General features: G+C 41.6%; 1 protein-coding gene across 4 annotated transcripts; it reads right to left on the reverse strand.

The window, feature by feature from the left end:
• Positions 1-52,259: 52,259 nt before the first annotated feature.
• RECK (reversion inducing cysteine rich protein with kazal motifs) lies at positions 52,260-114,795 on the reverse strand. 4 transcript variants are annotated; one of them, XM_065832221.2, is made up of 23 exons: positions 114,636-114,795; positions 110,749-110,807; positions 102,906-102,980; positions 100,070-100,106; positions 92,610-92,695; positions 90,214-90,261; positions 89,196-89,237; positions 87,518-87,595; positions 81,576-81,609; positions 80,534-80,731; positions 79,965-80,232; positions 78,356-78,535; positions 77,197-77,409; positions 76,310-76,446; positions 74,560-74,700; positions 71,791-71,982; positions 67,788-67,910; positions 67,090-67,261; positions 64,939-65,131; positions 62,471-62,681; positions 61,057-61,130; positions 56,846-57,001; positions 52,260-53,427 (listed from the first exon to the last, which is right to left on the reverse strand). In XM_065832221.2, exons 1-23 carry the CDS (start codon positions 114,712-114,714, stop codon positions 53,203-53,205), a joined length of 3,021 nt encoding a protein of 1,006 aa, XP_065688293.1. In that variant the 5' UTR covers positions 114,715-114,795; the 3' UTR covers positions 52,260-53,202. The 4 variants fall into 4 exon arrangements, with proteins under 4 accessions (XP_065688293.1, XP_071660756.1, XP_065688292.1 ...); XM_071804655.1 differs by lacking the exon at positions 87,518-87,595; XM_065832220.2 differs by lacking the exons at positions 87,518-87,595; positions 89,196-89,237.
• Positions 114,796-121,896: the final 7,101 nt, after the last annotated feature.

The raw sequence follows: 121,896 nt of genomic DNA on the forward strand, positions 1-121,896 counted from the left end.
TGCTTTGCGCGACTAGGTCTGCGGAGAGAAGGAGATAGCGCCGGAAACCTTGCCTTTTGCCTTCTTCGGCGCTGGAACCTGGTTGCTGCGCCTTCTCTTTGTCCATGTGCACACACACGATTCCTCAGCGAAAACCATGCAGAAACCTTTCCACGAGCACGCAGGGATGTGCACCCAGCACCACGTGCACGCACACGCAGCTAGAGAAAAGCACCTACCTTTTCACACACTGATGCCTAAGCAAACGCGTGGCCACACACACGCACACATCCGCAAGCGCGCCTACTCCCATCTATTGAGGGAAAGACGGACGAGCAACGTCCTGACAGGCTTGAGGGGAAAAACGTCCGTTGATGGTTGGCGTACTGCACGCCCGCCTACGGGGCTGCAGGGGAATCCACATTTGGAAGGTACCTGAAGATGTGTGCCTGTTCTTGGAGCTCCGCTAGTAGGGTAGCAAAGACACTCGTAGGCAGTACTGAATGCTGCTCCGTGCTACTTCTCCTCCGCTGGCAAATGCTTCACAGTCGCCCTAGGAAAGACGTTTAACAATCCATCTCCAAGAGGAACGAAACACATGATGCCATAAGGCGAAAGAATAGCAGGGCATCTCTTCACAAGCTTGTCCCTGATCTATAGCTGAGGGCAAACACTTGTGTGCTTGTGGGAGAGCCTGTGTCTTTCCTGGAAGCGTTTGAGAGTTTTGCTCAGACGCGTGTTTCCTCAAGTTCAAGAATCAAGATCTAGGATACCTGCAGACAGGTGCCTGTTTGTGTGGAGACAGTCTGTTTGAAACTGTGTTCCTCAGCGCCCGCTCTTTCTCCCCGTCGCTCCACACGCCTGGGAGTCCCTTTCTTTCTCTCCACAAGCACGTGTGTTGACTTCGTCGCACATGTGCATCTGCACAAGCGTTGAGCTCAGCAGAGCGTGTCTCTTGACACTTGATGTGCGTTGGCTGTGTCTGCCTGCTCCAGTGAAGAGAGAAACGGGAAATCATCTTGGTAGAGGCAACAAAGCAAAAGCGAGGCAGGATTGACATCTGCTCAACAGAGACGGATTCCCTGCGCTGACACAGTTCACAGTTACACGAGAAGCAATCTGAGCGGTCCATCGACCGGAGACGTGTTTCCCAAGAGGTCGTTTAGCGAGTGAACAGCAGTGTGCGCGACTTTCAGGAGTGTGCCTGGAAAGTGCCAGAATCACCAGAGCATCTGTGCAAAAGCTGCTGCCTCTGTGACCGCACTGAGGCACGTTCCCGTGTCTGCGAGTACATAGACGGCTCTTCGCGTTCACTCCGAGGGAAACGGTCCGCTATTGCTTCTGTGCGTACAGACGCGATTCCCTTGTCTCTTGCGAACACAGGGAACTCTGTGCATCCAAATCTACAGGCTAAGGACGCGTCTGCATATGTTTTGGTGAACAATCGAGTGTGCGTGTTCTGACAGCTGCCTCTATGCAGACGTCTCCACAGAGCCACTTCTGAATGCCCCGCAGCCCAGGACTGAATGGATACACTAACAAGTGCACCGGTGTGAGCAACCACATATGCAGAAGGACGTCTTTCATCTCACAGAAGCGCGAACGTCTTGGCGTTCAAGCACATGGCAGAAACAAGGTGTGAACAGATGAGCTGCTGCTATTTTCTCCGTTCGGCATGCTTCGTTGTAGCTGTCTTGCCGGTCGGCGGCTTAGCGGCTTGCTTTGCGCGACTAGGTCTGCGGAGAGAAGGAGATAGCGCCGGAAACCTTGCCTTTTGCCTTCTTCGGCGCTGGAACCTGGTTGCTGCGCCTTCTCTTTGTCCATGTGCACACACACGATTCCTCAGCGAAAACCATGCAGAAACCTTTCCACGAGCACGCAGGGATGTGCACCCAGCACCACGTGCACGCACACGCAGCTAGAGAAAAGCACCTACCTTTTCACACACTGATGCCTAAGCAAACGCGTGGCCACACACACGCACACATCCGCAAGCGCGCCTACTCCCATCTATTGAGGGAAAGACGGACGAGCAACGTCCTGACAGGCTTGAGGGGAAAAACGTCCGTTGATGGTTGGCGTACTGCACGCCCGCCTACGGGGCTGCAGGGGAATCCACATTTGGAAGGTACCTGAAGATGTGTGCCTGTTCTTGGAGCTCCGCTAGTAGGGTAGCAAAGACACTCGTAGGCAGTACTGAATGCTGCTCCGTGCTACTTCTCCTCCGCTGGCAAATGCTTCACAGTCGCCCTAGGAAAGACGTTTAACAATCGATCTCCAAGAGGAACGAAACACATGATGCCATAAGGCGAAAGAATAGCAGGGCATCTCTTCACAAGCTTGTCCCTGATCTATAGCTGAGGGCAAACACTTGTGTGCTTGTGGGAGAGCGTGTGTCTTTCCTGGAAGCGTTTGGGAGTTTTGCTCAGACGCGTGTTTCCTCAAGTTCAAGAATCAAGATCTAGGATACCTGCAGACAGGTGCCTGTTTGTGTGGAGACAGTCTGTTTGAAACTGTGTTCCTCAGCGCCCGCTCTTTCTCCCCGTCGCTCCACACGCCTGGGAGTCCCTTTCTTTCTCTCCACAAGCACGTGTGTTGACTTCGTCGCACATGTGCATCTGCACAAGCGTTGAGCTCAGCAGAGCGTGTCTCTTGACACTTGATGTGCGTTGGCTGTGTCTGCCTGCTCCAGTGAAGAGAGAAACGGGAAATCATCTTGGTAGAGGCAACAAAGCAAAAGCGAGGCAGGATTGACATCTGCTCAACAGAGACGGATTCCCTGCGCTGACACAGTTCACAGTTACACGAGAAGCAATCTGAGCGGTCCATCGACCGGAGACGTGTTTCCCAAGAGGTCGTTTAGCGAGTGAACAGCAGTGTGCGCGACTTTCAGGAGTGTGCCTGGAAAGTGCCAGAATCACCAGAGCATCTGTGCAAAAGCTGCTGCCTCTGTGACCGCATTGAGGCACGTTCCCGTGTCTGCGAGTACATAGACGGCTCTTCGCGTTCACTCCGAGGGAAAAGGTCCGCTATTGCTTCTGTGCGTACAGACGCGATTCCCTTGTCTCTTGCGAACACAGGGAACTCTGTGCATCCAAATCTACAGGCTAAGGACGCGTCTGCATATGTTTTGGTGAACAATCGAGTGTGCGTGTTCTGACAGCTGCCTCTATGCAGACGTCTCCACAGAGCCACTTCTGAATGCCCCGCAGCCCAGGACTGAATGGATACACTAACAAGTGCACCGGTGTGAGCAACCACATATGCAGAAGGACGTCTTTCATCTCACAGAAGCGCGAACGTCTTGGCGTTCAAGCACATGGCAGAAACAAGGTGTGAACAGATGAGCTGCTGCTATTTTCTCCGTTCGGCATGCTTCGTTGTAGCTCTCTTGCCGGTCGCCGGCTTAGCGGCTTGCTTTGCGCGACTAGGTCTGCGGAGAGAAGGAGATAGCGCCGGAAACCTTGCCTTTTGCCTTCTTCGGCGCTGGAACCTGGTTGCTGCGCCTTCTCTTTGTCCATGTGCACACACACGATTCCTCAGCGAAAACCATGCAGAAACCTTTCCACGAGCACCCAGGGATGTGCACCCAGCACCACGTGCACGCACACGCAGCTAGAGAAAAGCACCTACCTTTTCACACACTGATGCCTAAGCAAACGCGTGGCCACACACACGCACACATCCGCAAGCGTGCCTACTCCCATCTATTGAGGGAAAGACGGACGAGCAACGTCCTGACAGGCTTGAGGGGAAAAACGTCCGTTGATGGTTGGCGTACTGCACGCCCGCCTACGGGGCTGCAGGGGAATCCACATTTGGAAGGTACCTGAAGATGTGTGCCTGTTCTTGGAGCTCCGCTAGTAGGGTAGCAAAGACACTCGTAGGCAGTACTGAATGCTGCTCCGTGCTACTTCTCCTCCGCTGGCAAATGCTTCACAGTCGCCCGAGGAAAGACGTTTAACAATCGATCTCCAAGAGGAACGAAACACATGATGCCATAAGGCGAAAGAATAGCAGGGCATCTCTTCACAAGCTTGTCCCTGATCTATAGCTGAGGGCAAACACTTGTGTGCTTGTGGGAGAGCGTGTGTCTTTCCTGGAAGCGTTTGGGAGTTTTGCTCAGACGCGTGTTTCCTCAAGTTCAAGAATCAAGATCTAGGATACCTGCAGACAGGTGCCTGTTTGTGTGGAGACAGTCTGTTTGAAACTGTGTTCCTCAGCGCCCGCTCTTTCTCCCCGTCGCTCCACACGCCTGGGAGTCCCTTTCTTTCTCTCCACAAGCACGTGTGTTGACTTCGTCGCACATGTGCATCTGCACAAGCGTTGAGCTCAGCAGAGCATGTCTCTTGACACTTGATGTGCGTTGGCTGTGTCTGCCTGCTCCAGTGAAGAGAGAAACGGGAAATCATCTTGGTAGAGGCAACAAAGCAAAAGCGAGGCAGGATTGACATCTGCTCAACAGAGACGGATTCCCTGCGCTGACACAGTTCACAGTTACACGAGAAGCTATCTGAGCGGTCCATCGACCGGAGACGTGTTTCCCAAGAGGTCGTTTAGCGAGTGAACAGCAGTGTGCGCGACTTTCAGGAGTGTGCCTGGAAAGTGCCAGAATCACCAGAGCATCTGTGCAAAAGCTGCTGCCTCTGTGACCGCATTGAGGCACGTTCCCGTGTCTGCGAGTACATAGACGGCTCTTCGCGTTCACTCCGAGGGAAACGGTCCGCTATTGCTTCTGTGCGTACAGACGCGATTCCCTTGTCTCTTGCGAACACAGGGAACTCTGTGCATCCAAATCTACAGGCTAAGGACGCGTCTGCATATGTTTTGGTGAACAATCGAGTGTGCGTGTTCTGACAGCTGCCTCTATGCAGACGTCTCCACAGAGCCACTTCTGAATGCCCCGCAGCCCAGGACTGAATGGATACACTAACAAGTGCACCGGTGTGAGCAACCACATATGCAGAAGGACGTCTTTCATCTCACAGAAGCGCGAACGTCTTGGCGTTCAAGCACATGGCAGAAACAAGGTGTGAACAGATGAGCTGCTGCTATTTTCTCCGTTCGGCATGCTTCGTTGTAGCTCTCTTGCCGGTCGCCGGCTTAGCGGCTTGCTTTGCGCGACTAGGTCTGCGGAGAGAAGGAGATAGCGCCGGAAACCTTGCCTTTTGCCTTCTTCGGCGCTGGAACCTGGTTGCTGCGCCTTCTCTTTGTCCATGTGCACACACACGATTCCTCAGCGAAAACCATGCAGAAACCTTTCCACGAGCACCCAGGGATGTGCACCCAGCACCACGTGCACGCACACGCAGCTAGAGAAAAGCACCTACCTTTTCACACACTGATGCCTAAGCAAACGCGTGGCCACACACACGCACACATCCGCAAGCGTGCCTACTCCCATCTATTGAGGGAAAGACGGACGAGCAACGTCCTGACAGGCTTGAGGGGAAAAACGTCCGTTGATGGTTGGCGTACTGCACGCCCGCCTACGGGGCTGCAGGGGAATCCACATTTGGAAGGTACCTGAAGATGTGTGCCTGTTCTTGGAGCTCCGCTAGTAGGGTAGCAAAGACACTCGTAGGCAGTACTGAATGCTGCTCCGTGCTACTTCTCCTCCGCTGGCAAATGCTTCACAGTCGCCCTAGGAAAGACGTTTAACAATCGATCTCCAAGAGGAACGAAACACATGATGCCATAAGGCGAAAGAATAGCAGGGCATCTCTTCACAAGCTTGTCCCTGATCTATAGCTGAGGGCAAACACTTGTGTGCTTGTGGGAGAGCGTGTGTCTTTCCTGGAAGCGTTTGGGAGTTTTGCTCAGACGCGTGTTTCCTCAAGTTCAAGAATCAAGATCTAGGATACCTGCAGACAGGTGCCTGTTTGTGTGGAGACAGTCTGTTTGAAACTGTGTTCCTCAGCGCCCGCTCTTTCTCCCCGTCGCTCCACACGCCTGGGAGTCCCTTTCTTTCTCTCCACAAGCACGTGTGTTGACTTCGTCGCACATGTGCATCTGCACAAGCGTTGAGCTCAGCAGAGCGTGTCTCTTGACACTTGATGTGCGTTGGCTGTGTCTGCCTGCTCCAGTGAAGAGAGAAACGGGAAATCATCTTGGTAGAGGCAACAAAGCAAAAGCGAGGCAGGATTGACATCTGCTCAACAGAGACGGATTCCCTGCGCTGACACAGTTCACAGTTACACGAGAAGCAATCTGAGCGGTCCATCGACCGGAGACGTGTTTCCCAAGAGGTCGTTTAGCGAGTGAACAGCAGTGTGCGCGACTTTCAGGAGTGTGCCTGGAAAGTGCCAGAATCACCAGAGCATCTGTGCAAAAGCTGCTGCCTCTGTGACCGCATTGAGGCACGTTCCCGTGTCTGCGAGTACATAGACGGCTCTTCGCGTTCACTCCGAGGGAAACGGTCCGCTATTGCTTCTGTGCGTACAGACGCGATTCCCTTGTCTCTTGCGAACACAGGGAACTCTGTGCATCCAAATCTACAGGCTAAGGACGCGTCTGCATATGTTTTGGTGAACAATCGAGTGTGCGTGTTCTGACAGCTGCCTCTATGCAGACGTCTCCACAGAGCCACTTCTGAATGCCCCGCAGCCCAGGACTGAATGGATACACTAACAAGTGCACCGGTGTGAGCAACCACATATGCAGAAGGACGTCTTTCATCTCACAGAAGCGCGAACGTCTTGGCGTTCAAGCACATGGCAGAAACAAGGTGTGAACAGATGAGCTGCTGCTATTTTCTCCGTTCGGCATGCTTGGTTGTAGCTCTCTTGCCGGTCGCCGGCTTAGCGGCTTGCTTTGCGCGACTAGGTCTGCGGAGAGAAGGAGATAGCGCCGGAAACCTTGCCTTTTGCCTTCTTCGGCGCTGGAACCTGGTTGCTGCGCCTTCTCTTTGTCCATGTGCACACACACGATTCCTCAGCGAAAACCATGCAGAAACCTTTCCACGAGCACCCAGGGATGTGCACCCAGCACCACGTGCACGCACACGCAGCTAGAGAAAAGCACCTACCTTTTCACACACTGATGCCTAAGCAAACGCGTGGCCACACACACGCACACATCCGCAAGCGCGCCTACTCCCATCTATTGAGGGAAAGACGGACGAGCAACGTCCTGACAGGCTTGAGGGGAAAAACGTCCGTTGATGGTTGGCGTACTGCACGCCCGCCTACGGGGCTGCAGGGGAATCCTCATTTGGAAGGTACCTGAAGATGTGTGCCTGTTCTTGGAGCTCCGCTAGTAGGGTAGCAAAGACACTCGTAGGCAGTACTGAATGCTGCTCCGTGCTACTTCTCCTCCGCTGGCAAATGCTTCACAGTCGCCCTAGGAAAGACGTTTAACAATCGATCTCCAAGAGGAACGAAACACATGATGCCATAAGGCGAAAGAATAGCAGGGCATCTCTTCACAAGCTTGTCCCTGATCTATAGCTGAGGGCAAACACTTGTGTGCTTGTGGGAGAGCGTGTGTCTTTCCTGGAAGCGTTTGGGAGTTTTGCTCAGACGCGTGTTTCCTCAAGTTCAAGAATCAAGATCTAGGATACCTGCAGACAGGTGCCTGTTTGTGTGGAGACAGTCTGTTTGAAACTGTGTTCCTCAGCGCCCGCTCTTTCTCCCCGTCGCTCCACACGCCTGGGAGTCCCTTTCTTTCTCTCCACAAGCACGTGTGTTGACTTCGTCGCACATGTGCATCTGCACAAGCGTTGAGCTCAGCAGAGCGTGTCTCTTGACACTTGATGTGCGTTGGCTGTGTCTGCGTGCTCCAGTGAAGAGAGAAACGGGAAATCATCTTGGTAGAGGCAACAAAGCAAAACCGAGGCAGGATTGACATCTGCTCAACAGAGACGGATTCCCTGCGCTGACACAGTTCACAGTTACACGAGAAGCAATCTGAGCGGTCCGTCGACCGGAGACGTGTTTCCCAAGAGGTCGTTTAGTGAGTGAACAGCAGTGTGCGCGACTTTCAGGAGTGTGCCTGGAAAGTGTCAGAATCACCAGAGCATCTGTTGCAAAAGCTGCTGCCTCTGTGACCGCATTGAGGCACGTTCCCGTGTCTGCGAGTACATAGACGGCTCTTCGCGTTCACTCCGAGGGAAACGGTCCGCTATTGCTTCTGTGCGTACAGACGCGATTCCCTTGTCTCTTGCGAACACAGGGAACTCTGTGCATCCAAATCTACAGGCTAAGGACGCGTCTGCATATGTTTTGGTGAACAATCGAGTGTGCGTGTTCTGACAGCTGCCTCTATGCAGACGTCTCCACAGAGCCACTTCTGAATGCCCCGCAGCCCAGGACTGAATGGATACACTAACAAGTGCACCGGTGTGAGCAACCACATATGCAGAAGGACGTCTTTCATCTCACAGAAGCGCGGACGTCTTGGCGTTCAAGCACATGGCAGAAACAAGGTGTGAACAGATGAGCTGCTGCTATTTTCTCCGTTCGGCATGCTTGGTTGTAGCTCTCTTGCCGGTCGCCGGCTTAGCGGCTTGCTTTGCGCGACTAGGTCTGCGGAGAGAAGGAGATAGCGCCGGAAACCTTGCCTTTTGCCTTCTTCGGCGCTGGAACCTGGTTGCTGCGCCTTCTCTTTGTCCATGTGCACACACACGATTCCTCAGCGAAAACCATGCAGAAACCTTTCCACGAGCACCCAGGGATGTGCACCCAGCACCACGTGCACGCACACGCAGCTAGAGAAAAGCACCTACCTTTTCACACACTGATGCCTAAGCAAACGCGTGGCCACACACACGCACACATCCGCAAGCGCGCCTACTCCCATCTATTGAGGGAAAGACGGACGAGCAACGTCCTGACAGGCTTGAGGGGAAAAACGTCCGTTGATGGTTGGCGTACTGCACGCCCGCCTACGGGGCTGCAGGGGAATCCACATTTGGAAGGTACCTGAAGATGTGTGCCTGTTCTTGGAGCTCCGCTAGTAGGGTAGCAAAGACACTCGTAGGCAGTACTGAATGCTGCTCCGTGCTACTTCTCCTCCGCTGGCAAATGCTTCACAGTCGCCCTAGGAAAGACGTTTAACAATCGATCTCCAAGAGGAACGAAACACATGATGCCATAAGGCGAAAGAATAGCAGGGCATCTCTTCACAAGCTTGTCCCTGATCTATAGCTGAGGGCAAACACTTGTGTGCTTGTGGGAGAGCGTGTGTCTTTCCTGGAAGCGTTTGGGAGTTTTGCTCAGACGCGTGTTTCCTCAAGTTCAAGAATCAAGATCTAGGATACCTGCAGACAGGTGCCTGTTTGTGTGGAGACAGTCTGTTTGAAACTGTGTTCCTCAGCGCCCGCTCTTTCTCCCCGTCGCTCCACACGCCTGGGAGTCCCTTTCTTTCTCTCCACAAGCACGTGTGTTGACTTCGTCGCACATGTGCATCTGCACAAGCGTTGAGCTCAGCAGAGCGTGTCTCTTGACACTTGATGTGCGTTGGCTGTGTCTGCCTGCTCCAGTGAAGAGAGAAACGGGAAATCATCTTGGTAGAGGCAACAAAGCAAAAGCGAGGCAGAATTGACATCTGCTCAACAGAGACGGATTCCCTGCGCTGACACAGTTCACAGTTACACGAGAAGCAATCTGAGCGGTCCGTCGACCGGAGACGTGTTTCCCAAGAGGTCGTTTAGCGAGTGAACAGCAGTGTGCGCGACTTTCAGGAGTGTGCCTGGAAAGTGCCAGAGTCACCAGAGCATCTGTGCAAAAGCTGCTGCCTCTGTGACCGCATTGAGGCACGTTCCCGTGTCTGCGAGTACATAGACGGCTCTTCGCGTTCACTCCGAGGGAAACGGTCCGCTATTGCTTCTGTGCGTACAGACGCGATTCCCGTGTCTCTTGCGAACACAGGGAACTCTGTGCATCCAAATCTACAGGCTAAGGACGCGTCTGCATATGTTTTGGTGAACAATCGAGTGCGCGTGTTCTGACAGCTGCCTCTATGCAGACGTCTCCACAGAGCCACTTCTGAATGCCCCGCAGCCCAGGACTGAATGGATACACTAACAAGTGCACCGGTGTGAGCAACCACATATGCAGAAGGACGTCTTTCATCTCACAGAAGCGCGAACGTCTTGGCGTTCAAGCACATGGCAGAAACAAGGTGTGAACAGATGAGCTGCTGCTATTTTCTCCGTTCGGCATGCTTCGTTGTAGCTCTCTTGCCGGTCGCCGGCTTAGCGGCTTGCTTTGCGCGACTAGGTCTGCGGAGAGAAGGAGATAGCGCCGGAAACCTTGCCTTTTGCCTTCTTCGGCGCTGGAACCTGGTTGCTGCGCCTTCTCTTTGTCCATGTGCACACACACGATTCCTCAGCGAAAACCATGCAGAAACCTTTCCACGAGCACCCAGGGATGTGCACCCAGCACCACGTGCACGCACACGCAGCTAGAGAAAAGCACCTACCTTTTCACACACTGATGCCTAAGCAAACGCGTGGCCACACACACGCACACATCCGCAAGCGCGCCTACTCCCATCTATTGAGGGAAAGACGGACGAGCAACGTCCTGACAGGCTTGAGGGGAAAAACGTCCGTTGATGGTTGGCGTACTGCACGCCCGCCTACGGGGCTGCAGGGGAATCCACATTTGGAAGGTACCTGAAGATGTGTGCCTGTTCTTGGAGCTCCGCTAGTAGGGTAGCAAAGACACTCGTAGGCAGTACTGAATGCTGCTCCGTGCTACTTCTCCTCCGCTGGCAAATGCTTCACAGTCGCCCTAGGAAAGACGTTTAACAATCCATCTCCAAGAGGAACGAAACACATGATGCCATAAGGCGAAAGAATAGCAGGGCATCTCTTCACAAGCTTGTCCCTGATCTATAGCTGAGGGCAAACACTTGTGTGCTTGTGGGAGAGCCTGTGTCTTTCCTGGAAGCGTTTGGGAGTTTTGCTCAGACGCGTGTTTCCTCAAGTTCAAGAATCAAGATCTAGGATACCTGCAGACAGGTGCCTGTTTGTGTGGAGACAGTCTGTTTGAAACTGTGTTCCTCAGCGCCCGCTCTTTCTCCCCGTCGCTCCACACGCCTGGGAGTCCCTTTCTTTCTCTCCACAAGCACGTGTGTTGACTTCGTCGCACATGTGCATCTGCACAAGCGTTGAGCTCAGCAGAGCGTGTCTCTTGACACTTGATGTGCGTTGGCTGTGTCTGCCTGCTCCAGTGAAGAGAGAAACGGGAAATCATCTTGGTAGAGGCAACAAAGCAAAAGCGAGGCAGGATTGACATCTGCTCAACAGAGACGGATTCCCTGCGCTGACACAGTTCACAGTTACACGAGAAGCAATCTGAGCGGTCCATCGACCGGAGACGTGTTTCCCAAGAGGTCGTTTAGCGAGTGAACAGCAGTGTGCGCGACTTTCAGGAGTGTGCCTGGAAAGTGCCAGAATCACCAGAGCATCTGTGCAAAAGCTGCTGCCTCTGTGACCGCATTGAGGCACGTTCCCGTGTCTGCGAGTACATAGACGGCTCTTCGCGTTCACTCCGAGGGAAACGGTCCGCTATTGCTTCTGTGCGTACAGACGCGATTCCCTTGTCTCTTGCGAACACAGGGAACTCTGTGCATCCAAATCTACAGGCTAAGGACGCGTCTGCATATGTTTTGGTGAACAATCGAGTGTGCGTGTTCTGACAGCTGCCTCTATGCAGACGTCTCCACAGAGCCACTTCTGAATGCCCCGCAGCCCAGGACTGAATGGATACACTAACAAGTGCACCGGTGTGAGCAACCACATATGCAGAAGGACGTCTTTCATCTCACAGAAGCGCGAACGTCTTGGCGTTCAAGCACATGGCAGAAACAAGGTGTGAACAGATGAGCTGCTGCTATTTTCTCCGTTCGGCATGCTTCGTTGTAGCTCTCTTGCCGGTCGCCGGCTTAGCGGCTTGCTTTGCGCGACTAGGTCTGCGGAGAGAAGGAGATAGCGCCGGAAACCTTGCCTTTTGCCTTCTTCGGCGCTGGAACCTGGTTGCTGCGCCTTCTCTTTGTCCATGTGCACACACACGATTCCTCAGCGAAAACCATGCAGAAACCTTTCCACGAGCACCCAGGGATGTGCACCCAGCACCACGTGCACGCACACGCAGCTAGAGAAAAGCACCTACCTTTTCACACACTGATGCCTAAGCAAACGCGTGGCCACACACACGCACACATCCGCAAGCGCGCCTACTCCCATCTATTGAGGGAAAGACGGACGAGCAACGTCCTGACAGGCTTGAGGGGAAAAACGTCCGTTGATGGTTGGCGTACTGCACGCCCGCCTACGGGGCTGCAGGGGAATCCACATTTGGAAGGTACCTGAAGATGTGTGCCTGTTCTTGGAGCTCCGCTAGTAGGGTAGCAAAGACACTCGTAGGCAGTACTGAATGCTGCTCCGTGCTACTTCTCCTCCGCTGGCAAATGCTTCACAGTCGCCCTAGGAAAGACGTTTAACAATCGATCTCCAAGAGGAACGAAACACATGATGCCATAAGGCGAAAGAATAGCAGGGCATCTCTTCACAAGCTTGTCCCTGATCTATAGCTGAGGGCAAACACTTGTGTGCTTGTGGGAGAGCGTGTGTCTTTCCTGGAAGCGTTTGGGAGTTTTGCTCAGACGCGTGTTTCCTCAAGTTCAAGAATCAAGATCTAGGATACCTGCAGACAGGTGCCTGTTTGTGTGGAGACAGTCTGTTTGAAACTGTGTTCCTCAGCGCCCGCTCTTTCTCCCCGTCGCTCCACACGCCTGGGAGTCCCTTTCTTTCTCTCCACAAGCACGTGTGTTGACTTCGTCGCACATGTGCATCTGCACAAGCGTTGAGCTCAGCAGAGCGTGTCTCTTGACACTTGATGTGCGTTGGCTGTGTCTGCCTGCTCCAGTGAAGAGAGAAACGGGAAATCATCTTGGTAGAGGCAACAAAGCAAAACCGAGGCAGGATTGACATCTGCTCAACAGAGACGGATTCCCTGCGCTGACACAGTTCACAGTTACACGAGAAGCAATCTGAGCGGTCCATCGACCGGAGACGTGTTTCCCAAGAGGTCGTTTAGCGAGTGAACAGCAGTGTGCGCGACTTTCAGGAGTGTGCCTGGAAAGTGCCAGAATCACCAGAGCATCTGTGCAAAAGCTGCTGCCTCTGTGACCGCATTGAGGCACGTTCCCGTGTCTGCGAGTACATAGACGGCTCTTCGCGTTCACTCCGAGGGAAACGGTCCGCTATTGCTTCTGTGCGTACAGACGCGATTCCCTTGTCTCTTGCGAACACAGGGAACTCTGTGCATCCAAATCTACAGGCTAAGGACGCGTCTGCATATGTTTTGGTGAACAATCGAGTGTGCGTGTTCTGACAGCTGCCTCTATGCAGACGTCTCCACAGAGCCACTTCTGAATGCCCCGCAGCCCAGGACTGAATGGATACACTAACAAGTGCACCGGTGTGAGCAACCACATATGCAGAAGGACGTCTTTCATCTCACAGAAGCGCGAACGTCTTGGCGTTCAAGCACATGGCAGAAACAAGGTGTGAACAGATGAGCTGCTGCTATTTTCTCCGTTCGGCATGCTTGGTTGTAGCTCTCTTGCCGGTCGCCGGCTTAGCGGCTTGCTTTGCGCGACTAGGTCTGCGGAGAGAAGGAGATAGCGCCGGAAACCTTGCCTTTTGCCTTCTTCGGCGCTGGAACCTGGTTGCTGCGCCTTCTCTTTGTCCATGTGCACACACACGATTCCTCAGCGAAAACCATGCAGAAACCTTTCCACGAGCACCCAGGGATGTGCACCCAGCACCACGTGCACGCACACGCAGCTAGAGAAAAGCACCTACCTTTTCACACACTGATGCCTAAGCAAACGCGTGGCCACACACACGCACACATCCGCAAGCGCGCCTACTCCCATCTATTGAGGGAAAGACGGACGAGCAACGTCCTGACAGGCTTGAGGGGAAAAACGTCCGTTGATGGTTGGCGTACTGCACGCCCGCCTACGGGGCTGCAGGGGAATCCTCATTTGGAAGGTACCTGAAGATGTGTGCCTGTTCTTGGAGCTCCGCTAGTAGGGTTCCAAAGACACTCGTAGGCAGTACTGAATGCTGCTCCGTGCTACTTCTCCTCCGCTGGCAAATGCTTCACAGTCGCCCTAGGAAAGACGTTTAACAATCGATCTCCAAGAGGAACGAAACACATGATGCCATAAGGCGAAAGAATAGCAGGGCATCTCTTCACAAGCTTGTCCCTGATCTATAGCTGAGGGCAAACACTTGTGTGCTTGTGGGAGAGCGTGTGTCTTTCCTGGAAGCGTTTGGGAGTTTTGCTCAGACGCGTGTTTCCTCAAGTTCAAGAATCAAGATCTAGGATACCTGCAGACAGGTGCCTGTTTGTGTGGAGACAGTCTGTTTGAAACTGTGTTCCTCAGCGCCCGCTCTTTCTCCCCGTCGCTCCACACGCCTGGGAGTCCCTTTCTTTCTCTCCACAAGCACGTGTGTTGACTTCGTCGCACATGTGCATCTGCACAAGCGTTGAGCTCAGCAGAGCGTGTCTCTTGACACTTGATGTGCGTTGGCTGTGTCTGCCTGCTCCAGTGAAGAGAGAAACGGGAAATCATCTTGGTAGAGGCAACAAAGCAAAAGCGAGGCAGGATTGACATCTGCTCAACAGAGACGGATTCCCTGCGCTGACACAGTTCACAGTTACACGAGAAGCAATCTGAGCGGTCCATCGACCGGAGACGTGTTTCCCAAGAGGTCGTTTAGCGAGTGAACAGCAGTGTGCGCGACTTTCAGGAGTGTGCCTGGAAAGTGCCAGAGTCACCAGAGCATCTGTGCAAAAGCTGCTGCCTCTGTGACCGCATTGAGGCACGTTCCCGTGTCTGCGAGTGTATAGACGGCTCTGCCATGTTCACTCAGAGGGAAATGGTCCGGTATTTCTTCCGTGCGTACAGGCGCGATTACGTTGTCTCTTGCGAACAGAGGTGACACTGTGCATCCAAAAGTACGTGGTAAAGACGCGTCTGCGTATGTTTTGGAAAACATAGGGTTACGGTTAGGTTTAGGGTTACAGTTAGATTTCGGCTTTATTAGAGTTAGGGTTAATAGGGTTAGGGTTAGCTTTATTAGGTTTTGGGTGTAGGGTTAGCAGTATTAGGTTTTGGGTGTAGGGTTAGGGTTATGATTATTCGAGTTAGAGTTAGGGTTATTGGGGTTAGGGTTATGTTCTAAGGTTAGTGTTAATGTTAGGCTTAGGGTTGGAGTTAGGGATAGGGTTAGGGTTAGGGGTTATGGTCATTAGGGCTAGGTTCATTAGGGTTAGGGTTAGGGTTAGGGTTTAGCGTTAGGTTTAAGGTTAGTGTTTAGAGTTAGCATTAGGGTTTGGGTTAGGGTTCGTTTTGGGGTTACAGTTAAGTTTAGGGTTACAGTTAGATTTCGGGTTTAGGTTTAGGGTTAGGGTTAGGTTTAGGGTCAGAGTTAGGGTTTAGGGTTAGGGTTAGGCCTATTAGAGTTAGGGTTATTAGGGTCAGGGTTAGGTTTAGGATTATGGTTATTAGAGTTAGGGATATTAGTCTCAGGGACAGGGTTAGGGTTATTAGATTTTGAGTTAGGTTTAGGGTTAGGGTTAAGGTTATTGTCATTAGGGTTAGGGTTATGGTCATTAGGTTAAGCCTTAGGGTCTATAGGGTTAGCGTTATGGTTAGGGGTAGGGGTTAAGATTTAAGATTAGGATTAGGGTCATTTGGGTTATGGTCTTTAGTGATAGTGTTAAGTTTAGGGTTTTGGTAAGGTTAGGGTTAGGTGTAGGGTTAGGGTTAGGTTTAGGGTTTAGGGTGAGGTTTAGGATTAGGGTTACTTTTAGGGTTAGGGTTTAGGGTTAGGGTGAGGGCTAGGGTTAGGGTTAACGTTAGGGTTAGGTGTATGGTCATTAACGTTGTTGTGTTTATCGTAAGGGTTAGTGTTAGCGTTAGGGTTAGGGTTAGGGTTAAGGTTAGGCTTACAATTGCGGTTAGGTTTAGTTTTACGGTTAGGATCAGGGTTTAGGGGTAGGGTTAGGGTTAGGGTTAGAGTTTAGGATTAAGGTCAGGGTTAGGGTTAGGGCCTAGTGGTAGGGTGAAGGTTAGGATCCAAGGTTAGGCTCTAGGTTTAGGATCTGGATTAGATTTAGGGTTTGGGTTAGGATTTTGGTTATGGTTAGGGTTTAGGGTTAGGTTTAGGGCTTGGGGTTAGGGTAAGGGTTGGGGTTAGGTTCAGGGTTAGGGTTAGGGTCATTAGGTTAAGTGTCAGGGTTAGGGTTAGGGTAGAGTTAGGGTTAGGGTTAGGGTTTAGGGTTAAGATTAGGGTTAGAGTTAGGGTTATGTTCTAAGGTTAGCGTTAATGTTACAGTTAGGGTTAAGATTTAGAGTTAGAGTTAGGGATAGGGTTAAGGCTAGGGTTCATGTTAGGGGTTAGGGTTCGGGTTAGGGTTCGGGGTTATGGTCATTAGGGCTAGGGTCATTAGGGTTAGGGTTAAGATTTGGGTTAGAGTTAGGTTTTGGGATACGGCTGGGAAAGGTTAGGGTTAGGGTTACAATTATGGTTAGGGTTAGTTTTACAGTTTGGGTCAGGGTTTAGGGTTAGGGTTAGGGTTGGTCTTAGAATTAGGGTTAGGGTAATTAGGGCTAGCGTCATTAGGTTTAGGGTTAAGGTTAGGGTTAGAATTAGGTTTTATGATATGGTTTGGCAAGGGCTAGGGTTAGGGTTAGGCTTAGGGTTAGGATTAGGGTTAGGATTAGGGTTAGGGTTAGTGTTAGGGTCAGGGTTAGTGTTGCGGTTAGGGTTAGGGTTACAGTTAGAGTTAGGGTTAGGGTTAGGGTTTAGGGTTAGGTTTAAGATTAGGGTTATTTTTAGGGTTAGGGCCTAGGGTTAAAGTTAGGGTGAGGGTTAGGGTTAGCGTTAGGGTTAGGTTTGTAGTCATTAATCTGGTTGTCATTATTGTAAGGGTTAGGGTTAGGGTTAGAGTTTAGGATTAAGGTTAGAGTTAGGGTTAGGGTTAGGGCCTAGTGGTAGAGTGAAGGTTAGGGTCCAAGGTTAGGCTCTAGGTTTAGGATCTGGATGAAGTTTAGGGTTTGGGATAGGATTTTCGTTATGGTTAGGGTTTAGGGTTAGGTTTGGGCTTGGGGTTAGGGTAAGGGCTGGGGTTAGGGTTAGGTTTAGGGTTAGGGACATTAGGTTAAGGGTTATGATTACGGTTAGGGTTAGGGTTGGGTTAGGGTTAGGGTAGGCTTAGGGTTAAGATTAGGGTTAGGGTTAGGGTTTAGGGTTAGGGTTAGGGCTTGGGGTTAGGATAAGGGTTAGGGTTAGTTTTTAGGGTTACAGGTAGGGTTAAGGTTAGGGCGTAGGGTTAAATTTAATGTTAGGGTCTAGGGTTAGGCTCTAGGATTAGGGTTAGGGTTACGTTCAGGGTTAGGGTTAGGGTTTCCTTTATGATTAGGGTTAGGGTTAGGGGTTATGGTCATTAAGGTTTGGATCATTAGGGTTAGGGTTAATGTTAGGATTAGAGTTAGGTTTTGGGATAGGGTTGGGCAAGGCTTAGGGTTAGGGTTAGGGTTATGTTCTAGGGTTAGCGTTAATGTTACAGTTACAGTTAAGATTTAGAGTTAGAGTTAGGGATAGAGTTAGGGCTAGGGTTCGTGTTAGGGGTTAGGATTCGGGTTAGGGATTAGGGTCATTAGGGCTAGGGTCATTAGGGTTAGGGTTAAGATTTGGGTTAGAGTTAGGTTTTGGGATACGGCTGGGAAAGGTTAGGGTTAGGGTTAGGGTTACAATTATGGTTAGGGTTAGTTTTACGGTTTGGGTCAGGGTTTAGGGTTAGGGTTAGGTTTGGTCTTAGGATTAGGGTAATTAGGGCTAGCGTCATTAGGTTTAGGGTTAAGGTTAGGGTTAGAATTAGGTTTTATGATATGGTTTGGCAAGGGCTAGGGTTAGGGTTAGGCTTAGCGTTAGGGTTAGGGTTAGGGTTGGGTTATTACGGTTAGGGTTAGGGTAATTAGGGCGAGGGTCATTAAGATTAGGGTTAAGGTTAGGGTTAGAGTTAGGTTTTGGGATAGTGTTGGGCAAGGATTAGAGTTAGGGTTAGGTTTAGGGTTAGGTTTAGGGTTAGGTTTAGGGTTAGGTTTAGGGTTAGGTTTAGGGTTAGGGTTAGAGTTTAGGGTTAGAGTTTAGGGTTACGGTTGAGGTCATTAGTGTTATGGATATTGTGGTTAGTGTTAGGGTCACTGTTAGGGTATAGGGTTACGATTAGGGTAAGGGTTAGGGTCTAGGTTGGGGTTAGGGTTAGGGTTAGGATTAGGGTTAGGGTCATTAGGTTAAGGCTTAGAGTCATTAGGGTTAGGGTTATGGTTAGGGGTAGGGGTTAAGATTAAAGATGAGAGTTAGGATCATTTGGGTTATGGTCTTTAGGGATAGGGTTAGGTTTAGGGTTTTGGTAAGGTTAGGGTTAGGTGTAGGGTTAGGGTTAGGTTTAGGGTTTAGGGTGAGGTTTAGGGTTAGGGTTAGGGTTATGGTCATCAACGTGTTTGTCATTATCGTAAGGGTTAGGGTTAGGGTTTTGGTAAGGTTAGGGTTAGGGGTAGAGTTAGGGTTGGGTTTAGGGTTTAGGGTGAGGTTTAGGATTAGGGTTATTTTTAGGGTTAGGGTTTAGGGTTAGGGTTAGGATTAGGGCGAGGTTTAGGGTTAGATTTAGGGTTATGGTCATTAACGTGGTTGTCATTATCGTAATGTTTAGGGTTAGGGTTAGTTTTTAGGATTACAGGTAGGGTTAGGGTTAGGACCTAGGGTTAAATTTAATGTTAGAGTCTAGGGTTAGGGTCTAGGATTAGGTTTAGGGTTAGGTTCAGGGTTAGGGTTAGGGTTTCCTTTATGGTTAGGGTTAGGGTCAGGGTTAGGGGTTAGGGTCATTAAGGCTTGGGTCATTAGGGTGAGGGTTAATGTTAGGATTAGAGTTAGGTTTTGGGATAGGGTTGGGCAAGGCTTAGGGTTAGGTTTAGGTTTAGGGTTTAGGGTTAGACTTAGGGTTAGTGTTTAGGGTTAGGGTAGGGTTATGTTTAGGTTTAGGTGTAGAATTTATGGTTAGGTTTAATGTTTAGGATTAGGATTATGTTTACGGTTAGTGCTATTGTTACGGTTAGGGTTAGGTTTACCGTTACGGTCAGGGTTTACAGTTAGGGTTGGAGTTAGGGTTAGGGTTAGTGTTAGAGTTAGGGTTAGGGTTAGAACTTAGGTTTACGGTTGAGGTCATTCGTGTTATGGACATTAGGGTTAGTGTTAGGGTAATGGTGAGGGTTAGGTTTACGATTAGGGTAAGGGTTAGGGTCTAGGGTTGGGTTAGGGTTAGGGTTGGGTAAGGGTTATGGTTAGGGTTAGGATTAGGGTGATGTTGAGGGTATAGGGTTAGGGTTAGGGTTAGAGTTATGGTTAGGATTATGATTATTAGGGTTAGGGTCATTAGGGTAGTTGTCATTTGCGTAAATATTAGGGTTAGGGTTAGGATTAGGTTTAGGGTTAGGGTTACGGTTATGGTTATGGTTAGGGTTGGATAAGGGTTAAGGTTAGGATTAGGATTAGGGTTAGGGTTACGGTTAGGGTGTTAGGGTTAGGGTTAGGGTTAGGGCTGGGGTTAGGGTTTAGGTTAGGGTTACGGTTAGGATTACAGTTACAGTTAGATTTGGGGTTTAGGTTTACGGTTAGGGTTGAGGTTAGGCTTGGGTAAGGGTTACGGTTAGGGTGAGGATTAGGGTTATGGTTAGGGTATAGGATTAGGGTTATACTTAGGCTTAGGCTTTGGGTTAAAATTAGGGTTAAGGTTAAGGTTATGGTTAGGGTTAGGGTTAGGTCCTAGTGGTAGGGTTAAGGTTAGGGTCTAGGTCTAGGATGTAGGGCTAGGTTCTGGGTTAGGTTTAGGGTTAGGGTTAGTTTTTAGGGTTACAGGTAGGGTTAGGGTTAGGACCTAGGGTTAAATTTAATGTTAGGGTCTAGGGTTAGGGTCTAGGATTAGGTTTAGGGTTAGTTTCAGGGTTAGGGTTAGGGTTTCCTTTATGGTTAGGGTTAGGGTCATTAAGGCTTGGGTCATTAGGGTTAGGGTTAATGTTAGGATTAGAGTTAGGTTTAGGGTTTAGGGTTAGGGTTAGGGTTACGATTAGGATAAGGTTTAGGGTTAGGGTTAGGATTGGGTTAGACTTAGGGTTAGGGTTAATTTTTAGGGTTACAGGTAGGGTTAGGGTTAGGGTCTAGGGTTAAATTTAATGTTAGGGTCTAGGGTTAGGCTCTAGGATTAGGGTTAGGTTCAGGGTTAGGGTTTCAATTATGGTTAAGGTTAGGGTTAGGGTTAGGGGTTAGGGTCATTAAGGCTTGGGTCATTAGGGTTAGGGTTAATGTTAGGATTAGAGTTAGGTTTAGGGTTTAGGGTTAGGGTTAGGGTTACGATTAGGATAAGGTTTAGGGTTAGGGTTAGGATTGGGTTAGGGTTAGGGTTAGGGTTATCGTCATTAGGGTTAGGGTTAGGGTCATTAGGTTAAGGCTTAGGGTCATTAGGGTTAGCGTTATGGTTAGGGGTAGGGGTTAAGATTTAAGATTAGGATTAGGGTCATTTGGGTTATGGTCTTTAGTGATAGGGTTAAGTTTAGGGTTTTGACAAGGTTAGGGGTAGGGTTAGGGTTAGGGTTAGGTTTAGGGTTTAGGGTGAGGTTTAGGATTAGGGTTATATTTAGGGTTAGGGCCTAGGGTTAAGGTTAGGGTGAGGGTTAGGGTTAGGGTTAGCATTAGGGTTAGGTTTATGGTCATTAACGTGGTTGTCATTATCGTAAGGGTTAGGGTTAGGGTTAGGGTTAAGGTTAGGGTAGGGGTTAGGCTTAGGGTTATGGTTAAGGTTAGGGTTACAATTACGGTTAGGTTTAGATTTACGGTTAGGGTTAGGGTTAGAGTTTAGGGTTAAGGTTAGGGTTAGGGTTAGGGTTAGGGCCTAGTGGTAGGGTGAAGGTTAGGGTCCAAGGTTAGGTTCTAGGTTTAGGATCTGGATTAGGTTTAGTGTTTGGGTTAGGATTTCAGTTATGGTTAGGGTTTAGGGTAAGGGTTAGGGTTTAGGGTTAGGGTTTAGGGTTAGTGTTAGGTGTGGGGTTAAGGTTAGGGTTAGTTTAATGGTTAGGGTCAGGGTTTAGGGTTAGGGTTAAGGTTGGCTTTAGGGTTAGGGTTAGGGTAATTAGGGCTAGTGTCATTAGGATTAGGGTTAACGTTAGGGTTAGAATTAGGTTTTGAGATAGGGTTGGGCAAGGGCTAAGGTTAGGGTTAGGCTTAGCGTTAGGGTTAGGGTTAGTGTTAGGGTTATGGCTGCAGTTAGGGTTAGGGTTAGGGTTGGGTTATTATGGTTAGGGTTAGGGTAATTAGGGCTAGGGTCATTAGGATTAGGGTTAAGGTTAGGGTTAGAGTTAGGTTTTGGGATAGGGTTGGTCGAGGGTTAGAGTTAGGGTTAGGTTTAGGGTTAGGGTTTGGTTTAGGGGTAGGGTTAGGGTTAGAGTTAGGGTTAGGGATAGGGTTAGGGTTTAAGATTAGGATTGCGGTCATTAGGGTTATGGTCATTATGGATAGGGATAGGGTTAGCGTTAGGGTTAGGTTTAGGGTTAGGCTTATTAGAGTTAGGGTTAATAGGGTTAGGGTTAGCTTTATTAGGTTTTGGGTGTAGGGTTAGGGTTATGATTATTAGAGTTAGAGTTAGGGTTATTGGGGTTAGGGTTATGTTCTAAGGTTAGTGTTAATGTTAGGCTTAGGGTTGGAGTTAGGGATAGGGTTAGGGGTTAGGGTCATTAGGGCTAGGTTCATTAGGGTTAGGGTTAGGGTTTAGCGTTAGGTTTAGGGTTAGTGTTTAGAGTTAGCATTAGGGTTAGGGTTAGGGTTCGTTTTGGGGTTACAGTTAGGTTTAGGGTTACAGTTAGATTTCGGGTTTAGGTTTAGGGTTAGGGTTAGGTTTAGGGTCAGAGTTAGGGTTTAGGGTTAGGGTTAGACCTATTAGAGTTAGGGTTATTAGGGTTATGGTTAGGTTTAGGGTTAGGGTTATTAGACTTAGGCTTACTAGGGCCAGGGTTAGGGTTAGGGTTATTAGGTTTTGGGCTAGGGTCAGTGTTAGGATTATCAGTCTTAGGGGTATGGTTTTGGGGGTTAGGGTTAGGTTCTAGGGTTAGCGTTAATGTTACAGATAGGGTTAAGGTTTAGGGTTAGAGTTAGGCGTAGGGTTAGGGCTAGGGTTCGGGTTAGGGGTTAGGGTTAGGGTTAGGGTTAGGTTTATGGTTAGGGTTACAGTTACGGTTAGGGTTAGTTTTACGATTAGGGTCAGGGTTTAGGGTTAGTCTTAGTGTTAGGGTTGGCTTTAGGGTTAGGGTTAGGGTAATTAAGGCTATGGTCACTATGATTAGGGTTAAGGTTAGGGTTAGAGTTAGGTTTTGGGATAGGGTTGCGCAAGGGCTAGTGTTAGGGTTAGACTTAGCGTTAGGATTAGGGTTAGTGTTCGGGTTAGTGTTAGGGTTATGGTAGCGGTTAGGGTTAGTGTTATATTTAGGGTTAGGCTTAGGCTTAGGGTTAGGGTTAGGTTTAGGGTTATGAAAAGGGTTAGGGTTAGGGTTAGGCATGGGGTTACGTTTATAATATATAGTTAGCATTAGTGTTAGGGTTAGCGTCATTAGGGTGGTTCTCATTAGGGTAAGGGTTGGGGTTAGGGTTAGGGTGACGATTAATGTTAGGGTAAGGGTTATGGTTAGGGTTAGGGTTACGGTGAATGTTAGAGTCTAGGGTTGGGCTCTAGTGTTACGGTTAGTGTCATTAGGGTTATGGTCATCCGAGAGAGGGCTAGGATTAGGGTAAAGTTTAGTGTTAGATTTTGGTTTAGGATTTAGTGTTACTGTATGGTTTAGGCTTAGTATTAGGGTTACTGTTAGGGTTAGGGTTAGCGTTTAGTGTTAGGGTTAGTGTTAGTGTCAGGTTTTGGGTTAGGGTTTAGAGTGAGGGTTAGGGTTAGTGTTAGGGTTGGGGTTTAGGGTAAGTGTTAGTGTTAGTGTAAGGGGCTAGAGTCATGAGGATTAGGGCCATTATTGTTAGGGTTAAGGTTAGAGTTAGGTTTAGGTTTATAGTTAGGTGTTGGGTAAGGGTTAGGTTTGGGGTTAGAATTAGGGTTAGGTTTTAGAGTTAGGGTTTAAGATTAGGGTTAGTGTCATTAGGGTTATGGTCATTAGGGATTAGGGGTTAGGGTCAGGGTTAGGGTAAGGTTTAGTGTTAGGGTTAGGCTTAGGTTTAGGGTTTATGGTTAGTGTTCCGTTTTGAGTTAGGATGAGACTTAGGTTTTGGATTGGAAAGAGAAACACAAGAAAACACACTGCACAGAGAAAATACAACAGATCATCTTTTCACAACCTTGTTTGTGAAGGCAAACACTTTGGTGCTTCAGTGAGTTTCAACACCTCCTTCTAAATTTGTGATTGCGCACACTGGTGCAAGTGGTTGTACAGACATTCAGGCCTTGGGTGCGGGGCTTTTGGAAGTGTGGCTGTGGGCATGTCTGAAAATATTCTGCTGTCTGAACACGCAGACTCGATTGTTTACCTAAACATATACAGACGCGTTTTAACACGTAGTTTTGCATGCACAGAGATGGTCACTGTTTACAGCACACAGAGTCCTCACTTTCCTGCCACCAGAAAGAATACTGCACCAGCGCAGGGCAGTGTGAATGCCCACACGTGTGCGACCAGAGTAGCTGGAGTGGGGAAACTATCAGCATGATGTGGAACTCCTGTCCATGTAGTCTCATCTTGGAGTAATAAGGGCTACGAAGACAGCCATAGCAAGGGCTCTTAGCCCGCTTTATTATCCATGTTTCTTGATCTCAGGCTAGGAGTTGGTATGGGTAAGATTTGGTTCATTATCTTGGTGTGCATATGTGCTCTTGGCAGGTCTGTGAGACCTTGGGATTTTGTGGTTCTGTCTATATGTATAGGAAATAGTATGTGTATAATGGTGTGAGATCACAACTGTGCGTGAGTGTTCAGCTTGATTTGTGATTGCAAATATGGAATGAGCGTGTGTGAAACTTCTTTGTACAAGAGCTGTAGCAGATGCACAAGTGTGAGTATCCCAGAAGGGCTGATGAGCCAGGTTGGAAGGGAGGGGAGCACAGGCACGTCCTAGGCAATTGTAAAGGAAAGAAGAACAAGCACAGTCTGAAAGAGAAATAAAGAGGAAGAAGAGGGGCTGAAGTTGGAAGCCTTTCCTTGCTAGCAGGAATTAGCGCAAGGTCCTTCAGATATGATTTTTTGCCTGATACCACGCTCTGCTCTTCTTTGGCTAAATGACCTACTTGGAAACATTCTATATCACTGTGTGAACAGGTAGGTGCTCTTCCGTAGCGGCGTAAGCATGCAGGCAGTAGCTTTTGCACGTATCTGTGTGTTTGTGGAAAGGCTTCTGCCTGTGTTTCGGTGAGGGACCCTATGTGTGCATGCGGACAAAGAAAAGGTAAAGAAGCAGGTTCCAATTCTTGCATATTCATAACAATTTGGGGCAGTTTTTATCATACCAAGCATCTCCAGGAAGAAAGAATGGCCTAAAGCCAGGATACTGATTATTTCACGGTCTTTGCTGCCACCTAGCGTCAATTGCAGGACATGCAGTCTGCTTCGGCAGATATTCTGAGGGTCTTTTCATCTGTCTGATGATCTACCTCTCCACGTTGGATGTTGTCCTCTAAAGGGCTAATTTCTATGCAGATGTTTGTCACACGAATGGCTACACATGCAGCCATATCACACAGGCTCTGCTGTTCTTTCGCTAAATGACCTCTTTGGAAGCGTTTCTTGGGTAGATCAACCTCTCAGATTTTTTCTGGTGTAACTGTGAAAAGTCAGCGCAGGGAAACCATCTACATCATACACATTTCAATCCTGCCTTGTTTTGCCTTTGTCTCCTCTACCTAGATGATTCCCGTTTTCTCTGTTCACTTGAGGTGTCATGATTGTGCACAACCAGCACACAAAAAGTGTCAACAGACACACTTAAGTTGAGATCAACACCAGTGCAGATGCACATAGGAGACGAAATAAACACCCGTGTGTGGGGAGAGAAAGATGTACTCACATGTGGGTGGAGAAACGGATTGATTCAGCAGGCGCTAAGGTGCACGGACTTTCAGGGACAGTGTCTCCACAAGCACTGGGTCAAGTCTGCAGGTATCCTAGACATTGATAGTCGTGCCACCACCTGTCACTGTGCAAAACTACCAGACAGTGACAGGAAAGGCACTGCCTCTCACACAAGCACACAAGTGTTTGCCTTCAGCTATATATCAGGGACAAGCTTGTGAAGAGATGCTCTGCTATACTTTCTCGTTATGACATGTTCTGTTTCTTTTCTCTTGTAGACTGATTGCTAAGCGTCTTTCCTCGAGCGACTGTGAAGCATTTGACATGGATGAGAAGTACCATGGCTCAGCATTCAGTTCTGCCTACATCTCTCGCTGATTCTTCCCTAGCAGAGCTCCCTTGTGTCTGTCCACATGAGAAATGCAGGTGTGTGCAACTGAATAGACGCAGAAGCGTTCCAACAAACACCGTAGCTGTACACTCATTCAAGCTTAAACGTGAATGGAATCCACAAGGCACACGCATGTGGACAGACAAACATTTATAAGCACAACTTCTTTCACACACAGTTTCATCCCCGAATAGGAGCATATCTGCGGGTACCCTCCAAATGTGAAGCCATGTGTACGTGTGTGCAGTGTCTCAGTCTTAAACAGACGTGCATTTCAGGTATGTCCTCCTGCAATTAGAAGTGAGAGAGCGTGATTGCAGAAGTTTGCATGCATGTTGCAATGCGTTTCTGATAGACGCTGGAACGCAAATACGTTCGTGCTTCCGTGAGATTAAAGACGTCCGTCTGAATACGGGATTGTGCCCAGTGGTGCAATTGCTTGTTTATCCATTCAGTCCTGGGGTACGGGGCTTTCAGAACTGGGTCTGTAGAGACGTCTGCCTAGCTGACACTGTCTGAACATGCAGGTAGCCACACGAGAATACACACTTGGAGGGTACATGTAGATATGTGCTTGTTCTTGGACGACCCTCTCCGTGAAAGCATTTGTGCCTACAAACTTTTGTCTGTCCACATGTGTGTGCCTTGATGCAGGCTCCATTCATGCTTAAGCTGGAGGCAGTGCATAGATGTGTTGTTTGTTGGCACTGTTCCGTGTGTTGCACAGTCCTGCATTTCTCATGCGGACAGACGCAAGGGAGCTCTGCTAGTAAAGGAACAAAGAGAGGCAGTGGTAGGCAGCACCCAATGCTGCTCTGTGCTACTTCTCTCCCATGGCAAATGCTTCACACTTGCCCGAGGAAAGACACTTAGCAATCGATCTACAGGAGAAATGAAACAGATCGTGCCATAACGCAGAAGAACAACAGGGAGTCTCTTCACAAGCTTATCTCTGATTTATAGCTGAGGTCAAACGCTTGTGTGCTTGAGGGAGAGCATGCGTCTTTCCTGTAAGTGTTTGGGAGATTTGCGCAGGTCCATGTGGTGGGCTTGATAATCAACGTCTAGGATTCCTGCAGACCGGTCCCTGCTTGTGTGGAAACAGTGTTCCTGAAAGTCTGTGTTCATTAGTGCCTGCTGTATCCATCTGTCGCTCCATACGCGTTAAGTCCATGTCTTTCTCTCCACAAGCATGTGTGTTGATTTCGTCGCACACGTACATCTGCACTAGTGTTGAGCTCAGCTGAGTGTGTTTCTAAACGCTTGGTGTGCATTGGCTGTGCCTGTGTGGAACACAGCACAGACATGACTGCTCAAGTGAACAGAGAAAAGGGAAATCATCTACGTAGAAAGAAGAGTGGAAAACAGAGACAGGATTGACGTGCGCTTGACAGAGAGGAATTCCCTGCACTGACATTTCACAGTTCCACAAAAAGAAAGCTGAGCGATAGATCGACCAGAGAAATGCTTCCGAAGAGGTCATTTAGCCAATGATCAGCAGTGTACGCGGCTTTCAGGAGTGTGCCTGAAAAGTGCCAAACCCAGCAGAGCCTGTCTTCAAAAGCTGCTGGCTATGTGACTGCACTTATCCACATTCCCGTGTCTGTGAGTGTATAGACGGCTGTTTCATGTTCACACAAAGGCAAATGGTCCGTTTTTGTTTCTGTGCATGCACACACGATAACGTTGTCTCTTCCGAACACTGGTATCTCTGTGCATGGAAAACGACATGGTAAAACACGTCTGCATATGTTTTGGTAAAGAATCGAGTGTGCATGTTCAGAGAGCGGAGTATACGCAGACATCATTACAGACCCAGTTCTGAAAGCCCCGCACCACAGGACTGAATGTATAAACAACCAATTGCATCCGTGTGCGCAATCAGATATTCAGAGGGATGTCGTTAATCTCACAGAAGCACTAACGTATTTGCATTCAAGCATATATCAGAAATAATCTCTGAACAGGTGAACTGCTGGTATTTTCTCTCTTTGGCATGTTTCGTTGTAGCTCTCTTGCCGATCGCAGGCTGATCGGCTTTCTTTGCACGACTAGGTATAGGGAGAGAAAGAGATAGCGTCGCAAAACTTGCCTTTTGCCTTCTTCAACGTTGGAACCTCGTTGCTACGCCTTCTGTTTGTCCATGTGCACACACAGGATTCCTCAACGAAAACCACGCAGAAACCTATCCACAAGCACTCAGGTAGGTGCACACATCACCACATGCACGTACAAGCGTCTAGAGAAAAGCACCTACCTTTTCACACACTGATGCCTAAGCAATCGCCTGACCATACACATGCACACTTCCGCAACCTCGCCCACTTGCATCCATCGATTGACAGAAAGACATACGTGAAACATGCTGACATGCTTGAGTGTATACACGTCTGTTGATGTATAGCATACTGCACACACGCCTACGTGGCTGCACGAGAACACACATTTGGAGGGCACGTGCATATACGTGCCTGTTCTTGGACGACCCTGTGCGTGAAAGCATTTGTGCCTAACAATGTTTGTCTGTCCACATGCGTGTGCCTTGATGTAGGCTCCATTCATGCTTAAAAGCTGGAAGGAGTGCACAGTTGTGCTATTACTTGTCAAGGTTCCGCTTGTTGTGCAGTCCTGCATTGCTCATGTGGACAGATGCAAAGGAGCAACGAGAGTCAAAGGCAGTACTGAATGCTGCTCCCTGCTACTTCTCTCCTATGGCAAATGCTTCACAGTCGCCCGAGGAAAGACGCTTAGCAATCGGGCTACAAGAGAAACGAAACAGATCATCTCATAAGGCGAAAGCGCAACAGGGCAACTCTTCACAAGCTTGTCCCTGATCTATAGCTGAGGGCACACACTTGTGTGCTTGTACAAGAGAACTCTCACCCTAATGACCGCAACCCTAATGACCCTAACCCCTAACTCTAACCCTAACCCTAATACTAACTCTAACCCTAACCCTAAAGCTTATCCTAAACCCTAACCCTAACTGTAACCCTAACCTGAACCCTGACCCTAACCCTAACCCTAAAACTAACCCCTAACCCTAACCATAACCGTAACCCTAACCCTAAAACTAATGCTAACCCTAAACCCTAACCCTAACCGCAACACCAACCCTAACCCTGAAACTAATGCTAACCCTAAACCCTAAACCTAACAATAACCCCTAACCCTAACTCTAATCCTTACCCTAACTGTAACCCTTACACAACCCTAACCCTAAACCCTAATCCTAACTGTAACCCTAACCCTAAACGTAACCCTAAACCTAACCCTATCCCTAACCTTAACCCTAACACTAATGTCCCTAGCCTTAATGACCCTGACCCCTAACCCTAACTCTAATGCTAATCTTAACCCCAAACCTAAACCCTAAACCTAACCCTATCACCAACTTTAACCCTAACCATTAACCCTAACATTAATGCTAACCCTAGAACCTAACCCTAAACCAAATAACGCTAATCCTAATAAGGCTAACCCTAACCCAAACTCTAATAACCCTAACCTAACCCTAATCCTAAACTTAACCCTAACGCTAATGACCATCACACTAATGACCCTAAACCAAACCCTAAACCCTATACCATAACTGTAACCCTAACCCTAACCCTAAAACTGACACGAATCCTAAACCCTAACCCTAACCCTGACCCTCATCCTAACCCCTAACACCAATAGTTACCCTAAACCTAACCCTAACCCTTATAACACTAAGCCTAACCCTAAACCTAACCCTAATATTCCTAACCCTAATATTCCTAACCAAACCCCAACCCTAACACAAAACCCTAGCCCTAACCCTAACCCTGACCCTAACCTTAACCCTAAATTTAACCCTATCCCTAACCTTAACCCTAATCCTAATGACCTAACCCTAATGACCCTAACCCCAATCCTAACCCTAACCCTAACCCTAATCCATAACCTGAACCCTAACCCTAGCCCTATTCCTGACTCTAACCCTACCCCTTAACCATGACCATAACGTTAACAGTAATCCTAGAGCCTAATCCTAACCTAAATAACTTTAACCCTTACCATAATAATCCTAACCCTAACCCTACCCCAAAACCTAGTAACCCTAACCCTAACCCTAATAACCCTAACTCTAATAACCCTAACCCTAAACAAAACCCTAACACTAACCCTAATAACTGTAACTCTAAGAAGCCTAACCCTAAGCTGAACCCTAACCCTTACCCTAAACCTAAACTTTAACCTAACCCTAATGACCATCACCCTAATGACCCTAACCGTAAGCCTAAACCCTAACTGTAACACTAACCCTAACACTAAAACTGACACTAACCCTAAACCGTAGCCCTAACACTAACCCTAACACTAAACCTAATCCTATACCCTAAACCTAAACATAATCCTAACCCTCATCCAACCCTAACCCTAACCCGAACTCTAAATCTAACTGTAACCCTAACACTAAACCCTAACCCTAACTTAACCCTAACCCTAATGACCATCACCCAAATGACCCTAACCCTAATCCTAAACCCTACACCCTAACCGTAACCCTAACCCTAACCCTACCCCTGACCCTCATCCTAAACCCTAACACCAATAGTAACCCCGAACCTAACCCTAATCTAACCCTAATAACCCTAAGTCTAACCCTAACCCTAATATCCTTAACTCTAATAACCCAAATCCCAACCCTAACACTAAACACCAATCCTAATGCTAACCCTAAACCTAACCCTAGGCCCTAACACTAACACTAAGCCTAACCATAACCCTTGCCCTAACCCAAACCCTAACCCTAACCCTAATCCTGACCCTTACCCTAATGACAACCATCCTATTGACCCAAACCCTAACACTAACCCTAACACTAACCCCAACCCTAAACTTAACCCTAACAATAATGACCCTAATCTCTTATCCTAACACTAACCCTAACCCTAATGACCATAAACCTAATGACCCAAACCTAACACTAACACTAACCCTAAAAATCATAACCCTAAAACTAACACTAACCCTAAACGCTAACCCTAATCCTAAATTCTAACCCTAACCGTAAACATAACCCTAACACTAACCCTAAACCCTAAACCTAAGTCTAATCCTAACCCTAACACTAAACCTTACCCTAACCCTGACCCTAACCCTATCCCTAATGATGATAACCCTAATGACACTAACCCTAACCTTAAACCCTAACCCTAACTCTAACCCTAAACCTAACCCTTAATCAACCGTAACCCTAAACCTAACCCTATCTCTAACCTTAACCATAAAAATAATGACGCTAATCCTAATGACCCTAACCCCTTACACTAACACTTACCCTAAACCCCAACCCTAACACAAAGCCTAACCCTAACCCTAAACCCTAACCCTAACCGTAACACTAACCCTAACACTAAGACTAAACCGAACACTAACACTAAATCCAAAACTGAAATCTAAACCTAACACTAAACCTCACCCTAACCCTAACCCTATCCCGGATGACCATAACCCTAATGACACTAACCCTAACCTTAAATCCTAACCCTAACCCTAACCCTAAGCCTAACCCTTACCCTAAACCTAAACTGTAATCCTAAACCTAAATCCTAACCTTAAACCTAACCCTCATAACCTTAAAACTAAACTTAACCCCTAACCCTAACCCTAAACCTTAACACTAACCCTAAACCTAACCGTAACCCTAAGCCTAGAGCCTAACACTAGGCCCGAACCTTAACCCTATCTCCAGGCCCTAACCCTAACCCTAAGCCTAAACCTAATCCTAACAATTATCCAAACCCTAACCCTAATTACCATACCTCTAATAACCCTAACTCTAACCCTAACCCTAACGCTAACCCTAACCCTAACCCTAACCCTTACTGTAATGACAACCACCCCAATGACGCTAACCCTAACACTAACGGTAACTCTATGCCCTAAACGTAACCCTATACCTAACCCTACACCCTAACCCTAACCCTATTCCTAACCCTAACCCTGACCCTAACCCTAACCCTAACCCTAACCCTTGCCCAACCCCATCCCAAAACCTAACTCTAACCCTAACCTTAACCCTAACACTGATGACCTAGCCCTAATGACAATAACCCCTAAACCTAACCCTGACCCTAACCCCTAACCCTAACCCTAGCCCTAACCCTATCCCTAACTCTAACCCTAAATCTTAACCCTAACTGTAACATTAACCCTAACCCTAGAACCTAACCCTAAGCCCAATTAGCCAAACCCTAACCCTAATAATCCTAACCCTATCCCTACAATCAAAATCTAATAACCCTAACCCTGACCCTAATAACCCTAACTCTAATAACCCTAACCCTACACCTAACCCTAACAATGACACTAATAACCCTAACTCTAATAACCCTAAACCTAAACCTAACCCTAACCCTAATAACCCTAACTCTAATAGGCCTAACACTAACCCTAAATCCTAACCCTAACCATAGCCCTAAACCCGAAATCTAACTGTAATCCTAAACCTAACCGTAACCCTAACCTGAACCCTAACCCTAACCGTAGCCCTAACCCTAACCCTATCCCTAACCCTAACCCTAAGCTTAACTCTAACTCTAACCTGAACCCTAACTCTAATCCTTGACCAACCCTATCCCAAAATCTAACTCTAACCCTAATGACCCAAGCCCTAATGACCCTAACCCCTGACTCTAACCCTAACCCTAACCATAACCCTAACCATAAGCCTAACTCCAACCCTAAATCTAACCCTTGCCCAACCCTATCCCAAAACCTTACTCTAACCCTAACATTAACCCAAACCCTAACGACCCTAACCCTAATGATCCTAACCCCTAACCCTACCCCTAAGACTAAAGCTAACTCTAACCCCTAACGCGAACCCTAACCTATCCCTAACACTAACCCTAACCTTTAACCCTAACCGTAACATTAACACTAACCCTAGAACCTAACCCCAATAACACTAATCCTAACCCTAATAATCCTAACCCTACACCCAAAACCTAATAACACTAACCCTAACCCTAATAACCCTAACACTAAAAGGCCTAACACTAATCCTAAACCCTCACCCTAATCCTAAACTGTAACCCGAACTCTAGAGCCTAACCCTAGACCCTAACCTTAAACCTAACCCTAGGCCCTAAGACTACCTCTAACACTAATCCTAAACGTAACTCTAACTGTAACATTAACGCTAACCCTAGAACCTAAGCCTAACCCCAATAACCCTAACCATTACCCTAATAACCCTAACCCTAACCCAAAACCTAATAACCCTAACCTTAACCCTAACCCTAATACCCTAACTCTAATAAAACCTAACCCTAAACCTATTCCTAACCCTAATAACCCTAACTCTAATAGGCCTAAGCTAACCCTAAGCCTAACCCTAAACCCTGACCCTAACGCTAACCCTAACCCTAACCCTAACCCTAACCCTAACACTAAGCCTAACCCTAACCTTAACCCTAACTCTAACCCTAACCCTAACCCTAACTCTAACCTTAACCCTAAACTGAAATCTAACTGTAACCCTAACCCTAAACATAACCATAACCTGAACCTTAACCCCATCCCTAACCCTAACCCTAAACCTAACCCTACTCCTAACCCTAACCCTAATCGTAACCCTAACCCTAGGGCCTAACAATTACCCTAATCGTAACCCTAACCCTAACCATTACCCTAAGTCTAACCCTAATTTCCATAACACTAATGACCCCAAACGTAACCCTAAGCTCTAACCCTAATGCTAACCCTATCCCCAACCCTAAACTTAAGCCCTGACCCTAACCGTAACCCTAACCCTAACCGTAACCATAACACTAACCCTAAAGATAATCCTAACCCTAAACCCTAAACCTAACCATAAATTCTAAACCTAACCCTAACCCTAACCCTAACCCTAACCCTAACCCTAACCCTAACCCTAACCCAAACAATAAATCTTAACCTAACCCCAACCCTAACCCCAACCCTAACCCCAACCCTAACCCTAATCCTAGCCCTTGCCCAACCCCATCCCAAAACCTAACTCTAACCCTAACCTTAACCCTAACACTAATGACCCTAGCCCTAATGACCTTAACCCCTAATCCTGACCCTAATCCCTAACCCTAACCCTAGCCCTAACCCTATCCCTAACTCTAACCCTAAACCTTAACCCTAACTGTAACATTAATGCTAACCCTAGAACCTAAGCCTAACCCCAGTAACCCTAACCCTAACACTAATAATCCTAACCCTAACCCTAACCCAAAACCTAATCACCCTAACCCTGACCCTAATAACCATAACTCTAATAACCCTAATCCTAAACCTACCGCTAACCCTAATAACCGTAACTCTGATAGGCCTAACCCTAACTCTAACCCTAACCCTAAACCCTAAACCTAACCCTAACCCTGACCCTAACCCTAACCCTAAACCTAGACCCGAAATATAACTGTAACCCTAAACCAAACCGTAACCCTAACCTGAACCCTAACCCTAACCGCAAACCTAACGCTAACCGTAAACCTAACCCTAACCCCAACCCTAACCCTAGCCCCTAACCCTTACCCTAATCGTACCCCTAAACTAACTATTACCCTAACCCTAACCCTAATTTCCATAACACTAGTGACCCCAGCTGTAAGTCTCAGCTCTAACCCTAACCCTAACCCTAACCCTAAACGTAAACCTAACCCTAACCGTAACCATAAGACTAACGCTAAACATAATCGTAACCCTAAACCCTAAACCTAACCATAAATTCTAAACCTGACCCTAAACATAACCCTAACCCTAACCCTAACCCTAACCCTAACCCTAACCCTAACCCTAACCCTAACCCTAACTCTAACCACTAAACCTAAGCCTTACCTTAACCCTAAAACCCTAAACCTAACCCTAACCCTAACCCTAAACCCTAAACCTTAAACCTAACTGTAACCCTAACACTAACCGTACCCAAACACTAGCCCTAACCCTATCCCTAACTCTAACCGTAACCCCAATAACCCTAGTCCTAACACTGATAACCCTAACTCTAATAAACCTAACCCTAACCCTAACCCTAACCCTAAACCTACCCAAAATCTAACTGTAACCCTAAACCTAACCGTAACCCTAACCCCAACCTTAACCCTAACCCTAACCCTAACCCTAACCCTAACCCTAACCCTAACCCTAACCCTAACCCTAAACCCTAAACCTTAAACCTAACTGTAACCCTAACACTAACCGTACCCAAACACTAGCCCTAACCCTATCCCTAACTCTAACCGTAACCCCAATAACCCTAGTCCTAACACTGATAACCCTAACTCTAATAAACCTAACCCTAACCCTAACCCTAACCCTAAACCTACCCAAAATCTAACTGTAACCCTAAACCTAACCGTAACCCTAACCCCAACCTTAACCCTAACCCTAACCCTAACCCTAACCCTAACCCTAACCCTAACCCTAATCTTAACCCTTACTCAACCTTAACCATAACCCTAACCCGAACCATAACCCTAATCCTAACCCTAACCCTAATCCTAACCCAAACCCTAACACTTACCCTAATGACAACCACCCTAATGACCCTAACCCTAACCCCGAAATCTAAATGTAACCCTAACCCTAACCGTAACCCTAACCTGAACCCTAACATCACCCCTAATCCTAACCCTAACCCTAACTCTAACCCTAACCCAAACCGAATCCAAACCTAATCCTAACCCTAACCCTAACCCTAATCTTAACCCTTACTCAACCTTAACCATAACCCTAACCCGAACCATAACCCTAATCCTAACCCTAACCCTAATCCTAACCCAAACCCTAACACTTACCCTAATGACAACCACCCTAATGACCCTAACCCTAACCCTAACCCTAAACCCGAAATCTAAATGTAACCCTAACCCTAACCGTAACCCTAACCTGAACCCTAACATCACCCCTAATCCTAACCCTATACCCTAACTCTAACCCTAACCCAAACCGAACCCAAACCTAATCCTAACCCTAACCCTATCCCTAAACCCGAAATCTAAATGTAACCCTAACCCTAACCGTAACCCTAACCTGAACCCTAACATCACCCCTAATCCTAACCCTAACCCTAACCCTAACCCTAACCCTAACCCTAACCCTAACCCTAACCCTAACCCTAGGCCCTAGTGTTAGGGTTAGGGTTAGGATTAGAGCTAAGGTAAGGGCCTAGGGTTAGGGTTAAGATTAGGGTCTTGGGATAGGCTCTAGGGTTACGGTTAGGGTTAGGTTGAGGTTTAGGGTTAGGGTTAGGGTTAGTTTTTAGGGTTACAGGAAGGGTTAGGGTTAGGGTTATGATTAGACTCTAGGGTTAGGGTAAGGGTTAGAGTTACAGTTACGGTTAGGTTGAGGTTTAGGGTTAGGGTTAGGGTTAGTTTTTAGGGTTACAGGAAGGGTTAGGGTTAGGGTTATGATTAGACTCTAGGGTTAGGGTAAGGGTTAGGGTTAGGGTTAGGGTTAGGGTTAGAGTTAGGGTTAGGGTTAGGGTTAGGGTTAGTGTTAGGGTTAGGGTTCTAGTTAGGATCACTAGGGTTATGATCATGAGGATTAGGGTTAGAGTTAGGGTCATTAGGTTAAGGTTTAGGGTCATTAGAGTTAGGGTTAGGGTTAGGGGTTAAGATTTAAGATTAGGGTTAGGGTAATTAGGGTTATGGTCATTAGGCATGGGGTTAGGGTTAGAGTTCGGGTAAGGTTTAGGGTTTAGGGTTTAGGGTTAGGTTTAGGGTTAGGGTTAGGATTAGGTTTAGTGTTTAGGGTTAGGTTTAGGGTTAGGGTTATTTTTAGGAATATGGTTAGACTTTAGGGTTAGGGTTAGGGTTAGGGTTAGGGTTAGGGTTAGGGTTAGGGTAGGGTTAGGTTTAGGATTAGGGTTAGGGTTAAGACCTAGAGATAGGGTTAAGGTTCAGGTCTAGGGTTAGGCTTTAGGCTAGGGTTAGGGTTAGGTTTAATGTTGCTTTTTCCATGTGAACCACGGAACCTGACACACCAATATGATGTTCACAGAGTTCACTTTATTGTCGGACCGGGCTAACTTTATAGCGAAGCTGCCGTGTCCACGCGCCTTACAACAATGTGATTGGTTGTAACTTGTGTTATACAATAACATGATAGGCTGCATGTACTGTCCACGCGCTCTGCACACATGTGTCCGGCAATTGCTCACTCATTATTACCTTCTAATGGTGCTCCTTTAGTTTCTTTTGTCTCTGATTTCACCTCTCAGCCAGGTTGGCGACAACCCCATCCCCCTGGGGCGGGGGGGGCTCTACCACTACATCTCCCCCTCTTTTATTTAATATTAACAATACACCGTATCATGCTTTAAAGACAGTGTGAAATACAGGGTAAGAACATTAAGGCTAACACAATTACAATTAACAAGAACAAACCTGTTTTCAATATTCCTTTTAACCAAACAAGGCATCCACCCAAAAAAACCCAGTATCTTCTGTTATTTTCTTGTTCTGCAAATCTATCTTTTTAACTTTAAAGTTCAAACAACACATACAATCAAACTCTTCATAACTGTGAACATGTCCAATAACAAAAAATTAGTTGCTTCTCTGTTTTACAAAGTGGTATTCTCAACATTGGCTACATTCATTGCTTAAAGCGATAACATCTCTGAGGTTAAGGGTTGTCATCACTGCAATTGGTTTCTTCTCTGTTAGCTAAGCAAGGTCTCACCCACTTTGCTGGGATCCACAAATTTTTGTGGTTACCTGTAGAAACACAAGCATATCCCCTTCCCCAGGTTATTAGTGACATAGGACCTTCCCATTGTTGTGTTGTCGGATTAAACACAGTAACCTTAGGCACATTTTCAGAAAAATCTTTGACATTTTTGATATGATGCATAACAACTGGTTCCATTTCAGTTTCACTTTTAGGATTAAGTCAGTTCAGCACATACAGTGCCTTCATCAATACCTCTTCTGGGCTCACACCAATTCCCCCTTGTTTGTTCAAAACAGATAAAAGATTTTTTAATGTGCGGTGTGCACGCTCAATAATTGCTTGGCCAGTAGAATTATAAGGGATTCCAAACAGGTGTTGTACTTTCCGCTGTGCGAGGAAGGTTGCAAGTCTGTCAGAGAGGTATGCAGGACCATTATCTGTTTTGATTTGTGTAGGGACACCCATGACAGCAAAAGCCTGTAATAAATGACGTTTTACTGCCTTTGCATTTGCTGAGGTCAAAACTGTAGCCCACAGCAGTCCTGAACAGGTATCTATGGAGACATGAATGTACTTTTGTCAGTCAAATGGTGGAAATTCAGTAATATCAGTTTGCCATAACTGACCTGGCTGCAAGCCCTGAGGATTTACTCCCTTTTCTTGGAGAGGCACTATGCGGGCACAATCAGGACAAGCTGCAATAATGGCTCGAGTTTGTTGCTTTGTAATTGTAAACTGCTTTTGGAGTGCTGCTGAGGATTGATGAAAGAATTCGTGAGCTTGTCTGGCTTGTTCAAAAGGGGATATATCTGTTACAGCCACAAGTTTGTCTATAATGCTGTTTCCTTCTACTAAACCACCTGGTATGTTAGTATGGCTTTTTATATGAATGATAAATACTGGTGCTGTCCTATAATCTAATACGTTCCACAAATCTAACAATGCTTCAAACAATAAGGAATTGGAAACTCGCTGCAAAAGCACTCTATGTATTCTTTGTACAATTCCCACAATATAAAGAGAATCTGCTACCAGATTAACTGGAGAGTTATGCCATTTTTGTAATGCTGCTAAGCATATTGAGGGCAGTTTCTTTTAATACGTCCTGTCTGTCCGCAAGTAAAACATGGTAGACCACAAGAAGAAGGGCTTCGGCCTTTCATTGCAGGCTTAAGTGCTGCAGCCAAGGCTACAGTGTGGGCTTGAGCATGTATTTTTGCTTTTTCTACCTCCTGTTGCATAATTGGTACCCGTGTGCAAGCTTCCACCATCTCTGCTAAAGAAGTAGTTTTTCCCAAACTGGCTAATATCTGTTGGCATTGGGTGTTTGCATTCATCATAACCAAATCTTTCCCCACAGCAGCTTTTGCCTCTGAAGTCAAGTTAGGAGAGGCATCTATAGCTTCTTTCAAATGATCTACAAACTTCATATATGGTTTCCCAGGATCCTGCTTTATTGTAGAATAGGGTGGCACAGGGTTACATCTATTTGGCAATTCTTTCACTGCCGCCAGAGCAAGCCCTTGTGTTTGCTGCTAAATCCTTGGATGAAGTGCTGTCTGAGTAGCACCATCCGCATACTGCCCACGACCCAGTAACTGGTCCATGCTAGCTAACCACAACGGATCATCAGCTGGTAAACGAACATTTTCTAATACTGCCAATTCCACTTTTCCCTGCCGCTTGTCCAAGAACAGCAAATACCCCGTTGGAGGAAGCAATAACTCCATCAATGCCCTAATATCTGTTTGAGTTAGTACTTGCCCCTTGAAAATGAATTGATTAGCTGCATCACATGCTTATTATCCATACCATATTGCATAACTGCACTTTGCAATTGCTTAATCGTTTTCCAATCAAAGGGCGACCACTGCCTTTGTCCTCTATTATCTATGTGCACTGACATTGCTATAATACTACCAGGTAACATGATCCCTTCAATAGTTGCATCTCTGACTACCCCTTGCCAACGTTGCCCTGCATTATAAGAATGATCTTGAGGAATATCTCTGCCCTGATGCACAGGGGCAGCACCCAAATTATCATTATTATCACTGCTATACAATTCCCTTGTGTTTCCTTGTGGATCAGTATGTCGACGCATATTTGCAAACCGATCTGCTAATCCAGTCTCCAGCCCTTTTCCATATCGCGCTCTCAAATATTCATCTGCTTCTCTTACAGACCACATCCCATCTTCAACACATTGTCTAGCCCATTTTTGTATTCGCTGCCTTTTAATACGGAGCTCCTCGGGAGTGAGGTCTAATTCCACCCCCTCCCTTTCCTGTTTTCTCCATTTTTCACATTCCCTGCCAATTGCCTCCAGCCCATCTTTAATTGCATCTGACGCCTTTTTATATGCTATTAACCGTGAAGTTTTACTGTTACCGCCATCTAGTCGTTTCATAGCTTTTGGAACTTCTTGCATCTGGCTCTCCTGCTGTCTCAGTAAGTCCTTCAGGCTTTGCATGTGGCTCCCCTCCTGGAAGTCAGGGCGATTCTGCAATGCTCCGTCCTGGTGTTCCATCGGGTCCTTCAGCAAAGGCACGTCGGCTGGATTAACTTGTCCTGGCTTGTTGAAACTTGCTGGTTACTACCATTAATTGTCGGAGCCAGGCAATGGCTCAACGGGTGCAGAGGGAATAATTTGCTCTCCGCCCCAGAACTCCAGATCTGATACGGGACATACCAGTCGTGTTGATTCTTCGGAGTTCTTGGAGGGGGGGCAGCTCGCGGCGGGCGGCTCTGAGGGGATGGCACACAGCTCCGGCTCCTCTGAAACTTCCTACATCAGCTGCCTGACCTCCCGCCAGGGTCCGGCGAGATCGCAAGCCTCGCAGCTCCCCCTTGTAACTGCCTCCCATAGTTCGGTCCCTATGTCCTCCCATGTACCGGGAGAAAAAAATTCGTCCATCGAACGAACACAGCCCTTACGCTGGGCAAATAGTAAAAGACGTCTTTTTCCAAAATTCTTCCTGTTCTTGCAGCCAGCTGCAGAATACTTTTCACTATTATTTTTTCTTCCACAGATACCGTGTTTCCCATGCCACCTGCTTCCTCGTAGGCCTGTTTTCTGCTATGATTGAGCACCAGGCTAGTGTCGCCCCCAGGTGGCGTTCTCGCGTCTTCAGTTCCGGCGATCTTCCTTCGATACGAAGTATCACGTCGGGGTCACCAAAGTGTTGCTTTTTCCATGCGAGCCACGGAACCTGACACACCAATATGATGTTCACAGAGTTCACTTTATTGTCGGACCGGGCTAGCTTTATAGCGAAGCTGCTGTGTTCACGCGCCTTACTACAATGTGATTGGTTGTAACTTGTGTTGTAAAATAACATGATAGGCTGCATGTACTGTCCACGCGCTCTGCATGCATGTGTCTGGCGATTGCTCACTCATTATTACCTTCAAATGGTGTTCCTTTAGTTTCTTTTGTCTCTGGCTTCACCTCTCAGCCAGGCTGGTGACAACCCCATCCTTCTGGGGCGGGGCGGGGCTCTGCCACTACAGTTTAGGATTAGTGTTAAGGTTTAGGTTTAGGTTTACGGTTAAGGGTTAGGGTTAGGTTTAGGTTTATGAGGGTAGGGTTAGGGTTAGGGTTGGGGTTAGGGTTAGGGTTTAAGGTTAGGGTTAGTGTCATTAGGGTTATAGTCATCCGGGATAGGGTTAGGCGTAGGGTAAGGTTTAGTGTTATGGTTAGACTTAGGTTTAGGATTTAGTGTTAGTGTTCGGTTTAGGTTTAGTGTTAGTGTTAGGGTTAGGGTTTGGGTTTATAGGGTTAGGGTGGTTAGTGTTAGTGTTAGGGTTGGGGTTTAGAGTAAGTGTTAGTGTTAGTGTAAGGGGTTAGGGTCATTAGGATTAGGGTCATTATTGTTAGGGTTAAGGTTAGAGTTAGGGTTAGGTTTAGGGTTAGGGATGTTTAAGGGTTACGTTTAGGGTTAGAGTTAGGGTTAGGGTTTAGGGTTAGGGTTTAAGGTTAGGGTTAGTGTCATTAGGGTTATGGTCATTAGGGATAGGGTTAGGGTCAGGGTTAGGGTAAGGTTTAGTGTTAGGGTTAGAGTTAGGCTTAGGTTTAGGGTTTATGCTTAGTGTTCCATCTAGGGTTAGGGTGAGACTTTGCCCTAAACTTAACCCTAACCCTAACTCTTACCCTAACCCTAACCCTAATCCTAAATCTAACCCTAACCCTAACCCTAACTCTAACCCTAACCCTAACTCTTACCCTAATGACAACCACCCTAATGACGCTAAACCTAACACTAACGCTAACACTATACCCTAACCCTAACCCTAACCCTAACGCTAACCCTAACCCTAACCCTAACCCTAAAACTAACCCTAACCCTAGCCCTTGCACAACCCTATCGCAAAACATAACTCTAATCCTAACTTTAACCCTAATCCTAATGACCCAAGCCCTAATTACCCTAACACTAACCCTAAACCCAACCCTAACCCTAACCCTTACCCTATACCTAACCCTAACACTAATCCTAACCCTAACGCTAACCCTTGCCCAAACCTAACCCAAAACCCTAACCCCAATAACCCTAACCCTAACCCTAATATCCGTAGGTGAACTCTAACCCTAAGCCTAATAACCCTAGCTCTAAAAACCTTAAATCTAAATGCTAACACTAACCCTAACCCTAATGACCATAACAGTAATGACCCTAAACCTAACCGTAAACTCTAACCCTAACCATAAACCTAACCCTAATCATAAACTCTAACCCTAATCCTAATCCTAACCCTAACCCCAAGCCGTAACGTAACCCTAAACCCTAACCATAACCGAAACTCTAACCCAAATCCTAACCCAGACTCTAACTCTAGAGCCTAAACCTAGACTCTAACTTTAACACTATCACTAGGCCTTAACCCTAACCCTAACCCTTGCCGAACACTAACCCAAAATCTAAGTCTAACCCTAACCTTAACCGTAACCCTAATGACCCTAGCCCTAATGACCCTAACCCCTAATCCTAACCCTGACCCTAACCGCTAACCCTAACCCTAGCCCTAAACCTTAACCCTAACTGTAACATTAACGCTAACCCGAGAACCTAACCCTAACCACTGTAACCCTAAACCTAACCCTAATAATCCTAACCGTAAACCTAACCCAAAACCTAATAACTCTAACGCTAACCCTGACCCTAATAAACCTAACTCTAATAACACTAACCCTAAACCTAAACTTAACCTTAATAACCCTAACTCTAATAGGCCTCACTCTAAGCCTAACCCTAACCCTAAACATAATCCTAACCCTAAACCCTAAACCTAAACATAAATTCTAACCCTAACCCTAACCCTAATCCTAACCCTAAACCTAACCGCTAACCCTAACCCTAGTCCTAACCCTATCCCTAAACCTTAACCCTAACCCTAAACCAAACCCTAAACCTAACCCTAACCCTAAACATAAACCCTAAACCCTAAACCTAACAGTAACCCTAACCCTAACCGTACACCTAACCCTAACCCTAAACCTAACCCTAACTAACCCTAACCCTAACCCTTGCCCAACCCTATCCCAAAAACTAACTCTAACCCTAACTCTAACCCTAAACCTAATGACCCTAGCCCTAATGACCCTAACCCCTAACCCTAATCCTATCCCTAACTCTAACCCTAAACCTTAACCCTAACCCTAACATTAACCCTAACCCTAGGTCCTAACCCTAACACTAATCGTATTCCTAAGCCTAACCTTTACCCTAACCCTAACCCTCATTACCATAACCCTAATGAACCCAACCCTAACCCTAACCCCAACCCTAACCCTAAACCCTGACCCTAACCGTAAACCCAAGCCTAACCGTAACCATAACAATAACGGTAAACATAATCCTAACCCTAAACCCTAAACCTAACTCTAAATTCTAACCGTAACCCTAAACATAACCCTAACCTTAAGACTAACCCTAAACCCTAACCCTAACCCTAATCCTAACCCTAACACTAACCTTAACCCAAACCCTAACCCTAACCCTAAACCCTGACCCTAACTGTAAACCTAACCCTAAGCCTTACCCTATTCCTAACCCTAACCTTAACCCTTATCCAACCCTAACCCTAATCCTTAACCTAACCCTAGAACCCAAAGCTAGACCCTAACATTAACCCTAACTCGAGGCCCTAAACCTAACCCTAACGTTAACGCTACCTGTAACCGTAAAAACTGACCCTAAACCTAACCCTAACCCTAAACCTATTGCTGACCGTAACCCTAGAGCCTAACGCTACACCCTAACTTTAACCCTAACCCTAACCCTGACACTAATCGTGTCCCTAACCCTAAACATTACCCTAACCGTAACCCTAATTACCAGAACCCTAATGACCCCAACCCTGACCCTAACCCTAATCCTAAACCCTGACCTGGGATAGGATTGGGCGAGGGTTAGGGTTAGGGTTAGGGTTAGGGTTAGGGTTAGGGTTAGGGTTAGGGTTAGGGTTTGGGTTAGGGTTAGGTTTTGGTATACGGTTGGGCAAGGGTTAGGGTTAGGGTTACGGTTAGGGTTGTAATTACGATTAGGGTTAGGGTTACGGTTAGGGTCAGTGTTTAGGGTTAGGGTTAGGATTAGGATTAGGGCCTAGTGGCAGTGTTAATGTTAGGGTCTAGGGTTAGGCTCTAGGGTTAGGGTCTGGGTTACGTTTAGGTTTAGGGTTAGGGTTTCAGTTATGGTTAGGGTTTAGGGTTAGGGTTAGGGTCATTAGGGTTAGGGTTAGGGTTATGTTCAGGGTTAGGGTCATCAGGTTAAGGCTTAGGGTCATTAGGGTTAGGGTTAGGGTAATGGTTAGGGTTACGATTAGTGTAAGGGTTAGGGCCTAGGGTTAGGGTTAGGGTTAGGGTTATTAGGGTTAGGATTAGGGTTTTTGGGGTTAGGGTTAGGTTCTAGAGCTAGCGTTAATGTTACAGTTAGGGTTAAAGTTTAGGGTTAGAGTTACGGATAGGGTTAGGGTTAGGGTTAGGGTTAGGGTTAGGGTTAGGGTTAAGGTTAATGTTAGGGTTAGGATTAGGGTTAGGGTTACAATTATGGTTAGGGTTAGTTTTACGGTTAGCGTCAGCATTTAGGGTTAGGGTTAGGGTTAGGCTGAGTTTAGGGTTAAGGTTAGGGTTAGGGTTAGTGCCTTGTGGTAGGGTTAAGGTTAGGGTCTAGGGTGAGGCTCTAGGGTTTACAGTTAGATTTTGGGTTTAGGGTTAGGGTTAGGGTTAGGATTAGGGTTTAGGATTAGGATTAGGGTTAGGGTGAGGCCTATTAGAGTTACAGCTATTAGGGTTAGGGTTAGAGTTAGGTTTAGGGTTATTAGGTTTTGGGTTAGGTTTAGTTTTAGGATTATTAGGGTTAGGGTTATTGGGGTTAGGTTCTAGTGTTAGAGTCAATGTTAAAGCCAGGGTTAAGGTGTAGGGTTAGAGTTAGGTTTTGGGATAGAGTTGAGCAAGGGTTAGGGTTAGGGTTAGGGTTAGGGTTAGGGTTAGGGTTAGGGTTAGGGTTACAATTACGATTAGGGTTAGGTTTACGGTTAGGGTCACGGTTTAGGGTTAGGGTTAGAGTTTAGGGATAGGGTTAGGGTTAGGGTTAATTTTAGGACCTAGTGGTAGGGTTAAGGTTAGGGTCTAGGGTTAGACTCTAGGGTTAGGGTCTGCCTTAAGTTTACTGTTAGGGTTAGGGTTTCGGTTAGGGTTAGGGTTTAGGGTTAGAGTTAGGGCTTGGGGTTAGGGTAAGGGTTAGGGTTAGGGTCATTATATTAAGGGTTACGGTCATTAGGGTTAGGGTTAGGGTTAGGGTTTAAGGTTGAAATTAGGGTTAGGGTCATTAGGGATATGGTCGTTAGGGATAGGGTTAGGTTTAGTGTTTAGGGTGAGGTTTAGGATTAGGGTTATTTTTAGGCTTAAGGTTAGGCTTTAGGGTTAGTGTTAGGGTTAGGGTTTGAGATTAGGGTTGGGGTAATTAAGGTTATGGTCATTATGGATAGTGATAGGGTTAGGGTTAGGTACAGAGTTTAGGGTTAGGGTTAGGGTTAGGGCCTAGTGGTAGCATTAAGGTTAAGATCTAGGGTTAGGCTCTTGGTTTAGGGTCTGGGATACATTTAGGGTTAGGGTTATGGTTAGAGTTTAGGGTTAGAGTTAGGGCTTGGGGTAAGGGTAAGGGTTAGGGTTAGGTTGCGGTTTAGGTTTAGGGTCATTAGGTTAATGGTTAGGCTTAGGGTGAGGAGTTAGGGTTAGGGTTACGGTTTAGGGTTAGTGTTAGGTTTAGGGTTTGGGTTAGGTTTAGGGTTTGGGTTAAGGTCGCAGTTAGGCTTACAGTTTATGGTTAGGTTTAGGGTCAGGGTTAGGGCCTAGGGTAAGGGTTAAGGTTAGGGTCTAGGTTTAGGCACTATAGTCAGTGTCTGGGTTAGTGCTGGGGTTAGGGTTAGTTTTTAGGGTTACAGATAGGGTTAGGTTTAGGGCCTAGGGTGAAATCTCTAGGATTAGGGTTGGGGTTTCCTTTATGGTTAGGGTTAGGGTTACGGTTAGGGGTTAGGGTCATTAAGGCTTGGGTCATTAGGGTTAGGGTTAAGGTTAGGATTAGAGTTAGGTTTTGGGACAGGGTTGGGCAAGGGTTAGGGTTCGGGTTATGGTTAGGGTTAGGTTTAGGGTTAGGGTTACGGTTAGGGTTACGGTTAGGGTTAGGGTTAGGGTTAGGGTTAGGGTTAGGGTTAAGGGTTAGTCTTAGGGTTAGTGTTTAGGGTTAGGGTTATGTTTAGGGTTAGGGTTAGAATTTATGGCTAGTTTTAGGGTTTAGTATTAGGATTATGTTTAGGGTTAGTGTTATGCTTACGATTAGTGTTAGGTTTACGGTTAGGGTCGGGGTTTAGGGGTAGGGTTAGGGTCAGGGTTTAGGGTTAGGGTTAGGTTTTGGGGTTAGAGTCATTTGGTCTAGGGTCATATGGGTTACGGTTAGGTTTATGGTTAGCGTTAGGGTGTAGGTCTTAGGGTCATTAGGGCTAGGATCATTAGGGTTAGGGTTCGGGTCAGGGTTAGGACTGGGTAAGTGTTACGGTTATGTTTAGGGTAAAAGTTAGGGTTAGGGTTAGGCTTAGGCTTAGGGTTAGGGTTAGGCATAGGGTTAGGCGTATTAGAGTTAGGGCTATTAGGGTTAGGGTTAGAGTTAGGTTTAGGATTAGGGTTATTAGAGTTACGGTTATTAGTGTCAGGGTTAGGATTATTAGTTTTTTGGTTAGGGTTAGGTTTAGGATTATTCGGGTTAGGGTTAGGGTTATTGGGGTTAGGGTTAGGTTCTAGCGTTGGCGTTAATGTTACGGTTAGGGTTAAGGGTTAGGGTTAGAGTTAGGGATAGGGTTAGGGTTAGGGTTAGGGTTAGGGTTAGGGTTATGGTTAGTGTTAGGGTTAGAATTCATGGAAAGATTTAGGGTTTAGGGTTAATGTTATGTTTAAGGTTAGTGTTATTTTTACGTTAGGGTTAGGTTTACGGTTAGAGTCAGGGTTTAGGGTTAGGCTTGGGGTTAGGATTAGGGTTAGAACTTAGGGTTACGGTTGGGGTCATTAGTGTTATGGAAATTAGGGTTAGGGTTAGGATTTAGAGTTAGGGTTAGGCATAGGGTTAAGCATATTAGAGTAAGGGCTATTAGGGTTAGGGTTAGAGTTAGGTTTAGGATTAGAGTTTTTAGAGTTACGGTTATTAGTGTTAGGGTTAGGGTTATTAGTTTTTTGGTTAGGGTTACATTTAGGATTATTAGGGTTAGGGTTAGGGTTATTGGTGTTAGGGTTAGGTTCTAGGGTTGGTATTAATGTTACGGTTAGGGTTAAGGGTTAGGGTTAGAGTTAGGGTTAGGGTCACGGTCTAGGGTTAGGGTTAGGGTTTAGGGTTAGGCTTACGGTTAGTGTTTAGGGTAAGGGTTAGGGTTAGGGTTAGGGTTATGTTTAGCGTTAGGGTTAAAATTCATGGAAAGGTTTAGGATTTAGGGTTAATGTTATATTTAATGTAAGTGTTATGTTTACGGTTAGGGTTAGGTTTACAGTTAGAGTCAGGGTTTAGGGTTTGGGGTTAGTGTTAGGGTTAGAGCCTAGGGTTACGGTTGGGGTCATTAGTGTTATGGAAATTAGGGTTAGTGCTAGGGTAAGGATAAGACTTTGAGCCTAGGGTTAGGGTTAAGGTTAGCGTTAGGGTTAGGGGTACTGTTGAGGTTAGGGTTAGGGTTACGGTTAGGGTTAAGGTTAGGTTTGGGGTTAGGGTTCAGGTTAGGGTTACAGTTAGGGTTAGGGTTCCACTTAGATTTTGGATTTAGGTTTAGGCTTATGTTTAGGGTTAGGGTTAGGGTTACAATTACGGTTAGGTTTAGGTTTACGGTTAGGGTCAGGGTTTAGGGTTAGGTTTAGGGTTAGGGTTAGGGTTGGGGTTAGGGTTACGGTTAGGGTTAGACTTAGGGCCTAGTGGTAGGGTTGAGGTTAGGGGCTAGGGTTAGGCTCTAGGTTTAGAGTTAGGGTTAGGTTTAGTGTTATGGTTGGGGTTACAGTTAGGGTTAGAGTTTACGGTTAGGGTTAGGTTTAGGGTTAGGGTTAGACTTTATGGTTAGGTTTAGGGTTAGGGTTAGGCTTAGGGTTAGGGCCTAGGGGTAGGGTTAAGGTTAGGGTCTAGGTTTAGGCTCTGTGGTTAGGGTCTGGGTTACGTTCAGGGTTAGGGTTAGGGTTAGGGTTAGGGTCAGGGTTAGTTTTTAGGGTTACAGGTAGTGTTAGGGTTAGGGCCTAGGGTTAAATTTAATGTTAGGGTCTAGGGTTAGGCTCTAGGATTAGGGTTAGGGTTAGGTTCAGAGTTAGGGTTAGAGTTTCCTTTATGGTTAGGGTTAGGGGTTAGGGTCATTAGGGATTGGGTCATTAGGGTTAGGGTTAAGGTTAGGATTAGAGTTAGGTTTTGGGTTAGGGTTGGGCAAAGGTTAGGGTTAGGGTTAGGGTTACGGTTATGGTTAGGGTTAGGGTTAGGATTTAGGGTTAGGCTTACAGTTAGTGTTTAGGGTTAGGGTTAGGGTTATTGTTTAGGGTTAGGGTTATATTTAGGGTTAGGTTTAGAATTTATTGTTAGATTAGGGTTCAGGGTTAGAATTATGTTTAGGGTTAGTGTTAGTAATAGGATTAGGTTTTGGCTTAGGGTTAGGGTTAGGATTTAGGGTTAGGCTTAGGGTTAGGGGTTAGGGTCATTAGGGATTGGGTCATTAGTGTTAGGGTTAAGGTTAGGATTAGAGCTAGGTTTTGGGATAGGGTTGGGCAAGGGTTAGGGTTACGGTTACGGTTAGGGTTAGGGTTAGGATTTAGGGTTAGGCTTAGGGTTAGTTTTTAGGGTTAGGGTTATGGTTAGGGTCATTAGGGATTGGGTCATTAGGGTTAGGATTAAGGTTAGGATTAGAGTTAGGTTTTGGGATAGGATTGGGCAAGAGTTAGGGTTAGGGTTAGGGTTAGGGTTAGGGTTAGGGCTAGGCGTACGGTTAGGGTTACAGTTAGGTTAAGGATTTAGGGATTTAGATGCTGAAGTCATTTTTTTCCCCATCACTTTCTAAAAAAATAATCCTCTTTGAATAACAAGAGATAATTTTGTTTAGAGGCAAGATCCTGTTGCCTGGAATTCCACATTTGAAGACATTTCCAGGAACATGCTGAATATCCAATATTCTCTCCTGTCCTATCTGTTCGTGTTGATGTGTGAAGCCAATGCCAGGGGCAGCACAGTCGTCTGGCCCCTGCTGCATGAGTACGTGTCGTGTCATTCATCCCACTGTGTTAACCAGCAGTTCCCAGGGAAATCGGCAGGATCGCGGCCAGGGATTGAGCGAACCCCCAGGAAGTTGTGGATGACGCCATGTTGGGTGGGAGTGTTGATCTGCTGCAGTGTGGGAAGGATCTACAGAGGGATCTGGACCTGGGGATGTTGGTGACAGCAGCTGAACATGAACCAGTCTGTGCCCAGATGGCCAAAAAGGCCACCAGCATCCTGCCTTGTGTCACCACCAGTGTGGACAATGGGACAAGGGCAGTGACCGTCCTGTGTGCTGGGCACTGGGGAGGCCAAACCACAAATCCTGGGGTCAGTCTTGGGCCCCTAAGCTCAGGGCTCAAAACTCCAGCACCAGAATCACCTCAGGGCTCAAAATGATGGCACCACAGGTGGCAGGATCACCTCAGGGTTCAAAACAGAGGCCACCATTTTTTTCTTCACTACAAATAAACTTAATACATACATTTTAAAGCTCATTCTCATCATCCGGAGTGATATTACTGATACAGGTGTTTTGTTGGTTGGTTGGTGGTTTTTTTTGTTTGTTTTAAGCATATTTTTCGAGTCATAAGACTTTATTTGTATCTGTTCAGAAGGGGCAATATGCGCCGAAACCTGTTTAATGCCTTAACTTTGAAGTCTAATATTTAGAAATTCTTATGTTCCCCTAAAAAACACTGAATTGTCAGTGTGGAATCCCAACCTAATTTTCCCTAATTTAAGACCTGATGCTGACAAAGTACCTGTCAAAAAAAAAAGAAAAAAAAGGTTCAAATCAGAAAGTAACCGGGCCACTACTTAATTTTGCTATTGCTAATAAAAATTCAAAAAAAAAAAAAAAAATTCAATCTTACTTGGTAAGTTTTGTGCTCTAAATATCCTAAGTAAAAATTTAATATATATGTAGATATACACCAGCAAGCCTAAAGAAACAGCAGAAATTAAAATTAATAAGTGGTATTTCCCTAATGATTTCCACATCAGGATCTCAATACACATTTTCGGATTAGGATCTTGACAAGCATTAACTGATATAGTTGTAAATAAAATGGGATTTACTTTTCTTAATTATGTATAATTAAGAAATAGATTACTATTGTAATTATTATTCCATTACAGGATGTTTCAAAACAGATGAACCCACTTTCAAAGCTGCGCGATTTCACATTGGGGCCATCTTTTTGAAATAACCTGTATAATAATAACATTTTATACTATATAAAATGTATACAACAACTGTGATACTGTGAAGTATATAATATATAATACAGAATATTTATTACATATTTACTACTTATAGTTTGATATATTTTATATTATTTATATTATATATTCTAGTATGTGATATTTATTCATAATTATCACCTATTATTATAATTATTACATAATTATATTATTATATAAAATAACACATTATGACATATTCTATATTATACACTGTGCATATAATAATTATATGATAAAATTATATCTTACATATATTACATACAATTATATATGTTATATATAATTATATAAAATATATATTTTATATATTTATATTAATTTATATATTATTATGTCTACATCATTGTATATTAATAATTATAAATAAAGTATTGTTACTGGGAGCATGCTTACAGTTGAGGTAATGGTAGGTTTTTTGAGAAAAAAGGCTTCAAGGAGGAAATATTTTGGGAAATGCTGACACTAAGGGTTCCATCACTTTTTCTTGCTTTACAGGTTTGTGGACAATAAACTGACATGGGAAATGTATCAACAGTTTCTGTGGGGACCAGCACTGTTCATCAGCCCTGTCCTGGAACAGGTTTTTCTGTTCAAAAACAGAAAAAAAATGGAGTAAAATTTAGACAATATTGGAAATTGATTAAAATATTAGAAGTGACTTGAGCTAAATGTTACTTTTTGGCTTTAATAGATTTAAACCAAAAATGTCTGATTCCAGGGTGCTGTAGTGGTGAACACTTACATGCCCAACACTCGCTGGTACGATTATTACACAGTAAGTAATTTTAAAAAATATTATATTTATTTTTATTAAACCCTTCAGTGAAAGGGTTTAATTTTTTATGGCCTCGGGCTTCAAACATTCTTCTGATCATCAGGTGTTGTCAAATCAGCTTATATATGTAGAATTTCAGATTTTATCTTGAAAATATGTAGTTCTGCGTTAAAAAAGGATTTGTAGTAAGAACTTCTTTAGGATGCATTTATATTCATTTTGTATTTATTTTCTATGCTATTCTGTATTTCTCATATATTTATTTATTGCTATATTATATATTTATATAATATAATATAAATAATGTATAATATATGAAACATATTTAGTCTGCATTTACGAACTTTCATTCAGAAACATTTTAAGTGGGTAATTCAACAAAGAGACTACATTTTTAAAAATTATTTTTAATTTATTAATCAGAAATAGGATGAGTATGTTTGCTTTAGGGGGCAATTCAGAAATTTATCGGCTCCTTTGGGATATATCAACCTGCACATCAGAGGTGGCTACATCCTCACTCAGCAAAGTCCTGCTAATACCAAATTTTACGGGTATTAATTATTAATTAGTATTTATTATTAATATTTTTCCTCTTTAAAAGGAGATATTTATGTCTAGAATATAAATTATAGCACCTGAAAACCATAAAATGTGATTTCCCAATAAAAATATTATTAGTTTTTTAAGTTTTATTTTATTTTGTAGCCAAAAAAACCCGTTGGCATTTACCGTTGCACTGAATGACAATTCAGTTGCAGAAGGGCACCTTTATTGGAATGTGATTCTGTGAAGTCCTGGGCAGCAAACTGGAACTGGATTCAGGGATGCACGGTCTCAGGCCTTGGATTGCAGGGACAACAGGCACGTTCCTCTTCAGATGCCAGCCATAGTTGAAGCGAGATCGCCCTTGTGGTCTTCTTTTATAGGGTGTATGACGCATATGAGATGGAATACTCGGTTGGTCAGTTTTAGTCACCTGTTCTGTCTTCCCCTCCTTGCAAATATGCCCCTCTCAATTATGGGACGTTATCAGAATTCTTAGTTGTTATAATAAATCTAAACATGAGCCTGGTCCTGCATTCAATTGGTCATCCTTATCAGTTTCAGAGCACAGTGTCTGAGAAACACGTAGCTAAATTCAGAAAAGTGATGTTACTTAGAAGGTACTTAGAAGAACTTAGCTGAAAGGAAAGTTCACTAGAAGAGAATTGGTCTTGTTTTTAACAAAACCAGGACAGAAAGGTTCCTTGCCATACATACGTTATGAATAAAATCACGTGACAAAGTGTTTTATTAAAATAAAAAGATTTTATACTTTTGCATTTAAGAGAGAAGAATTGCTACAAACATGTTAAACTGACATACATGTTCAAAACTTTTCAGTGCTTTCTTTTAAAGTTCAGCATTTTGGTAACAATAAGTTTTTCTGTATATACTTCAAAAGCTGGCTATTGTAATACTGATATAAAATACTTCATGTAAACTAGTGTCAGGTGTATGAAATACAATACGTAATAGAACATAGTGTTTGTATAAACATTTAAAGTATAAATTTCATTAGATAACATGCAAATACTGTGATATTTTAAATGGCACTTAAATATAGATACTGAAAATCTTTATAATTTTGCATCCAATATGAGATTCTGAAATGTACAAAGCTATAAAAATAACATATTTCTTCATTGAAGTCAGGTACTATTACAGAACTTGATTGTCATTTTACAAGCGTTGAGCCCAATGTCCTGCAAATCTTCACTAGTCCAAGTAAAGATGTCCACTGAAATAGGCCCAGGGATAGTTAGTTTTCTTCATAACAAAACATGAAAGCATATTTACATGAGAATAAACTCTTAAATTGTTGGTAAGGTAAATAAGTAGCAGCAAGTTATTTCTTCCAAAAATGAGGCTTAAAATAGGTGCCTACTTTTCATTGTCACTGATATGCACCTGTATAATATAAAATTAACATTCTTCAATAAACTCAAAATACTATTTTATTGCTGAAAAAAAAAACCCTATAAAACCCCTTATTGCAAAAATTAAAAAAAATCATGTCAGAACCTTCCAGGGTATTTTTATGTTTCTAAGATCAATGGAAAATAATGTAACTGTGCTGAAACAGTCATCTGACTAGTAATGAATAAAAGAATAATCTTTTCACATTATTCAAAATACTTTCTTCACTGGAAAAAATATTAGTTCATCAAATCTACAATTTTCTTTCTGGTTCAGTGATATACAACTCTGAATATTAATCCTGACGAAGTGAACAAAAGGCTTATGATCAGGGAGTGCTGAACAGGCATCAGTTTAACAGAAGCAGACGAAATGCTAAATGAAACTTGTACTTGAGATGCAATTAGAGCTGACAGTGGTACATGTGATGCTAGTGTTGGACTGTCTGAATTTATCAGTGACTCTATCTTTTCTGCTTCTTTATTGCAGGCTTCAATCTAAGGAAAAGAAAAAAAAAGTTATTATTTCTCTTCCTGTCATGTAAAATGACAATGCAAAAATGTTGCTAGATAGCAAAATTCAGGAAAGAAAATTCAAGTTATTGCTCTCAGCAAATAAGACATATTATTTTGGGGAGTATTTCTTAGAAAACATGTTGGAGCTCTCATCATAGATTTTGGTTCATCAAAATTACTGTGGAAGCCCTGAGTAGTAGCAAAGGGGAAGGAAGGAAGCTACGTACAAGTTATCATGAGTAATGTTTCCATGTTGATGCTCAAAAGTAAGTAACTCCAAAACTGAGGACTTACTTTCTGATTGACCTCGAAGTCTGCAAGTCTGGAAAAATCAGGGTATTCTATTTCTTGCGCTTTTTCTTCCAAATCAGGGAAAAGTGATTTATTTTATGGGAAGGGAAGAATGGAAGTAACAGGAAAACCTGAGAAAACACAGGTTTCCATTCCTCCACTGATGTGATGATAATTCTGAATTCATGTTAGCAAATCCATTTTTTCTACCTTCTACTGCAATCCATGAATCAGTTTAGCACGAGGTCTCTTTAACAGTTCTGGAAGCTGCCTCTAGTGAAATTTTAACTTGACAGATGTAATATCTGGATGCCCAAAGCTTTGAAAATTGAGAAACTTCTAGCTCAGCAACAGTTGTCAACAGTGAGATGAGCAGCCTCTCCCTGGTTTCAGATGGCCTCTCCAATTTCAGAGAGTCTTTCTCGCCCCAGGAGTCTGACAGCACCTGCTGCAGATAGAATGAGAGCTGACCACATTGGCAAGGCTCAAGACCTTGTTTCCTAAGTCCTGGTAACATTTTGGGCTATTTCTGCTAAAGAAGGAGACGTCAGTTGAAGCTCTGTTGCACATAGCAGGGTTGCTCTAGCAGCACAGGCAAGCAAAATACATTCAACATAGCTGCCTGAGAAACAAGTCCCCTACTAGATACTGCAGCTTGCAAATTTTATGGCAGTGATTCTGTTCCCTCACATTACACTACTACTGTAGTCTATCCCAGAAGCAATACTGAGCATGCAACATTAGACTGTAGGAATAAAATGGAAATGGGTAGCAGCCATCAACATAAAATAAACAACAAGGAAATGAACCTGCCTGAATTCTGTTTGTATTGTAGAAGATAAGAGAGAGATTGTGGGCACGTTTTCTCTCCCCTTCCTTTTCAAAGGTAAATCCTTCACTGTACACTAGCACACATCAATATGTCGGGTAACGGAATGAACCAGTCACAGCACCTAATCTCGCAGGGGACTTAATTATAAAGTGCTGTAAGTAGGGCCAGTCAAGAGTATTAGAAACAACTATAAAGTGGCAACAAATTATGTTCCTTTTAATAGGAAAAAGCCTCACTGGTCTTGCACAGGTCAACAAGTAGAGAGTGAAAATGAAACAACAGCTCCAAGACAATAATAAGGGAATACATAGCCAGAGCCTTGTTTCTGTTGTTCTGAACTGCTCCTAAGAAAATACTGCAAGAACCTGGAGCTGTATTTGTTGAGTTTAGAGTTTAGTACTGTGAGCCTTAGTTTCCTGTTTGCTAGTATGAACTAGCTACAGCACAGCAAGTTGGGCAGCTTATTGGAATGTTATTTCCTCTTTAAGGTCGTAATAGCATTTTGGAATCTCCCAGAACTTTTCACCATAAAGTGGAAAGGAATATCAAAACCAAGATAGTCTCAGAACAGTATAAACAGATGCTCTTTGGTACAAACTACTGCTTAGCATCAATAGATGCACAATATATTAATATGATATCAATATGTATGATGTGCTTCAGCCTAATATCACATATACTTCAATCTACTTTTAACCATTACACTGGAGACAAAGGAGTACCATTTCATATGCAGGTATACATTTAATATATGATTAATATTAAGAGGTCATTCAGAAATTTATTTTCATCAGTTTATATTTTCTGCTACTTTAGCCACAGGAAGTTGAGGGTTCTGCATTGATTAATTTTAACACAGAAATCATACTACTCTATCCTTGGCCTTCCTTTACCTTACCCCTCTGTGGCAGAATGCAAACCCTCCTCTCTCCCCCCGCCCCTCCTTCAGTATGGAGGGAGTAGACACATCTCCCTCTCTCTGCTACTTGAGGCTAACAGCTTCTTTTGTTTGGCCCAGAGCACCCTGGCCAGGGCCATTAGGAGAAGGGATTGCCGAGGCGCCAGTGAGCCGCTGGGCGCCTGTGACCAGTGTGGGGGATGTTTGGAGGCTTCAGGGGCACCCCACACACGGTGTGGGGGTGCAGAGAAGCTTCTAGAATGCCTACAGTCAGGTCTGATCAGTCAGTATAAAAACGGGATTCTCTCGTCGAGACTGAGCCCATTGTCGCCGGTCTCTCGGAGCACGAGTTGAAGATGCTGCCGCTGAGACGCCCCCTCCCCGGGATGGAGACTCCACTTGCCTTGCCGCCACGTGTGTGAGTAAAACCCCTTGCAGGATTGCGAGTATATTCATCCTTTCCGTGCACATATGCACGTGTAACTTCCCGTGCTTAATACAAGCACGTATAAAATTATTTCCTCGCACAATTGCGAGTGTATTTTTATTCCGTGCACATTTGCACGCGTACTTTAAATTATTTCCTCGCACAATCGCGAGTGTAACTTTATTCCGTGCACATTTGCACGCGTACTTTATTTCCTCGCACAATCGCGAGTGTAACTTTATTTCCTCGCACAATTGCGAGTGTATTATAAATTTATCCTCGCAGAATCGCGAGTGTATTTTCCTCCCGTGCTTCCACATAAGCACGTGTAGTATTCCGTGCACATTCGCACGTGTAAGTAAATTAACCCTCGCAGAATTGCGAGTGTATTATAAATTTACCCTCACGGAATCGCGAGCATACGCTTTACCTGTATCTCTTTAAGAATAATCCTGCACCGTGTTCAGGCAAGTGCGTACTCCTCTGGGACTCGGGGGTGGTTCCGGCATTGTTTTGAGTGAAGCCACGTGCATGCACTCTGTGGACCGCCTGTTGTACTAGTTGCTGCCCCTTAATAATTTTCCTCAACTGATACCCGAACCTATATTTAAGTCACTTTTGGAGCGCTAAAACCCTGTTTCTCACCGGTTTAATAAAAGTTGTTTTGGACCCTGTTGTCCCTTAAATTAGCCTCGGGGTGCCTCTGTGACACCCTCTTATTACCCATACTCAAAAGCCTCTTATCAGAAAAGCAGGATTTTCAAGACAGATTTTAACATCCATAATACTAGCTATTCAGATTTGAGTCACTAGAGAAATTCCCATGTATTCAGTACACCGAAAAATGCACAATTTAAAAATTGCTGTATTGAAGATAGTAAAGTGTATTCATATAAAAATGAAGTAAATCCATGCTTCCGTGCTGGGTAAACAACATAATAACATAGTCTACCTGCAATGGTTTGGGGTTCTGATCCACAGGAATGATGAGAATCACAATTTCAGATTCTATGCTTAAGTATCCAAACACATCACACTGTGGCACTGAGACATGCAGGCGGATTTTTTCAAGTATGTCAAGCACTGTTATAGGCTTTTTATTTGTTACCTGGAAGAAAACAAAGAACTTTGTTGGTGATGTGATGTTATACGAAATTACAGTTTTCTTCTTTAGTTTTAATAACGTTATATCACACCAGAAAAATTGTTTCAGCCATTAAACTATTTGGTTTTAAACTCTAGCAAAAAAATTCCAAACCCACCAAAACTACTAAAAACTGAAAGGAAGAAAGTGAAGAATGCGTTACTTCTTAAATTAACCATAGTTTTGATATGTGGTGTTCCCCACCTTCATGGTTAAGTGTGTGTACGTATCATGTACCTCAAAATCATGAAAATGGTTATCTGCTACAGTGGCTTGTACTCTCGTGCTGGAAAACAAGCGGTAGAGCAGCCCTACCAGCTGGCACTCCATTAGCATCACAGAATCTCTTCCAAGAGCCACCGGAAATGAAGAGCTATGGCTTTGTGAAGACAAATATATGTCTGTATATATGCAAACATGAGACATTTCAAGATCACTACATAAGTACCAGGTAAATATATTTTCATTTTAAAATTCTTATTTCTGTTCTGCTGTCTGTATCTGGCAAACAGTAATCTGATTGTTGATGCTCTATTTAATGATTGTCACACCTTGAAGGTTTTTCACCTTTTTTCTAGGTCAGTTCCGGTTGTGTTGAACAGTATAGATGTCCTGGTTTTGTTAAAAACAAGTTTCTCTTTTAGCGAATTTTTGCCTGTCAGCTAAAGCCTTCATATTAGCTGCATTTTCCTGGAGAACCCGACACATGTTTTGGTTAAACCTAGCAATGGAATGCAAACTTATTGATAAGCACGGATGGACATCTCGCGAGAGGGGCAACGAGAAACTGGTGATCGAGAGACTGACCAACGGTGTATAACATTCCATTCACGTGAATACTTCATATAAAAGTGGGAGATCACGAGGATCTCGTCCCTTTTTTTCCCCTTTTGCCTTTTCCCTTTTTCCTCATGGCTGACATTAGGAGAGGACCTTGCTGGTCGTCCCTGCGAACTGAGGCCTAGTGAGAGACTGAATCCAGCTCCGGTTGACTACAGAGTCTAATCCAGGACTTTGGGTGCTGGCTCTGCAGTTGCTGAGACTTACAAGATTGGTTTTGTATATTTTGTATTATTTTCTCTATTCTTATTAGTAGCATTAGTAAAACATCTTTAACTTTTCCAACTCTCTTCTCTCTGTCCTTCTTTCCCTCCCGATCGCCTGTCCTGAGTGGGAAGGGGGGAGAGGGAGGGGCAAAAGGGGGAAGTGGGGGGGGAGAGGAGGTTAACAATACATCTGCCAGGGTTTGATTGTCACCCCGCAATCTTAACCCTCGACAATAGACACCAACACAAACAGTTTGCTTGTGACTTCTGGTCATCCTGTTGTGTTCCGTTTTCTAGCTTTAGCTGCAAGAGATCAATCCTTGTTGTTCTACTGTAGCTTTGTTGCTTTTAAGAACACTGATACAGGACCTTAACAAATGGAAATCTTGGAAATCAAAGTAGACTAGATGAATTAAATTTGCAGGGTGTCACACACTTCTTTTACCAAACCTTGTATAGGCTTTCCTTGTCATAGCCCCACTAAAATGCAGTCTGACATGCTGAATGATTAGCAAACCCTGTTCAAACAGTTTTAAAACAGAAGCATATGGATACTTTCAGGATGACTGATAGTGTCAAACTTGGATTTTGATGTTTAGATTAAAAATCTAGATTAGAAATCTAGTAGAATAGATTAGAATCTTAGCAGATGTCTAACACTTCTTTGGTCTGTGTAGACACCAACTTTTGTTTCCTGCTATCTTTACAAAACAGGCCAGAGTGGTGGGAGGAGGAAAAAAAAAAATCAGAACTCTTCAGTATTTAAAGCAGTTTTTTCTCTTCAGAATGACCTGTCTGAACTGAGGTAAGCATACATTACTACTCCTTGCCCTCTGGGTTGGTTAAAGCATATGCCAGCACTTTCAGCAATGATTCCATCTACCTGAGACTTAACCATCTCCAGTACAGTGGATGTATATGCTATGCTATATATATATATATTTCTCTCTCTATATATATATATATAGATATGTACGTACACTGTCAAAAGCAACAGCTGCACATCCATCCTATAGTTTTATTGATGGAATCAGAGGAGATCAATGTCATCATTAATTTAATGTAGATGACAGAAGTATCAAAACTACTCAAATACACAGTTGGGCATCTTCTGTTGTATTATCAAGATATATTAACTGGCCTCTGACTCACACTGGAGTGACAAAAGCACAAAGCTTGTAACTCTCTATGCTCAGGTTGGTGTCACACAATGCACAGTCTCCAGGTGGCTGTGACCAGTTAGAGATCCTCTCTGGGGGCTTATTGGATGATCCCTGATTGAAGTTTCCAAAGCAGAAAACTTCTGTCAAACTTCTGTAACTTCTAGTATGTGCTAAGAGAATGCTGACTTGAATGTTTGAGAGATCACATATTTTAAATGTAAAGAGACATATAAATTTATATATATGAGTTCTGAAAATTTGAACATTGTGTATTGTGGCTTTAGGTGAGCAAGAAAAGAAAAACTCAGCAAGACTGTGATGACAAAGGGAAGAAAAAAGAGAGGAGGAAAAAAGAACAAAGAAAGCAACTACTAAGTACCCTAATACAGGTTTTAGGGTGCTTAGTATGTGAGAGGAATTATCACCAAGTACTTAATAACTACTTGAGTAAGCCCAATAAATTTCTTTAACTAGAAAGCCTTCTCCTAACTAAAACTAAAAATTCTTCTTCACAGCCACAACATGCCAGGAAGCAGTCATGACCTAATGACACCGTTACTCAGCAAAATTTGTCAACGTGCAAACACACACACAGATCTCTGGGAGGAAATTAGTAGAACATCAATCAGCAGCACATCCTTGAGATGAAGACCAACCACACACTGGGCTGCAACAGCAAGAACAGAACCAGCAAAAGTCATTGTCCAGTGGCATTCAGCTTGTGAAATTTCTACTCCTGGAAGTTTTAAAAACTCAGCTGTCCAAGCTGATCTAACCAGAACTAACCTTGCTTTGAGCAGGGAGTTGGACTAGATGGTTCCAGGGGTCCTGTTAAAGTTAACTTTTCCCGTGTTTTTACAATAATAGCTAATTCTCTCTACTTCTAAACATATAAACAGGTTAATGTAGTTTTATACTGTTTAGGGGAATCACAGAATGTTAGAGATTGGAAGGGACCTTGAAAGACCATCTAGTCCAATCCCCCTGCCAGAGCAGGAACACCTAGATCAAATTATATTTCTATTTGATATTTTAAAAAATAAAAATCATGTGTAGATGCAAACATGAACTGTTTTGTTTCACTAGGCATGATCGCTGTATTACTCTATTTTGTTGTGATGTCATGCCAAAAATCAAGCATTCTGCTCTATTCCATATACTGAAGCATAAAGGCAGGGGTCAGTGAAGTGCAATCCTTTCATACACCACATGGGGAGTTTGGGCCTAGTTAGTTGTGTTCCGTGATAGACAATCAACATCAGAAGATCCATCTTACACCAGAGTTTTTCAAAGAGCAGTAATGAGGGATGCTGGTATCTAACTTACAGAGATGCTGAATTAACACCCAACATTTCAGCTGATGAGCAATGAAATCTGTGACAACTATCTAGATAACCCAAAGAGTGTTATCCAGCCCAATTTAAACATCAGACAATGTCAGAATTAAGTTACCTACATTAGGAAATAGTGAGCTAGCAGAATAATCTTAACCAAAAGTAACAAATATGTACTGTATTACTAGCATGAGATAGATGCAGTTCCCATATAATTTGTCTTTTACTATTACAAGTCATTTAAACTGCAAATCTGAATGTGATTGTGCCTACTTTAATTCTGTTTCGCTTTCAATTTCTATACTGCTATTAAGAAATGGAGGAAAGCATAATCAGGATAAAGGAAAAAAATCTAATCACACATTATCTAGTAAAAAATAATTGGTTTTATAATGTATTAACTTTTCATGAGAGAGTATACAGTAACTTGAATTTTCCATGTACCATTTAACATAAGGCATGATTAAACTATTTACCCTTGCAAAAGCATCCAATTTGTCTTTATCATACAGGATTCTCAGCATTCCAGCACATAGTGGGCAGCAGGCTCCTATGTGAATAAAAAAGTCTCAGACACAAAAGCATATAGTCTTTTCACTTTTTCAAATAAGCAGAAGTCAAAAGTTGAATGTAAACAGAGAAAGAAAATAGCAAAACTACCAAGGCAAAGTAAATCTTTCAATTTGATAGCAAAATTGCACAACTTCTAAGATTTTTTTAAATGTTGAAAATATTTATAATGCAAAGCAGTCACCTTTAAGTACACATTTACTACTATCAACATGAAGCAACAAGATGGATTGTCACATGTTTCAAGATGATACATTATTATAAGCTAAAAACTACAGGCATTTTGTGTACAGCAAGCCAAGTTCTGTATGGATGCATGCATATACAATCACAGAAATGATGCCATTTCAAGAGCTGAAATAGCTAGGACATGACAGAAGCAATTATGCACACTGCAAATATCAATTTATGCAGCCATACCATGTTGGAGCTTAAAATCTTTATATAGTATGGAGGGAAAAAGGACTTGTCTGACGGATTCATGTGTAACACAAAAGCATGCCATATTTCTACTGTTTTTCCTCACTATCTCAAAAACCAAAAAGCTAATATTTCAACTTTCTACCTATGATTGTATATTTAATACACCCCCAAAATTATTATATATAATTAATATTCACTGAGTGACTTTTGCAATATTAAATGTAATACCGAAGCATAAAGACCCCTTTTCAAAACAGTGAATGAGAAAAATACGTAAAACCATTTCTTTTTAAAAACTGAGCTTTCCTTCCTCTGTGTGTTACCTGTGGTTAGTTACTGACTGTTTCATAAATGAAGTATTTGTGAAAACAATAAAAAACAAGTTCAGAACAGTAAAACTGCAAAACTATTCCTACTGTCTTCCTCTTTCACAATACTGTAAATACATATGGTATCTTACTCTATCTTCTAATTAAATACAATCTTTGCTCTTCTGGGAACTCTACTTTGACAATAGTTTAAAATTCCAGTGTGGTATCTGTGCTGCTACTTCCAAAAACTTACCCATCTGATTCCCAGTGACATTCTACCCTAGCCACCACAGACCTCATTCCTTTCTCCTAAACCAGGCCTATGGACATAGCTGCAAGTTTCTAAAGACTGACTTAAGACTCGTGAAGCCAAGGCCTTTCTGCTTCAGAATTGCTTGGCTGAGTCCTGATACTGGCTTATTCTAGCCCTAAGAAATATCTCTATTTCATCCATTCTCTTAGATGTTTCAAAGATATGAAAGACAATATTTTAGAGCATAAGTTTTGCTCCAAATAGACAGCTATTTATACACATGGCCTGGAGACTCTCCTATCTGCAGTCAACTCTAACAAAGAATTAACATACCTGGCGCAATAACAGGTTTGCAGCCTGTAGCAGAACGCTGGGGACATTTAACAAAGGCACACTCTGTATGAAAGCCATAGTCCGAGAGAACACCGACAGCCTGACAGGGGCTGTAATAGTCGACAGCCACACGGTCAGAATAGGCGGCACAGACACTGCTGTAGGTTTCCCCGTTATGTCCACAGACAGGTTCCACTGATTTGCAAAATGGCTGAAACACACAGAAATGTTTCAAAGATTAATTTATCCCTGCTACAGACAAAATGCCAGAGTAGTTTTAATATTAAGAAAATCAAAGTTCATGGGAATTTGCTGATAATATTGTCAAACATCCAAAAAAGTAGGAAATCTAGAGTAAATAACTTGCTGGTTTAGGAATAGGTAATAAATGCAAAGAATAAATACTTAGAGAAGGTGACAGAAAAATGTCAGTTGGAATCTGGGAAATGTACAATAAGGCACGTTTTGGGAAATAAATTTCGTTCTTTGCTAATGCAAAATGACCATGTCATTCAAATTAAATTACATATTAAATTGTTTAAATGTAAGATTACTGTAATTTCATTATGTAATAAATATTACTTTAGTAATCAAATGAATTTATTAGTAAATTACTTACCGTTCATTTATTAATACTTTGATGGGTTATTAATAATTTATTTATTAATTCACCTCAGTGTATTTTTATGTTCTTAAAATTTAGTGTGTGTGTGCATGTTGAGTCACCATCCCTGGAAGTATTTAAAAGATGTGCAGATGTGGCACTTAGGGACATGGTTTAGTGGTGTAATTGGCAGTGTTAGGTTTACAGCTGGACCTGACCTTAATGGTCTTCTCCTACCTAAATGGTTCTATGACTTCATTTATTTCTAACACACTATTTGAGAAGATAAATGTATACATTTATTTCAAAATAAGAAGATCCATTACTAGAAACCTCTCTGACAAAAATATATTTACTGTAGAGATATCTATAAAATATTTATTGTGTCAATTTTCTCTCAGAGAAAACGTACCTACCGTATCATTTGATTCAAACCCATGTGTAAATCAAATAAAACTGCAATACAGTTTCTTCCTATTCTGCCTGCACACGTATATTGCTGACTCTTTGCAGACAAAGCATCACTAATACTTTTGTCCAAAGTCTTGCGAAATGACATAATTCATTCCATAATTTCTTGCTAAGGTCTAAATATTTTATTTAACTAATATTTCAAGTAAGTCACTATAGCTACTTGATCGCTGTATATCCTCTAAAAGAACAAGACAATTACAGTTTCTATGTTACACACCTAAGCTAACAACAAAACTGATAGAGGACAAGTATATGTGAGTACACCAAATAGTTCCATACCTTGCAATCATCTTTCTTATAAAAAGAAGAGTGAAAACTTAAAGCTACCAGTGTCAAAGCCTTTGTGAACATGGATACAACTAGGCATATAACTGCTGGAGAAAAAAAAAAAAAACAGCCATGCAATATTCCTCTGATCTTTACTGTTCAAGGGCTGAACATTCTCTGAGTATCTCCTGAAATATCTGATGTGCAATGAGAAGAATTATCTGTACTTAATGAAGCTGCTGAAAAAGGGCAAGAAAAAGACAATATAAAGACAGAAAGGCAGAAACTAGAAGTGGGTTAAAAGAGCAACAGCATTTATAATATAGTACAGAAAAACCCTGATAAAATGGCCTGTATGTCTAAGAATATTCATCAGTTGAGACCAAGAGAAAGTCTCAAATCAATCTTCATCATCTGCAGAAAAGCTGAAGATGAAGAGCCTATCAATGGTAAAGCCAGAAACTTTGAAAAGAGTAGCTTCAGACTTTTCTTGTAACGTGACAGAAACAGCTTGTCTCCCAACAACATAGGGAGCAGTGGGGCGGAAGAACTAAACCTAATCCTAATCTTTCTTAGGGATCAATATGAAGATTTATCTAATCCAGACTCCCTGAAGAAAATTTTACAGACTGACTGGTCTCTAACAAAACTGAGGTGTAAATAAATCCTGAACAATGAACTTGGTAAAACTGGGGCAAAATCACACAAAACTTTATACGACCACAACCAGGCATTAATTTTTATGTAAAACAAGTTCAAACTGGTGAAAAAGAGCATTTAACTAACCAAGAAACCACACTAATTACTGCAAACATGCCTCAGTGCAAGCTTTAATAGTGAAAAATATAGGAAGACTTAATATAAATATCAGAGTATCATCACCAAGAAAGCATAAGTAAAGCTTTTGATTGATTTTGAGACAACTGTTAACTAAAGCAGAGAAACACTTGACAAAATCGTAAGTATAATTTTGTGAGAGTACTTTTTATCCTAGTGAAAATTACATTTTTAAAGGATTACTTCCAATGAAAACATTTTGTAAGCTATAAAAACCAGAATATTGCTAAGTTGAACATTAAAGAACAAAGAAGATTTGACACTTATTGTAAGAACAACTTCCTACCTGGCATGCTCCTCGATATGCTAAACTTTTCCCTTTTTGGTACAAAGTACACAAGTTACTGTATTCCACATTGTCTGTGTCACAAACAGGATCCCGAGTCTGGTCACAATTTAACTGCCTTGGCACACATTCATGCTGGCTACATTCGAATTTTCCAAAACTAGTCAAGCAAACTTGTTTCTTTGGTATGCACCTGCATAAAGTAATGAAAATTTCATATCATGTCATAGGACATTTTTATGTCTCAAAATTTTCAGGGAAAATATTTTCAATGAAATCTAGCTACAGTTCAGCAGAGCTGCAGGAAATACATGCAATAAAACATTCTGAATAGCAAATTTCAGGTCTCATCACAAACCTGAAACTGGTTCATACCACATTCAGTCAATGTATGTGAATATAACTACACTTTCTACTAAAACAAATCTCTTACCAAGTATTTTTCAATGGATTTTTCGAAAAAGGCTTGGATAAACTTCTTACCTACTCCCAAGATTCATTTTGTAAATGCATGTAAGGAAAACAAAAACATGAAAACAGTGAATTGCAAGAGAAAAAGATTACATTGAAGAGGTCTAGCCTCACCCTTCCTTGAGAAGGTAGTGACAACAAGACTTACAGGATTATATGGTGTCAACTGCAAGTATCTAATGGGATTCTAGCTATCACATCCAATCTTAGGGATTACTGCAAACACGTGGAAAAATCTAGCATTGAAAGAATTTCCTTTTTTGGCATGTCATCCCTCCTAAGCCTTCACAGATAAGAGCAGCAGTACACAGCAGAATTTTTTTTGCCTTTATATTAAATATGTACCTTCCACGGTGTTACCTGCAAAACGTTTGCTAAATGCCCTGCAAGATATCCCTCTGCTAGAGAAACGCCAGCCCATAGAGTTTGATGAACAGACTGATGAAAGGTCAAATGGCTTTAACAATCTCCTTCTACAGATGACAACAAAGTTGCCACTGGCTTATGTACAATTCTTATTCTCTCTGAGCCCCGCTGTCCTATGCATTACACATTTTCTTTTTATATTAGGGAAGACTCAGAAATTCTGAGATTTAAACACTTTACAAGTGTACTATAAGATCTTAAACTGATTCTAAGTACTTCAGAGATCTTTTAAAATGGGCATGTTTAGTTTATGCTACATTATCAGGCCTGTACTGGAACTGGGGACATAGAGCTGAGGCTCTAAGCATAATGGTTATTCTGTAAAACTGAAAAATCTCTCTATACTTTCCAAATTAAAAATATAAAAGGCAAAAAGTGTATCGCCACAATGCAGCTTTGAAATTCTAGTTTTCAATGCCATAATAGCTATTACAGCTACAAAACTACAATTTTTTCACTGCAGTTTTCTGCATCAAGTTTGAAGTACAGAAAATGGAAAAAAAAACTTGCTGTAATAAGTTTTCATGAAAGCCTGGTATTACACAACTTCTTACGGTGGCTTTCTTTCAAATACAAATTCAAAGGAGATTGCAGTATTGCACAAAACTGAGAAAACTAAAGACAGAGCTCAATATTATGAGTCACAGACTGATTTCTGTAAGAAAGGTCAGATTTTCTTTTCCCCTGGCACTACTATGCAGCACATTTTTGTTTTAATATGTTTGTCTGTACAGATTTTGTTTTTCCTGACATTGAAAAACAGAGATTGTACAGACATGGTTTTCAAAAGATACCAATTAAGATAAACCCAAGTCTTCCAGAGGGATCAATATTTTGAATGAATGAATAAGCAGGAGTGAATACAAGTCTTGGATCCAGGTGTTTTGGTGTTTAGTTTTTTTTTAACTACTAGAAAGAGGTATGAAAAAAGGTAGTAAAAAGACACCTATTGTCATTTCAACATAATTTGATTCTCCCATGTTTGAAAGTACACATCAGTTGTATTTTACTGCTAAAACTGATTTCTGCATGAATTTAAAAAACCACTATGTAAACAGAATGAAGAACTGACAGTTATTACAGTCCATTACTAACTATGGTAAATAAAATACAGTTACTTCGAACAGTTCTATTTATTAAAGTATCCCAAAAGTAGAATGTTATTACGATATACAACACATTCAAAGAAAAACTAAATCTGCTTCATGAGTATATGACGTTAAAGAAAAGCTTTAAAACATATTCTACTTTTACCTCTGATTTTTCTTACAAAGGTTAGGGTTACAAGGATCCTTGGAAATGCATGATCCAAATTCAAATTGATTGTCCTGGAGCCCAACACAACGAGCTATGCATGCGCTTGGATATGTGCGTCCATTTTGACCACATACTGGTACGAACTGATCTACACAGTTACATGGCAAACCTGTAAAAGCAACACAAAAAACAGGGATTTGGTGCACACTTATTTTACATGACAGAAGATGCACAAGTGATCACTAAGATATTTTTGCCTTCCAGTAAATGCAAAGATGTGCCATATCTTCAGCAACTCCCTCCTTCCTTGTAATTTAGCAATGCCAGAGCACGTATGCACTTATAAGTAGTAGGAAGGGAAATCTGTGTCCCGCCTTTTTGCTAATTCTACTCAGCTGTCTACATTTTTTCCCTAAACCCCTTATCTCTTGTTCCCAGTGGGATTACCCTTCTCTACCTATTTTTACATATTACATACATTTTACATATTACATACATGAGGTTTTATTTTTCAGTACTAATTTTTTTTAAAGCTCTTTTTCCTGAAGTGCAGGTTGGACACGAGAAAAATAGTTAAAAGGGCATATTAATAACAAATTATCAGGTATTTTCCATTAACCCTGTAGAGAGAATTTAGAAGCTAATCCTCACTCTAAGAATATTAAGCTTACAGTTTCCATAGTTCGGAAAGTTACCTGTAAACTTCCGACGTTCATCTTCTGAACTATGCTCAGTTAGACACTGACGTGTAGAACATATCAAGTTTCCAGCAAAACATGAACAGACATTACAATCGATATTAAAGGACGTTCCATGACCTTAAAATAAAAGAAATTAAGTAAATGCATGAAAAATTAATGTAAATATACCAGAAGACTATATACTCTTATGTATGACATAGATATTATATTTTCAATATTGTTTCTCTAATTTCCCTTATTCCGTGTCTTTTCCCATTGAAATTGTTGTCTTTTGTTAGATTTCAAGTTTTGCTTTATTCACTTAAAGTCTGTTCACATGTTTTTGATTAACTAGTTAAATAAGTAAACAAGCACTTTATCCTTTCAAAGCCTGTATAAGTTACTTTTTTGTTTTTTTAAGAACAATTTAAAGCTGCAAAAGGAAATACACTCAGAAAACACAAGAAGTGGCAGCATAGTACATAGTACTTCTATAAATTCTGGCTAGCAAGCACTGTATTTTTAAAGCTAAAGCTTATGTAAAGATACATTATTCTCCTAAATTAATTTTACTTTAGACTGCCAGACCTTCAGCCATAGTCTCATACGCAATGGAAAACTCCTCCGTGGTGCTCATTTCTTTCCTTTGTGTGTACTTTTTGTTAGGACATAAAAAGTGCCAGTGCTTCATTCCAGTCTTTATTGTTTTGTCACATCCATTATAGTCCTAATTTCAGCCTCAACAAGCAGTACAACTTACAATGTAGCTTTATCCAAAGCCAGGAACAAGAAATCTTGTAGCAAAGCTGAGCAGAAACCCAGACCTAGATTCAGCACAAGAGACCCACAAATACAGAAGTCTGTGTTCATCCACTAGTGTTCAGAAAGGAGCCCGTAATAATGCAATGGATACCAGCACAGCTGTTTTTTGAGGATGGAGGAATCTGCCCAATTTTTGCATTTTATAAGTCAATAACATTTTCACACCCGAACTGAAGAATTAAATTGCAAATTTTAGGAATGTTTCTTCAATTTAACAGTTACAGCTTGATTTCATAAACTGTATGTATGACTGCCCGTCACTGTGTTGTATGTTTTCTGTAAAAACAGTTCATGTTGGTGACAGCCAATCTATCCATAACCAGGGTTGGTTATTAAATCTCTTTTCAAAGGGTTGATATTAAGGATTAGAAATTTTTAAAAATATTACAGGAGTACAAGGAAAATCCTCAGCATTTGAGTAATTCAGAAGAAATACAAGACAAATGACGGCAGAACAAGAGGGGATAAAAGAGAAATCCTCCGTAGCACAAAAAGCTCTGCTTAACCCAAGGAAGGAGGAATTTGTCAGGAGGGAAGAAGAAAAGTTTCCAAGATTTGAAGGTAATGCCAAACACACAATCTCTTAGGTGATTCTTCAAAGTAAAGAGTAACTGACTTGAAAACTTTGCAAGGCTAGCACTGTCGAAGAGTGCACACAGCACACTGTCCTCTTCATCAGTAGTCATGTCATAACTGGAGTCAATTCACAACACAAAAATCCCCAGCATCAGGTAAAGCATTCAGGGCTGTTTGGTTTATAGACCATGGTTTTAAAAACCGCAGTTCAGATTTTATGACTTGAGCCCTGGCATTTTGCAACTGACATATAGATTAAGTATAGTAACTACCAAAAGTTAATATGGTTACTGTAAATTTTTTATGTTTTTGATACACCATCTAACAAATTTGGAAATTAGTAATTTTTATATTTTATTTTATAATATCAAGAGTTTTGCTCAGCATACACACAGTGAGTAATTATGGCAAAAGAGATGAAGCTGTCTGCTTTTGGTTTTGTGGGGTTTTAATGCTTGTTTGTGGTTTGTTGTTTTTAAATTGACAGCACTTACTGAATACAGAATACCTACCAGTTACACATACTGTTGTTATAGTTACCACAACAAGTGACAGCTGTACTCTGTGCAAAAATAAAACACAAATAAAACTTCAGGCATATTTCTGATTACTTTCTTCAGTAATCTGAAAAGGTGCAAGTTTCTTTGGACAGGCAATGTGTTAGAGAACCTGCCTCAGAAGCAGCTCTTGGACAGATGAATGCTAAATTCTCTGTAAGATCAGAAACATTTACCAAAAATCTCCAAATTAAAACAAGCATGAAAAACCCACTAATATAAGCAAACTTATAATCTCTTGCTTTAAACTTTCCTAGTGTTTGGACACCAATGCAATTGGTTAAAATATATACACTTATAAAAAAGGTTCTGTGAATAATAAAGATGGCTAAACTTAATTTGTAAACCACAAATGGAGTAAAAGTATAAAACTATGCATCCATGGACACATACCTAAATATGATACATTGGGGGAAGTGATAAGAGGAACAAAAATCTTTTAGAAACCCTTAGGCATTATGTAGCATGATTAAACCTAATGTAGCAATAGCAGGCATAATGTAACAGAAACCTAAGAGAGACACAATAGCCCTATAGAGACTGGACATGAAGCCAAGCGGGATGTCCTTGGCTTACAAGCTGGTAAAGTGGAATGTTCCACTAAATGAAGAAAGAGCTACAGAACTTTTTGCTGAGTAGCAGCACAAAATGACAATATGTGTGCTCAATAAATTAGGTCAAGAAGCCAACACCGGGTGGGGGCACAAGGCTGCAAAGACCTCCAGGTACCACTAGAGACCCCTGATGAAGACTCTTTGAATACTAAAGATGGACTTCTGGCAAAGGGTGGGGCTATGTAAATAATGTATGTTTAATGCATTAACTGTTAGAAACAAATGAATATGTAATAGGTGTAGTGACAGGGCTCATCCTGGGGGGATGGGGTTGTCGCCAGCCTGGCTAGAAGGTGAAGTCAGAGACAAAAGAGACAAAAGGAATCCTATAAGAAGGTACCAGACAATGAGCAATTGCCAACAAGCGCGTGCAGAACGCGTGGACAGTGCATGCAGCCAATCATGTTGCTGTATAGTGCGTGCTGTAACGAATCATATTGTTGCAAGGTGTGTGGACAGGGCAGCTTTTGGTATAAAGCTAGCTCGGTCGGACAATAAAGTTGAACTCTGTGAACATCATATTGGTGTGTCAGGTTCCGTCTCTCGCATGGAAAGCAACAAATAGGTACATGTAATAAATACCAAGAAGTGCAAATCAAGTGCACGCTCAATTAGAGGTGAAGTACTCCGAGCGTCCAGTGTGCTGTAATAAAAGTGCCTGCTTTTTAACACTTTCAAAACAGTGTTAAAGAGTCTTTCTTGCCGACCTTTTGGTGTCAGAAGGAATAACAGCTTTTGTGCAAGTGACAAAACAAATATTAAGATTATCTGAAGGAGTCAATAAGTATGTGGACAACAGAAAATCAGATTGATACACTTCAGTACTCAACAGACATTTAATTGCTCTTTAACATAGGCTTTCAAGACAAGAAAAGGATAGGTAAAAAGTGCTCACATGGATAAATAACCGTGAAACAGAAAAAATGGATAATGAAGGGAGGTCACTAGAGGAGTCTCCATGATACATAGAGTGGCTGTTGTGTTCAACATAATTTATATGCGATCCAAAAAACAAACGCAAATATTTATGTGACGAAGCCTATTAATAACACTAGGGTAGAGAGGACCAAATAACAAAGAACTGCAAGAAAATCTTCCATCCACAAGTTCTTCTCCCAGAAAGGAAGCTACCTATTATCAAGTACCATAAAACACAGGATGTGAAGCAAATTAGTGATCTTTTGGTTAAAAAATGGTATACTAAGTACATGCTTCACACAGGACTTTCATTGGTTGAGACAGACACAGTTCAGTGTTGATTTAAATAATGGAACCTTCCAGCATATATAAGAATTAAACAAGTATTATATATAGGGATGCAAACATAAACTTTTTGCATTTTCTGATATGCTCCGCATTCAGATCCTCCGGGTCTTCATATATATCTCAAAATTAATTACTTAAGGAACAGGTGCTGTGTAAAGATATAATTACTGTTCGAATACTTACTTTTTCTTTGTCCACCAACAATGCATGATTTTTGAAGGTCAACACAACGCATTTCCATGCAGTTTTCTAGCAATCCACTGTGTCCACAGGTACAAATCTTGTAACAACCAACATCACCACCAGCTGAGGATGGAACCTGAATAAGTGTACCTTGACGGACAACAAAATCTGAGGCTTCTCCCAGTTTGCAGCCTGTATACAAGGAAAAAATTTAGCTTATATTTAGTAAATACTTTGGCAAGTGCCGCTACCAAAAATAACTACTACTTTTTGACTTGTGAAAAAGCTAAGGTGTTCCTTATGCGGCCTTGCTCTCGCCCTTTAGACAAATTCACTCATTTCATAGAGACAGCAAGTAGCAGAAATAGAAGATATTTGCTCAAAACAGTGTACTTGTAGAAATTTCACTTCAGAGAAGACTGGTAATTCCAACATTACTCAAGTAATCTCATTTTCCACAGTTCTGTGGGAGTATGAAACCTATGTGATATAAGAAAATACCACATACGCTTCAATGTCTCCAATACACAAACTGTATTAAAGGGTCTGACAACCCTTTCCCCCCTCTCACATATTTTATTGTGTCTTCCTTCCCTACTTGTACCTCTCATGTGAACACTGAAGGACTCTTATTGGTAGATGTGATGAGAGGAGAAAAGGAAAAAAGGCAGGAAAGCTGGATTTAAAAAAAAAAAAAAAGGAAAAGAAGAAAAATGGTTTTAAAAATTGCAAGAAAACAATAATAGATTATAATGACCCTAGAGTGATGAACAGCAATAAATCTCCCAAAAGTTTCAACCAATAAAAAGACTGAATTCAAACATAAAAGTCACCTTCCAACCTTTAAAGGAAGTAAACAACTCTTCAAATGCTCTGATTTTCAGATCACTTTGAATGACTTTTGCTGCAAGTGAAGACAATACAACCTCTCTAGTAATAACAAAATTATTTCGTAAGCGTCATAGAAACATTAAAAAAATTATGTCCCTAGGCTCAGAAAAAATCTCTCCTCAGTTTTAGAAGAACAGAAGTGTAGCAGATATACAAGTGATGCAAAACCCAGTTCTCCTGTTTGTAATTAAAAAAATCACTGGAGAAACCGTTGATCCACTGCAGAACTGCTGGAACAAAAGGGGTTCAGGGAACTGATGTGAGACAGCTAGGGAAATGTTCTCTATGACTTCCTCGGAAAGGAGGCTGCTTCATGCAATTCACTTTAAAAATCAGCTCTCACTTGCTCAGTCTCTCTCAACACGTGTCCAAGCAGCCACGAAATGCAACCTTTCCTCTTTGCTTCAGGAACCGTAGGTGATCCCTCACATCACTGAATGTTTCCTTTTGCTTTAAAGGAAGGGGAAAAACTGTGGCAAGTGCTATTGGCATCTAAGGTGGAACAATGAAGGGGCTGGTAGAAGCTGGACATCATACAGTCTCTCACCTCCTTTTCTAGATTTGACTCTTGCTATCAACACCATCCAAGCCTGCCATTTCAAAATTAGATAGCTGAAACTCATTCTACACATATCTCTCTCCCCAATCAGCACACATTTATGCATGGAACAGAAGTCAGACGATGCCTATATTCTAAGTATGTAGTTCTCAAATGACCACAATTGCCTTTCTAGTGAGGTGCATCTACATTAAAAGTATCACTCAATGGAGCAGCAGCAGAAATTCAGTCAGCTGTGTACTGCTGCATCTCCAGACATTATCTTTAATGAGGATCAGTACCGTGGGCCTCAGGGAAGGATAAGGTAGCACAAAATCCCTTATTCCTATTTTTGTTGTTTTCCAAAGTCAGCGTCTTTTTCCTCCCAAATGCAAGTCTATGTACAGATCTAGGAGAAACACAGAGCTAAATCTACCTTGCGGTTCTGCCTTTTTCCTCCAGTCAATGAACTCACAGGCAGTCAGTCATTGAAGTGTAGAGATGTTGCATAAGTGCTGCAAGCTCAAGCAGTAGAGAAAGGAAAGGAGAGGCAAATAAATTAAGAGCCATGCCACCTCCTTCCAAAGCCCTTGACCTGGGCACTCATAATCCAGTGAAGCAGCAACAGTGAAGCTCTTAAAAAAAAGTTTGGACGTTAATTTACTCAGACCAGAACTAGTTACTCATGAGCTGCTGGGGAGATTTTGAGAAGTTTATCTGGTCTATGAAGAAGGATTTTGGATAATTACATATAAGATACCATCTTGAACTTTAATTTAACACCAGAATTGCTGACAGTGCAAATATACATCTCAAGGCACCCTGCATTTGATCACCTTTCCAGAGCTCTCAAAATGTCCTCCCCAAGACTGACAGCCTAATTTTAACTAATTTCAAGGCAAGACACAGTGTCCATTCATTTCATGAGCAAGAAAAATGATGTGGATAGGGCTAATAACATATGGAAATACAGGGAAATACATACCATGCTGTCTGCAGAAGCTACAGCAGAAGCTGCACTGTATTTGCGGTATTGCATGCTTGTAATTTTAAATAGCAGGCAGGCTGCTTAGAGACCATATATGGACATTTATTTCTTCTGATGCAAAATAAGTGATATATCTTCTAATAAGACATTATGTTATGGTGGACAGTAAAAATAGAAACATATTGAGAAATGATAAGAGCTAAAAAGGAGGCTACAGATTGTGAAAACACAAGATAATTATGATAATAGTTCTTCTGGGACATCAGCAATTTACTTTAAAACTCTCAACAAAATCTCAATAACATATGTTTATCAGCAAAACTCAGGTAAACAGAAGTCCAAAAACCCTTACCTGGCACACACAAATACGGAAGACACAGTTCTCCAGATTGACATCCTTTTCTATTTACTTCACATAACTGATTAGCTGCACATGGATTTGGATTACAGGGATGTGTAACATCTTCTACAATGTTACCTAAAGAACTTGGGCCTGGAAACAGAATACACAGCATCTATACTGATTTAAATGTGGTTTACTTTTCTTCAGTAAAGCTCAGCATTTCCTACATTTAGCAAAATAATATTTTTGACAATTCTGTAAAACATTTTTTATTTTTTAGCTATACCTGTAGAAGCTTGACATAACAAGGTAGTTATTTCAAAGTCCTCAATCCTGGAAATAATGTCTCAGATGGGTCTTCACAACCAAAATATATTTTCACTAATTTGTTTCCCCAATAATTTTCTTTACGTGACAAAACTACAAACTGACAATGACTGAGAGTTTAATCAAGAGAAGTCCCATAGTCAATGACTAACTAACCAGAGTTTTAAAATACACTTGATATTTAACCAAGTTTGCAATCACTGATAAACTTTTATTTCTGTTTTCCTTTAACTGACTAGTAAAGTTCTCCTGTTACAAGATGTTACGGAAGTTCTTTTTCCCCAGGTTTCCTGTAGGAGACACTCAGGCATGGATTCCAGAAATTATTCTAAAATAAATAATTTACCTGCAAGAGCAGGTAAAGTTGAGCAGCTGAACCTGGGTGCCTCCTGAAGAGAGACTATCAGCAGAAAAAAACTTAGACAATTACACCCCCACAATCCAAGCCCCAACCCCCTGTGTGTCACTCAGGCCAATTTCAAATCAGAGTTTTGGGTCTCCCTGTTCTTTGGATCTCTTCATTTTAGGACTGTCAATTAAAGCCCTAATCTTCAGTTGCTATTTTGCACCTGCAGCTGGAGAAACTAAGTTCTTGACAGTAGCCAAAACATTCTATTTTGTCTCCTGTTATGTACAGTTCTGTCCCTTAACTCCAAGGACGCAGCTCCCCTTATCTTCTACAGTTAGAAGACTCTGAGGCCTTTTTTACTTAACAAAGCATAAAGTTTCAAAGGTTCACACCTTGCAGAAGTCATGCTATGCAAACTTACTTATGCTAAGAGAATTCTGTATAAGCAGTTTCTAAATGAGTTCTACAAGAAGCAGCATACCAAATAATTCAGTAAGCTAAGGCAGTCTATTCTTTAACAAAGATTAAGGGAAGAGAACACGGAAAAGCAGCAGCTAAATGGAAAGGACCACTCAAAGCTTCAGTACACCATCTCTCTGGGACAATTTATTTGTTGAGGCATGCTTTGAGTTGCAGCTCTTAATAACCACAGTTTTACTATTTTCAGAGTTCCTGAGAAAGAAATATCAAAACTTATTTTGGAAGAAGGTCTAAATCAGATAAGTCCTACAAAGCTAAAAAGGTCTAAATCCTACAGAAGTATGCAGTAGGAAGTAGTAATAGGGTAGAGCAGTTTTGGAAAACAATGTAAAAAGATGCAGTTGAGCAAAATCTAAAACTAAGACGAAATTTTACTAATACAATTGTGTTCCACATTGAGGGATAAGACATGCTAGAAAAAAAGAATCACAAAAATTTAATGAAAAAATTGAAAAATGCAATTTTTCTCTAATACGCTAAATAAAATGTCTCAAATCCAATACAATTTTCTCTAAAAGAAATAATGAAAAATATTAGAAGCAATTATAAGCATTAAAAGTATCTCAGTTTCTAATTTTGTTGCATAGGTATGTTGCTACTTACTCAGGTATGTATCCAAAGGAATACACTTCTCCAAGTCATCTGTTGGAGATAAGAGCTCACAAACACTTTCAGCTGAGTGGCCTTCAGGGAATTTACTATGATCTCCACATTTCTTCAATATTTCCACACAATCTGATCTTCAGATAAAGAAAGAAACAGAACTTCATTAACACTACTTGAAGAAAAAAGGTCTTGTCTGAAAAAGATGTCTCTGTTCTTCCCTGCCCCGAATCCACAATTTACCCCTTCTGCCCCACAAGATATTTTTACATGTATATATGCATATGCTACTTTTTACATGCAGGGGGAGGAACAACTTTTTGACATGAAGACAGGAACTATTGCTTACACTACTCTTCCTCTACTTTGTGCTTGATGATCTTTATTTTCTATGGTTTTGTATGCATGTATCTTTCAAGACCAAGAATTTCTTTCATTCACCAATGTGTAATATGGGTTGAACTCTGTCTCACAACTATTACCTGGTCTCTTTCCTACTCTATCACCTGCTTTCAAAATTTATTTTTTTTTTAAATAAACTTAGGTTTTTTTCAGACCTTTCTAACTGCTGAAAATCACCAGTAGATTCCAAAACCAAAAAAGAAGAAAGGTTTCATAGCCATGACAAAGAGCCAAAAAAACCCAACAACAGATCAACTTTACAATGGAAATAGATACATCCATCTCATTTACAGGCAAGCATCTTCCATTTACAGTGATGGAGATTCAAGCAATGGTAACTATGCAAGCTCAGTTCCTTCCATGTTTGCCTCGCCCTGCTTTGCTAACAAGTCAAACACAGTCCTACAGCAGCTTTCTAATTCTCATTAAAATCCTTAGCAGAACCATTAAACTGTTGGTTTTTTTTTTTGCCCCACAATACTTACTTGCAGATAATACTTCCTCTAGATTTGCTGTGGCAAGGTTTGATCTGAAGTGAGCAGGCAATAGCCTTCCACATTTCTGGCTGGCATTTTCTAATATCAAGCACGGGAATATTTATAAATGGCATCTTAATACTCCCTTTTTCCCATAGCTTCATGTCATTCATGGCTCCCTGGTCTGACTGAGTATTGCAGCTCCTAAAAAGTTCTGTTGGTCTTAAAAGAAGAAGTTAAGATATGGCACATATACAAGAAAAAGAAAGCAACACACATTTTAACTTCCACCATATGAATTCTACAACCTTAATATAGCGTCCTTTTTGTAGTATGAAAGAAATTAATGCCTTGCACAGTTAAGCGTGATCAAAATCAGTTTGAATTCTCTCTTTAAGGAAAGCAAGCTCTTCAAGACTCAAGGCTGAAACTCCCTACTCACCTCTACATCTTAGATGAAATATCACTTAAATTTTTCTTACCTGAAGTTGACTTAAAAGCAAATACCTTAGATATCCCGAATATCTCTGTGAATGTTTCCTCGTGAATCACTAATGCAAGCTGATTTATATTTTATAGTTGCCCAGGCTCCACCTATCACATGTGTGATTCTACTGCTCATATAACATTCATGACACTGTGTACCATCTCAAAGAAAAGCTAGAGATCTCTAATAGCTAACATTTTTTTTAAAACTCGAACTATTCAATTTGTAATGCTACAATTACTAATTCAGACACAACTTTCAAATCATGCATTTTGCCCTATAGAGTATAAAAAACACAGAAGTATCTCTGAAAGGAAAAGAATTTTGAAAAAGAGTAACATGTAAATGTAACAACCATTTTTACCTTTTTTATTATACACAACATTCCAGTAATCGTGGCTTACTTGCCTACAGAGTAAACCAGAGGAATATGCTGCTAATCCATGATGACATTTTACAAGTTCATGGTTAGCTTTTATTCTTGTATATATTGTTATGCCTGTTGTTAACTACATTTCCAAAAGTTTATGCTCAAGAAAAACTATTTATTTTAAATTTATCTAAAGAAGTATTTGCAGAAAGAGAGCTACATATAATCTCAAAACAAGCATGAAACACATTTTATGTTTTAAATCAAAACACAGGAATTCCTTTATAAAATATTCAGTGTCTCTCTCCTACCTGTTATTAAAATTAGTGCAGTAAGAAAGATTTCTACAGCCCAGCTGACAAGGTTCTCGTACATCTGCTAAACAGGTCAACATGGAAACTTCTACTGCATTATACTCACAAAAGCGATCAAATTCTTGCCAGCTCTGTGAATTGCCCCAGTTGGTGCTATAAAGTTTAGTGCAGAGCTCTCTGAAAAAAAATAGATGAAGAAAATAAAATTAAAAGAACAGCAGTCATTCAGATATAACAGAGCCTTTCATTTCTTTATTGGTCACAACAGCCTATGCTCACTGTAGAAGATTATGCTAGCACCCAGGAAGTCTGCAAGAGTATCCAAATGTTGTGCTCAAAGCAAATAACCCTGTTTCATTGTTTTCCAGTTTTGCCTAAGAATGCTAGCAAATCTTTAAGCTAGTATGACTGAAATAATTCAGAATATTAAAGTGCAATATCCAATAAAAATGTAGTATCTGGGAATCTGAAGTAATTACTTTGAGGTGAAAATTATCACAGCTAATTTTACTTGTAATAAATCTAGGTTGACATGATAATGGATGACTTCAAATCACACCTTCTCCTGCAGAAATGATTGGCAACCAAAATACATTTCTTCTTTTTCCTTGATGTTGGAAATAGGTGTACTCTTTGTGGCTTGTGTTTGAGATGCTTCCTGGTGCCAGCAATACCCAAGCCACTTTCCTCAGAGCAGTATCCTACAAAATGCAGCTGTTCCCACACCTTCCATCCCAACTGGAGGTATGGAACTTCACTGTACTATTAAAATCTATTGCATATTAAAAACATGAAAGAACTCATTTTAAGAACTCATTGACAAAGCAAGCAACTAAAAGGTATTATATCAGCTGCCCTATGCTACGATGTTGTAAGGACTCTACTACTAAACTCATTGTAAGATTCTGTCGCATTCAGGATCTGTTGTTTTGTTACTGGAAACTTTGACACAAAAGGAAACAACAGCTCAAAAATAAATGTTTGGAACTTATTTTGAGATATTGATGCATTTTAAACGCAACAATGCTCTACTTTTAAAGTGGATAGACAGCCACTCTAAACTAAAAATGCTCCAATTACAGTTATTTGCAAGCATGCAACTATTGGCGGATTATTTTTTTTTTAATATGGGAATGGTTTGTTCCATTATTTAATTGTTAAATAACCTAAGTTATTTTTTATTGACAAATATCTGAATAGCGTCTAGTAAGGAATACTGCTAAGGTTTTAACATGCAGCAACCCAGTACTTCAGTTTGTGCAGTTTACTGTCCCTTTTGCTCTGTTTAGCCAGTGAAGGCCTCTTCATCATGTTGCAATATTATGCCCACAAGAAATGCACAGGTTTCATCAACTTAGTGTGTCTGCTATAAGCCATTGCTAAAAGTGAGAAAAGTGTGATTCCTCTTATGGAACAGTATTTTTTGAGATACAAACTAAGTATTGATCAGAATGTGACATCCAGCTGATTACCTAAACCTGTATTTGTTCTAAGAATACACAGAACACTTTATTTGCTGTACATAGCAGGATTCAGGCAAAGGCCTGATATGAGACAACTTCTGAACCATTTTCACAATTGTAAATGAGGGTAGAGAGATACTGACCTACATGTGGAAGAATTTGCTTTAGAACAGCAATGGAGCTTAGCTCCATCAAGGCCTGTGGAAGGTGGAGGGTGCACGGTGACTCCTGGGTGAACAGATCTTGAACTCTCAAGAAAACATTGCCAAAGTGGGTCCTGAGGGAGAGGCATTGTTTTACAGCCTTCTATAAGTCCATCAACAATTTCAAGCTCTGTTTTCATTGACATTAGAATTCTTTTACAAGCAGTCTGACACACATAGTCTTCTGCTCTATCACAGCAATACAAACCTGTTAAAAAATTAAAGATAACTTTGTTTCTTTTAAATGTAAACGGAATCAACTCTGGGAAAAAAAAAAATGCCACCAATATGTTGAATTAAAAAAATAAATACAAATCAACAATGCACCTACAAACAAAAGTTATCGTTATAGAAATTAATATAATTACAATTATAATATAGAAATACATTAATACAATTTACACAATACACTTATACAATAACATACTTTATATAAAAATTGCAAAAAATTGTCAAACATTTTCAGTATTTATTAAAAATTTCAGTAAAGAAGGGTCTTTTATACTTACTGTCTGTAGGATTTCTCATTGGATATGACTGTGTATAGTTGTTCACACAGTGTATAAGCTGAGGGCTAATAGATGCACAGTAATTTTCAACTGCTTTAATTTGTGAAGGACCTGGAGAAGAGTCTGTCCGAAAAATTGCTTGACAATATTCCCGACAGTTCGTATGATGACCTGCATAACTACAACAGACTGACCCCACTGGGAGAAAAAAAAAAAAAAAATTTAAAAAAAATCAACAACAGAAAATCAATGGGTTCCTACACAGAGAAATGAAGAAATTATCAAGTCTGTACCACACACAATGATGCTCAAGGTATTACTGTTTAAAAACATGAAGAAATTTTTCTATGGTCTATTAAAATAATCTGTCTACAGAATGACTAGGAATATTTGTAACCAGCCAAATTACATCTGCTTCTTTGGCTGGACAAAAAAGTCCCTAAAGCTGTTTTGAAATCAAGTTTTAAGACACCAGCAAGCTAGCTGAATTTTATCTTCAGCCATTTTGTCCTTATTTAAGGTAACCAGATGTCCTATAATTGAATTATTAGACAAACATTAATAGTAAACAAATAAATATGAGAGTAGTATCTTAAAAGTCTTTCAAAAAAAGACAGATGCTATCATAATTCACATTTGATACTTTCACTACAATTCACTCTGAGACACTGATTTCATATTATATAGACATCAGGCAACAAAACACTTGCATGGTGAAAGATTTCATCTATGCATTTAATTTTGTTACTTAACACTGATCAAATGAACAAAACAAAAGGAAAAATTAGCTTCTAAGGAGTCACCAAAATAGGACAGAAAAAAACAAATATAGATACACAAATTAAAAATTGATATAAATTATATGAACTGCCACTTATCACTTGAGCAAGAAAATGCATGCAGGTGGTTTGTCCTTCTATGGAACTGAATCCATGTGATTTGTGCCTATGTACACCTACAGAATTTACCTACATTTTAGAAAAATAAGGATAGAACGATATAAAAGAAAAAAAAAAAAACTAACTATCCATTACATACTTACTTTCATTTCTGTTAATACAACTAAAGAGAGCATTCTGAAATCAAAACAAAAACAGTGTTATAAGCCAGAAAACTGTAAATAAATACTTAAGTATCCAGTAATTTCTTATACTGAGCTAATAAATCCATCTTTGTTATTATTTGTTCCTATTAGATTGGATTAAAACAAAACCACTATAGATAAATTAAAAGATCAGGGTCATCAGAGTTGCACGTGTACTCATAATAAAACAGATAAATACTCAAGAAAATAAAAAGGAAGACTTTCCTGGACTGATTTAGAAACAGCATGCTATAATAGGATGTCCCATTATTTTTTTTTCTAATAAAATAATTTTAAAGATTCTGCGGAAAAAAGAACTCTGCACAGATGCACACATGCAAGCAGAAAATCTCAACTAACTCAACACTACACCTTAAAAGCTAAAGCATGCTATCAACTTCCTCGAACTGCTGCCAAAAAGGCACAGTTGGGGAATATATAACATGCTAAATGGCAGAAGAAGAGAAACATATACACCCTGCTGTTTTGTTTCAGAGGACTCTAATCTACAAAACAATCATGGAATAGTTTGGGTTATAAAGGACCTTCAAACATCATCTAGTTCAACCCCCCTGCATTGAGCAGGGACATCTTCAACTAGATCAGGTTGCTCAGAGCTCTGTCCAGCCTGGCCTTGAATGTTTCCAGGGATGGGGTGTTTACCATCTCTGTGGGCAACCTGTTCCAGTATCTCACCACCCTTATTATAAAACATTTCTTCCTCACGTCTAGCCTGAATCTCCCCTCCTTTAGTTTAAAACCATTACCCCTTGTCCTGTTGCAACAGGTCCTGCTAAAAGTCTGTCCCCATCTTTCTTATAGGCCCCTTGGAAGTACTGAAAGGCCACAATAAGGTCTACCCACAGCCTTCTCTTCTCCAGGTTGAACAACCTCAAGTGTCTCAGCCTGTCATAGCAGAGGTGTTCCAGCCCTCTGATAATTTTGGTGCCCTCCTCTAGACTCTCTCCAACAGGTCCATGTCTTTCCTGTACTGAGGGCTCCAGAGCTGGATGCTGTACTCCAGGTGGGGTCCCACCAGAGCAGAGTAATGGGGCAGAATCACCTTCCTCACAACTACTGAACTCTTGCCCAAAACAACCACAGGCTTCCCCACACTGAAAAAACACATATCTTCTTAGAAAATAGGTATTGCACAGAAGTTTTCCAGAACTCTGTGAAAAGATGAAGTCATGAGGTTGAAACTGCAAAATGTAGTTGCCAAATACCAGAGACTTGAAAATATGATTGTGAAAAGGAAGAGAAATTTGAACCCCCTCCATACCTGACTTCCACTACTCATTAAGCACATGTATTCTACTAAAGAAATGGAGAATTCTACAATCACACTTTCCCTTTTTAAATTTTTTTTCCTCATGCAAGTTTTGTCAGTACCCAAGTAAAAACATGATTATTTTAAAAAATGTTATTTTTCTATAGCTGTCTTCATCCTCTTTTCTGTTGTTTAAGATTAAGCACTTCAGAACACAGATTGGTTCCCTATGTATGAATTAGCATTCAAACTAGTCTGCATTCCTGAATAGACAGTCCTGATGAAAATCTGAAGATCCAAAAGAATGATTTACCGTACCAAAACATGGAAAACTCACATTTTAACTTAGATTTGAAAAGAATTAAGCCTTGATATTTCAGGTTGTATCATGCCATCAATGATTTTATTTCATGCTGTATTTTAAATCACAAGTTCCAATTTGCCAATTATTCCTTATGCTATGTAAACCACAGTGCCACAATCCTGTTTTCTACAGTGTCACAATTATATCATCTTTTGGATAATATATTTTTGGATAGTCAAATATGTTAATAGTTAAATGCAAGATTTTAAAGAGGACAGTCCCAATACTGTAGGGAGCAGTGCCACTTTATTTACAGTCAGAAATTAATTTAAACCATGGGTAAACCACGGCAGATGTGGCACCGATAAAATGACCTTAAAAGAATAAAGACCTCTAATTTTAGTCATCATGAATAAAAGCATGGGTCTATTGAGAACACTTCATACAAAAATTCAAAAGTCTGCCTTATATAAAATAACACCCAAAACCTCACAAAGTAACAACTCAGACATTTTATTTTCACTCTTCTAATATCCTCTACCAAATTTTAGATATTTTCTCCCAATAGCACAGACACTGCATAATTTCTCTGAGACTGAGAATGAATTTGGAGCAACACTCCTCAGCAGCCCATTTTCATCTGACCCACTTCAGATTTTCCCTTTTACTGCCCACAAAGCAAATCCTGTCACCCATTCATCTATGTAACACAGATGAAGGACAAGAGAACTCAGGGAAACAGAACATGTAGAGAGAATCACCATTCTACATCTCTAAAGAACTGATTTATACTGCTGCCTAAAGGCCCATGTCATATTTACAGCACCATACATTCTGTCTCTGCCAGAATGTTACCAGAAAGTTACCAGAAAGTCACTGTTTCAATGGGGCCATCTGGTTTCTCTGGGACTTTCCACGTATGAAAAAAGAAACAACTATCAGACAGGAATTGCCATAGACAACATCACTTTGACCCAAAACTTACTGTCCTCAGAAGGTGCTGAAATTAGACTTCTCCATGCCCACCCTGGATCAAGCACTGGCATACAAGCCAGCCAGGTAGAAAGCAACGCTGTAACTTTATTAGTTAATGCACTGAGACAGTAGAGGTTCTTGAAAAGGCTGAAGTCTGTCCTGGATATACTGAAGTATTTGGCCATACTTAAGAATCAGGACATAAACTCAGCTAAAAATTGTCATGTTATTTAGAAGTTGAATGTTACAAAAAAGTAACTCAAGTGTTACAAAAGGAGTTCAGGGATAGCTGTGTCATTGGCCCTGTTAGCTCAGATTGCAGCTTGTAACTACACACAAACCAGATAAGAATGTTGAGAAGATTATGGTGTCTACCAATATTCTGCCTCTAAGAAGCGCTCAAGTTGAGACAAAATTATGTTCTTATAGCAATTTTATACACCGATTTTACACAAGCAGGATGTCCTAACCAGATAATAACTCTTCTTTTTTCTGTACTTTGAAACTATAGTTCCACAGACTACTGAATCACTGTAATAATGCTCATATTTTTCTTCAGATGAGGTGGTCTTCTCTTCCATCCTGTTTTCAACTCTTCTCTCCCTGTTCCCAGCTGTATAGTCTTGTGTGTGCCTTTACACCAGCTCTGGCACTAATCATCATCTCATGACCTGATTTTTCTCAGTGTTCCTGTTGAAAACTCCTTTTTCTCATCTCCTAGGAATTTAAATCAGCGATTTCAACAAGTATAATACGAACAGAACAGAACAGAACAGAACAGAATAGAATAGAATAGAATAATCTTTTAGATGTCATCTTTTAGAAGGAGCTGCCAGATGCAGGGTAAGGTAAGAATTAGTATATTTGTATGGCTACCAGTGGGAAGGAATGTGTGTGGAGAATGGGCAGGTGCAGGAAGGAACAGGAAGAGCTTCAACTGCACTGAGTTCTTAAAGCAAACCACCCTATTTCATGAAACTGGTGTGCCTGTAGTGCTAGTTTGGGTGCTGACTTTGCTTTGTGTAGGTCTGGGTAATTGTTCAGTTTCCCAGAAAGTACAGGTACACACGTGGGGAGTGTAGCTATACAGACATGAAAGAATCTTTAAGGAAAAAAAAATAGTGTGTAGTCACCTGTTTGTAAATGAAGCTGATAACAGCGTTAGACAGTTAGTCTGATTTGAATTACTAACCATAACTTCATTACAGAACACAGTGTTAATGTCCATCTCTAGTAAATCAGCACTCATATTTAAGGAATTATCAGCTTTTCTGCTCACTCGAGCTTCCTTCTGAATCTGCTAGCTAACTCTCAGAAGAGAAAGACAGAGAAAACAAAGCTAAAGATAAAACAGAGATGTAGGTAAGGAAAAACAAAACAAATCCCACAAAAAAAAAAAGAGCAGAAACGGATGTTCTTTTTAAAGGAACAACTAAGTCATCAAAATCCGTGAAAATGAGTATAAAAAGGTACAACGGTTTAGACACACAGTTTGATATTCCATTTTTGATTTGTATATAAAGAGAACAAAGATGGCAATATTGAAATGTATAAAACACAAATATCTTTTGGTGTTATGGAAATTGAAAAAAGCAACTGAAGTTTATCCAGCAGAGAACATTGTCCAGTCTTCCTCACCAGAATCTCCCTGAAGAAAGATTGTAGCCAGTACTGCAGGACCTAACTGGTTTCGCTCTTTTTGGAGCTCATCAGCTGCAGGTAACGGCTCAAAAACCAAAATGCATGCACACAAACACAAACAGAATAGAACACTTTGCTAAAGGAAGAAGTCTTCTGCATTTTGAGGTAGGTTTTTATGTTGTAAGTGCATTTTTTCTAAATGGCTGCTTCTTGTGTCTTGAGTGAAAAATGACAGCAAAGCAGTTCTTTCACACCAGAAATTAAAAGTATTTTGCTAAAAACCAAAGATTATTTTCCTCCCTAAAAATTATCATGGTATCTGTATTTTGCTAACTCTGGCAGAAAAAGAAGTTTAGTACTCTTATCTTGGGCAACTTAATGATGTTAAATATTTGAATATAGATCCTATCCAATTAAGGCCATCTTAATTTAGAAGTATTACAAATACACTAGGAAACAAAATGCTTTGCTCTGAAAACAGCAATGAAAGTCCTGTTAATCTCTCCTTGACTTAATTTAATCTTTGAATTTATCAACAGAAGATAAAGTCAGAAGGCAACATACTGAGGTTTAGTGGAGTCAGCTGAAGTTTCAAATGATGTTGCACATCTGTTAACTTTAAATTAACAAATAAAGCCAAGATTTTCCTCAATTACGTAAACCAGTAAAGAAGTGAGAACACTTGTACAGTCTATCAACCTTCTTTGAACAGTAGAAAATAGAGACAAAAAGCACCAGAAAGTAAGATGACAATAATAGTATCTGCAATGTGTAGTATATGGTCAGAGTCCACCCCGAATTCATTAAGTAGTACTTACAGAGGCCACACACAGCCCTATGACTTAGCAGGTCATTAAAACTGTTCTGGAACCTTTTTGTGAATGTTGTTCTAAACAGCTCCTTCAGTTATAATCTATTGTCTCTATGTGATCTGCACAAACGATTAGACAAGAACTAAAATGTGCTGACTGCATTTTTCAGAAAGGTCAATTAGTAGCCAGCATTCACTAAACCTCTGTGTAAAGCAGGACTGTATGACCCTAGAAAACAAAATGTAGCACAGTGAATACTTTTCTGAATCCCTATTACAGCACATGAAACTGCAGGCGCTGTATTTGAAGATTCTGCATTTAAAAACTATAAGAAAGCACAGTCACATTAAAATAAACAGTGCTCAAACCTGTGAGAGCAAAAATACCTTTAAACAGTCCAGGGACATCAAAAGCATGTACTACCATGTGTCAAAGATAGTTTTAAGAGCAGAAGCTAAATAATTGCCAACATTTTCAATTATATTTTGACTGCATGGCAGATGTTAATGGCACTCAGTTGCTGCAAAGATCTCATGCCAATTAACTAGAGAAGTCTGAATGTCTTATTTAATACACATGAAATAAGAAATCAACTTCTTAATGTGCAAAGACGTGAACTCACAGTATGCAGTGTAGAGACTCAAGAACTGCAATCTAATGGCAATTTTAGTACTACCCTTTCCTCGCACAGAAGAAAGAAAAGTGTCCTTAAATGCAATAAAGCTTTTGCAGCTTATTTCAAGCTTTATAAACTGCTTTCAGACACTCCTCCAAACACGTAGTCCATGCAGTCTTTTCAAGAAATGAACCTCAACTTTACACAAAACTTTTATCAGAAAATCCCAAATACAATCCATACAGTCTCCATTTCATTCTCATTCCTTTGACTATTACCTACCTTCTTTTTAGAGGAAGGTGAACAGGATAGCAGAAAGCTGGGAGAAGTAATGACAGATAAGAGTTGAGATGCATAGAACTAGAGGAAAAATGAAGATGGCAAAATGAGTATCTGAGAAGGAGAAGATGGGGAAAAGAACTGCCAGAATAAACGTTCAGAAGAAGGCAAATAAAGTACATTTCAGTAACACTAAAAATACTCAGCAAGTTGGGTTAAATTTTTTCATTTCTGTATGCAGTGCCACTTGAAAATAAATATGCTTAATACGACTCACAATCTTCAGTGCACTGATCAAAAATGAATAGCTCATTACAACATGATTTATTTCTAAAATGTGTAAAATCTCCAAATTAGAAGAATCACAAGCTTCATAAATATTTACAGTAAAAGTAATCCAACAGATCAGCAGAAAAAGCACCTTCAATTAATCCTGTGAAGAGCTGTCACATCAATGCTGTTTGATTCTGCTACTATATAACCTAAGTCTCCACTTTGCAAACTACCTCCCTGCTTGGAGTTCAGGTTTTTAATCACTGCTCTGAACCCTATGTCCTACCCTTGAAGACTTACCTCATTCTTCATGCTTCAGTGGGAAGCTGAAGGGTAACTCATGAAGTTGCTTTCCTAATCTCAAAGGATTACAGAGGAGTACTATGCACCGCTTAGCCGATTACTGTAACAAGCTTGTGGAAATCCTCTGGGAAATCCTTATGTGAGTATGTAAGTAAGCTATGAAAGTTGGTAAGCTATGAGAGTGTTCACAAAAAGGGAATTACACTTTTATATTGCAAATTCAGCTAGTTTTTACTTATATGTCATGTACTTACATATTCAATGCCTCAATAACAGACAGACTAGAGAGCTGATGAACAAGCACTATGATCTATATTATACACTAATTCTCAAATTGGATCCCCATTTTTAGTGAATGAAGTAAAAATTCTTAAACACAAAGGCAAACACAGCGTGTATGACATCGCATTTATGTGATTCACAGGCTGTTTCTGATCATATGTAATCTCTTTCAGTTTTAACTAGCCACTCCATTCAGTTTCTTCCCCAGCCAATTCAACTGAGAACAAAGCACGTTACCTGTCACAGAAGCTACTTAAAGACTACAGAGGGAGCAAGACACAGTCACCAACACAGCAAGATTTTTTTTTTTAAATAGAAAGAATGACTAGGGTGTGAAGAGTGCAGGTTTCTCTCCAGAAGTATTATTTTTTAATCTCCTATCTTATGCAAAAGTCCCTTGAAATTTACATAACCAATGGGCTTCTTGAGAGCATTGGAAGTACTATTTCTTATCAGTACCTGTAAGCCTAGATGTACAGGAAAAAATATTGTCATACAGAATTCTGTAATGACTGAAGATCTACCACATCAGATACTTAATTTCCATCCCTAACACCGTATCAGTATCTACTACTCTTAGTGCTCATTAAAAAAGTTCTCCTTCCTTTTTGACCAACCAGAAAACTGATTCCTTCTTCAATCATTTTTCTCCCTCCTTCAGTGTTGCACAGATAGAGTTAAGGTACAATAAGAGCAAGATCATTCTTGAATAAGACTCAGGGACCCACTTTCCAAAATTCCAGATAAAAACTGGAAAAATAAGAACTAGGAAAAGTAAATAAGATGACTATCACCATTTTGTAGTCATTCTTTAATCTCTTACCTTTCCTCTCTTGTTCTCCTTCAACCCATATTGGCCCACCTCCTACAGCAATGCAGAAATTCAGAAAAAAAGAAGGAAGCAGACCAGCATAACAGAGGAGAAGTTCACAGATGTTGACAGTATAGCATATCATAGCATAAGAGTAGACAGAACGACTTAAAGTGAAAATTCATTTTTAAGAGAACACGCTTCAACAATGAAGAGTCTATGGAAAATGCTCTGTAGATTATTTAGATAAAAGGATCATAGGGGAAAAAAATAATGTTTCCCAGAAAACATAGGAAACCTGCTACAGTGCTGCCTGAATCAGGAGAACTGTCCAATATCCTTAACTTTTCATTATGAGCAGGATTTATGCAGGACTACCTAATTGAAGGCAGAAGGAAAAAGATGAAAGGGAGGAGAAAAAATATGGCTTTTAATTAAGAAACAGATTAAAGGAAAGAAGTCCCAGCAGAATAGCATTTCTATAAGATGTGTTAAAAAGAATATAGGCAGATTTCTGAAAATATCTTGATGATTAATTTTAAGAGCAGAACAGTAAAACTAATTGCAAGCATTCATAGTTTCACTGATGGTACAAAAATATTCATTTGAAATTATTTACATTAAGATAGAATACTTAGAAGTTATTATTTCTTCAGTTGATTCTCCCACTATAGAAGCTGAAATGTTTCTGACAGAATGAATGCTCACAATGAATGCCAACTTTCACCAGAACTCCTATGAAACAAACTTGCTTGGAATCCATGTTCCTATTTTGAAAATTGCATCATTTTAATTCAAATTAAGGTATATGCAAATCTAAAATAAGACAAGCCGTTTTTACAGAACATGACTGTACTTTAAAAAAAACACCAAAACTGTAGAGAGTTAATTTACATTCGGACGAAAATAAGCATATCCAGAAATACAGTTATAAGAAGACTGGACCATCTCTCTTCTACAAGATACTTTTTAGAGAATTTATAAAACAGTTGATTTTTAATAATATACATCCAGACATGTATACACATACCTCATATTCCTTCCTGCAGACCTTTAAAACATCATTCTTTGCAGAAGCCTGCAAGACAGAGAGATTTGTTTCTGCCTTCATATTAACTGTGATAACCATGGATTCACAACCTATTTAAGTGTTCCTTTTTAAGAACCTAAAGAATCCATGTAAAGCTTTAAGGGAAGAAAAAAAAAAAGAAACAAAGCAGAATCCATGACTGTCAATAATACATTTAACTAAAAAACAAAACCTTGTATTTCTGCACCAAGTTAGCTGATACTGGAAGCACACAAAGCAACTTTATTTTTGGAAAAGGTTTGCAACACAGAGCAGAATACAGAAAACATTCAGGAAATGGAAAAACTTGAGCATAAAAATGTCCCCATTTTGCATGCTCAGCACCATTTTACATGCTTCTTTCCCTTCTCCTCCCTCTTGTACACACAGTCCTACAGTTCCTATTGTCAAACTGAGTAGTAGAAATGCTCCCTTAAAAACTGCAGGTCAGTTTTTACTGTAGAGTACCTTTTGCTACTTTTTCAGATGACAGATATTCAAAATTATTGTTACTACTAACATTAGTTATTTCTCCCTCCAATAATTTAAAATACCAGGCTAAAGTCTGACCTTGAACCTATCATATCACATCAAAATGCCTCCCAAACCCCCTCAAGTTTCAAGAATCAAAATTAAAATCCAAATATTTCCCATTATCCCTAACATTTGACAAGTATCTATATTTTCGTTTAAATGAAAATAATATGAAACCTATCAACAGGAGTCAGTACAGAATATAGGCAAGATTATGACATAGCAGAATCTGCTATCAAACAAAACAGCATCTGAATCGGAGAATAATGAGAAATTATATAACCATCATAAGATAAAATTAAGAGAATTTTCTAGAACACTGCAATAAATAGAAATGTTTTTATCAGGTCTTGAAAATACTTAGGATAAGTTTGAAAACTTTGATAAGGAATGCATTTGGAAAAAGATAGATGTATCTTCTTGTCAGAAGGTCAGAAGTACCATTTGTTTACTCAGTCCTCATCTCTTTTCCACACTACTCACATTTGTGTACTCACTGCTCATCTCCTGTCAAGTAGTTCAAACTATATGCTTTTTTTTAAGGTTGCCTTTTTTCTTTTTTTTTTTTTTTGCATGACAACAATTTGCAGTAGGTAGCTGGTCCAAGATTAAGATTACACAGGTAACGTGCAAGATACTACAGTGACTATTACGTACATCTGTTTTCCAGAACAGAGTTACAAGGATGATGATTAATATTTATATGCTCTTTGACTCTGAAGATCTTTTTAAGGTCAAAAGCATATATTTGGAAAAGAAGAAACGAAACAAAACCAAAACACAACATACTTCACAGATTTTTAATAAAAAGGCAATTGCTAAATTTATGTACTATGCTTAAAATTGTCATTTGACAAAAATAGTGATATCGTAACACCAAAATCAACTTTTTTCCATCTGATGAACAAAAATCTCTTTAAAGAGGCACAAAAATCTATTTGCAGCTGTAACCACAATATTGCCTCACTAAACATTACACTGCAACAAAAAAGAGAGTGTTGAAACAGCTACATGTTGCCTTCCACTCAGCATTATTTTAAAATAATGACTTTCACGTAGAGATTGTGACCAAAAAAAAAAAAAATTCAAGAAACTAAGTTTAGCATAACCAAAAAGAGCTGCAGAATCTTTATGGATTCAGTCAATAAATTACTACAAAATAAAACACTAGAGTGTATTGGCAATAATCATGTGTCTATTGTTTGCAAATCAAAACTAAGTGGATTAGCTCCATTTGCCAAGTGCAGTGGTGGAGGGATGAGCCAGCAGCCAGCTCACCAGCTCTCACACTGCGACTTCCGCAGCATCAAAATAATAAACACCATCTGATTTCACCTTAACTGTATCTTCATTACTAAGCAGTTATATGTGGCATCAGAATGTACAAAAAGAACACAGCTAACCCTAAATTCTTAAAATTTCTTCTTCAGGTTCATCAAGTCTTAGGAAGCAGTCTAGTCCTACAGCAGAGTTGAAAATAAGTATCCAAAAAAATGCCCCCTCCAAAATCCAGCACTTTTTTTAATCTAGGTATTCAGCTTCGTAGACTTGAACTTCGACTTTTTTACTGAAAATTCACTTTAAAAACATAAATTCTTCGTTTTGTTTTTTTTTTTTTTGGAATTTGGTTGCTGGCATTTATAACCAGTAGTACTTCCTGGGAAGTATCTAGACATATTTTGCAATTTTAAAAATAGTTCATGTGATAATTTAATTTTGATGTAAAAAAATGCATTAAGACGGAAGGTCATAAACAGTAATACATAAATTAATTCGTGACATAATTTGATATTAACCATAGAAAAACTATTAGAAAGCCTTACCTGTTTACATGCTTGACGACATTCCACAGCAATAGCTAGCTCACAGCAACCTAAACCAACCCACCCATCAGACTTCTTCAAAACTCCTTTGAAAATAAGATGACATTACATATTACAGTAGAAAGAGAAATTATGCCATCATTTTCCTTTCCCTTCCCATGAGTCAGCTACATTTCAAATTTTATAATTCTGTTCTCATTCAAGAAGTCTACTAACAGATTACATTTCATTGGAATTTTTGAAATAATTCCCAACCAACTTGAAAGCAAGAAAAGAGCAAGTATGTGCCTTAATAAATGCTGAATTTAGCAACTATGAAGTACCTTCTACAAACTAAGTGTAAAGGTGCTTTATGCAAACTATTTTGTATGTTCACAGGAAGTATCAGAGTTTGATAATTTGATCAATCTAATCTGAAATATAAGCCAAGAGGAAAAAAAACCTCATTAGAATCAACGTTATCTCCCACAGACATGTGCTCTTGTTGGTTTCAACAGCATGTTCTTCTATCAACTCTGTCAATGCAGAATATGTTTCTTACTTTTTCTTCGATCTTCCTGTACTGGTTTTGTTCAGGATGGGCTTAAATTTCTTCATAGGAGCTGCGAGGACCCAGCTGGGATAGCTGACTCTAGCTGACCTAAGGGGTATCCCAAACCATATCACATCATGCTCACCAATAAAACCAGGAGGTGGGGGTTGCCGTGCTGGGGGACTGGCTGGGCACTGGTCGGTTGGTTGGGAGCAATTGTCTTCTTTTGCATCACTTGTTTTTCTTGTTTGTTTTGTTTGTTTGTTTGTTTTTGTGGTTTTCTTTGTTTGTTTGTTTGGTTGGTTGGTTTGTCCCTCCCCCCCCAACCTTTTTCCTTCTTCCATTTTTGTAATTATTACATTGTTCATTGCATTGGCAAGGGAAGGACCGAGTGGCTGTGTGGGGTTTAGCTGCCTACTGGGGTTAAACCACAACACTTCCTCTGCAGTTTATCCCCCTCAATAATGTGGTTGCATTTCCAGAATCACCTGCAACAAAAGTTTCACATCTCCCTGCCTCTCCTTTTCCATTTGTCCTGGCCTTAGTGGGAAGAGGGGAGAGGGGGGGCAAGAGCGGGAAGTTGGGGGGAGAGGAGGTTAACAATACATCTGCCAGGGTTTGATTGTTACCCCGCAACCTTAACCCTGGACAGATAATTGGTGCCCAACATGGGGCAAGACAAAGGGGTAAATTTGGAGATTTTTGGCTTTTCTACTGCTCTGACATACCTTTCAATTTTCTTGGCACGGTGTCAACTCATAGAGTTGTGATACTCGCGCGCCTGTTTGCTTCGGCTATTATTTAGTGGTATTAAGGCAAAGTGATTACATTGATTTAAAGATGTTGTGGCATAAGTTGTATCAGTTATTTTCTACATTGGGCTCACTGATTCCTTATCTGTGTTGGTGTTTCCTTCTGAATCAAAGTATTCATTATATAACAACAAGAAACTGTACAGTGGTGATGATGATCCTGTGTGGTTTGGCACTGGTTTATTTCATTATACTACAGCCGCTAATGAATTTCTACTCGTTTTTGCTTTACCTTGAAAAACCTCCGGGAGAGATTAAAGAGCAGTACGGCTATGTGTTTGCTAATTGGCCAAGCGAATCTTTAGAAAGGCTGACTAACCATACTTTTGTTTTTTCGCTAGGACAGTTTGCAAATGTTTTAAAGAGCTTTGAATATCCTTGGAGCTTTGATAGAACTGTGATGGTGCTATCTGGTTTCCTGAATGTGTGTCAGTTTGTGTTACTGTTAAGAGAAATGAGGTTCAATAGGAGGTTTGCGTCTCTTTTTAGTCCTGAGATTTGCGGTGTGTCTTCAGAAGCTTTAGCAAAAAGCACTCCTAGCCGCTCCAGAAAAAGCAAAACAGCAAAAGCTGCTGCTGCAGCCACTGCCCCCCAACCGTGGCTTCACAGCCTGAAGTTACAGCTCCTATGCTGAGCTCCTCTGCCAAGGTCGCTGCAGATAACATTACTTCTCCAGCCTCAAAGGCTAACAAGGCAGCCTCCCCTTCTTTACACATTGGTCACTGTTGCTGCTGTAACCACAGCAATCACTGTGACAGTCATTCAGACTCTGGAAATGAAACAAATGATGGTGAACCCATATCAGCATCAGTTGCTGGTTGTAAAAAAGTCACTAGAAAGACCACTCATGCAGCAGGTGATGGCACGGGGCCAACATCAGCCCAAGGGGCATCATCAGGACAGGGAGGAGATGAAGTGACCACCACTCAGTCCTTTTCTCCAGGTGAGCTGAGAGATCTGAGAAAAGACTTTAGTTGTCGTGAAGGCGAGAATATTCTAACCTGGCTGCTCCGATGCTGGGACAATGGAGCAGAAACAAATGAACTGGAAGGTGGTGAAGCCAGGCAGCTGGGATCTCTGTCAAAAGATTCCACCATTGATAGGGCAATTTCAAGAGAGTCTAATGCCACTACTCTCTGGACCCGACTCCTGGCAGCTATGAAAGTCAGATTTCCCTACAATGAAGATTGCATATCCAAGCTAGGGAAATGGAATACTATGGAGAGAGGTATCCAGTTCCTGAGAGAATTAGCTGTGCAAGAGATCATCTATTTTGGACCAGACAACCAAGAGGGGACAGACCCAGATAGAATCAATTGTACACAATCTCTGTGGTGCAGATTTGTACAAAGTGCACCACCTGCATATGCTAAGTCATTGGCAGGAATGGTCTGGTCAGCTAGAGGTGTACAAGATATTACTGAAGTGATTGAGCAGCTCCAGGACTTTGAGGACAGCCTTGCTGGTTCTCTACACACTTGTCTCCCTGCTGTGGAGAAACTGTGTGAAAAATCTGATGACCGGTTTGAAAAGCTGTTGCAAGAAATCAAAGAACTCAGAGAAGACTCGTACCGTGCATGACCTGCACAAAACTATGTTTCAGCTATTAGGAGAAGGCGTTTCCAATCTCGAGAGAGAGGACAGAGGCAGCCCACAAAAAGAGGTTCACTGTGGTTCTTCCTACATGAGCAGGGAGAAAACATGAATAAGTGGCATGGAAGACCTACCTCAGAACTTCAGGAACGAGTACATAAGATAAAAGGAAAAACTCCAAGGAAGGTGGCTGCTCCAGTTTACAAAAGGAGCAGAAGAGATTCTGATGTTCTTGAAGGAATCTCTAATTCACACCCAGAGACTGTGCAAAACAGAAATTAGAGGTGCCCTGCCTCCAACCAGGTGGAGGAAAGGGATAACAGAGGTTATTGGACTGTACAAATACGATGGCCTGGTACAACACAACCCCAGGAGTACAAAGCTTTAGTGGACACTGGTGCTCAGTGCACAATAATTCCTTCTAATTATAAAGGGACGCAATCCATCAATATTGTTGGAGTGACCGGGGGATCCCAGGAACTGAGTGTTGTAGAGGCTGAAATGAGCCTAACTGGAAAAAACTGGCAAAAGCATCTCATTGTGACTGGTCCAGATGCTCCGTGCATCCTTGGCATAGACTACCTCAAGAGAAGGTATTTTAAGGACCCAAAAGGGTATAGGTGGGCATTTGGTATAGCAGCTGTGGACACTGAGAAAATTGAACAGCTGTCTGATTTGCCTGGTCTTTCAGATGACCCTTCTGTTGTAGGACTGCTGATGGTTGACGATCAGCAGGTGCCAATTGCTACCACGACGGTGCATCGCCGGCAATATCGCACCAATCGAGACTCTTTGATTCCTATCCAGAAGCTGATCCGTCAATTGGAAAGCCAGGGTGTGATCAGTAAGACTCGCTCACCTTTTAACAGCCTAATCTGGCCAGTGCGTAAGTATAGTGATGAGTGGAGACTAACTGTAGACTATCGTGGCCTGAATGAAGTTACACCACCACTGAGTGCTGCTGTGCCTGACATGCTAGAACTGCAATTTGAACTGGAGTCAAAGGCAGCCAAGTGGTATGCTACAATTTACATTGCTAATGCATTTTTCCCTATTCCTGTAGCAGCAGAGTGCAGGCCGCAGCTTGCTTTCACCTGGAGAGGCATCCAGTACACGTGGAATCGCTTGCCCCAGGGGTGGAAATACAGTCCTACCATCTGCCATGGACTGATCCAGACCACGCTGGAGCAAGGTAAAGCTCCAGAACACTTGCAATATATTGATGACATCATCATATGGGGTGACACAGCGCAAGAAGTCTTCGACAAAGGTGAGAGAATAATTCAGATTCTTTTGGATGCTGGTTTTGCCATAAAACGAAGCAAGGTCAAGGGACCTGCACAAGAGATCCAGTTTTTAGGAATAAAATGGCAAGATGGTCATCATCAGATCCCAATGGAAGTGATCAACAAAATTGCAGCAATGTCTTCACCTACTAATAAAAGGGAGACACAGACTTTCTTGGGCATTGTAGGTTTTTGGAGAACGCATATTCCTGACTACAGCCAGATTGTGAACCCTCTCTATCAAGTGACTCATAAAAAGAACCAGTTTGAGTGGGGCTCTGAACAACAACAAGCCTTTGAACAAATTAAGCTTGAGATAACTCAAGCAGTGGCCCTTGGACCAGTTCGGACTGGACTAGATGTTAAAAATGTGCTCTACACTGCAGCTGGAGATAATGGACTTACCTGGAGCCTCTGGCAGAAAGCACCAGGAGAAACCCGAGGTCGACCCTTAGGTTTTTGGAGTCGAGGATACAAAGGATCTGAGGCCAACTATAATCCAACTGAAAAAGAGATACTAGCAGCATATGAAGGAGTTCAAGCTGCTTCAGAAGTGATTAGTACTGAAGCACAGCTCCTCCTAGCACCTCGACTGCCGGTGCTGAGCTGGATGTTCAAAGGAACAGTTCCCTCTCCATATCATGCAACTGAGGTTACATGGAGTAAATGGATTGCATTGATCATGCAACGAGCTCGAATTGGAACTCCCAACCGTCCAGGGATCTTAGAAGTGATTACAGACTGGCCACAAAACAAAGACTATGGGATGTCTCCAGATGAGGAGGAAGTAACACGTGCTGAAGAAGCACCACTGTATAATACTCTTTCAGAGACTGATAAGCAGTATGCACTGTTCACAGATGGATCCTGCCGTCTTGTACGAAAACATCGAAGGTGGAAAGCTGCTGTGCGGAGTCCCACACGACAAGTTACAGAAGCCACTGAAGGACAAGGTGAATCTAGTCAGTTTGCAGAAGTGAAAGTCATCCAGCTGGTTTTGGACATTGCTGAACGAGAGAAGTGGCCAATACTTCATACTGACTCATGGATGGTAGCAAATGCCTTGTGGGGGTGGCTACAGCAATGGAAGAAAAGCAACTGGCAGCGCAGAGGTAAACCCATTTGGGCTGCCACACTGTGGCAAGACATGGCTGCTCGGCTAGAGGGCCTGCCTGTGAAAGTTTGTCATGTAGATGAGATGCTCATGTGCCTAAAAGTCGAGCCACCGAGGAACATCTGAACAACCAACAAGCGGATCAAGCTGCTAAGATTAAAGTAGCTGAGGTGGACTTGGACTGGCAACATAAAGGTCAACTTTTCCTAGCTTGGTGGGCCCATGTTGCTTCAGGGCATCACGGTAGAGATGCAACATATAAATGGGCTCACGATCGAGGGGTGGATTTAACTATGGACACTATTTCACAGGTTATTCATGAATGTGAAACTTGCGCCGAAATCAAACAAGCAAAACGGTTAAAGCCTGTATGGTATGGGGGGCGATGGTTAAAGTATAAGTATGGAGAAGCTTGGCAGATTTATTATATTACACTTCCACAAACACGTCAAGGTAAGCATTATGTACTTACAGTGGTGGAAGCAACCACTCGATGGTTGGAAACATATGCCATATCTCATGCTACAGCCCGAAATACTATCTTGGGCCTTGAAAACCAAGTCCTTTGGCGACACGGTACGCCAGAAAGAACTGAATCTGACAATGGTACTCATTTCAAAAACAGTATTATAGACAATTGGGCCAAAGAACATGGTATTGAGTGGGTATATCATATTCCATATCATGCACCAGCCTCTGGGAAAATTGAAAGGTACAATGGTTTGTTAAAAACTACACTAAAGGCACTTTGTGGTGGAACTTTTAAAAACTGGGATTCACATTTAGCAAAAGCCACTTGGTTGGTCAAAATTAGGGGATCAACCAATGGAGCCGGGCCTGCCCAATCAGAAATTCTTCGTACTGTAGAAGGAGATAAAGTCCCTGTAGTATATGTGAAAAATATGTTAGGAAAGGCAGTCTGGGTTACTCCTGCCTCGAGCAAAGGCAAGCCCATTCGTGGGATTGTTTTTGCCCAGGGACCTGGCAGCACCTGGTGGGTGATGCTTAAGGATGGAGAAGTTCGGTGTGTACCTCAAGGGGATTTGATTTTAGGTGAGAATATGCAATACTGAACTGCATGATGCGAAATGCCATACTAACAGTGTTTAATAAGTGTCTTTCAGATTAAGACAGTGATGATGAAACCAGAGCTAGCTTCTTCGAGTGGCGCCTGACAACTTCTTCGAAGTTGATGTCTTTAACCCGTGAACAGTGGTCATGAGATGCACTTGTACCATTTTTCCTGCCCTGGGAAACTGTTGTGACAAAATGAACTTAATGAACTTTTCAAATTATGGTCCACTAATTAAGATTAATTACTCCTGTGTATATATGTACATATGTGTATATATATATAGTAGTAGTGATTAATTAAGATTGTATTGATAGATTGTATTGATAAGGTTTAAGCATTCAGTGAATAGCATATTATAAGGGGTGGAATGCCCTGGTTTTGTTAAAAAACAAGTTTCTCTTTTAGTGAATTTTGCCTGTCAGCTAAAGCCTTCATATTAGTTGCATTTTCCTGGAGAACAGACACATGTTTTGGTAAACCTAGCGATGGAATGCAAACTTATTGATAAGCACGGATGGACATCTCTTGAGAGGGGCAACGAGAAACCGGTGACCAAGAAACTGACCAACTGTGTATAACATTCCATTCACGTGAATACTTCATATAAAAGTGAGAGATCACGAGGATCTCGTACCTTTTCCTTTTTTCTCTTTTTCCTCATGGCTGACATTCGGAGAGGACCTTGCTAGTCGTCCCTGCAAACTGAGGCCTAGTGACAGACTGAATCCAGCTCTGGTTGGCTGCAGAGTCCAATCCAGGACTTTGGGTGCTGGCTCTGCAGTTGCTGAGACTTTCAAGATTGGTTTTGTATATTTTGTATTGTTTTCTCTATTCTTATTAGTAGCATTAGTAAAACATCTTTAATTTTTCCAACTCTCTTCTCTCTGTCCTTCTTTCCCTCCTGATCACCTGGCCTTAGTGGGAAGGGGGGAGATGGAGGGGCAAAAGGGGGAAGTTGGGGGGAGAGGAGGTTAACAATACATCTGCCAGGGTTTTACTGTTATCCCGCAATCTTAATCCTCGACAATAGTAAACTAGTATTTCTTACCTGGCAAAGAAGAATTTATACAATCCCACACTTCTCCCTGAAAAGGAAAACGCAATTAAGCAAAAGTAAGTCTACAGAATAAGAGAGTTTCCAGCAGACACAAACGTGCATTTTCTGCATTTTTGCCCTGGGTTTTAAATATCCTCCTGGAAGAATTCTTATGTCTAAAACACCTTTTGAAAAAGCGCTATGTGATATGAGTACCACTTGCTTTGATGAGAAGGCTGCCATCTACAGAATGTGGAATCAATAGCAGTGTTTTTGTAGGTGCAGAACATAGCATATTTCAGGTAATCACAGTTATCTAGTGAACTTTCTCCATCAGTGTTTAGAGAACTATGTAGCAACTGTTTAGACAAAGAAAAAGATTTATCTAGGATGGAGACCTGTGAAGAAACTTATTGCTCTAAGCACTTCTTTCCACCAGCTTAAAAACAACAACAACAACAGTGAAGTTCACTAACACAAAAGTTAACAATAGGGATCTGTTGGGTTCCCTCAACTGCAAAGCACTTCTGGTCCTAAATACACATCCTGCTAAATGACCTAAGTGGCTGCTGGTATTAGACAGACGAATTCTGTTTTGTTTTGTTTTTTGCCCAGAGAAAAAAAAGAGGGTGAAATGCTTACGAAAGAGTTGCTGTTCTTACCTCTCTCATTACTGTTACTACCAGGACTACTAGCCAAGCTGACTACAGGGAATTCTTTAGATTGAGGCAAATATAAAAGAAATCTCAGGTCCAACATTGGTCTGCCACAGGTACTTATGTTACCCACCCAATAAAAGTTACAAATGCCCCGGAAGAAGGAAGTCTAGGTGGCAGAGGAAGAAGTGAATCTAAGGTAAGAATTTTAGTTGAATTGTCAGAAACAAGTGCATATTGCAGTTGCAGTGGATGCGCTGTGTTAGAAGGCTGAAGTTATGGGAGTTGCTATGCACTATATGCCAGATATTTAACATGCTGTCACTGGAGTCTTACTACACTTAAGTGATATGATCACAGTACAATATCTTAAAATGACAAGAGTACAGAAAAGTCTTGAAGGATTACATGTATTTTAGTGCAATGTTACTGAACTCAATTTGTTTTTTAAGCAAGCACTAGGAAAATTAGATGAAATCAGAGGAAAATTCTGCAAAGAGTAAGAAGGGAAGTGACAAGACTGTACTGGGTTTACATGACAAGGTTATGGTAGCAGGGGGGCTGCAGGGGTGGCTTCTCTAAGAAGATGCCAGAACCCTCATGTTCGATAGAGCCAATGACACCAGATGAGTCAATCAGCAACGTTAGTAGCACCTCTGTGATATTTAAGAAAGAGTAAAAATTGCTGCACAACAGCAGTGGGAAAACAGGAGTGACAATATGTGAGACAACCCTGCAGACATCCAGGTCAGTGAAGAAGTTGGGGCAGGAACTACTCCAGAGATTTCCCTGCAGCTTGTGATGCAGACCATGGTGATGCCAGCTGTCCCTCTGCAGCCCATGGAGGTCCACAGTGGAGCACAGATACCCCATCCTCATGTCGGAGCAGATGGATGTGCCCCTGAAGGAAGCTGCAGCAGGACTTGTGACCCCACAGGGGACCCACACTGGAGCAGTCTGTTCCTGAAAGGCTGTGCCTTGTGGAAGGGATCCATGCTGGAACAGTTCTTGAACAACTGGAAGGACTCATGTTGGAGAAGTTAGTGGAGTACTGTCCTGGCCTGGTGTCCTGTGAGAGGGACACCAGGTTGAAGCAGTGGAAGAGCAGGAGGATGAAAGTGTGGCAGAGACAAGGCGTAATGAACTGACCTCAACCCCCATTCACCATCTCCCTGTGCCGCTTGAGGGGAGGAGGTAGAGAAAACCAGGAGTGAAGTTGAGCCTGGGAAGAAGGGAGGGGTGGGGAGAAGGTGTTTTTAAATTTGTTCTTATTTCTCATTATCCTACTCTGACCTTTTGATTGACAAATTAAATTAATTTCCCCAATCTGACTGTGTTTTGATCATGACGGCAACTGGCAAGTCATCTCCCTGTCCTTACCTTGACCCACAAGCCTTTCATCATATTTCCTCTCCCCTATTCAGCTGAAGAAGAGGAGTGACCAAGTGGATTTGGTGGGCACCTTGTGTGCAGCAAAGGTTAACCCACCACAAGGGGCTTTAAATGAGTGTTGGACATGTTCTTTAAGACCAAACAAAAAGTTCAATTCAATCACACCGAAACAGCAAGTTATATTGTTATGCAATGATTCTGTCACCACAAGAATTAATGATTTTCCAAAGCTGCAATGGGTATGTATCTAACGACCTAAAACTGCCTGCCTCCCTATCTGTGGTACTCTTGCATAAGAGTCAAAGTCAGAGAGCTGCTACATCTGCTAGTTCGGTCCCATTGATTCAGTTGACTTCCCTTATTTCAAGAGAAGGTTAATGGCAGGACTCTATGATCTCAAGGGACTTTTCCAATATAAATTATTCAAGTCCAAGTGACAATCACCCAGCACAATGTTTTGCAACATGGGTCAGATTTTCATTCCATTTCATTGCTTACACAACCAGGACACCTAGCAAAACTGTCAAGTCCCATCTTACTGCAAGTAGCATAATATATGATGGCCTTACAAAAAGAAAAAAAAAAAAACCACAAAACTACTTTGCAGACCAAATAATAATTTTTCTAGTCCTCATAACAAGGAAGAAAAAGTTTGAAGACATACGCACATGTTCTACCAGCTCAAAACTCAGCAAGAAAATAAAATTCAAGTAATTTTAAAGACTTATTTTTGCAAGCAAAACTTTGTTAATATAAAATTAGACGTTTGGCTTTATTTAATTAAATCTAGCAAGCCTTACCATTGATTCTGGACAATACTCAGGTGCTCGCTGCAGTAAGTGCTTCAAACGGGAATCACTCTTCGAAGACAAAATCTGTTAGAAACAAAACACACTTTAAAACACTTAAAATGTAACTATGTATTGAATATTTTTTCAATTTATTTTGTCCTTTTTAGTTTCACTTCTATCTACCCTTTGACAACTTTGGCTAACAGTTAATACATAAACAATGTAAAATTTAAATTTTATTTATTTATAGTCTATCAAATATGTTGTACTTTTTATGAAGAAAGAATTTTTATATTTAGGAGTGAATGAGAATTTCCTCCTCAAACCCTTCAATCAAGAAGTTTCTATTGAATAGGCAGTGAGAAGAACAGGATTTCTGTCCCACACATCAAAATATTATACTATTCTATTTACTTCATTAACCTTCTGCTACATGTTACGTGACCTCAGGCAACTAAACTCCTTCCAAAAAACCCTGAAATAAGTAATTTCTGTGGAACACAGATGAACAAAACCTTGACTAGTTAAAAAGATTATCAAAACTAACATGAGAATGAATACTATCCACAGTAGAAGATCAAGTGAAGCACCACTTAAGCAAACTGAACATCCAGAAGCTCATGAGATTGGATGGGATACAACAGAGGATGTTGAGAAGCTAGCCACTGTCATTGCAAAGCAGCTTTGGTACCATTTTTGAAAGACCATGGTGATGGGATGAGGTCCCTTGTGACTGACAAAACCAAACATTATATCCATTAGAAAGGCAAGAAGGATAATCTGGGGAATAACAGGCTGTTCAGCTTACTTTCAGCTCACAGAAAGATTGTGGAATAAATGCTTACAGAAGCCATGCCATGGCACATGAAGGAAAAGAAGGCAATTGGAAACAGTCAAAACAGGCATACCAAGGGCAAATATAGCCTGACAGCTTTCCATAAAGAAAAGATTGGTTTAGTAAAAAAATTGAGATCAGTCTATGTTGTCTACCTCAACTTTAAAAAGGTTTTTGCACTGTTATCTCTCACCGTATCTTTGAAATCAAATGGGTGAAATGTGGATGGGTTACAAGGTGGGTGACAAACTGCTTGGACAGCAGGGCTCAGTAGTCAGCAGTTCAATGTCCAAGTGTTGGCCACTGAGAAGGGGTACAATATGGGAGTCAAACCAATACTGTTAACAGCTTTATTAGTGAGCTGAACAATGGGACAAGAAAAACCCTCAGCAGGTAAGCAGAAGAGCCTAAACTGGGAGCTGCCATCAATATACTGGAGGGTAGAGCTGCCACACAGATGGCTTTCAATGGGCTGACATAAACCCAAGAAGAGCAGTTCAACAAAGACAAACAGAATCTTGCAGTTGAAATGGAACAGTCCTATGCAACAGTACAGGTTGGGTGCTCACTGGCTAGAAAGCAGCTTTCCAGAAAAGGATGTTGGGTCCTTGTGGATAACAAGCTGAGCATGGGTCAGCAGTATGCTGATGCAGCATGCTGCACTTCATTAGCAGCAGCACCACCAGCAGGTTAAAGGAAGATGAGTATTCTCTTCTATCAGGCACTGATGAGGCAACGTCTGCAATATCAAACCCACTTTCGTTCCTTGCACAGGGGTGGCACATTATTCAACTACAGAGAGTCCAGTAGAAGGCCACAAAGGATGCTGGACTTCACAATGTACCACGACAGGCCAAGGTAAAAGAATCTGTTCAAACTGAAGAAGGGTTAAGAGGGAGCAAGGGGTATCTAAATTCCTGTCATCCAGCATCTGAGAAAGGATTATGGAAAAGACGAGTCAACCATTATCAGAGTTGCACAGTGGATGGATGAGTTGCAAAAGTAATAAGTTGCAGCAAGAGAAATTCTGACTAGGTGCAAAGCAAAAAAAAAAAAAATCTTCACCATTAGAGTACTTAAGTGCTCCCCAGAGAGGCTGTGGAAAGCCCATCCTTGAGGATATTAAAAACTCGATGAACAAGATTCTGAGCAACCTGATTTAATTTTGAAGCTAGCACCTCTCTGAGCAGGTTAGACAAAATGACACTTCCAACTTAAAGTATTTTGCACAGTTATATTTGGGAAGAGATTTCACCTTATTGACTTTCACACACTATTCTGAATCATGTCAATTAATCTTTTTTTTCTCAAGTGTCTTTCAGACCATTTTGCAGTGTTGCTCATCTCATTTCCTTGTAACAAGATGCTTTTACTTCATCATCTTTTTGGCATTGTTTTTGTTGCTGTTGTTTTGGTTTGGTTTTGTTTTTTCCAAGTTTCATGGAAGTGTTAAGGTAAGTTGAGCTCTCAGCACATTTCAAATTGTTTTCTGGTCCCACATTAGTCATGGTTTTAGTTGTTTAGCAGTCCAATACGTAAAACACAAATTAAAACAAAAAAATGGGCAACAAGAGGGATTGAAACATTCCTGATAATGTGAGACTGGAAGTCACAGGAATAATTGAAATATGGATGCATTTTGGATCTTTCAGAAGGAGAAATACATTACAGTCTTATTCTGAATTTGACACATGATAAAGTCATTGAAATAAAAACAAGAGAATAAGAGTACTGGTTTCTGAAATAAGAGCAAGAAAAAAATCCAGTAGTATTTGGGGTCTCCTAGGGTCACAGAATAGTAAAATAACTCAGGTTGGAAGGGATCTTGGAATATCATCTATTTCAACTTCCTGCTCAAAGCAGGGTCACCTATAAGACCAAACTATGTTGCTCAGAGTTTTATCCAGTCAAGTTGCAAAAGCCTCTGAAGACAGAGAATGCACAGCCTCTCTGTTCTCATGGTAGAAAAGTTTCTCCTTATAAGCAGCTGGAATTCTAGTTTAAATTCTTGACTGCGCTCTCTTGTCCTCCCACTATGTACCACTGTGAAGAGCCCAGCTCTGTCTTCTGAAGCAATCTAACTGTAGGGATAAGAAGGCTGCTCTGAGGTGCTCCTTCTTCCCCAGGTTAAAGGCAGCTCCCTCAGCCTCTCTAGAAGCATGTGCTCCAATCATCCATAGTCACCTTGGTGACTTTGCTAACTTGTTCCACTTAACTGATCCCTTTCTTGTAACAGGGAAGACATAACTGGGCACTGTGGGAGATTTGAGGTATTTTCTTGAAGTTAATGTGTGGATGGGATTCTATTAGACGGAGATTTGTTATCAAAGTAGCCAGGCCCAAAAGAATTTCAAGGCCATCTTGGAAAGCTGAAAATATGACGTAAATCAACAGACCTATTAGCAGTGAGATTCAGGCGCGTGGACAGCTCGTGAACATAGACAATATCCAATCAGCTAATGCATGCTTGGAGCGTGGACGCATGATCAGGAAATAACTGCATATATAAGGAAGCTTGTTTCTGTAATAAATGGCTTCGCTTGAATTCATATTGGATTATGTGGGGTCCATGAGTTTTTGCCCTTGCAGGGCACAATATTTTATATGTTGTCAGCAAGTGCTGACTAAATGGGGAGAATAATTTATCTAGGCCTACTGGCAACGCTCCTGTTAATATAGCCCAGGCTGCTGTTGACATGGAAGTCACAGACTAGTCACACGATCAATATGATCAGACAGTAGTCACTTCATTAGCAGAATCACCAGACTTATATATGCTATTTGCTCCCTTATTATGCGATAGCTAAAATCTGATTGGTTGCATGCACTGTTAATGAGCTGTTCGCACGTCCTTAAACCATTTCTGCTAGTTCAGTCCTCTTTGCGAGCACCAGTTTCCCCCATGGCATCCTGCTTTTTCAGACTGGCTTCGGCCACATACACTTGCCTTTCTTTCTGATTTTTCTGCTGCATAAGCTTGTATCAGCATTTCTTCAACCGTGACTAACCTTGCTGCATCTTTGAGGCCTGCACTTCATAGGCTAATCAAGTTCATATCTAAAATGTCTGGATTGCTCACTACCTGTCCTTGGGCTTCTAAAAACCCCACAGGCTGCCTCCTTTATTGTTGGGGCACAGTCAGCTCATGTTCAGCTTGCTGTCTACGTACCAGTAACCCTGGATCCTCATTTTCAGCAAATCTGCTCCCTAGCGAATCAACCGCCAACTCATACTGTTGCAAGCAATTCTTTCTTCAGAGGTGCAGAACTTCGCATTCGTCCTTGTTGAATTTCATAAAGTTCCTGTTGCCAATTCCTTCTATCTGTCCAGGTCCCTCCAGATGACAGTCTTGTCATTAAGACTATCAGCTCTTCCTTCCAGCTTCATATTGCCTGAAAACTCAACAAGAGTAGCATCTGCCGTCTCCTCCAGGTCATTAATAAAAATGTTAAAGATGACAGGTCCCAGGATGGACCCTTCTGGTATTGCACTTCTTATTAGCCTGCAGGCAGAGCAGGACCCACTAACCTCTATCTCTGAGCCTGATTATCCAATCAACTTTTTTACTCATCAGAACCATATTATCCTATATAGATGAAAAGCAATCAGGCCTGTCAGGCATGTTTTACACCCTGCATGTGCAGAAATGTTTTCCAATAACCCTGTCCACGATTTTCCCAGGGATATAAGAGAAGATAACTATTCTGTATTTTGCTGGATTGGGGACCGTCCTTTGGGTTTTTGTTTGTGGCAAGGGGAGAGAGAGAGGGGCAAAAGGGGGAAGTGTGGGGGAGAGGAGTTTAGCAATACATCTGCCAGGCTTTTATTATCACTCCGCAATCTAAACCCTTGACACTACAGTATCTGACAGACTTAAACAAATGATCATGAAAAGGAGATGATACTGAAATTAAGCTTGGAATAATACTGCGAATGCAAAATAATTTGGCATTTGAATCATGTTAGTTGACAAACAAATTGGTAATTCAAGTTTTCTTTTTCAAAGGGCTCATCTAAAGTAGCTGAATTACTAGTTAGAATAATTCCTTACTCTCAATCAAGCCTTTTCCTTAACTGGCAAGATCAAGGAGGACACCACTGGGTCTCCTGTACCCTTCACCCTAGCCACTGGCCTGTAGTTACCTTTTACCCATGCAAAGCCTCCCTCACTGGTGTCCACGTAGATGAGCAGCCAACGGTTAATAGTCTCAGAGTCAAAAAAAACTTGCAATTTCTGCAACATCCTAGATTTCAGCCCCTAAAACCCAAACCACCTTAGCCATCAAGTCTCATCTGAAGATGAGTGCCTCCATCCCGTGCAGAATGGAGTCTTTCCCATGGTGGCACCAGTTCATTAGGCCAAGATGGCTCCCTGATGGAGCCTGTTTCTCCTCACCTGTCCTAAGGGCCCAACTCTATTCTGTAAGTGCATATTCAAAGAGAGGCCAAGTAACTCTTCCTGCTGTCAGAATCATAGAATGTCCTGAGTTGGAAGGGACCCACAAGGATCACTGAGTCCAATTCCTGTCGCTGTATATAACAATGCCACAGTTCACACCATGTATCTGAGGGTGTTGTCTGGTCTCTACTTGAACACTGTCAGGTTTGGGGCTGTGACTGCCTCCCTGGAAGTCAGAAGTCACAAACTTTCAGTCTCCAGTAAGCATAGCCTCTGGACATCCTTCTTTCCATGCAACGCGTAGTTCAGGCTATCGCCCTTGCAGGTCCTCCATGAAGAGCTTGCCTAGCTCCCATTTACACTGAGGCATGCTTTTATCCTCAGCTTCTTTCTATGACAGCTCAGGAAGCATGACTCCTGTAGTTTAAGTGCCATTGACTCAAGGAAAAACACTAGCCTTTCCCTGCAGCCCAGGACTTGGAAGGACACATTCTTCCTCAAGAGCTCCCTCTGGGTCAAGACCTCCAACATGTCATGAGTCTTTGGCCCCACCAGTTCCAGATACTGTCATGCTGGACATAACAGACACACACAGTATCAAGCAGCACATCTGCACCTCCTGCTGGCTTTCTCCACAAGAAGCAGCTGCATTAATGTCCAAATTCTTGTCTGTGCACCTGGTTGCTGACATTCCCTAAGCATTAGATAAACAAAAATACGGCGCATAAGCCTGCTCTCTATCTCTCTCTGCCATCCCTGACGAGCAACTCCAATGTTTTATGGCTCGAACTACCACCTCTAGCAGGAAAACATTTGTTTTTAAATTATTAATAAATTATCATGTCAGGATGGTACAGTGTGCTGGTACAGAGAGGTAGTAAGTGTATAGCAAATGTTTTAGAAAAAGTACTTGGAAAGACAACAAAAGGCAACTCAACCAACTCTGTTCCCATAGTCACTCCCTGTATATGTAAACTTTCATTTTACAAATTTAATGTTTAAAACAAGGGGGTAAGAATCAAATAATACACTCCAGAATGGATTCAACACAGACAAAGCATTGGAATCATGCTGCACAAAATGGTTAAGTTACAGAACAGGAAAAATCAGGAGAAAAATAGTATACAGCTCCTTCAGCCAGTTTGTTAGCCTGTATCAAAGGACCATTCAGAAAATGACGCTGCCAGACTGATGTGTGGTAACTAAGACAGCTCCTTACAGAACAATTTGAGGGGTGCCAGTCTTGCTTCAGTTTTGTTCTAGACCTCTCACCACAAAGACTCTGAATATGTTGATTATGTGAGCAGAGAGAGATCATCCAGATGAGGCAAGATCAGAATACCTTACAAAAACCACAGAAAACCCCACACAATAATTACAGCTGGTATAACAGAAATGGGATGAAATTTGACAGTAAAAAGCTCAAGGCCTTTCATCAAAAGCTAACACAAATTCACATGATAAACTAGGAACTTCAAACCACTAGAACAGAAGAATGAATTGGACAGATTACTCCAATGCCCTCACAATTCAACTACTAAACCTGCCTATTAAATTTGTTTATATATCAGAATGGGTATCTTTCTCTCACAAAAAAGTTTTAACACCATTTTTAAGGTTTAGTGTTATATTTTTGTTTATAATACCACGTACAGTTTTGCTTACCTGTATTGAAATACATAAACTTATGCTGGAAGGGCTGCAGGAATAATTATAGGAATTGAGAGAATATCTTATGCAAAGAGACTATAAGACTTTTCCTTGTTTGGCCTAACAGAACGAAAGCTGCAAGGGGATTGGGTTGCATTCTATAAATATATTGGAGAGGGAGAAGTGCAATTTAAACTAAAAGTTTTGTTAGTACAACCACAGATAAATATAAACCTAATCACAACCAGTTTTAGTGCTTGAATAGCCCCAAAGCAGGCAATGGAGACAAGAAAAGTGGGCAGGTATGATGCCAGGACATAACTTTAGTGTAAAAATTGCGTATATGTGTATGTATGCTTTATCAATGCAAAATTTTAAGGTATATAAATTTATATAAATACACATACACAAAGCTGTACAACATCCCATCCAAAGGTACAAATCTAAACATAAGCTGTGGAAAAATATTTTCCAAGCCTGAATTTAGCACAAACAGCTCTTTATTATTACCTTATGAACAGAGTAAGTAAGCAGATTTCTGCTGGATTCACAAAGCCATCTATTATGAGGAGTATCTCAGATGCTTAGCTGGGAAATATGAACTGCCAGAAGAAAGAATAGTACCAACATCTTGTTCTTCATTTTAAATTCCCTAAAGCTTTGAAACACAGAAGATCCAGAAATTCCTACCTTCACTCCTCCATTTCCTAACATGCTTATCACTTCTTGACTAAATCCTGACCTCAAATTTGTATGGCTATTTCTCCTCAACTTCAGTAGAACCTGTTTTCCACTATGAAAGTAAAGAGGACTACAGTTTTAAACCTTTAACAATAATATTAAATCTCATGAACACACCTAATATTCACACAGAAAATAATTTGCTTATAACTTTAATCTTGCCACAACATTGTCTTAAAACCATGATTTTAACTCTGAGAGATAAACTACATTTAAAAGAAGCTTACCTGTTCACAGACATCACGGCACATTAAGTTGTCCTTTGCATGGTAACAACAAGACAAGCCTATTGGAAAAGCAAGGGGAGAGGAAAAGATATTTAAATGACTTGAAGCATGTATCTATCGCTTCTGAACAGAAACACCCATTTGATGGCCTATCAGGACCATTTGTCTGGTCCATGGATGATCATGAGAAATTTTAGTTCCCAGAAGGTGAAAAAGAACATGAGAAGTTTTGTTCCAAAGCTGATGAAGACCTGTTAATTGAGTTCAGACCTACCCCTGAACACTGCTTAACATGCACTAGCTTGGCACCTGCCAAATTCTTTCCAGAGGTAATTTATTAACCCAAGGGGATAAATAAATAAATAAATAAATAAATGAATAAATAAACAAATGGATGGATGAACAAATGGATGAATACATGAATGAATATATAAGTAAACAGACAAACAAACAAACGAACAAATAAATAAATAAATAGATTTGTGAACAAAACACTCACGAAAACACTCCATGTATGGAGACTATATGCCTTTGTAAACTGAATCATCTCACACACCGAATGTGAAAAATACAAAAACCAGTTAGGAGAAGGTGGAAAAGAAAATTTGAGCAGGAAACCCTTTTCAGACAGAGGTGAACAGAGCTGCTCATTTAACTCTGGCTTCTTAGAAACTTTGAATGAAATTGTAAATTGTTTCAGTGTGGTGGATGATTTAGAGTGGTTTTGTCTGACTAGATGAAAGTCATGAAGCAAACACAGATATGAACGCATCAACTGCAAAACAAATGAGTACTGAAGTACTGAGAAGTCATGAAACGACAAGGTTTAAAGTGGCATTTTTAACATTATACAAAATGAATTACACAACTCTTTGATATCCATTTTCATGCTCACTGCCCAGTGTTTGGAATAGTGTATTAGAAAACAGACAGACAGAGGTTTCCTTCAAAGCTTTTACTTCCACAGACATCTTCACCCACAGGAACATTTAATGATTACAGATTTCTAATCAACTGTATTTGAATTATGTATCACACTGATACAATATAATAGCAATATGGTACAATGATACCACACATACAAAGTTGTATTTCACAATATCTAGTTACTAAATAGATCTTGACTGAACCAATAAGAGGGATCTTGGGCATGAATTCCTTGATAATTTCACAGCTTACAAGTGTTTTCATTTGAAAGTTTATAGCTGTTACAAGAAGATAATCAATTTAAAAAAGAAAAGAAAAAAAAAAAAGAAAAAAAATCGTATCTACCACCAGCTAACCCAAAATTCTCCAATACTGAAATGACATTAAAAAATAAAAGTAAATTTCAGCCTGAAAATGTCAAGGAACTGGGCAGAGAAAGGGTGGGCAGGGAAGGGGTGGGGCAGAATTGCTGAAAAGGTTGTCTGAAAGAGTCATAATTTCAAATGGCTGTGACAGGAATGAACTATATTTTAATACAGAAATCTATAATTTCTGAAGAGGAAAGAAGAGAAATCAAAGCAGGACTTGTAACTGGTGAATGCTTCCATTTATAATTAGAAACAAGACAGCAAAACGCTTGTAATAAATGAGGACAGCACCAAAATCCTGCTTACAACCTCATGAAATGAAATAATGAAATTGTAAAATTGACTTTAATGTTTTCTGATTATTTTCTACCATCAGAGAAAAGGACTGAGATATGACACAGGTGGCTTAAAAATATTTCCTATTTGAGAGCTACACAGAGACCTTGCAGGTTTTCCTGTACTATATTCTGTAAGCTGATCTGTCTCAACATTCAACTTCATCATGAGCAGGCTCCATCATGTTCAAAACTCATTTATTATTTCACTTAACAGAAAAGCTTTCCTTTATACTCTCTTAGTCCTGTTATAAAGACATGGTATTAGAAATAAGTAACAACAATATAAACCATTTCTTAAGGCAAGAGTTGCACTTATTTTCAGAAATGTTGCTAAATTTTAGTGCCTATGCAATCAGACTGCAAGAACAATAGCACAGGGCCAGAGAAAACATTCAGGTTCACAATGAAAAGATATCCAGCAAATTAATTGTCCTAAGTAAAAAAATTCAACCAAATGTACTTAAATATAGGCTTTTACTTACAAACAGAAATGCTGGTTACTCAAACAAGTCGTTGATGCTTTGTTTCACCATACATCCCAGAAATTTTTAATTATGTAAATTTTTATCAAGAGTAACTGCTACACTTAAAAGATTCAAGAATTCAGTGTTCCTAGTCTATAAAGAAAATTTACATTGGCTTAGGTGACACTGCATAGGTTTAAATGCATCCATCACTATAATTTGAGTTCATTAGTATCTTTGGCAACATTTATTAAACCCTCCTCAAACACTTCCATTGCCAAGCTTCAACTCTTATCAATTATGCTAAAGAGTGTAACAAATAAGTAGCAATATACTAAACTTCATGGTCATTTCATTCCTTTTACACAAAATCCTAAACAATTGGTGGTATCTTGAATTATCAGCAAATTAAACTGGCCCACAGTGATCTTCAGTGCTTAAGTCCAAAATGAAAGTTATAAACAATATCCACTCCAAACAGAATTCCTCAGTTCTCTTTCCAGTTAACCTCTTCTGAAATGTCTTATGACATCTCTTTCAACCAGTCCCTTACTTTCTTATTGCCACTTTATCTGATTTTACTAAAAAATGTTCAGGTTTTCTCTCAAAATTTTATTCATGTCCCACTATGAAATATCCTACTTCTTTCTTTTATAAGATCTCCTATCTCAACAATATGAGTAGGTTTATCAAGCAGAAGTTGGACTAGAGTATGCCTTATTTCATTCTTCCCCAAACCATGCCTCATTAGAAATCAGAACAGTGAAATGCCTATAAGTGCCTCAGTGATTGCAGTCTTCTGCTCTAAAGTATTACATATTTTGTATTTTACATTTCCGTGACAGCATTATCAACATGATCTATTTATTAAAAGCTATTTGCCAATATCTGTGCTTGTGCTGCCTTTTTCTTTTTTTTTTTCATTACTCTTTTTTGGTCCTGTCAAGTCGTTATCTGTTATCACAACTTTAATGCAAGAACTATATTACCACTGTCCTTGTCTCTATTAAACATCTTGCCTTCACTTTTAAAAATATTCAACATCTTGTTCTGAACCATTCTTCTTATTGAAAACGTTAGCAAAACCATAAGGAAGACAAGCCTTAGAATACAAGGGCTGTTCCGACATTTCATATGGCAGTCCAGAAGCTGGGTTTTACACCAGGTCTTATCCATTTCAACTCACAATCCTGTGAATTTACCTATTGCCAGCGTGACAGCTGAAGACACAAATCCCTGCCCCGAGTCACGTAACCCCATCACAAAGCCAGGTGGCATATGAGAAAGACGGCCTGCACTCCCGTCCTCGCTACCTCAGCCATGTAAGTCCCCTCCGTTTGGCTGCCAGCCTTCCCACCAGAGCGTCAGGCGGCTGCTCTTCATAGGAAGGCGGGGGGCGTGGGGAAGGCGGACACCAAGACAGCAGCAGCGGGAAGATCGACACTAGGAAGGCGACACTCCGCCTTCCCCCCAGCGCCCCGCGGGCATCGGGGAGAGCCCCCGACCCTCACCTGCTGCGGCCTCGCGCTCACCGGCCTCAAACTTCTGCGGAGCAGGTGCGGGCAGCAAGCGGGGGCCGGGGCGCCGTGCTCCCTCTGCCTCAGCTGCAGCCAGCCCGCCCCCGGCTGGGGCGAGACAGGAGCGCCCCGCGGCACCGGCCGCACCCCAGTTCCGCAGGCAACGCCATATCCCCAAGGCTTCGCGATCCCGCGGATGGCCTCGCCCCTGCGCCATGTTGTTGAAGAGGGACGCGCGGAGCCGTCTTCCCCCCTCCGCGGCTCGCTACTCACCGGCCGCCCCAGGGGGGAGCAGCGGAACCGCCACCAGGCAGAGGAGGGCCCAGGGCCACCGAACGGCCGTTACCGCCATGGCCTGACGCGCCTCAGCGCCCGCCACCCAGCTCCGCCCCGCGACCCCCGCCCGCCAGACGAACGGGTTCTGACGCCGACAGCGCCCACTCCCAGCCCCACTCTGCCTCCTGCTGCCCCCATTGGCTGTGGCTGCCCAGCCAGGCCACGCCCCTCCTGCCTGGCCGCCGCGGACATTCCTGCGGGTCAGAGGCGCCGCCGGCAGCCCTGCCCCTCTCGGCGGGGATAGGCGGGGGACAGAAAAGGGCGTGGCCTGCAGCAGGGCGGTGCCCATAGCGGCCCGGCCGCGGGTGTGGACTGCGTTGCTCCGCTGCAGGGTGGCTGGGCTGCCTACGGGCACCGGTTCTGTGGTACCTGTACCGACCTTCGCCGCCGCCCGCACAGGTATCTCACAGCATTCCCCCCAGGTTCATGGAGCAGCAGAGGTGTGCTCGGAGGGGAGAGATCGGGCGGGTATGGGTTGAAAGAGGGCTGAGGACTGAAGAAACAGTGTTTAAGAAGGTTTTTTGTGAAGGAGACAGAGACCTCAGCTGAATTAGTTGGTTTCTATTTATATAATGTTTGCATTATTAATATATTTCTACACATTACTTATAGAGTATGGATCGAAAGCCTTCTGTATAACACTGGGTTTTGCTTGAAATTACAGGGTGTTTCAAAAAGATGGACATGTCTGTAGAGGATAAGTACCATCTCTCATAATGTAGTTGTAAGTGGATCTCATACCCATATAAGGATGGATAAATTTGTTTGTAGATTTCTTTCCCAGCTTCATGCAAAGTGCATTTAACACCACTGTGTTGGTTATGCTTTGGGTCCGTCTTGTTGAAATATCCTGTACTTTGTGTATCCAGTAGCCCTGTGGGAGAAATGAGCCAAATGGCACAAAGCATAGGTTACTGAATGGGAATGATACCTGAGGCTGGGGGGACATCCCCTAAAGTACAAAGATGAGGAGACCGTCATGACTGTGTCCCCTTTCCCCCAGCTGCAGCCAGCCTGCCCCAGCCTGGGGCAAGACAGGAGTGCCCTGTGGCACCAGCTGTGCCCCATCTCCGCAGGCAATGCCATAGCCCCCAGGCTTTGGGACCTCACAGATGGCCTTGCCCATGCACCATGCTGTTGAAGAGGGACCTTGTTGATTCACCATCACTTCTTGTAACTTGCTCCGTGTCAAGCATTTGTTGTGAGTCAAGCTACTGAAGTGTTCAGGCAGGTATTTACATGGTTTGAGCCCACTGTGCAGCTGGGGATGGCTCATGCCCAGGTTGAAGGTGACAGACGGGCAGGGAAGCTGTCTCAGCTTCCCAGGGCCAGCGTATCTTAGGGCTGCCTGTGCAGCAGCCATTGCCATTCCTCTCATTCACTGGCGGTGTTGCCTATGATGGGCTTCAGCTTGGGAAGGAAATCTGGAATGCTCTGCTGGGCTGCTACTACTTTTGCTCTTCTTTAGCCTTTTTTTCAGGTTCTGTGGTGGCTGTTGGTTTTCGGTGTCTACGCTGCAGCCCAGGTCAGTGGCAAGGTGTTCCTGTCCCTGGCAACAGGAAGGCAATCTGCCTGTCCACATCTAGACAACTGGCAAAGGAAGCTGTAATGGAAGAAGCCTCTGTACAGTAGGGCCACCACTGTAGTCTCTGTAGAGATCAAATGATCACTTTTTTAAAAAAAAAAGGTTTTTATAAAATTCAAGAGAAATTAATTGTAAGCTATCAATGAAGGCAAAGCAAACTTAAATTCCTGCTCATTTCATAGCTAGTAACTATCTGGCCATTCCAAAGTGAATGGATCTGCTTCTGGCAGCCTCAGACTTGTTGGATGAGCACCTTGGCACCCTGTTATTGGATTTTCTGGCAATAGTAAAAGGAAAACTTCTAAGAATGCAGAAAATTCAGTGTCCCACAAACTGCTTATAGCCTTTTTCCAACCTATCATATCAATGAACTCCTTCTCCAAAGGCAGTCTCACAAACTACCAAGCTATTAATGACTCCATAGTCTTTTACAGCCTGGAGAATCTGTAGGAACCCAATGCTTTTTAATTCCAGTATCAAATTCATAAATGGTCAAGAAAAAAATCTCAAGGTGATCCAGGAATGCACTCCAATGAGATGAGAAACTTTTGTCTCTTGTCCATCTACACATGCACCAGTATAGAATGATTAAATTGTACTGCTCCTTTATGGAACAAATCTGTAAGAAAAACAAACAAACAAACAAACAGGATATTTAGTTGTATTTAAATTTGAAATCTAATAAATTAAAGTTGTTGCTGTAATTGTGAATTAAGAAAACTGAACAGTGGCAAATGTAACCTGATTATAAAAAAAATTTTTCACACCATGACAGAAATGACGCTTGTATGTTAGTGGGCTTACTTGTCAGTTAAGTAGCTTGGCTTTTCCCTCAAACCCAAGCTTAAGTTCTGATTATTTTTTTGCTTACTATCTTGGGACTTTAAATTCATTATGGGCCCACGAGGTGGCAGCAGATTCAAAAGCAAAGTTAGCCAAATGGCCAAACAAGCGAACTGCTTTAGTTTCTCTGAGAATACAGGGACCTGAACCGATTAGGTGCGGTTTTTTCCGCACTTACGCTACATGGTTTAATTTGGCTCAGTTTTGGGTAAGGGTGAACTGCTGTGCGGTCTGCTTCCCCTGAATTCCATTCATATGTGAAGTCATTATCAAGAATAATTAACCCCACAAGCAAACAGGCAGAGAAAAGATGCTGGTATGTCTGGTAATTTAATGGCTCTGCATTGTCACTCCAAGTCACCCCTTCAGTTTCAGAAGAAATAACTGAGACCACTGAAATTATTTCCTTCACTTTGAAGAAGCAAATTGAATTTTGAACTAATACAAGCTTTTAAAATTTGCCTTCAGCAAAGACAGTATAAATTTTAACCTAGTTGTTCTAGAAAGCAAAGCCTTTGGTCCTTAGGAGTTTGGATGTTAAATCTACAGACTACTGTTTTCCAGTTAAACCATGCATATCAGTCTTTTTAAAACAGACCCATTTGAAATTTATTTCTACCCAACCTTCAACAATGACAAGTGGAATTCTGGCGCTTGAAATGATTAAATGCCTCAGTGTAAAGTAGTTTGATACAAGTAAACTGACAGCATACTTTTAAAGTCTGGTAATAAGAAAGAAACCCTTCTGCAAATGTATAATTTTTTGCTGCTCCTGTCAGCTGCTAAAGGAAAAGGAATACTTTATGTTATATTCCCTGTTGCTTTAGAATATAATAAAATCTTCTCATTCAGCTACATTCTTTTGTATTAGCTTGAATAATTAACTATATTTTATTCTGAGCTGCATTTGATTCTGCTCCCTTATCCTAAAAATTGCTGAAACATTAAAAGGTTTGAATGTTACTCTGTATTTTATGTTGAAGTGTCCCTCACCAACAGGTGAAGGTTCTGAAGTAGTCATGGTCTGAAATACTGGTTCAAACATACATTTTACTGAAAGAGATACAACCCGATCGGGATGCCCTCAGAAAGTAAAATGATGCCACGTTTTTCTTACATCCGGGGAAAAATGTTGTCATTGTGGCAAATCTCTGCATGTTTCAGTAGAGTACTCTCTGAACTGAAAATAATACTGTCCTATATTTGAATTTAACATTTAATATATCTGTTTTGAGATGTATATAAATTCTGTGCACCATAAAATTGGTTTCCCTGTCTTTTGAGAACTTCAAGAACCAATATAGAGACCTACCCATTTCAACACAGTACATCAGCAGACAAAAGGTTGTTTTCACCTTATGCACCTTCTGTTTCTATTTTTGTCTCATTACTGGAAGCCAGTAGCATTTTAATTTCTAAAACCATTGCATTTTAGCTATGAATATTTAAGCAAAATTGCATTGCTATAATGTCTAGGATAGCTAGACCTTGCAATTGGAAAGGTACTCGCAACATTTATAGACCTACCCTAGTTAGCATTAATTTGTCTAATCTGTGTATCGACACCTAGATACCTGACTGATAAGCCAGTGCCAGATTTTTTTAGTGTGTGTTGAAAATAGCTTTCCTGTGATGAGGCTTGTTCTATTTCATCTCGGTGTTGGAACTCTGTAGGGCTCTACAGGGTAACTCAAATGCATCTGTGTGCGAACTGGTAGGAACTGAAGGACCTAAACTGTCCCTAACATGCTGCTAGTTAGTAAGTGAGGCTTTTGCCTGCTTCTTCAGGCTAAAGATGGATTGCTGCAACAAAGCCTCTTTCAAACAGATTTTGTTCTTAAAGTGGCAAACCTTTTTGTTTAGGCAACCCTTAACTACTTTATTTTTTCTCAATTAGATCTCAGGCATCTGATTTTCGAAATAATGAATAATGAAGATTAATTTGTTTTCAAATGTCTTCACTTTTTTTAAAAAACAGAAAAGTAGAATGTGGGTTTTTCTTTCAAAACAATTTTATTATAAGAGATAAAACACAAATACAAAAGCAGGGTTTAGTGGCTGTTGCTAGACACACCAGAAGCAGTGTGCAGTTACACTGATAAAGAAAGTTGCATATAAGCAATACAGATGTGAAATGAAAGCAAATAAAGATATACGTTAATGGTAAATACAATGTCTCCAATTAATTTTAAGTTGCACATGTGCATATTAGACTTCATAAAATCTTGCTATAGGCAAATAATTAATATTGCATACATCAAGTCTTGAAGGATAGCCAACTGAAAGTTATTAAATAATAGTGGAGTATATAATTAATTAGAATTTGCTATGAAGGTAATAAAGAAGTAAGATTCTGTCACCATCAGTGAGCATAAGTTAAGAAACTATTCTATAGTTTTCAAAAGAAATTTGAAATAAATTTCATATTTGCTGAAAGAGGCAGTTTTCATGTTCATAAAAGGTACCATAAAAATATCTGGCTCTGCTTTACATTGTGTAACTTTTCTCAACAGGGGAAATGACCTGAAGCTAAAGTTCCCTGTCAGCCTGAATTTTACACCCCTGAAATCAGTTATGGTATTAGAGACAGGTCTGCTTCTCTCCAAATGAGAACACTGAGTGACACTCTTGGTCACAGAGCTTATGAAATGGACAATTTAAAAATGGGTTGTGGACTAATGGAAACATCAAGACCATTCATTCTCTTTGACATAGAAAAACTGTGTCATTAAAACCTAATTACCATGTTCTTTCATGTTAAAGAAGGTGATGCTAAAAATAAGCCTAAAAAAGCTGTCACATGCTATTTGGTCAGATGCTTTTTACTTTCTATACTGCTTTGTATGCTCTGTAGTCTTTGTACTGTATACTCTGTATAAAGGAGTTATGTGTTAATGTAACAGTATCAATATATTTCCTTCAAGACTATATGTAGGCCAGGGTTGCTAGTAAGTGCGGAGTACCTTCATGCAAAGTGAACTTCTGTCCCATTCAATTTGATTTCTGGAATAACATTAAGGGATTGATAAAAGGAAAAAGTTTTTTTTTCAGTTTGAGAAACTGAAAATGAGAGAAATTACACTAGAAGATTCAGGGGGTTGGGGAGTAGAAAATGGATCCCTTCAGAACGTGGAAAGGAGTATTTCAAATGGAATTGTGTTCAGTGCAGTCGAATCCTTCAACCATCCTACCAGTCTAAATCTGAATCTAAACTCAAGTGTCTAAATATAAAGTCTGATATACCTATACCATAGTAGTGATGGGCCGTGCTCATGCCATTGGAAATCCTGTCTTCTTTCTGGCCTTCACTCACCATCCCAAGAGGACAAATAACAGCATTTAGCAAGTGATGACACATCTGTGTCTTTGAATACAGATAAAAGATAATCATTTTGCTTTTCAGGTCAGGCTTCAGTAACAGCAGTGCATTTGCCAGCGTATCATAAGCATGGGTTGGAGATAGAAAAGCATGTGTTGAAGAATACTGAGAATGCCATATGGAAATTCTTCTGTGGATTATCCCACTGAATCATTGAGTCATGTATAGGATTAGTTACTTCTTCATATGGTGTTTAAGGACCAAATTGCTGTTGGAATATTTTCCAAGGGTTATTTTTATGGTTTGCTGTACTTTGCAATTGTGTTAAAAATGACATCATAACCGGCACTTACAGTGATATATTTTAAAGCACCCAAAGGGTTTTATACATCTTCCTTTATGTTTAGCACTTATAATGCTTTCTCAATCAGTAATCTTTGAAGAACTGTGTGTAATTCATTCACTGCTCTACATACATTTCTGTGTGAACACAGTCTGCAAGTGTTGCAAAAATGGATGTAGGTGGTATGAAATAATTTATGTTGCTAATTGACAATTATGCAGTTGCTTCTAGTTTCGAACAGAAAAGAATCGATGTCAACTGGCAGATAAAATTAAAAAGAAGAAAGCATAAAATTCCATTTTTTTGCAACCAGGTTGTGTCATGCTATTTAAATCAGTTTTAGTTAAAATTATTTTATTCTTGCTATTTTATACATTAGCTAGCAAGTTCTGTCAAGCTGACTTAATTATGTGAATGACAGAACAATGCCTATTCCGATTTCTACCCACACTTGAGTGACGTGAGTGATTTAGGATAGAGCTTTGGTAGTATGCATGAATCCTGCATACTTCTCAAAATACCTTAATGAAAATATTAAAAGGTAGTCTATTCTAACTTATGTAACCTTTTGTAATTAAGATAGGTATATGTGATTTCCCCATTAACAGTGAAGGAAGTTGTTAGAGAGCTCTGATGTTTTTGCTACGAAAGGAAAAGCCACATCCGTCTGAGAAGAACAGTCAAAGGGAGTCGCAGTTTTTGATGACACTGAGGAAGGGTGCACTGGGACGAGGTAGCAAGGCTGGCAAGAGCAAGGGCTGCCTGTGGGCTCCTGCTGTGTGGTGAGCTGGCTGGGTTTGTTCCACAGCAAAGGGCCACATATGGCATGGTGTGCACCTACTCAGGCACACGGTGTAGTGGGTCCTCCATGGGCAGGAGTCCTCTTCTCACTATCACTACACAGGGACACAAGGGTCAAATGAATCTTCTTCTATTAGGCAGCTTTAAATGATATACATTATAGCAAAATAACTGGCTAATTTTGAAGTCTTATACAACAGATCAGAATTCAGATCCTGAAGAATAATTCATAGCTAAATTCTTATTGTCTTTGATAACTAAGACTAAAAAAAAAAAGCCTTTTCACTTCAAAATGCTTGTATTTACT

Source organism: Patagioenas fasciata, chromosome 2 (genome assembly GCF_037038585.1).
Source record: "Patagioenas fasciata isolate bPatFas1 chromosome 2, bPatFas1.hap1, whole genome shotgun sequence".
Lineage (NCBI taxonomy): Eukaryota > Metazoa > Chordata > Aves > Columbiformes > Columbidae > Patagioenas > Patagioenas fasciata.

What these genes read in the sequence shown, in the direction of transcription:
- RECK (XM_065832221.2), bottom strand. Translation starts at nt 114,714, where the DNA reads ATGGCGGTAACGGCCGTTCGGTGGCCCTGGGCCCTCCTCTGCCTGGTG. An exon ending in AGAGGAAGTATTATCTGCAA is followed by an intron (nt 76,447 to 77,196) that starts GTAAGTATTGTG and finishes CTTTATCTGAAG; the next exon opens with ATCAGATTGTGTGGAAATAT. An exon ending in AATTGGATGCTTTTGCAAGG is followed by an intron (nt 57,002 to 61,056) that starts GTAAATAGTTTA and finishes GTTTTCTTCCAG; the next exon opens with GTAACAAATAAAAAGCCTAT.